This window comes from Phyllobates terribilis, unplaced genomic scaffold, assembly GCF_046119375.1.
Source record: "Phyllobates terribilis strain yellow unplaced genomic scaffold, ASM4611937v1 Scaffold_11__3_contigs__length_659146591, whole genome shotgun sequence".
NCBI classification, from domain to species: Eukaryota; Metazoa; Chordata; class Amphibia; order Anura; family Dendrobatidae; genus Phyllobates; species Phyllobates terribilis.
In genome coordinates this window covers 245,326,646-245,470,824 of record NW_027362771.1, presented here as the reverse complement: position 1 = coordinate 245,470,824, position 144,179 = coordinate 245,326,646, and positions in this window count along the sequence as shown.

The following is a 144,179-nucleotide window of genomic DNA, read 5'->3' as shown; positions in this document are numbered from 1 at the left end:
TTATATTCAGTTTGCAACCTGATGGAGGTCAGTATAGATGGATTAATAGAACAAGACCCACACACAGCTAGAAGCCCAATATTTTTTCATAGGTAGATGCAGAAAAAAATATATTCAGTTTGCAACCTGATGGAGGTCAGTATAGATGGACTAATAGAACAAGTCCCACACACTGCTAGAAGCCCAAATATTTTTTCAGAGGTACTGTAGATGCAGATAAAAATTAGTTTTAATTTGCAACCTGATGGAGGTCAGTATAGATGGACTAATAGAGAAAGTCCGACACACTACTAGAAGGCCAAATATTTTTTCAGAGCTAGATGCAGAAAAAAATTATATTCAGTTTGCAACCTGATGGAGGTCAGTATAGATGGACTAATAGAGAAAGTCCGACACACTACTAGAAGGCCAAATATTTTTTCAGAGGTAGATGCAGAAAAAAATATATTCAGTTTGCAACCTGATGGAGGTCAGTATAGATGGATTAATAGAACAAGACCCACACACAGCTAGAAGCCCAATATTTTTTCAGAGGTAGATGCAGAAAAAACTATATTCAGTTTGCAACCTGATGGAGGTCAGTATAGATGGACTAATAGAACAAGTCCCACACACTGCTAGAAGCCCAAATATTTTTTCAGAGGTACTGTAGATGCAGATAAAAATTAGTTTTAATTTGCAACCTGATGGAGGTCAGTATAGATGGACTAATAGAGAAAGTCCGACACACTACTAGAAGGCCAAATATTTTTTCAGAGCTAGATGCAGAAAAAAATTATTTTTAATTTGCAACCTGATGGAGGTCAGTATAGATGGACTAATAGAGAAAGTCCGACACACTACTAGAAGGCCAAATATTTTTTCAGAGGTAGATGCAGAAAAAAATATATTCAGTTTGCAACCTGATGGAGGTCAGTATAGATGGACTAATACAACAAGTCCCACACACAGCTAGAAGCCCAAATATTTTTTCAGAGGTACTGTAGATGCAGATAAAAGTTAGTTTTAATTTGCAACCTGATGGAGGTCAGTATAGATGGACTAATAGAGAAAGTCCGACACACTACTAGAAGGCCAAATATTTTTTCAGAGCTAGATGCAGAAAAAAATTATATTCAGTTTGCAACCTGATGGAGGTCAGTATAGATGGATTAATAGAACAAGACCCACACACAGCTAGAAGCCCAATATTTTTTCAGAGGTAGATGCAGAAAAAAATATATTCAGTTTGCAACCTGATGGAGGTCAGTATAGATGGACTAATAGAACAAGTCCCACACACTGCTAGAAGCCCAAATATTTTTTCAGAGGTACTGTTGATGCAGATAAAAATTAGTTTTAATTTGCAACCTGATGGAGGTCAGTATAGATGGACTAATAGAGAAAGTCCGACACACTACTAGAAGGCCAAATATTTTTTCAGAGCTAGATGCAGAAAAAAATTATATTCAGTTTGCAACCTGATGGAGGTCAGTATAGATGGACTAATAGAGAAAGTCCGACACACTACTAGAAGGCCAAATATTTTTTCAGAGGTAGATGCAGAAAAAAATATATTCAGTTTGCAACCTGATGGAGGTCAGTATAGATGGATTAATAGAACAAGACCCACACACAGCTAGAAGCCCAATATTTTTTCAGAGGTAGATGCAGAAAAAACTATATTCAGTTTGCAACTTGATGGAGGTCAGTATAGATGGACTAATAGAACAAGTCCCACACACTGCTAGAAGCCCAAATATTTTTTCAGAGGTACTGTAGATGCAGATAAAAATTAGTTTTAATTTGCAACCTGATGGAGGTCAGTATAGATGGACTAATAGAATGATGCTATGCCCAAAAGATTTTACTTCACTAGGTGCAGTAAAAAAATTGGTATTCTATACACAGGTGGTATATCTTGCAACACAGATAGGCTACTCCACTGACTAACACACTCTGCAATAGGCCAAAAAGGATTAGCTTTGCTAGATTCAGCCAAATGCTGTGAAAAAAACTTGCACAGCACTGGCACAGACCTGCCTGGCAAAAACTGATAGGAACTCATGTAACCTAGTCCTGAAAAGGACTGCAATTACAATTAGTCTTTACTCCCACAACCGATCTATTTAAGAGCACAGACCTCCCTGATAAAAGTCGTAGGAAATGCTGTAACCTAGTCCTTAAAAGGACTGCAATCACAACTATTCCCTACTCCCAAGCTATCTGTATATTTGTGCGAAAATTGGCTTGAAATTAACAAGGTATAGCGCACACAGCAACAGCGGTGCCGTCTAACACGCAGCTGCAGCAGTGAGAAAATGGTGGCGACGGGGAAAATGGCTTGGTCTTATAGGGCAAGGACATGTGACATACACTGCCAATGACACATGCCCTTGCTTGTGTGAAAAAAAGCACTTCGCTCCGTGTGTGCGCTGCTGATAGGCTGACAGATTGCACCTCCCCACTGTAAATGCGGGAAAGAGAAAAAAAAATGGAGATCTTCATTGTTCCTGCAGAGATCCATCCCCTGCCCCTCCCCCCACCCCGCTGTACACTCAAACTGCGTATTAACATTAATTTTCATCATTACTGAGAAAAAATCCAGTTATGATTTTGGTGCACGAACAGTTATCGAACATAACCTCGAACAGCCGAATTTTTCTCAAATTGTTCGTGTTCGCCGAACGGCTCGAACACCGCCCAAAACAGCTCGAATTTGAGATTGGCGAACAGTTCGAGTAGAACAACGCTCATCTCTAGTTAGGAGAAAATAATTGACAATTTTTATTTCTGTAAGAGCTTGTGCACACAACCGTATTTTCGGTCCAAGTGCTATCTGTTAAAAAAATGGACAATATTTAGCCCAGTGCAGCGATTTCTTTTCACTCACCGAATCTGTGCATAAAACAAAAATGCAGCATTGAAATTGGATGAGGCTCACTCACGCATTCAAATCTATGGCTGCGCAAAAAAAATCAGATACCATATGGAGCAGTATAGAATCTGATTTTTACGGACACTTGTAATAGGAAACTTGTCTTGTAAATGATTAATAGATGCCACTGTAAAAAAGGTATACAGACTGCACATGGATGAAATGTGAGAAAATAATATTCCAGCTTTTGTGGATGAAACACTGACAATTTTTTTCATATGGTCGTTTGAACTACTCTAAAGCCACTTTCACACGTTCAGTATTTGGTCAGTATTTTACCTCAGTATTTGTAAGCCAAAACCAGGAGTGGGTGATAAACACAGAAGTGGTGACGTGTTTCTATTATACTTTTCCTCTGATTGTTCCACTCCTGGCTTGGGGTTACAAATACTGACTTAAAATACTTACCAAATACTGAACGTGTGATGGTCATCTAAAACAATGCATGGAAGGACTAAGGTATTGGATTTCAATCAACACTGTTTGATTCTTTGTTGTGAATAATTCAGGAGAGACTGAAAATAGGATGCAATTTAGGCCATGGTCCCAATATCAGTATTTGCTCAGTATTCTGTCAGTATTTTTTCTCAGGAGTAGGAGCCAAAACCAGTTGAGGAACAATCAGAGAAAAAGTTTAATAGAAACAAGTGCACCAATTTATCACCCACTTCTGGTTTTGTCTCCCACTCCTGAGAAAAAATACTGACCAAATACTGATAGTGGGGCCGTGGCCTTAGGCACCTGTCAGGAATTTTTTACAAAATATGGAATAGACACAATTTTGAAGCCAAATGGTAAATAGACTCAATATCTGCTTTATTCTTAAATTAGGAAAAAAGGCTTGTGGGTTTATAGTAAAATTATATTAGTTATTTAGACTAGTATGGCTTCTCCTCTTCTTTAATTAAATAAAAAGTATTTGTATTTTTGATTTTCAAGAGTTAACTGTGCTGTACTCAGTATGAGATGCTACTGGAAAAATACATAGTTATTATTCTTTGCAACAATTTCTTCTGAAATGTGGGATTTATAAATACATAAAAGTTTTTTTTAAGAGTTCCTATTTTCTATCATGCACCAAAAAAGTAGAGCCCACTTCCCTAATTAAATGTTTCATTGTCTGCTTATAATTGTGATTAAAAGGAGAGGTCTAATCAACCAAGGGAGTGGGGAAGTGTAGCTGGCAATCCTAAAAGAAGGTGACCCAGGCCACAATGCAACACCCACAATGTTCCAGGTACTAAGACCCCAATTCATTAAATTTTTTTCATCAGATTTCTGAAGTAAAACTTTTAAAAATAGCAAAACTTTTGTACAACTCTAAGTTGTGCAATAACTGTACAAATTTTATGCCACTGCCATCAAGATCCGTCAAAGTGGAGCATGGGTATGACAATGTGGCAAAAGCTGCCCGCCAAAAGTTTTACCACTTTAGTGATATAACTGATGGCAGAAATGTACTCCAGTATGAGTAACATTACTGACATGATGCGCAGAGGCACATGCCACAATTAAGATGCACCCAAATCATCAAATAGCTCGTGCCTCGTAATGAATTAGGTGCATCTTACTACTATGCCCCTGCAGTGCCAGTCTAAATGAGTTTAATTTGCACTATATTTTGAAGACATTTCTCTGATAATCTCAGCCATCTCTGCCGATGTAGATGGCATGAGCCACTAATCTTTGTAATAGGCTGCAGCAGTTATGTGAGTTGTAATTGTGTCATCCATATAGCCAAAAGAATCATTCTGGGCCCAGGGAGGATGAATGCTCTCTGGCTTTGTTATTATATGTGACATCAAAGAGACCTCTATATATCAATAATAAAGTGCAAAGGCCTATTTACATCATATGTTGTTTTTTTTTGTCTATTAATTTACAATTCTATTCATAATTAAGCCCATGTGGATGATGTTGCTGGACAGTAAAGCAGAATGTGCATAACATTTAATATCCTAGACTTAATTTACAAAACATACAAAAGGTAAAATTCTAGTTATAAGTGCTATATATGGAATAATAAACAGATAAACATATCAAAATTTGACTGTACACCATATATATATATGTAAAAAAATAATTAAAAAGCTTTATGATGATGATATATAAATATATATGAAATGCCAGACAAGAATCTGAATTAATAAATATCCATTTCTTTCAGATGTCAAATGATCAAATAAAAGAGAATTTCTTTTAAACAGGCTGAAATTCTGTATACCACCTTCAAAAGACATTTCTGGATTTGAGAGCGCTGAAATATAAAAGGATTGGGAGGTCAACATCTGTTTTTATTTTTATTTAATGTTGTATTTATTGATTAAAGTGACTATGTTCAATGTACGATACAAAGTGTATACACTGTTTATACTTTCCAGAAAGTAATTTCAAGAGTACCTTTTGTTCTTTAAGACATATTCACAATACTTTTGTTTCTATATTTTAATTTTACAATGGTATGGCATATTGTGAATAAAAAACATAAAAATTTCAAGCACAGATCAAATTATTAATCATGTCCCAAACCGTTAATTGACGAAGTATGATACTGCTTCCAGGTCTATCTAGGTAATAAAAGAAATTAAATCCATTTCTCTACTCATACTGAATATTTGAATCATTCAAGATCCATTTTAATTAATTTGGCTTTTACTTTCTGATTTGGCAAATGAAAGCTAGAACTAAGTGTTGATGTCCTGTGATACGCATTACATTATTTTATTGTTATTTTTTTGGGTAGGAACACTTTAATTGAAAATATTATGATCTCCTTGACATATCCAAACTTTTAAAACAAATCATGCAGTGTTTGTTTATTTGCGCAAAAATGAGAGAAGTATAATAATAAATTAAAGTATGACGTCTAACAAAGGGTGCACAATTATCAAGGGCTGCTTGACATCATAAGATCATAAAATGATCAGCCAAAAACAGGAAAGTAGTGGCATTACAAAAAGTTAAAATAAAAGCAAAGTAAAACATTTACAATATGGCATTTCAAGACTGAGGGTCCTTTTATACCGGCCAATTGTCAGGTGTGATGATTTTTAAGGTTTCTTTAAAATCATTATCAACAGAAAATCATTCCATGTAAACAATTGCACTGCATATAAAATTATATTCTCTGCACACAAAATGATCGTATTGAATATTGTTCTGTGATTATACGATTATGGTCTTCCTAGCTAAACAGGCCATTAAATGAGTGCTGATCAGCTTGCATATAGCTGATTGGTGGATATTTAAGTGCAGTGATCGGAATACGTAAATCAGGCAAAAGAATACGGTCCGTAAAGTTATAAACATTTTAGGATTTTCTACAATATGTTGAACTTGTCACATGTTAAAACGAATGTGTCATCAAAAAAGGATCTATTGTTTAATTTATATTTTAATTTCATTTTTTTTAAAAAAAAGTTGACATTCTTTTTTTTCATATTGTGATCTTAATTAAAAAGCAAAATTAATAATCTTGCAATTTTCACACTAGCCGCTGTGGTTATTTTATATTCATGGCTTCTGTCCATTTAGACTGAATTTTTACTAGATTGGTTATCATTAGTGTTGAGCGAGCATGCTCGACACTGCTTGGTACTCGCCCGAGCATCTCACTACTCGGGATGTTCGGCGAGCACCGAGCATTTGTAAGGTGCCCCAGCGAGGTTATCGTGGGCGAGCTGTAGCCCCCTCTTGCTATGGCACCCTACAGACAATTCGTGTCCTCCCTCTGATGTGTGGCTGTGTATGTGGTGCTCTCCACTTACTTCAAACCATCCGATCGCGGCTGTCTCCAGGCATTTCTCTTCTGGGACCAGGGCAGCAATAAATTCAGAGGAGTCGAGGTTCTTAACCATAACTTGGACTTTACTTGGGGAAGAGGAATATGTGCAGTATTTACAGGCAGATATAATGGATAAGGCCCGACAGGTTATTATCTCTCTCACAGGCGCTGGCAACATCTTCAGCCCTGATTCCCTCTTTAAGTGAAGCATCTCTGTGACACTAATCTATAGCCCAAGAGACTCTTCAATGCCAACAGTGATCTGGATCCGATATCTCTCCCCCATGTCTTAGCCTGGAGTCCTATTTATCTTCCTCTGCTTCCTGCAGACTAGAAGCGTCCCGGGTCCTCACTACCTCTGATGAGTTTCTCCGGCCGGCTAACAGGACTCTTGCTCTTGCATAGGGAGACTTTCACACTGGTGATTCCACTGTCTGAGGGTATGGAGCTCCCATCTACCCTAGCAGCCAATATATATTCAGGCTGCCCGTATGGTTCACTGTCCTATCTCTTACTGAAGAGTCACTTCCTGATTCTGGAAACTAAACAAAGATTTTCCTAATGTGCCCACCCTCAGTGAGCTGTCATCACACAGCATTAACTCATCACTGTCTGTAACACTTCTAGCAGACTCAACCTGACATCTGCACCCAGGACAGTGGCATCTTGTGGCTGTTTAAAGGTACTGCAGCCCACAAGGAATTATGCCAGGAACAAGCTCTATATCACTCAAGGCTTGATCAGGGCACTAAGTTCCCCCTCTACTCTACTGACTGGACCACTAAAGCTAACCCCTTAGCTTGGTCTACCAACAGTTCAGAGAGGTCTAGCTATGGGAACACTTTCTTTAACTACTTCAGTGCCAAAGGAAGGCTATGTCCTTCCCCACTATTACACATTTTCGGGTTACTCGGGCACTTACTCGGCAGGTCTCCGCCCTGCATGTTTGGCGCTCTTTACAGAGTCATGCAGGGATTGCCAGCCAGTCACTGTAATGCTGCAGCCATGTTGGTTGTGAGCATTACAGTGATTGGCTGGCCGCACAGCATCACCTCGAGTATTTAAAACCGGGCGCCGCCATCTTGGACACAGTCGCTCTGGATCAGACAGTGTAGGGAGAGTGCTGCTGAGCTAGGGAGAGTTTTATACTGTGAAATAGTTAGTGTAGGGTCTCTGAAGCCTGCAAAATAAAACAAACAGTCCTTCTGAGGACTAATATCCATCCCAGATATCAGGCAGGCAGGCAGGCCGGCTATATAGGAGTCGTAGTGTTTATACCAGCAAACACTGCATTACAGTCCTGTGTGCTGCTGCTCAAATTGCTAGACTTAGCCCCAGGTCTCAGGGGCCAGGAAAAATCCTTTTTTTTTCATCTAAATCCTCTTTTTTTTTTCCTCAGTCAGACTGTACAAATACTTGTCTTGTTAACCTTTTGGTATCCCCCCCCCAAAAAAAAAAATTGAATGTGCCTGTGAGTGTTCAGACACAAATATATCTGTTTAAAAGAGACTGGTTTTGGCCAGATAACTAGAACTGTGGTTTTGCTGTTCCACGGTTCAAATCTCTGTATTATGCACTTTTTTGCCTTTTTTCCATAAAAAAAAAACAGTTTGAGTGTCTCGGTGACTGTTCAGACACAAATATATCTATTTAAAAAGTCTGGTATACACCAGGAAATTAGAACTGTGGCTTTCCTCTTCCACGGTTCAAATCTGGGTGTTATCCACCTTTTTGAATTTTTTTCCATAAAAAAAACCAGTTTGAGTGTCTCGCTGACTGTCCAGACACAAATATATCTGTTTAAAAGATTCTGGTGTAGGCCAGAGAAGTAGAACTGTGGTCTTCCTCTTCCATGGTTCAAATCTCCTTTTTATTACCCTTTTGCCATTGAAAGTGTGAGTGTAAGCTATTTTACTTCATTTACAATGGGCAAGGCACGTGGCAAGGGACGTGGAACTGGACATTCTGATGATGGTGCGTGCAGAGGACGGGGTCGTGGCCAAGGTGAAAATGTGCCACAACCAACAGCCACATCTTCTCGCTCCCAGTTCTTGACCGAATTACTATGGAAGCGCACAACAACACCACTATTGCGAACTGATCAGTGTGAACAGGTTATTAATTGGATAGCAGATAATACTTCCAGTCACCTGGCAACCACCACCTCCGGTCTGTCTTCCACATGGTCAAGTCTTAGTAGCCGTGAGTCTCGACCGCATACTCCTCCTCACCCTGATGCTCCATCCTCCTACCATGCCGAGTGTCGTCAGACAGCAACTGATCCCACACTTGGACACTCTGAAGAGCTGTTCACTGGTCCATTTCCATATTTGGGCCCCTTGCCTGCTCCACTTGAAGTGGTGCAAAAGGAGATCCCATGTAGCAATGGCCAAATATTTGAACAGCCACGGCCACAGGAAGGTGACGCTGGCAATTTGTCACAAGAGGTGGACGATGACGAGACACAATTGCCAGGAAGTGAGGAGGAGGACCGTGGTGCGGAAGTGGAAGAGGAGGAAGTGGTGGATGATCTATTAACTGACCCAACGTGGCAGGAGGACACGCAGAGCGAGGCCAGCAGCACACAGGGGTCGGGAGGCAGAGTACCCCAACGGGCAGGAAGAAGCAGTGTGGTGGCCGAACACAGAAGGCGGGCAACCGTTCCCCATAACACCAACACGAGGGACGTTGCCAGTACAACCGGTAGGTCTTCCAGAGTCTGGAGTTTTTTTAAAGACTCTGCTGATAACCCCAAAATGGCTATTTGTACTACCTGCCAGGCCAGCATCAGCAGGGGTGACAAAACTACCAAACTGACCACCACCAGCATGATCAGGCACATGTCAGCAAAGCACCAAACTTTGTGGGATGAAGCCCAGGGTCCACGACCAGTGTCAGCGGGTGTCACCACTGTTTCTTCCCATGTTGTGCTTGTAAGAGAACCCCCTGTAGTGCGTGCAAGGCAATCCCCTGTCCATACTGCATGAAAAGATGCCCCCTCCTCTCAGTCTTCACTTGTTATGGCAGTTTCTCAAGAAAGAGCATCAACGTCCACGTCCCACCGCAGCGTTCAATTGTCCATATCCTAGACCTTTGAATGAAAGCACAAATTCGCAGCCAACGCCCCACAGGCCACAGTCCTAAATTCGCACATTTCCCGACTGCTTGCATTGGAAATGCTGCCTTTTAGGCTGGTGGAGACGGAATCCTTCTGCAACCTTATGGCGGTGGCCGTCCCTCGGTACTTGGTCCCCAGCCGACACTATTTTGCCCGGTGTGCCATCCCCGCACTACACAAGCACGTGTCCCAAAACATCTGCTGTGCCCTCAACAACACAGTTACTGGGAGAGCCCACCTGACAACGGACATGTGAACAAGTGCTTGTGGCCAGGGACGGTACATCTCCCTGATGGCACACTGGGTAAACATAGTGGAGGCCGGGACCCAGTCGGACCTTGGGACGGAACACTTCCTCTCCACACCGAGGATTGCGGGCCCTATGTCAGTCAGAGTTGCCTCCACAGAGTACAGCTCCTGCGCATCATCCTCCTCCTCCTCCTCATGTTCAGCCTCCATCTCAGATATCACCACATCAGTTACAAGCTGGAAGCACTGCAGTACTGCCTCAGCCAAACGGCAACAGACTGTGCTGAAACTCATAAGCTTAGGTGATAAACCTCACACTGCTTGTGAGTTGTGGACAGCTGTGAAAGAGCAGGCAGATCTGTGGCTGAGACCGCTGAACCTACATCTAGGCATGGTCGTGTGTGACAATGGCAGTAACCTGGTGGCAGCTCTGAGGCGAGGTGAGATAACACACGTACCATGCCTGGCTCATGTGCTTAACCTCATGGTTCAGCGGTTTCTTAAATCATACACCGAGTTTCCAGATCTGCTCGTCAAAGTATGCCGCCTGTCAGCTCATTTTCAGAAGTCGCCTACAGCTTCCACCGCCCTTGCTGTGTTGCAGCAGCGTTTGCAGCTTCCGGCACACCGACTGGTCTGTGATGTCCCCACATGTTGGAACTCTACCCTCCACATGTTGCAAAGGATTTGTGAGCAGAAGAGAGAAGTTGTGGAGTACCAGCTGCAACAAGGCCGTCGATATTCAGGTCAGACTCCACACATAAGACCTCAGGAGTGGACCTGGATGTCTGACATATGTACCATCCTGACAAACTTTGAGGAGTCCACCAAGATGGTGAGTGGCGATGACACCATCATTAGCATCAGCATTCCACTTGTCTGTCTTTTGCAACGCTCTCTGCAGAGAATTAAAGAGGAGGAATTGCAGCCAGAGTATGATGAGATGGATCAAGAAGCCATAGCAGGCGATTACACACAGCCCAGCCTCATCTCATCCCAATGTGCCTTGGGGGACAATGAGGGAGAGGAGGAGGAGGAAGAACAGGAGCTGGTATCATGCGCTGTAGACGGTAGTTCCTGTACAACTGTCATACCGTCGGTTCAGCCTGGGTGGCCTGAGGACAGGGGGGAGAAGGAGGAGGAGGAGAGCATGGTCAGTCGTCATCTTGGTGAGGACACGGAAGTCTTGCCCGTTACCAGTCTGGCACACATGGCTAACTTTATGTTACGCTGCCTTAATCGTGACCCTCGCGTTGTCAAAATGTTGGGTGACAGTCATTACTGGTTGGTGCCACTTTTAGACCCCCGCTACAAGGAGAACTTTCACTCTCTTATTCCTGAGGTGGAGAGGTCTACAAAAATGGGACAGTACCAGAAAGCCCTTGCTGCAGAACTGTTAAAAAAAATTCCCATCTGAACACGCTAGCGCCAGAGGTCACAGTTCGGTGCCCAACCAAGGTGTACAGGTGAGAGAGACGCAACTCCAATCCAGCAGAGGCAGGGGATCACTGTCAACGTTCTGGGACAGTTTTCTGAGATCCGCCCAGGTTACAGGCCCTGAGGTGCGGGGTACTCTCACAAGGAGTGAAAATTTCAAAAGATGGTGAGGGAGTACCTTGCCAACCGTACCAGCGTCCTCCGTGATTCCTCTGTGCCTTATAATTATTGGGTATCCAAGCTGGACACTTGGAATGAACTCGCTCTTTACCACTTGGAGGTCCTGGCCTGCCCTGCCACTAGCGTGTTATCGGAGCGTGTTTTTAGTGCCGCTGGGGGAATTATAACTGATAAGCACACTCGCCTGTCAACTGACAATGCTGACAAGCTAACCCTTATCAAAATGAACAAGGGCTATATTGGGCCAGACTTCTCATCACCACCAAATGACAGCAGAGTAACATAAAGTCAAATCCACTGTGTTATTTTGGGAGTTGTATTCCCATGCACCGCTTCACACCCACACATGGGTATAAGATTCCTCATTTCGGCTGTTTTTTGCTCTTCTCCTTATCCTCATCATCCACCACCACTATACCACCAGGGTGACCATGGTCCATGTAGCCAGCCTTGCAAGTTCCTCCGTTCTAATTTTTGGCAGTTTTTGCTTGGAAGGCATAGGCAAAGACTATGGGAGACCCACTCCCCAAAAATGGGAATAATGTTTTTAATATGCTGCACTGCATGGCTCTTGTAAGGGGCATTGCAAGTTCCTCTGTCCTAATATTTGGCAGCTTTGGCTTGGAAGGCATAGGCAAAGACTATGGGAGACCCACTCCCCAATAATGGGAATAATGTTTTTAATATGCTGTACTGCATGGCTCTTGTAAGGGGCATTAAAATCGTCTTGTTAAGCTACTGTGACCTCCACGTCTCTTCCAAGCGTCATTGATATTGTCTTTTTATTCCACTGGGACCTTCACGTCTCATCCAAGGGGCATTGATATTGTCTTTTTATTCCACTGGGACCTCCACCACTCTTTCAAGTGGCATTAAAACCATCTTGTTAAGCTACTGTGACCTCCACGTCTCTTCCACGGGGCATTGATATTGTCATTTTATTCCACTGTAACCTCCACCACTCTTCCAAGGGGCAAAAAAACCATATTTTTAAGCTACTGTAACCTCCACATCTCTTCCAAGGGACATTAAAACCGTCTTGTTAAACCACTTTGAACTCCTCAGCTCTTCCAAGGGGCATTGAAATGTTGTTTTTAATTACCTCTAACCTCCACGACTCTTCCAACGGGCATTGCATTTCCTCCTAATTTTAGTCAGCTTTTGCTTTTCAATGCATAGGCGAACACTAAGGGTGACCCACTCCCCAATAATGGGTAGATGGTTTTTAGTCCGCTGTAATCCACGTCAGTTTCAAGGGGCATTGCAGTTCCTCAGGATTTTTGGAAAGCCTTCCATTCACTGCTTAGGCCAACAGTATACAGGAGACCCAGTTGCTATAAATGGAAAAAACGGTTTAGTTAAGGCCTTCTGACCTCCATGTCACTTCCAAGGGGCATTGGAGTGCCTCAAAATTTTTGGTAGGCATTGCACTCACTGTATGCCCTATAACTGTGTAGCCGAACCACTCCTTTTGGTACAGAAACATATCCTACAAGACATGTGTGGTTGACTGGCCTGATATTGATGTGAATGGTCCCTGTTCCTCCTGCTCTTTCTCCTTTGCCACCACCTCATCCATCATTCATCACCTGAAGCTTTGTTTTAACAGGACTCATAGAACTGGGATACTAGCAGGAAAACATCCAGCAATCCTCGGAGGAGGTAGGATATGCGCCAAAATGCTGACCACCTCAGGCCTAGCCGCTACTACATACATACGCTTGCATTCCAAGGAACAGAAAGCTAAGGAGATGGATGGCCTCATGATCATGAATAATTTACTCATTGTGTAGGAGGCCGACCACTGCTGCTGTCTACCTTCTGAACTTTGTGTTGAAGCCTGATTGACCCAATCCTCTATGTCTGGAGGACGTGTTGCATCCCAATGTCCAACTGTGTCCCGGCTTCCACAATATTAACCCAGTGTGAAGGCGTCAGTGAGATGGACCATCCCTGGCCACATTCACTTGTCCACGTGCTTGTGGTTAGGCTGTCCTTCCCACTAAATGCACTGGGGAGGGCACAGGTAATGTTTTGGTATGCGCGCTTGTGTATAAGGCGCACCGGGACAAATAGGGGCAGCTGGGGACCGTTAATGGACACCCGACCACCCCTCGTGGCTGGGGACCAAGCGTGGACACCCGGCCGCCGGGCGGCTGGGGACTAATTATGGATACCAGGCCGGCGACGCAGCCATGACGTGGTGGCCAGATTCCGCCTCCACATGCCTAAAAGGCCCAATTTCAAGTGCAAGAAAGGAAGCAGTATGGTATTGCAGCCTGGGGGTGGGTGGGTGGCAGGCTGCATACTTGCGCTTGCCTTGCAAGGAATGGGGAAGGTACAATTGAACACTGCCCTGGGACAAGGACTTGAATGGGGATAGTTGCAAGTCTGCAACGACAGGTGCAGGGCGGGAGCCATCTTCGCATGTGCCATGAACAGGGGTTTGGCATGCACACACTACAGCGGAATAGGCTCTCCTTCCCACTAAATGCACTGGGGAGGGCACAGGTAATATTTTGGCATGCTTGCTTGTGTATAAGGCGCACCGGGACAAATAGGGGCAGCTGGGGACCGTTAATGGACACCCGACCACCCCTCGTGGCTGGGGACCAAGCGTGGACACCCGGCCGCCGGGCGGCTGGGGACTAATTATGGATACCAGGCCGGCGACGCAGCCATGACGTGGTGGCCAGATTCTGCCTCCACATGCCTAAAAGGCCCAATTTCAAGTGCAAGAAAGGAAGCAGTATGGTATTGCAGCCTGGGGGTGGGTGGGTGGCAGGCTGCATACTTGCGCTTGCCTTGCAAGGAATGGGGAAGGTACAATTGAACACTGCCCTGGGACAAGGACTTGAATGGGGATAGTTGCAAGTCTGCAACGACAGGTGCAGGGCGGGAGCCATCTTCGCATGTGCCATGAACAGGGGTTTGGCATGCACACACTACAGCGGAATAGGCTCTCCTTCCCACTAAATGCACTGGGGAGGGCACAGGTAATATTTTGGCATGCTTGCTTGTGTATAAGGCGCACCGGGACAAATAGGGGCGGCTGGGGACCGAGTATGGACACCCGGCCGCCTCCTGGTGGCTGGGGACCGAGTGTGGACACCCGGCCGCCAGGCGGCTGGGGACTAAGTATGGATACCAGGCCGCCGACGCAGCCATGACATGGTGGCCGGCATCTGCCTCCACAAGCCTAAAAGGCCTCATTTCAAGTGCAAGCAAGCTAGCAGTATGGTATTGCAGCCTGGGGGTTGGTGGGTGGCAGGCTGCACACTTACGCTTGCATTCCAAGAAAACAAAGCAGATGCTAACTTCTATCATCATCATCATGCTCCTCACCTTGGCACTCTCAACTCCCCTGATGGAGAAGCCAGGGCCCACCGGAGGAGTCTGGTTGTCTGGTGGACTCATCAAATGCTGCCCTAAAGCAGGCCAGGCTAAGAAATTGTGGGAAAGGTTACCGGGACAAATAGTGGCGGCTGGGGACTGAGTATGGAGACCTCACTGCCGAAGCAGCCATGAGGTAGTGGCCAGCTTCGGCCTCCTCCAAACTAAAAGGCCCCATTTCAAGTGCAAGCTAGCAGTGTAGTATTGCAGCCTGGGGGTGGGTGGGTGGTTGGCTGCATATTTGCGCTTGCATTGCAAGGAATGGGGGAGGTACAATTGAACACTGCCCTGGGACAAGGACTTGCACAGGGATAGTTGCAAGTCTGCATCTTCTGATGTGGCAAGGATCACTTCTGATGGGCACACTTTTAGGTAGTGACCTGGGAGTCAGAGATGCTTCCAGGGGTCTTCCCCATGCTGTTCCCATGTCTTTTCAGCACTGTATGCATGTGTCACACAGCACATGGCCAGATAAGGTTGTAAAATGTTAAAATGACATTTCCTGGTGAATGCATTTGTCACGGTTGAAAGCAATACAAAAGTGCAAAAATGCATAAAAAATGCTACTTGTGAACATAGCCCAAGGTGTGGAGGAGTACTTTTGTTTTGGGTTATTTATTTTTCCTTATACACATTTACCCAGGAAAAAACATTTTGGTTTAGTTTTTGAATGTTTTATTGTGAGCCCGTAAAAGTGGCTTAATAACTCTGACCACGTTGTTGACAGCAGTGACCTGGGGGCCAGAAATGCTTCCTGCGGCGATCCCCATGCTGTCCCCATGTCATTTGAGCACTGTCACTATCGTTTTGGGCACTTTTTAGGTTTGCTACAGACTGCCGGGTGTGCTGCCGCAAAAATGCTCGGGTCTCCTATAGACTAACATTGGGCTCGTTGCTTGGGTCGAGCACCCGAGTATCACGGTGAGCTCGACCCGAGCTTCGAGCACCCGAGCATTTTAATGCTCGCTCAACACTAGTTATCATCAAAGGCAGGATTATAATGGCAGCTAACACCTACATACACACCTGATAATACAGGATCACAATGACCTTAGCATGTTCATTAGATGCATAAAATACAAAAAAAAGGGTCTGTTTATTGCTGCTACTATCCATCTGTATTTCCTGAAACATCAGAAAGTTAGAGTAAAAAGTTATAATAAAAATAAGTCCCAATAGCCAGTATGATATTGCAAGACCTATTTTTCATTTTAATAAAGGCTGTGATATGGAAAACCACATTTAAAAAAAATTCATCACATTTAACACAAAACGTTGTTTTCAACAATAGATCATTTTCTGATTACATTTTACCTTTAAAAATTAGATAGGCTTCAGTTAATCCTGAGATACCATCCAGAAAACTTGATAATGAGGACTCTCTGAGTCAAAAAATATTTTCTATTTACATCCAATTAATCAGTGGAATACCGCTAACAATGGCAATCCGTACATCCGCTAAGGGACCTTTGAGTTATGTGGGCCTGGAAGAAGGCCTCCCTCCGTCCGGCATCACAAGTTTAACTGTATCTGCATCCATCATTCAGATACAGTTGAAAGCAATGATGGAACAGGGAATCATGAGCACCCTCCTCCATAAATCTCCCTGTGCATCTGAACTCTGACATCTCAGCGCAGAGGGTGCAATGATGTTACTACATCGCAATCTCTGTGCAGAACTCCAGATCACAGAGCAGCGGGCAATGGTGAGAGGAGAATTTTTTTTCTTTTTTTAACCAATGAGTACATTGTACTCACTTAGGTGATCATGCTATGTGGAGGCCAATATACTGTTTGGAGGGATATGGGAGACCACTATACTATATTGTTTTGCTTGCTCCTCTGCCCAGGAGCTGTGGTATGATCAGACCATGTCCCTGCAGACACAGCCATTACATAGTACACAGCAGGGGCACATTTATAAGATTATCTCAGCACAGGAACAGTTTATTTAAACACATCCATTGTGGATGTTATTGTTATTCCAAGATCTATTGATTAAAATAAAGTTTATTAGTGGGAAAGCCCTTTTAACAAGTTTGTAATGGGTGAAAACAGGACATTGACTTAGTGAGTTGAATAAATTATGAGTTTGGTTGAGATGCACACAGGGCAGGGTGGAAGATTTAAGTGGGATGGGTATGAGAGGTAATAATTAATTTCCCATATTTTGTTTCTTTTTCATTTTTGTAATTTCTTATGTAAATTGGAGAAATCAATAAAAATATTTGGAGAAAATGTACCAAACAAAATCACTCAAAATTCAGACAATTAACTGTGATGGTCTAACTTGCAAAGTGTGCATGTCGTTAACAGTTTTACTACTTATATTTTCCATCCATATACTCCACACTAAAATTGCGTTCTGCTGCAGGAGGTGGCTTTTGGGACTTGTACCTACCTAGTATACATTTAACTGTCCATGTCTGTTTTTTTGCAGACCTAATTTGCTAGTCCAAGTTGATAACCAAATACGTCTGCTGCTGCATTTTGATTTTTGTACATGCACCTAATTAGCCTTTCTTAAGTACTTCTTGTCAAGAGTTGAACAACTAGAGTTGAAAATATTCTCAAAAGTTAACTATAGGGTTGTACAAAATGTATGATAGAAGAAAAAGTGGCAATGAACGGGATAATAGAGAAAAAAACATATCACAGTTAAAAATGTGAGAGCCCCTAGCAGAATAAGAAGCAACACCACCACCATTAATTATGAACAGCTGTCAGGACAGTAATACTAACAAATGGAGGCCTCTGTTGGCCTTCTGTACCCTCACTCAATTTTCAGTCACAGCAGGATTATGTTATCTCTAACATTTACATAGTCAGCTTAAGCCAGTGTTCTGCAAAAAACTGTCTGCCTGATCACAAAAGAGATGTATGTTTTGTTAAAAACATGAAAAATCTTTCAGTGCACTGTGTATACATTGGAAGTAGCAATCCTGGAAGTCAATATCAAACCTTTAACGAGCCTTACCATATGACTTATGATAAAAGCCAAACCAGAATCTCAATTTAAGATACTGGTAGGTGGCGCTGGTAAACTCACAACCTGAACCTGCTGCTGATACTAACAGTGAACCAAAAAGGCTGTCAAAGTAAAAAAACAGAGATGGGGTATCTGCGCTGGTCTAGGTGGATGAGGAGATACTAAAGAAGTGGCTGTAGACAGATATTAAAATCAAAGTATTTATTCGTAATTACACATCAGCTAGAAAGGTGGTTTAAAAAGTGCGGGTATCAGACATATACGGAGTTCAATAAAATGAGTGGAGGTAACTAGCCTCCTAAAAACAGGTTAAAAAGTGACGCTGAGTGCCGTGGTGGTAGGAGGGTGACTTGAAGCTTGCTTCAGGCGGTATAATAGGTGATGGTCTGTGGACGATGGAGGAGGCCTAGGGGAGAGGAAAGGAGGGGTAGTTAGATAGGCCTAACACTTGAGGGTTTTAATCTCAGTATTGATGTGGGAAAGAGGTAATTACCTATTTGGGTTGTAGGGTATTTGCTTCAGGGTGATGGAATGGCTTCAGAAAGTAGGTCTGAAGTCCAGATCTGTGGGGAAAGGGGATATTTAGAGAAATAGGAAGAAAGGCAGCTGCACGTAGATGGACCAATGGATGGTGATATACCTGAGTTCTTAGAGGTGCTGGAGGTTGCTAGTAAAGTGCAGGTGCAGTGTCGTCACATGACTGCAGGCTGCTGAGTTAAATTGGTAAAATTAGGATAAAGTTAATATAGTTTAGTATCTAGTGTCCTATTTGATAAGGGGATAAGGGTAATAGGTACTAATATTATTATAAATATTACCTTATATTATGAAAAAAAGAGAACCACCGAATGATAGGTCCAATGATACAAAGGATTAAATAAATCACTTTATTAATGTAAGGGTAACAAGTGGCACTACATGCAAAGAGAAAGCCGCATTGTAGAGTCCAAAACACAGAAATAAATACAGAGTAAAATTACATGATGAGCTGCATAATAAACATAATGATAATGCAACAGGTACAAGTATTAGAAATATATATATATATAGAACGAGTCCCCCAAGCATCCCCTAAGAATCTAGGAGAAAGAGCAGAAGTATGCTCAAGGATACAGAGCAAGAAAATGGACAACCAATATATATAGAAGTACTATGTGTACTGTAATACTGACCATATCTATATCAAATATCCAATATATACGTACAAGCAATACCAAAGGGACAACATACAATCAGTTAGAAAAATATATGTGTGGGAGAAAGATGTGTAGCGTACCTGTGTAAACAGCAGCCAGTGTGAGTGGCACTCAGCGGCAAACCCCTCACACTGGCTGCTGTTTACACAGGTACGCTACACATCTTTCTCCCACACATATATTTTTCTAACTGATTGTATGTTGTCCCTTTGGTATTGCTTGTACGTATATATTGGATATTTGATATAGATATGGTCAGCATTACAGTACACATAGTACTTCTATATATATTGGTTGTCCATTTTCTTGCTCTGTATCCTTGAGCATACTTCTGCTCTTTCTCCTAGATTCTTAGGGGATGCTTGGGGGACTCGTTCTATATATATATATATTTCTAATACTTGTACCTGTTGCATTATCATTATGTTTATTATGCAGCTCATCATGTAATTTTACTCTGTATTTATTTCTGTGTTTTGGACTCTACAATGCGGCTTTCTCTTTGCATGTAGTGCCACTTGTTACCCTTACATTAATAAAGTGATTTATTTAATCCTTTGTATCATTGGACCTATCATTCGGTGGTTCTCTTTTTTTCATGTGTGTTACCGAATGGTCTGCCATTCCTTATTGGTCCATACACTAAGCACTTGACATAAGTTTGACCGGGCCAGCCTACAGGTGATAGTATGGTCTGTGTCCTGTGCTGTAAGATTCAGTGTTTTCTGTTTTACCTTATATTATGGTAGAGATATTGGTCCTGTATACCACTGGGTGTCAGTCCTTAGTATGCATAAAGCACTGAGGCTGGTAAACAGGGAGAGAGGATAATTCCCCTTCAGGTGCTCAGGAATCACTGTCTGTGATGCTGAGTGTGGATGAGGGGCAGCAGAGCCTTGTTATGTCGGTACAAAGGTCACGTACCTGATAAGATGGTGGTGGCTGCTATCAAGCAGGGAGGATGAGCCCCCTTCAGGTGCTTCAGGAGTCACTGTCCGTGACGCTGAGCGTGGATGAGGGGCAGCAGAGCCTTATTAGTCGGTATAGAGGTTGCGTACCTGTAAGGATGGTGGTGGCTGCTGGCGTTGCAGGCACGTAAATATGCTGGAACTGCACTCGTTGGTGGTGCTGGGTGAATCCGCAGGTACTGACCTGATAATGAGAGTCGGATGGGCTGGCTGCGTCGCGCCGCACGCGGAGTCCCGGCCGGAGGCTCCGGTGGTAGCGAGCATTCCTGGTTCCTGTTACCTAATCGCGCAATCAAGCAGGACGTCCGGTCACGTGGTGTTAAAAACATGAAAAATCTTTCAGAGCAATGTGTATACATTGGAAGTAGCAATCCTGGAAGTCAATATCAAACCTTTAACGAGCCTTACCATATAACTTAGGATAAAAGCCAAACCAGAATCTCAATTTGCAGACACTGTGTTTTGGGGTGTTGACCCTCGTCAGTATAAAGTATGAGATCTTATTTGGCTAGGTGAGAGGCTTAAGACTGGGGTCTAAGAGTTAATGTTTCTCCTTGTGGAGAGTGACAAGCCAGGCCTGGCATGCCAGAGTGAGGAGGCTTATATACGCCATGTATTCTTCTTTGGGAAATTAAATAATAATAGGTAGTAGATGGCACTAGAGTTCTAGTCCTCTTCCTCTCTGAAGAGGCAATTTGCATATTTAATAACCCAGAGGAGAATGCGTGGTGTATATGAGTCTTCTCACTCTCGCATGCTACGCCTGACTTGTCACTCTCCACAAGGAGAAACGTTATCCCTTAGATACCAGACAGATTCATGAAATGCAACTTTTTTAAAAAGTTGCTAAATTTGGGGCAACTCTGTTCCAGTCCATCGCAAATTGACTTTATGTACAACAGCTATTTCGGCACATTTTTTGCATCATTTTCAAAATGTGTGTCTTTTCCCACCAAAAATTCACAAAACAAATTAAAGATGGAAAAAAAGACAATTTTGGACTTTGTGCAAAATTTATAAACTGTTTGCGTCCTTTTGCTGAATTTGGCCCAAAAACATCAGCAGCAGAAACCAAAAGTAAAAAAAGAATAGAAAAAAATACAAATCAGGCTCATAGAACAAAGTACGCTTAGGATTTTCCTTATTGTGCAGGTGATAATTTTCTCTTATGTGTACTTTTTCGTTCTTGTGCCACATACCATTCTATTAAGAGATAACAATCTAGATTCAATGCCTCAAACCTATAGGTACGGATACACATACTAGGGTCAATTTTCAAAATGCACATAATCTAGCAATATATGTTTGAAAGTGGAAATTGGATTGCCCAGAGAAGAAAATGTAAAAATGTGGAGAAAACATACAAACTTCATTCAGATATTGGCCATTTGTATTTCAATCTGGTAACTAATATTGCTAACCAATTAGTTATCTTAGGGGAATCTGTCACTAGGTTTTTTTTGCTACCTAATCTGAGAGCAGTATAATGTAGAGACAAAAACCTTGATTCCAGTGATGTGTTACTTACTCGGCTCCTTGCTGTAGTTTTGATAAAATCCATGTTTTATCAGCAGATTATCACTGGAGTTAACTTTCTGCCATGTAGTCTCCCTATTCAGGAGCTCTATATAACCCAGACCCTAACACTTATTAGCAGTTTTTTGTCTATATACAGGGTATACAGAAAGCTGCTAATCGGCATTTGTAGTAGTAATTATACAGAGCTCAGCATTCAAAGAACAGGTAGATCTGTTGCAGATAAAACTTTATAAAAACTGTAGCTAGCAGCCCAGAAAGTGATACATCACAGGAATTAGGATCTCTGCCCTTACATCATGCTGCTCCTATAATGGGGTAGCAAAAATCTAGTGACAGATTTCCTTTAACCGGTTCCCGACCGCCCACTGTAGATAAACATCGGCGCTTGCTGGGCTCTGTGCAGCGCCGACGTTTAAAAACGGTGGGTGGTCTCGCAGCGCTCAGGACTCCCAGGGTCCTGCAAGCACTGCGATTCCGGTGTAGTGCGTTAGCTCTGACAGGGGACATCATCGGGACCTGATTGGATCAGGTCCCAGTGATGTTAACCCTTTGCTATGTTCTATATGCCGCGATTTATAGTGATCGCGGCATATAGAAGATAGAAGGAGGAGAGGGGGTCGTCTTACTTACCTCTCCGACGACCCCTGATAGCTTCCAGGACCTGGGGTTGCTATGGCAGCTGGAGGTCACATGACCGCCTCCAGATCTGCCATATATGGTGTCCTGTCTGGCTCAGCTTGCAGCTGAAGCCAGGCAGGAGACTGACTGTGAAGCAGTCAGCGAAGATCTCATGTAATGTAATACATGTCTATTACATTACATGAGATCAGTGATCAGAAAAATAAAAATGAATGTCCCATACAGGGACTAAGTAAAAATGTAAAAAAAAGTAAAAAAAAAGTTTTTAAACTGTTAAAAAAAATCACAAAATAAATAAAAATAAATAAATAAAATATTAAACCAATAAATCCGTATATTTTTACAAAACCAAAAAAAGTACACATATTTGGTATCGCCACGTCCGAAACAACCCAAGCTATAAAACTGTCACACTAATTAACTCCTTCTGTGCACACCATAATAAAAATAAATAAAAAACGGAACAAAAAAATATGCTTTTTCATCATATCGCCAAACAAAAAGTGGAAAAAAATGCGATCAAAAATCAAAATAGAAATAAAAATGGTACTGCTGAAAACATCATCTTGTTCCACAAAAAAAAAGCCACCATACAGCTCCATCAGCCGAAAAATAAAAAAGTTATAGCGCTCAGAATAAAGCAATGCAAAAAAATTTTTTTTTCTATAAAATTGTTTTATTGTGTAAAAGCGCCAAAACATAAAAAAAAAAACCAGTAAGTGTAGTATCGCTGTAAACATACTGACCCGAAGAATAATGCTGCCTTATCACTTTTACCACACGCAGAACGGCATAAAAAAAAACCCTCAAAAAACAATTCCTGAATTGTTTGTTTTTGTTAATTTTACCTCCCAAAAAACGGAATAGAAAGCGATCAAAAAATGTCATGCACTCAAAAATGGTACCAATAAAAATGTCAACTCGACCCGCAAAAAACAAGCCATCACATGACTCTGTCGGCCGAAATATGGAAAAATTATAGCTCTCAAAATATGGTGATGCAAAAACTAGATTTTGCTAAAAAAAGCGTCTTTTAGTGTGTGACAGCTGTCAGTCATAAAAACCCGATATAAATCTGGTATCACTGTAATCGCACCGACCCGAAGAATAAAGTAATCTAATCAGTTATATCACACTAGGAACGGCGTAAAAAATAAATAAAACCAATTCTTCACCTGCTACTGATTTGTTTATTCTGTCTCCCAAAGATCGCAGTAAGGCTCTGCTCACATTTTTCCTGCGCTCTGCGCTAAGCGCTTACACAAGAGTTTCCATGTAAATCTCTGAAATATGTGAATCAGACGGAACCCATGACAGAAGATTCCCTGTAATGAGGCAGTTATAGTCCACTGTGGATGCCGTCTGGCCTGTGATCCCACGGTGTCATTTGTTTTAGGCGTGCATAAAAGTGCGGTTGGCCACAGTTTTGTGCACTTCTGAAAAAAAGGACACCGCTAAACAGAGGCCAGATGGAGTCCAGAGTAACTCTGCTGCCTCATTACAGTAAATGGATCTGGCAGGGGTTTCATCTGAATTACATCACTAGGAAATTTAGATGGATACCCCGATGTAAGTGCTCAGCCTAGAGCGCCGGATAAATTTTACGTAAAATGTTCCCAATAAAAGCTTCAACTCAGTCCTCAAAAAAAGCTAGTCCCCACTCAGGTCCGTCATCTGTTAAAAATATAAGGGATTTCCAAGTTACTGGTAGCAGAAAGGCTCTGGAAAAGCGAAATGGCCCTTGCCCCCCAAAAGAAATTCAGAAAATTTTGTGCTCCCAAATCCAAATGCCTATTCTACAATAATTTGTTCTCCAATTGTCAAATAGCACTCCGTCCCTCCCAGATCTCGCCGTATGGCTGAGCGGTACGATACAGCCACATATGGGGTATTGCCACTTTTAGAAGAAATTGTGTGACACATTTCGGCACCATTTTTACCCATTGCCCTGTGTGAAAATGTAAAATCTGAGGGTAAAACATTTTTTTGTGGTAAAAATATAATTATGCTTTTTTCACTGCCCAATGGTATAAATTTAAAAATTAAAAAATACTCACTACTTCCCTAGATGAATTCCTTGAGAGGTGTAGTTTACAAAATGGGGTCACTTGTGGGGGTTTCTGCTGTTTCGGCATGTCAGCGACTCTTCAAATGTGACATGGTGTCTGCTGCCTATCCCAGCCAACATAGCGCTCCTTTCTCTTCCGAACCCTGCCGTACACCAAAGCAGTTGTTTTCCCCCACATATGGGGTATCGGCGTACTCAGGAGAAATTGTACAACAAATTTCATGGTGCAATTTATCCTGTTACCCTTATGATAATACAAAATTAGGGAATGAAAAACATTTTTTGTGGGAAAAATGTGAAAATTTTATTTTTACGGCTCAATATTATAAACTTCTGTGAAGCAGCTGGGGTGCAAGGTGCTCACCACACATCTAGATAAGTTCCCTAAGGGGTCTAGTTTCCAAAATAGTGGCACTTGTGGTGGGTTTCCACTGTTTAGGCACATTATGGGCTCCCCAAATGCGACATGGCGTCTGCTAATTATTCAAACAAATTTTACATTCAAAAAGTCAAATGGCGCTCCTTCCCTTTCAAACCCTACAATGCGCCCAAACAGTAATTTGCCTCCACATATGGGGTATCGGCGTGTTCAGGAGAAATTGCACAACAAATTTCATGGTGCAATTTATCCTATTACCCTTATGATAATGCAAAATTAATGGATAAAAAACGGTTTTGTGGGAAAAATGTGAAAATTTTATTTTTACAGCTCAATATTATATTCTTCTGTGAAGCACCTTGGGGTTCAAGGTGCTCACCACACATCTAGATAAGTTCCCTAAGGGGTCTAGTTTCCAAAATGGTGTCACTTGTGGGGGGTTTCCACTGTTTAGGCACATCAGGGGCTCCCCAAATGCAACATGGTGTCCGCTAATTATTCAAACAAATTTTACATTCAAAAAGTCAAATGGCGCTCCTTCCCTTTCAAACCCTACCGTGCGCCCAAACAGTGGTTTGCCTCCACATATGGGGTATCAGCGTGTTCAGGAGAAATTGCACAACAAATTTCATGGTGCAATTTTTCCTATTACCCTTATCATAATGCAAAATTAAGGGATGAAAAACATTTTTGTGGGAAAAATGTGAAAATTTTATTTTTACAGCTCAATATTATAAACTTCTATGAAGCACCTTGGGGTTCAAGGTGCTCACCACACATCTAGATAAGTTCCCTGAGGGGTCTAGTTTCCAAAATGGTGTCACTTGTGGGGGGTTTCCTCTGTTTAGGCACATCAGGGGCTCCCCAAATGCAACATGGTGTCCGCTAATTATTCAAACAAATTTTACATTCAAAAAGTCCAATGGCGCTCCTTCCCTTCCGAACCCTGCAGTGCGCCCAAACAGTGGTTTTCCCTCACATATGGTGTATCAGCACGCTCAAGAGAAATTGCACAAAAAAATTTGGGGTCCATTTTTTCCTATTACCCCTGTGAAAATAAAAAAAATTGTGTCTAAAGTAACATTTTTGTGAAAAAAGTTAAATGTTAATTTTTTTCTTCCACATTCCAAAAATTCCTGTGAAGCACCTGAAGGGTTAATAAAGTTCTTGAATGTGGTTTTTAGCACCTTGAGGGGTGCAGTTTTTAGAATGGTGTCACTTTTGGGTATTTTCAGTCATAAAGACCCCTCAAAGTGACTTCAAATATGATGTGGTCCCTAAAAAAATGTTTTTGTAAATTTTGTTGGAAAAATTAGAAATCGCTGGTCAACTTTTAACCCTTATAGCTCCCTAACAAAAAAAAATTTTGGTTCCAAAATTGTGCTTATGTAAAGTAGACATGTGGGAAATGTTATTTACTAACTATTTTGTGTGACATATCTCTCTGATTTAAGGGCATGAAAATTCAAAGTTTGAAAATTGCAAAATTTTCAACATTTTCGCCAAATTTCCAATTTTTTCACAAATAAACGCAAGTTATATCGAAGAAATTTTACCACTATCATGAAGTACAATATGTCTTGAAAAACATTCTCAGAATCAGGGGAATACGTTGAAGCGTTCCAGAGTGATTACTTCATAAAGTGACAGTGGTCAGAATTGAAAAAATTGGCCCGGTCACGAAGGCAAAAACAGGCTCTGGTGCGAAGTGGTTAAAGTAAATCTGTCATCAGATTTTTGGGCTTTAAATGTAGCAATCCTAGTAAACAATAATATCTTTAAAGGGAATCTGTTAGTAAAATCAACACCATCAAACTGAAGATATGAGCATGCATGTCTTTGAAATATAAATCTATTGATACCTTTATATCTTTTACATATTATTGTATTCCCAAGTAATCAGCATTTCAATTCAAATTTAAATGAGGTGATAAATGCCTTGGGTGTGACAGAGCATTAACAAGCTATTGCCCTCTGAGGTTGCTTGCCTGCCCAAAACCAGCTTTTTTTGTTTCATTCATAGCTGATTGTCTGATTTCCATGAAACAAAAAGTTTATTGGTACCAACCAACAATCAGTGGTTTCCAATCAATCATTTCTTTGACATGTGAGCTATGCGATATAGCGGATATTTTTGGGTGCTCTGTTTTAAGTAGTGGAAAATCATGCATAGAAGAAAAGAACAGTGGATGTGAGAATTGATATAAAAGATGGTAAAATTATGACAGAAATGTGTAGAAAATCGACCTCCACAAACACCGCATTACATTATAGAAGTGCACATCCACACCATACTTATCGATCAATGCCCTATAGCCAAATGTTAAGATTACAGAAAACTAATAATGATGAAGACACATTTAACAAACAAGATAATGAATTAAGGAATAGATTTTTACAAAGATGCTACCCTCCTTTTATCCTGAAAGAAACGCTCGAAAAAGCCCAAAAAAATACCCCAAATAGAATTACTGACTGGACACAACAAAAATAAAAATGAAAAAAAATAAATAATAACTTTAAAGAACAACTTTTTATTTTTAATTTCAAACACAGTCCTATGGATAATCTGATCTATATGGTTATTTCCAAAAACTGGTATCTATTGGAAAGCGAGTGCAGTGAGTCGAAAACCAATATTTTCTTATAGAAGGAGTCACAATTTGGGTGATATCCTTGTTCAAAATAGACTACTCTCTGAATCTAAAAACTGGCTAGACAAATGCAACCCGAGAGGTAATCACAAATGCGGCAGCTGTTCTAGTTGCCATTTACATACCACGGCAAATCCATTACGCATAGATCCTCTAATACAGTAATTGATTTCATCTCGTAAAGCAAAATATGTTGTATATATCATATACTGTCCATGCATTTTTATTATTTAGGTAAGGCTATCAAGCTATGCTTTTGTGAGCATTACCCCTCAATTATTTCAGGTAAAAGTAAGATTAATTAAGCATATACAAGCATATACAAAAAGTGCATAAATCCGATCCAGAATTATTACGTTTTGCAGGTCTTGAAATTGTTAAATGTCCACCACAAGGTGGAGACCATAATAAAATATTGTTAAGATGTGAAGCTAAATGGATCACGAATGCTAATGCTCAAGGACCCCTAGGCTTAAATGACAGAATTGATTTATCCATATTTTTATGAATTATAATGTTTGCTACTTGTTTTTAATATTGTGTATGTTACATGTAATGATGTATGTCCTTAGAACGCCCATTAAAAGAAGTAGTTTGACGTAATTCTGCACCTGGACATTGGACCTGTAAAAACGTTGCATTATTGCGAAATGGCCATCGTCCTCTTTTCTCCTCTCCCCTCACTCCTTGTCTCCCTGCACACCATGTCCACGTCTCAAAGTATTGAATAAAGGGCTTACAATTTTAAATGGATCAGTGAGTGCTGCTGTTCTTTTCTTCTATGCATGACTTTCTTCTGATTTCCATGCCTGGTACCTGACATCACACAGACAGTGAGCTATCAATAAAGCTAAATAGGCTAGTGCTAGGCAGGGAAACAACCTCCAAAGGCAAAAGCTAGTTAAGGGCTCTGCAACTAGCACTTAACATAACTTTGCATGTGAATTAAAATGCTAAATTCAGCAACAGATAAAAGTTTTAGATGTATCGATGGATTTACATTTATGGTGTTTGGGGTTGATCTTACAAAAAGATTCTCTTTAAGAATTGAATTTCAGTAATCTCCTCAGTTTTTATGATCTCATATTAGCACTTTCTTGTGCTGTTTTGAATCAGTATGTAATTAGACTCTTATGTACATTTATTAGAGATGAGCAGATCAATCTACGGATAATTGATTTTGAGTCGACTTTCCAGAAATGCGCAGTTTCATGCAAATTTGAATACTTTGAGATTCATTTTCTCTCTTATAGCGTGTAAGCTCTTACGGTCAGTGCCGTTCTCTCTCTGTTTCCTCTCTCCCCATGTGCTTTTTCTGAGCAATTAAACGCTTTCCTGTATTGAGATTCATACACATTTTATCGCTGTGTATCAAAATTTTTGGGACAATTTGGTGAATTAAGTGAATTCAAATTCCAAAAATTCACTCTCTAAGATAATCTCAATGATTTATAATACTATCCACTCTGCCATCATTTCAACCACCTCTACCTTAAATAGTGGCAACTGGAACTTTATATTCATAAAAATTGATGTGATAAACTCAATATATTCACAGATGAAAGTGTGAGACTAATATTTTTTTCATTTTTTTTTAATAAGAAGTTTTCAAAAATGAAATTTTGTGTGCTGTTCTATAGAAGCTATTTGCTTATTCAAAAATATAATTCATAGGGAAAATTTACTCAGTGATTGCTTATGGAGCCTTTTGTAGGACAAAGATAAAACTTCAATAGAGTAGTTAAGAGAACCAACAGTATTCTAAAGTTGCTGTACCATGATATAAGACCTATAAAAGGCAGTAACCATTACTAAGTAATTAATAAAGCAAGATATGGTCTGTATATTTTTATAGCACTGTATCTACACTGTTGTTATCATTTTCAACAGGGGTATTGCTTAACAAGTCCTGGGATAATAATGTCATCGTACAGTTGTCCTTTATTATGACTATGTACAAGTCCTTTATATATCCTATATATAATCTGTAAATTTGACATAATAACTACAAAGGAAAGGACAAACAAATTGTGACATGATGTATATTACTTATATTTACTACTTACTACAGTTTCATTAAAAAAATGATTGATAGACACACTCACTATTTGTTTTAATGTACTAAGAAAGTCAGGTAATTATATATTTACATATTTACACTCAACAGATATGTTGCAGACATTTTTTTTAGATAATTTGTTCCATTCATCCTAATGTGGTTGTTTCTGTGGCAAGAATATGGTTTTCTGTAAGCTCATTCACATGGATGGGACAATTGCAGAAATGTTTAAGTAGTTTACACATGTTACAGAGATGTTAATATACCGTATATCTGTATAAATATTCTATATACAGTACAGACCAAAAGTTTGGACACACCTTCTCATTTAGAGATTTTTCTGTATTTTCATGATTATGAAAATTGTACATTCACACTGAAGGCATCAAAACTATGAATTAACACATGTGGAATTATATACTTTACAAAAAAGTGTGAAACAACTGAAAATATGTCTTATATTCTAGGTTCTTCAAAGTAGCCACCTTTTGCTTTGATGACTGCTTTGCACACTCTTGGCATTCTCTTGATGAGCTTCAAGAGGTAGTCACCGGAAATGGTCTTCCCACAATCTTGAAGGAGTTCCCAGAGATACTTAGCACTTGTTGGCCCTTTTGCCTTCACTCTGCGGTCCAGCTCACCCCAAACCATCTCGATTGGGTTCAGGTATGGTGACTGTGGAGGCCAGGTCATCTGGTGTAGCAGCCCATCACTCTCTTTGTTGGTCAAATAGCCCTTACACAGCCTGGAGGTGTGTTTGGGGTCATTGTCCTGTTAAAAAATAAATGATGGTCCAACTAAATGCAAAACCGGATAGAATAGCATGCCGCTGCAAGATGCTGTGGTAGCAATGCTGGTTCAGTATGCCTTCAATTTTGAATAAATCCCCAACAGGGTCACCAGCAAAGCACCCCCACACCATCACACCTTCTCCTCCATGCTTCACGGTGGGAACCAGGCATGTAGAGTCCATCCGTTCAACTTTTCTGCGTTGCACAAAGGCACGGTGGCTGGAACCAAAGATCTCAAATTTGGACTCATCAGACCAAAGCACAGATTTCCACTGGTCTAATGTCCAATCCCTGTGTTCTTTAGCCCAAACAAGTCTCTTCTGCTTGTTGCCTATCCTTAGCAGTGGTTTCCTAGCAGCTATTTTACCATGAAGGCCAGCTGTATATATATACATATACAGTACAGACCAAAAGTTTGGACACACCTTCTCATTTAAAGATTTTTCTGTATTTTCATGACTATGAAAATTGTACATTCACACTGAAGGCATCAAAACTATGAATTAACACATGTGGAATTAAATACTTAACAAAAAAGTGTGAAACAACTGGGAATATGTCTTATATTCTAGGTTCTTCAAAGTATCCACCTTTGCTTTGATGACTGCTTTGCACACTCTTGGCATTCTCTTGATGAGCTTCAATTGGTAGTCACCGGAAATGGTATTCACTTCACAGGTGTGCTCTGTCAGGTTTAATAAGTGGGATTTCTTGCCTTATAAATGGAGTTGGGACCATCAGTTGTGTTGTGCAGAAGTCTGGTGGATTCACAGCTGATGGTCCTACTGAATAGACTATTAGAATTTGTATTATGGCAAGAAAAAAGCAGCTAAGTAAAGAAAAACGAGTGGCCATCGTTAATTTAAGAAATGAATGTCAGTCAGTGCGAAAAATTGGGAAAACTTTGAAAGTGTCCCCAAGTGCAGTTGCAAAAACTATCAAGCGCTACAAAGAAACTGGCTCACATGAGGACCGCCCCAGTAAAGGAATATCAAGAGTCACCTCTGCTTCTTAGGATAAGTTTATCTGAGTTAACAGCCTCAGAAATCGCAGGTCAACAGCTGCTCAGATTAGAGACCAGGTCAATGCCACACAGAGTTCTAGCAGCAGACACATCTCTACAACAACTGTTAAGAGGAGACTTTGTGCAGCAGGCCTTCATGATAAAATAGCTGCTAGGAAACCACAGGCAACAAGCAGAAGAGACATGTTTGGGCTAAAGAACACAAGGAATGGACGTTAGACCAGTGGAAATCTGTGCTTTGGTCTGATGAGTCCAAATTTTAGATCTTTGGTTCCAACCACTGTGTCTTTGTGCGACACAGAAAAGGTGAATGGATGGACTCTACATGCCTGGTTCCCACCATGAAGCATTGAGGAGGAGGTGTGATGGTGTGGGGGTGCTTTGCTGGTGACACTGTTGGGGATTTATTCAAAATTGAAGGCATACTGAACCAGCATGGCTACCACAGCATCTTGCAGCGGCATGCTATTCCATCCGGTTTGTGTTTAGTTGGACCATCATTTATTTTTCAACAGGACAATGACCCCAAACACACCTCCAGGCTGTGTAAGGGCTATTTGACAAAGAAGGAGAGTGATGGGGTGCTACACCAGATGACCTGGCCTCCACAGTCAGAAGACCTGAACCCAATCGAGATGGTTTGGGGTGAGCTGGACCGCAGAGTGAAGGCAAAAGGGCCAACAAGTGCTAAGCATCTCTGAGAACTCCTTCAAGATTGTTGGAAGACCAATTCCGGTGACTACCACTTGAAGCTCATCAAGAGAATGCCAAGAGTGTGCAAAGCAGTCATCAAAGCAAAAGGTGGCTACTTTGAAGAACCTAGAGTATAAGGCATATTTTCAGTTGTTTCACACTTTTTTGTCAAGTATATAATTCCACATGTGTTAATTCATAGTTTTGATGCCTTCAGTGTGAATGTACAATTTTCATAGTCATGAAAATACAGCAAAATCTTTAAATGAGAAGGTGCGTCCAAACTTTTGGTCTGTACTGTATATATAAAAAAATATATATATATACACCATATGTCATTGAAGATGACTAGTGATAAGCGAATGTACTCGCCACTACTCGGTACTCACCCGAGCATCACGGTGCTCGACCAGCTCGGCGAGTATTTCTGAGTTGCTTGGGCGGGAACTAGGGTCCCTGCCCTGCATGTTTGGCGCTCTTTAGAGCGCCAATGAACATGCAGGGACTGCTTGCCACGCACTGTAAAGCCGTAGCCATGTCGGTTGTGGGCATTACAGTGATTGGCGCCGCTATGCTCGTCACAGTCTACCCCGGAAACAGGCAGAGTAGGGAGTGCTGCTGCCGAGTCAGGGATAGATTTGCTTGTTTATAGTTAGTATAGGTATTCCGCAGCACATATATATATATATATATATATATATATATATATATATATATCCATCTAAACTAACAGTCCTTCTGAGGACTAATCCAGCTGCATATTTTCAGTGGTGAAGGTGATGGCAGGAGTTAGGCAGGCAGGGTATGTGACAGAATGCAGTGCATGATACAGCACAAGAGGGTCCAATGCATGTTCTGACTGATCCTGCTGTGACAAATATTTGTAGACACAGCCCCAGGTATCAGGGGCCAGGGCAATTCTTTTTTTATCTTAATCCTGGTTATTTGCTTAAAAAGCAAGGCATGCAGCGTATGTGACAGACTGCAGTGCATGATACAGCACAAGAGGGCCCATTGCATGTTCAACTTCTGACTGATCCTGATGTTACAAATATTTGTAGACATAGCCCCAGGTATCAGGCTAATTATTTTTATCTTAATCCTGGTTATTTGCTTCAAAGGCAATCCAGAGTACACCATTTTTCTTCTCAATTTACTTGTTAGCACTGCAGAATACAGCCAGATCTTTTCCGTATTACAGCGATAAAAATCCAGAAATTTTAACTGAGTGTGGAAAATATTGGCCTCCATTTCCATTCTGTTGCAGTGTGTCGGTCAAGCTATTCACACTAGGTCTCTGTGAAAATTAGTATTAGTAAACTACAGGCCTGCTATTTAAAACTGTGGCTCTCTGTCAGACGTATCACATATAACTGCATTCCAAAATCAGCCATTTCTGGCTTCCATTTTCATTTTGTTGCAGTGTGTCGGTCAAGCTATTCACACTAGGTCTCTGTGAAGAATAGTATTAGTAAACAACAGGCCTGCTATTTAAAACCATGGTTCTCTGTCAGACGTATCACATACACACGTGGTCAAAATTGTTGGTACCCCTCGTTTAATGAAAGAAAACCCACAATGGTCACAGAAATAACTTGAATCTGACAAAAGTAATAATAAGTTAAAAATCTTTGAAAATGAACAAATGAAATTCAGACATTACTTTTCAACCCTGCTTCCACAGAATTTATAAAAAAATTTAACTCATGAAATAGGCCTGGACAGAAATGATAATACTCTTAACTTAATATTTTGTTGAACAACCTTTTGAGGCAATCACTGCAATCAAATGATTCTTGTAACTGTCAAAGAGACTTCTGCACCTCTCAACAGGTATTTTGGTCCACTCCTCATGAGCAAACTGCTCCAGTTGTCTCGTGTTTGAAGGTTGCCTTTTCCAGATGGCATGTTTCAGCTCTTTTCAAAGATGCTCAATAGGATTTAGGTCAGAGCTCATAGAAGGCCACTTCAGAATAGTCCAATGTTTTCCTCTTAGCCATTCTTGGGTGTTTTTAGCTGTGTGTTTTGGGTCATTATCCTGTTGCAAGACCCATGGCCTGCGACTGAGACCAAGCTTTCTGACACTGGGCAGCACATTTCTCTCTAGAATCCCTTGATAGTCTTGAGATTTTATTGTACCCTGCACAAATTCAAGACACCCTGTGCCAGATGCAGCAAAGCAGCCCCAGAAGATAACAGAGCCTCCTCCATGTTTCACAGTAGGGACAGTGTTCTTTTCTTGATATTCTTCATTTTTCCGTCTGTGAACATAGAGCTTATGTGTAGAGATGAGCGTTGTTCTACTCGAACTGTTCGCCAATCTCAAATTCGAGCTGTTTTGGGCGGTGTTCGAGCCGGTCGGCGAACACGAACAATTTGAGAAAAATTCGGCTGTTCGAGGTTATGTTCGATAACTGTTCGTGCACCAAAATCATAACTGGATTTTTTCTCAGTAATGATGAAAATTAATGTTAATACGCAGTTTGAGTGTACAGCGGGGCGGGGGGAGGGGCAGGGGATGGATCTCTGCAGGAACAATGAAGATCTCCATTTTTTTTTCTCTTTCCCGCATTTGCAGTGGGGAGGTGCAATCTGTCAGCCTATCAGCAGCGCACACACGGAGCGAAGTGCTTTTTTTCACACAAGCAAGGGCATGTGTGATTGGCAGTGTATGTCACATGTCCTTGCCCTATAAGACCAAGCCATTTTCCCCGTCGCCACCATTTTCTCACTGCTGCAGCTGCGTGTTAGACGGCACCGCTGTTGCTGTGTGTGCTATACCTTGTTAATTTCAAGCCAATTTTCGCACAAATATACAGATAGCTTGGGAGTAGGGAATAGTTGTGATTGCAGTCCTTTTAAGGACTAGGTTACAGCATTTCCTACGACTTTTATCAGGGAGGTCTGTGCTCTTAAATAGATAGGTTGTGGGAGTAAAGACTAATTGTAATTGGAGTCCTTTTCAGGACTAGGTTACATGAGTTCCTATCAGTTTTTGCCAGGCAGGTCTGTGCCAGTGCTGTGCAAGTTTTTTTCACAGCATTTGGCTGAATCTAGCAAAGCTAATCATTTTTGGCCTATTGCAGAGTGTGTTAGTCAGTGGAGTAGCCTATCTGTGTTGCAAGATATAACACCTGTGTATAGAATACCAATTTTTTTACTGCACCTAGTGAAGTAAAATCTTTTGGGCATAGCATCATTCTATTAGTCCATCTATACTGACCTCCATCAGGTTGCAAACTGAATATAATTTTTTTCTGCATCTAGCTCTGAAAAAATATTTGGGCTTCTAGCGGTGTGTGGGACTTGGTCTATTAGTCCATCTATACTGACCTCCATCAGGTTGCAAATTAAAAATAATTTTTTTCTGCATCTAGCTCTGAAAAAATATTTGGGCTTCTAGCGGTGTGTGGGACTTGGTCTATTAGTCCATCTATACTGACCTCCATCAGGTTGCAAATTAAAAATATTTTTTTTCTGCATCTAGCTCTGAAAAAATATTTGGGCTTCTAGCGGTGTGTGGGACTTGGTCTATTAGTCCATCTATACTGACCTCCATCAGGTTGCAAATTAAAAATAATTTTTTTCTGCATCTAGCTCTGAAAAAATATTTGGGCTTCTAGCAGTGTGTGGGACTTGGTCTATTAGTCCATCTATACTGACCTACATCAGGTTGCAAATTAAAAATAATTTTTTTCTGCATCTAGCTCTGAAAAAATATTTGGGCTTCTAGCAGTGTGTGGGACTTGGTCTATTAGTCCATCTATACTGACCTCCATCAGGTTGCAAATTAAAAATAATTTTTTTCTGCATCTAGCTCTGAAAAAATATTTGGGCTTCTAGCAGTGTGTGGGACTTGGTCTATTAGTCCATCTATACTGACCTCCATCAGGTTGCAAATTGAATAAAAAAAATTTCTGCATCTAGCTCTGAAAAAATATTTGGGCTTCTAGCAGTGTGTGGGACTTGGTCTATTAGTCCATCTATACTGACCTACATCAGGTTGAAAATTAAAAATAATTTTTTTCTGCATCTAGCTCTGAAAAAATATTTGGGCTTCTAGCGGTGTGTGGGACTTGGTCTATTAGTCCATCTATACTGACCTCCATCAGGTTGCAAATTAAAAATAATTTTTTTCTGCATCTAGCTCTGAAAAAATATTTGGGTTTCTAGCAGTGTGTGGGACTTGGTCTATTAGTCCATCTATACTGACCTCCATCAGGTTGCAAATTAAAAATAATTTTTTTCTGCATCTAGCTCTGAAAAAATATTTGGGCTTCTAGCGGTGTGTGGGACTTGGTCTATTAGTCCATCTATACTGACCTCCATCAGGTTGCAAATTAAAAATAATTTTTTTCTGCATCTAGCTCTGAAAAAATATTTGGGCTTCTAGCAGTGTGTGGGACTTGGTCTATTAGTCCATCTATACTGACCTACATCAGGTTGCAAATTAAAAATAATTTTTTTCTGCATCTAGCTCTGAAAAAATATTTGGGCTTCTAGCGGTGTGTGGGACTTGGTCTATTAGTCCATCTATACTGACCTCCATCAGGTTGCAAATTAAAAATAATTTTTTTCTGCATCTAGCTCTGAAAAAATATTTGGGCTTCTAGCAGTGTGTGGGACTTGGTCTATTAGTCCATCTATACTGACCTACATCAGGTTGCAAATTAAAAATAATTTTTTTCTGCATCTAGCTCTGAAAAAATATTTGGGCTTCTAGCAGTGTGTGGGACTTGGTCTATTAGTCCATCTATACTGACCTCCATCAGGTTGCAAATTAAAAATAATTTTTTTCTGCATCTAGCTCTGAAAAAATATTTGGGCTTCTAGCAGTGTGTGGGATTTGGTCTATTAGTCCATCTATACTGACCTCCATCAGGTTGCAAATTGAATAAAAAAATTTTCTGCATCTAGCTCTGAAAAAATATTTGGGCTTCTAGCGGTGTGTGGGACTTGGTCTATTAGTCCATCTATACTGACCTCCATCAGGTTGCAAATTAAAAATAATTTTTTTCTGCATCTAGCTCTGAAAAAATATTTGGGCTTCTAGCAGTGTGTGGGACTTGGTCTATTAGTCCATCTATACTGACCTCCATCAGGTTGCAAATTAAAAATAATTTTTTTCTGCATCTAGCTCTGAAAAAATATTTGGGCTTCTAGCGGTGTGTGGGACTTGGTCTATTAGTCCATCTATACTGACCTCCATCAGGTTGCAAATTAAAAATAATTTTTTTCTGCATCTAGCTCTGAAAAAATATTTGGGCTTCTAGCAGTGTGTGGGACTTGGTCTATTAGTCCATCTTTACTGACCTCCATCAGGTTGCAAATTAAAAATAATTTTTTTCTGCATCTAGCTCTGAAAAAATATTTGGGCTTCTAGCAGTGTGTGGGACTTGGTCTATTAGTCCATCTATACTGACCTCCATCAGGTTGCAAATTGAATAAAAAAATTTTCTGCATCTAGCTCTGAAAAAATATTTGGGCTTCTAGCGGTGTGTGGGACTTGGTCTATTAGTCCATCTATACTGACCTCCATCAGGTTGCAAATTGAATAAAAAAATTTTCTGCATCTAGCTCTGAAAAAATATTTGGGCTTCTAGCGGTGTGTGGGACTTGGTCTATTAGTCCATCTATACTGACCTCCATCAGGTTGCAAATTAAAAATAATTTTTTTCTGCATCTAGCTCTGAAAAAATATTTGGGCTTCTAGCAGTGTGTGGGACTTGGTCTATTAGTCCATCTATACTGACCTACATCAGGTTGCAAATTAAAAATAATTTTTTTCTGCATCTAGCTCTGAAAAAATATTTGGGCTTCTAGCGGTGTGTGGGACTTGGTCTATTAGTCCATCTATACTGACCTCCATCAGGTTGCAAATTAAAAATAATTTTTTTCTGCATCTAGCTCTGAAAAAATATTTGGGCTTCTAGCAGTGTGTGGGACTTGGTCTATTAGTCCATCTATACTGACCTACATCAGGTTGCAAATTAAAAATAATTTTTTTCTGCATCTAGCTCTGAAAAAATATTTGGGCTTCTAGCAGTGTGTGGGACTTGGTCTATTAGTCCATCTATACTGACCTCCATCAGGTTGCAAATTAAAAATAATTTTTTTCTGCATCTAGCTCTGAAAAAATATTTGGGCTTCTAGCAGTGTATGGGACTTGGTCTATTAGTCCATCTATACTGACCTCCATCAGGTTGCAAATTGAATAAAAAAAATTTCTGCATCTAGCTCTGAAAAAATATTTGGGCTTCTAGCAGTGTGTGGGACTTGGTCTATTAGTCCATCTATACTGACCTACATCAGGTTGAAAATTAAAAATAATTTTTTTCTGCATCTAGCTCTGAAAAAATATTTGGGCTTCTAGCGGTGTGTGGGACTTGGTCTATTAGTCCATCTATACTGACCTCCATCAGGTTGCAAATTAAAAATAATTTTTTTCTGCATCTAGCTCTGAAAAAATATTTGGGTTTCTAGCAGTGTGTGGGACTTGGTCTATTAGTCCATCTATACTGACCTCCATCAGGTTGCAAATTAAAAATAATTTTTTTCTGCATCTAGCTCTGAAAAAATATTTGGGCTTCTAGCGGTGTGTGGGACTTGGTCTATTAGTCCATCTATACTGACCTCCATCAGGTTGCAAATTAAAAATAATTTTTTTCTGCATCTAGCTCTGAAAAAATATTTGGGCTTCTAGCAGTGTGTGGGACTTGGTCTATTAGTCCATCTATACTGACCTACATCAGGTTGCAAATTAAAAATAATTTTTTTCTGCATCTAGCTCTGAAAAAATATTTGGGCTTCTAGCGGTGTGTGGGACTTGGTCTATTAGTCCATCTATACTGACCTCCATCAGGTTGCAAATTAAAAATAATTTTTTTCTGCATCTAGCTCTGAAAAAATACTTGGGCTTCTAGCAGTGTGTGGGACTTGGTCTATTAGTCCATCTATACTGACCTACATCAGGTTGCAAATTAAAAATAATTTTTTTCTGCATCTAGCTCTGAAAAAATATTTGGGCTTCTAGCAGTGTGTGGGACTTGGTCTATTAGTCCATCTATACTGACCTCCATCAGGTTGCAAATTAAAAATAATTTTTTTCTGCATCTAGCTCTGAAAAAATATTTGGGCTTCTAGCAGTGTGTGGGACTTGGTCTATTAGTCCATCTATACTGACCTCCATCAGGTTGCAAATTGAATAAAAAAATTTTCTGCATCTAGCTCTGAAAAAATATTTGGGCTTCTAGCGGTGTGTGGGACTTGGTCTATTAGTCCATCTATACTGACCTCCATCAGGTTGCAAATTAAAAATAATTTTTTTCTGCATCTAGCTCTGAAAAAATATTTGGGCTTCTAGCAGTGTGTGGGACTTGGTCTATTAGTCCATCTATACTGACCTCCATCAGGTTGCAAATTAAAAATAATTTTTTTCTGCATCTAGCTCTGAAAAAATATTTGGGCTTCTAGCGGTGTGTGGGACTTGGTCTATTAGTCCATCTATACTGACCTCCATCAGGTTGCAAATTAAAAATAATTTTTTTCTGCATCTAGCTCTGAAAAAATATTTGGGCTTCTAGCAGTGTGTGGGACTTGGTCTATTAGTCCATCTATACTGACCTCCATCAGGTTGCAAATTAAAAATAATTTTTTTCTGCATCTAGCTCTGAAAAAATATTTGGGCTTCTAGCAGTGTGTGGGACTTGGTCTATTAGTCCATCTATACTGACCTCCATCAGGTTGCAAATTGAATAAAAAAATTTTCTGCATCTAGCTCTGAAAAAATATTTGGGCTTCTAGCGGTGTGTGGGACTTGGTCTATTAGTCCATCTATACTGACCTCCATCAGGTTGCAAATTGAATAAAAAAATTTTCTGCATCTAGCTCTGAAAAAATATTTGGGCTTCTAGCGGTGTGTGGGACTTGGTCTATTAGTCCATCTATACTGACCTCCATCAGGTTGCAAATTAAAAATAATTTTTTTCTGCATCTAACCCAGCCAATAGTTTTGGCCTAATAACACAGTTTGGCCACTCAGCTCTGCTCGGTTACCATCCATTGTTTTTTTGTGCAAACAACTCCAGAGTTGTGAATTAGTTAACCACCAAAATGAGTGGAAAAAGGCCTGCTGCTGGTGGAAAGGGGAATAGGCGTGTTGGGAAGGGGAAAAAAGGTTGTGTCCGTGGGGTAGGTGCAGAAGAAAGACCATCTTCCAGCCAAACTAAAATGTCTACTTCTTTTAGCGGACAATGTGATAAGATCCCTTTCTTACGGCCACGCCAATCGCTACAAATTCCAGATGAGGCACAAAAACAGCAGGTGCTTCAACGGATATCAAGTGCTCCTTTAAGTGGGCTCTCCTCCACATCAACTTCAACATCACAAATACTCCAGTCCTCAAAGGTGTCACCCAAATCGCACTTGCTTCCTCACAGCTCCCAAATCTCCAGCTGCCCGTCTGAGTGTGAGGTAGAACAGATGGTTGAGTCTGCAGAGCTGTTTACTCATACTATAGCCTGGGAATCAGAGGTCGACTCCAGCGCTTCTGTGAATCCAGACGAGGAAATGATCTGCACTGATGCCCAGAATCTTTATGAGTCGGATCCAGGACCAGACGCAGAAGGTTCTGACCATAATGTAGACCCTCATTCCCAAACTGTAACTCCTGTTGGTGGAGACAATGAGGAAGACGATGATAAGACTCAAATACCTGATTGGAGCGACAACTTTAGTTTTTTGTCAGGGCAGGAACAGGTTGGCTCTGAGGACGACGGGTGTGATAACGCACAGGGTGATGATGATGAGGTCGGAGATCCCACTTACTGTCAACCCACAGTCAGCCAAGAGATGAGGTCAGCAGAGGAGGTGGAGGAAGATGCTAGTGACGACGAGGTCAGGTTGCGCCTTCCTGGACAGAGACGTAGTACTGGAAGCACGTCAACAACTGCATCCTCAAACACAACTCTGCCTCTCACCACAAGTCGTGGTGGCTCTTCAGGTCGCATGGGTGCTAAGCCTTGCATTGCCTGGGCATTTTTTCAGATCGATAAAGATGACCCAACTCGTGTTATCTGTAACATTTGTCAGCAAAAGCTAAGTAGAGGCCAAAAAATACATAGTTTGAGTACTTCATGCATGAACCGGCACATGGACATGAAGCATAAGTTGCAGTGGGAAGCTCAGTGTGCTACAATGCGGCCTAGCCGGCCGGGCCAATCACCGTCTGCCATATCTTGTGCATCCGCGGCCTCTTCATCCTCTGTGACTGGGGGGACAGCAGTCACACCTGTTTTGGGGCGCAGACCTGCCACCTCTTTACCCGCAACAGCCAGCGTGATTGGCAGGTCATCATTTTCTTTGGAGGTGGTAACACCAGCTGGTGTTGAGCGCTGTCCGACATCGATAGCACCACCTTTGGATCAAGGCAACCTAACATGTCCGCCTACATCTTCCTCACAGACCGGCAGTTTGCCGGGGACACCCTTATCAACCCCGTCTAAGCACAATAGCCAGCCATCGGTCCCTCAGATGTGGACAAGTAAAAGACCATTTCCTCCTAGCCATGAGAAAGCTAAGAGGTTGAATTTCACCATCTGCAAGCTCTTGGCTACAGAAATGCTGCCTTTCCGCCTGGTGGACACAGAGGATTTTCGAGACCTTATGTCCGTCGCAGTGCCCCAGTACCAGATGCCCAGTCGGCACTACTTCTCAAAGAAAGGTGTGCCTGCGCTCCACCAGCATGTCGCACACAACATCACCGCTTCTTTGAGAAACTCTGTGTGTGACAGGGTGCATTTCACCACAGACACTTGGACGAGTAGGCATGGACAGGGGCGTTACATGTCGCTGACTGGGCACTGGGTAACTATGGTGACAGCAGGACAAGGGGCTGCTGTCCAAGTCTTGCCGTCCCCACGAGTTGTGCGTCAATCCTCTTTATGTCAAAGTTCCTCCACTGCTTCTGCCTCCTCAACCTCCTCTCGGTCTTCCACCTGCACCCAAAGCCTGTCTGGTCATGCCACAAGCTTTCTAACTGCGCAGAAGGGATCCTGCACACCTCCTTACTATGCTGGCAGTAGGGCTCAACGTCATCAGGCGGTTTTTACATTGAAATGTCTGGGAAATGTGAGTCACACAGCTGAGGAGTTGTGGTCAGCTCTGGAGAACCAATTTCATGAATGGTTGTCTCCACTGGACCTGAAACCAGGGAAGGCCGTGTGCGACAATGCTGCAAACCTGGGTGCGGCCCTTCGCCGGGGCAATGTCACACACGTGCCTTGTATGGCTCACGTGTTGAACCTGGTTGTCCAGCAATTTTTAGCCCACTATCCCAGACTAGATGGCCTTCTGCAGAGGGCACGGTCGCTGTGTGCTCACTTCCGCCGTTCGCATCCCGCAGCTCAGCGACTTACATCTCTACAGAAGTCGTTGGGCCTGCCACTTCACCGGCTAAAATGCGATGTGCCTACCCGGTGGAATTCAACTCTGCACATGTTGCAGCGACTGTGGCAGCACCGACAAGCCCTGGTGCAATACGTTCTGACGTATAGCCTGGGCCAACGAGATTCAGAGGTGGGGCAAATCACGCTGGAGGAGTGGTCTCAGATCAGGGACCTATGCACCCTTCTGCACAGTTTTGAAATGGCGACGAAGATGTTTAGTGCTGACGATGCCATTATCAGCATGACTATTCCGGTGATTTACATGCTGGAGCACATGTTAAACAGAATTCGGAGTCAGGTGGTGGCACAAGAGGAGGTGGAGGAAGTAGAGGAGGAGGAGTTGTATGCGGAAGGGCTAACATCTGCAAGGTCCAGACGGTCGGCAGCACCAAGGCGGCAGGCATGTGAGGGTGGGGGAGATGGTTTTACCAGGGCGCATGGTAGCAGCCAAACTAGTGAGGAAGGTGCAGGAGCCCAGGAAGAAGTGGAGGACGAACTGATGGAAGACTCATCAGATGAGGGAGACCTTGATCACATTTCTGTTGTGCGAGGTTGGGGGGAGAGGACAGAGGAAGGAAGCATGATTGTTACCTCGCCACCAACACAACAGGGACTTGGTGCTCCTGGATGCGCAACACACATGAGTGCCTTCTTGCTGCACTACCTGCAACATGACCCTCGAATTGTGAGAATTAGAAATAATCCTGACTACTGGGTTGCCACACTGTTAGATCCCCGGTACAAAAGTAAATTTGCAGAAATTATTCCTGCCATAGAAAGGGATGCACGCATGCAGGAGTATCAGCAGAGACTGTTGCAGAATCTTACATGTGCTTTTCCACAAAATACCAGTGGTGCACGTAGTGAATCTCACAGTTCCAACTTGCCAACCGTGGGACCGTCAAGTGTTCAGCACTCAAACCGTAACAGAACCACAGTATCTGCTGGTAACATCAATTTTGCGGAATCATTTCACCACTTTTTTAGCCCATCCTTTGCAAGGCCACAGGAGACAAGAAGTCTGACACATAGTCAACGCCTAGAGACGATGGTACAGGAGTATCTCCAAGTAAACATTGAAGCCACGACTGTGTCACTGGACCCTTGCTCTTTTTGGGCTTCCAATCTGGATAAATGGCCGGAGCTAGCCACTTACGCCTTGGAGATCTTGTCATGCCCCGCAGCCAGCGTTCTGTCTGAACGTGTGTTCAGCGCTGCTGGTGGTGTGCTGACAGATAAGCGCACGCGGCTCTCCACTGATAATGTAGACAGACTCACGTTCATAAAGATGAACAAATCATGGATCCGAAACGACTTTTCTACCCCTGTGTCATCCTGGGGAGAGTAAAAGCTTGATGATTGGTTAAAATCACCCTACCAACCGTTTTAAGCTTTCAAATTACTAATCATGTTTATCTGTATCTTGACTGGAAAATAATTTGGGCTTTGTAGCAGTGTGCAGCACTGATCCTATTAGGCCATCTATACTAAAGCTTCACCAGATTTAAAATTAAAAATAATTTTTAGCTGCATCTAGCCCGGAAAATAATTTTGGGGCTCCGAGATGCGCAAGGCACATAAGTGCCTTCTTGCTGCACTACCTGCAGCATGACCCTTTATTCTAGGTGATGTTACATTTTCACATAGGACCCCTTGTTCGAAAGGAGCTTCTGAACTCTCTCGTCCATTGAATTTGTCAGGTTTTGGATGGTTTCTGCTTCAATTGTTTTGCATGAGGACAGAATACCCTCCCAGAGCTGTTGCTTAGATGTGAACTGCCTCCCGCCATCATAGACACTCCTTTTAATGATGCTCCAAAGGTTCTGAATGGGGTAGAGGTCAGGGGAGCATGGGGGTCACACCATAAGTTTGTCCGCTTTTATGCCCATATCAGCCAGAGATGCAGATGTTTTATGTGCAGCATGAGATGGTGCATTATCATGCAGAAAAATGATCTTGCTGTGAAATACACGGTTCTTCTTCTTGAACCATGGCAGGAAGTGCTGTTTGAGAAAATCCACATACATTATGGAGTTCATCTTTAGCGCCTTCAGGGATCCTAAAGGGGCCGACAATCTCTCTCCCCATGATTCCAGCCCAAAACATTACTCCACCTCCTCCTTGTTGGCGCTGTAGCCGTGTTTGCGTGGGGTGTCCATCAACCAGCCATCCTCCACTCCATCCATCTGGACCATCGAGCGCTGCACGGCACTCATCCGTGAACAAAACAGTTTTGAAATCAGTCTTCATGTAATGTTTGGCCCACTGGAGCCGTTTCTGCTTGTGTGAAGTGGATAGAGGAGGTCGACAGGATGGCGCATGCACAGCTGCAAACCTCTGAAGGACCCTGCATCTTGTTGTTCGGGGGACGTTGGAGGCACAAGCAGCTTCAAAAACTTGTCTGCTGCTATGACAAGGCTTTTTTGCCGCTGCTCTTTCAACCTGACGTAATTGCCTGTAGGAAAGAGTCCTCAATTTGCCCTTATCAGCACGCACACGTGTGTACTGTGAATCAGCTACATACTTCTTGATTGCCAGGACACTTCATCCTGATCATCGCACAATGTTGATTGTAGTCATGCCTTGACCTAAACACTCCACAATTTGTTGCTTCTCAGCAGCCGACACATCCTTTTTCTTTCCCATTTTGGCAGAAAATGTAGGCTGCTTAATAATGTGAGAGAGCCTTCTTAAGTAGTCTTGCCTTTCATTGGACACACCTGCCAAACTAATTAGCACAGGTGTCTGCAATTGCTTACAGTGATATAAAGAGCCCTGACACACATCACCATCAATGAGTTTAACTGACAAACAAACAAATTCTTCCCTTATCACTCCTAAACACTTTTTGTATAATAATTTGGAACGCAGTGTACATGTGCTTTTCCACAAAACACCAGTGGTTCACGTAGTGAATCTTACAGTTCTAACTTGCCAACCGTGGTCTGTATGGAGTTGTTCAATAAAGGGCCCAAAATTAAGATAACATAGATGGGAGAGGTCTCTATGAATAGGAATTCCTAAGTATTTGATACCCTGTGAGGGCCAGGCAAAGGGAAAGTTGGACTGGATGGAATCCTATATGGATTTGGGGAGGGAGACATCGAGGGCCTCAGACTTCGCTGCATTGATTTTAAAATTTTACCATGTAACAAAGTGATCTATTTCAGCCATAACAGCATGGATGGATATATGTGATTGAGTGATATATACTAGGACATCATCAGCAAATAGAGAGCACTTGTACTCGGTGCCTCCCACCTCAATCCACCTAATATTGGGGTTATGGCGAATTGATGAGAGCAGGTGCTCCGTCACTAGGATGTATAAGAGAGGGGACAGAGGACATCACTGCCTTGTCCCATTGGTGATTGTGAAAGGTGATGAAAATGTTCTGACGCACCCCCTGGGCCTTGGGACACCCGGAGCCGGACCCTTTTTGGTGGATGCTGATGGTTGTAGTCTTCGTGGCGGCGACCCAGTTCCGTGGCTCAGGGCGGTCAAACCAGTGGCGGAACTATTTATGTGGTTTTCATGTTTAAATGTCCGACTACGCCACCCGTGGATTGCGGTCAGAGTGAACCGCCGCTACAGGGCAGACCACTGAGGCTGGTGTTGTGGGTGCAGCAGAGCGTAGCATAACTCCCCACGGGAGGAGTATAGCCTCAGGGCAGTGTATGCGGAGGATGGGGGTGATGGTGCAGGGCAGCAGCAGTAACGACACGGAGTCAGTGATGCAGTTCAGGGCCTTTACTCACAGTTCTTATTATCCAGACCACGTCTGCAGGTAACGGCTGCCCACGTCGTACTGTGCTCACCAGGTGAGGGGCTCAGACAACTCCCAGATAACTTTGGAGCACTTCACAGGACCCCCTTTGTGTGTCCTTTGTCTGGCCTTTCTTACCAACACTTCTGTCCGGCTGCCTCGGGCCTCCTCTTGGTAAACTTGGTGCCAGTTTCCCTGACCCTATGTGGTGCCTTCCTAGCGGGTGTAGCGAGGGGCTGCGCCACATAAAATGTCAGAGCCTCCGGTTTCTAGCTGAGGGTCGTTTCCTGCCTCCACTAGTTCGGGGACCGGTCTCCCCCTTTGGCCTGACCCCTCCACGCAGGTGGATTCGGGCGTGCGGTGGCGACTCGCCCGTCCGCACCCCTGGGATCCCTTCATTCCTCATTCCTGGAGCCTTCTCCGCTCCTCTTCCTTCCTTCTCCCTCTTCCAGGCCTGGGCCTCTGTTGCTAGGCCCGCCTCCGGAGCAGAGCTCATGCAGAGCCCCTGCTCCCTGCCACTTCTGCTCAGACTTCTCTGCACTGAACTAAGATGGTGCCCACCTTTTATAGTCCCTTCTCAATGCACCCAGGAACTGCTTCCTCCCTGCTCCTGCACTACAGGGTTCCCCTTCCTCAGTGTTCCCTCCCCCCACTCCAGCCAGGGACAGGCACTGTCGTGCCCATCTCAGGGGCATATTGGTCGCCCTGCCCCACGGCAATGTGGTGTAATGCATGCAGGTGTCGGGTCCTGATCCACACTCCATCCTTACCTGAGAGTGAGATATCACACCTCTGGGTGAGGTGCAATACGTCTTTAGCAACCGAGCCCTCAGGGTTCTACAGTTCCATTTATCTTCAGCCTAGGTGACGTATTGCGATACAGGGCCGTGATTTTGGCTATAAAAGGGTCCCCTAGACCCCTACCCCAAGCTTTTTAAGAGAATCATATATGGCGTGCCAGGAGACTCTATGGAATGCTTTCTCAGCATCCAACGAGAGTATCTAATTATAAATTTTTAACTGCATCTAGCCCAGGAAATACTTTGTGCCTAGTAGCAGTGTCTGCTAGTAAGCGGATTATCCCGGCTGTTAAGCAAGCTGCACCACCTGTAGTTTAGACACTTAATTTTTTCAAAGGAAATGCTTCGGGACCATGGGATACTTAGTGAAGAGCATCAGGAGGCACCTCAAGGCATAGGGGCTGGGACTGGCAGTAGGATGCCTTGCGGTGGACAGCCGAGCTCGATCCTTATAAAAGCTTTTTAACTGCAGCAGCTTTAGTGGACGCTACTGGAGCTGGAATTACCGCAGCTGCTGGCATGAGACTTGCCCTCCAATAGATCCTTGTAAATGGATTTAAAGTGTATTCATTCAAATTAGAGAGACAATTTAAATTAAAAAGCTTAGAGCTGCCTCCACCACAGGGGGGCTCGCTCGACCCACCGGCGGACAGGCACCAGTATTGGGAGAGGGGGGCTGGCCGTCAGGGTTCACCGCGGCTCTGGCACAAACCCGGCGACACGGAGGTGGCACGGGCAGGAGCGGACTGGCCGTGTCGGCTTCTCACTTTTTGGATTTTAGAAGGGCATGACATGCCTATATCTGTGTCTCCCCCTCCTTTTACTCCTCCACCTCTTTTATTTTCGCATGACTATATGTACTTGTCACTTTTCCATGTGTTAGTTATGTCTTCTGAGCAATTTGTCAGCTTTTGGACACCTTTGAAGGTGTTTTCTATGTGTTTCTATGTGTTTTTGTTTGCCTGCCATTGGTTTTAACGGTGTTCGAAGGTGTTCGACGAACAGTTCGACGAACATTTCGGCGAACACACGGGTGTTCGACGAACCGAACCGAACTCGAACACTACGGGGGTGGCTCAACACTACTTATGTGCCTTGTCAAAAACTTCCATTTTTGTCTCATTTGTCAATAGGACATTCTTCCAGAAGCTTTGTTGCTTGTCAACATGTAGTTTGGCAAATTCCAGTCTGGCTTTTTTATGATTTTTTTTTCAATAATGGTGTTCTCCTTGGTCGTCTCCCATGAAGTCCACTTTAGATCAAACAATGGTGGATTGTGCGATCTAACACTGATGTTCCTTGAGCTTGAAGTCTACCTTTAACCTCTTTAGAAGTTATCCTGGGCTCTTTTGTTACCATTTGTATTATCAGTCTCTTTGATTTGCCATCAATTTTCCTCCTGCTGCCACGTCCAGGGAGATTGGCTTCAGTCCCATGGATCATAAATTTCTGAATTATATGTGCAACTGTAGTCACAGGAACATCAAGCTGCTTGGAGATGGTCTTATAACCTTTAACTTTAAAATGCTTATCTATAATTTTCTTTCTAATCTCCTGAGACAACTCTTTCCTTTGCTTCCTCTGGTCCATGTTGAGTGTGGTACACACCATGTCACCAAACAGCACAGTGAGTATCTGTAGCCCTACACTCCCTGACAGAAGTTATGTCGCTTATCCATGTTATGTAAATAAAAGCTTATAACCTGACGTTAAATTCATCCATTGGTTTTATAAATTACTCTTTTGAAAGCTGAAACCCTCCCAAATTTGGTTTAGGTTAAGAAAATAAATTGGCATCAATGCTGAAATATTGATCATTTAATGAACACAGAATGGTCAGATTTTCACAAGACAAAAGTTTTGTCGCCTGGTCATATAATGCACCCAATCCTAGTTTACATCCTCACCAGTGTTCATTAAATGATCAGTCAATTAGTGGGTGTGTATAAAAAGAAACCCAGCACCCCAGACCTTCACTTGAACTGCAACTTGAGCTCTGACAACATGCCAAAAATCCACCCTGCGACCAAAGCCTTCATTATCAAGAGACTGAAGACCAGATACACTGCAGAGGTGGCTGGCACCTTTAATGTGTCTCAAAGTCAAGTACAAAGAATTAAAAAAATATTTGAAGAGACTGGAGATGTGTTTCACAAGCCCAGGTCTGGCAGACCCCACAAGACAACTACTCAGGAGGAACGTTTGTTGGTTAGAAAATCCAAAGCAAGCCCCTCTTCCACTGCAGCAGAGCTCCAACAGGCCTGGTCACCTCAAGTCCCTGTGTCAACTAGGACAGTTTGTAGTATTCTGTCCCAAAATGGCCTCCATGGTCGAATCAGTGCCCAGAAGCCAGCACTAAAAAAAAGGCATTTGCAAAGTCCCACAGCCTGCTAAACAAATGGACGCTGTAAAAGTGGCAGAAGGTGGATTTCTCTGATGAATCCTCAGTAGAATTACAACGCAGCCGTCGCAAATACTGCAGGAGACCTACTGGAGCCCGTATGGATCCAAAATACACCCAGAAAACAGTTAAATTTGGTGGTGGAAAGATCATGGTCTGGGGTTACATTCAGTATGGGGGTGTGCGAAACATTTGCAAGGTGGAAGGCAATATCAATAGCCTAAAATATCAAGAAGTATTAGCTACCTCTTACATTCCAAATCACAAAAGGGGTCAAATTCTGCAGCAGGATGGTGCTCCATCTCATACATTCATCTCTACAACAAAGTTCTTCCAGGCAAAAAAGATCAAGGTGCTCAAGGACGGGCCAACCCAGTCACCAGACATGAACATCATTGAGCATGTTTGGGGTAGGATGAAAGAGGAAGCGTGGAAGACAAAACCAAAGAATCTAGATGAACTCTGGGAGGCATGTAAGACTGCATTCTTTGCTATTCCTGATGACTTCATTAATAAATTGTATGAATCATTGTTGAACCGCATGGATGCAGTCCTTCAAGCTCATGGTAGTAACACAAAATATTAAATATGACTCTAATAGCACCACAACTTCATTCACCAATGTTATGCAATATATATTTGTATTTTAAGATAATTATTTGTTTGAATATCACATTACTTTCTGTGGGCGACAAAACTTTTGTCTTGCCAAAATCTGACCATTCTGTGTTCATTAAATGATCAATATTTCAGCATTAATGCCAATTTATTTTCTTAACCTAAACCAAATTTGGGAGGGTTTCAGATTTCAAAAGATTAATTTATAAAACCAATGGATGAATTTAACGTCAGGTTATAAGCTTTTATTTACATAACATGGATAAGCGACATAACTTCTGTCAGGGAGTGTATATGCAGGCCCACTGACTGATTACAAGATTGTACACCTGTGATGCTAATTAGTGGACACAACTTGATTTAACATGTCCCTTTTGTCACATTATTTTCAGGGGTACCAACATTTCTGTCCAGGCCTATTTCATGAGTTTATTTATTTTTTTAAATTCTGTGAAAGCAGGGTTGAAAAGCAATGTCTGACTTTAATTTGTTCATTTTCAAAGATTTTTAATTTATTATTACTAGTAATGAGCGAGCACTAAAATGCTCGGGTACTCATTGCTCGGGTCGAGCAAATTGGAATACTCGGGTGCTCGACCCGAGCAATGAGCCCAATGTAAGTCTATGGGAAACTCGAGCATTTTTCATGCGGCTCCCCCCAGCGGTCTGCAGAGGGCCTAAAAATTGCCCAAATCGATGGGAACAGTGCTCAAATGACATGGGGACATCATGGGAAAGACGCCAAGAAGCATTTCGGACTCCCAGGTCACTTTTGTCAACAACGTTGTCAGAGGTATTACGCCACTTTTACGGACTCACAATAAAACATACCAAAACGAAACCAAAATGGATTTTTCTGGGAAATATGTTAAGGAACATCCTTTCCATGACATGTATAATGTATATAAAGCAAAATAAATAACCAAAACCAAAAATACTCCTCCACACCTTGGGCTATGTTCACACGTAGCGTTTTTGCACAGAATGCATTGCTTTCAACCAAGACAAATGCATTCACCAGGAAATTTCATTTTAACATTTTACAACCTTATCTGGCCATGTTGTGTGTGACACATCACCAGACACATGCATACAGTGCTGAAAAGTCATAGGAACAGCATAGGGAAGACCTCTGGAAGCATCTCTGACTCCCAGGTCACTGCCTAAAAGTGTGAACATCATAAGTGATCCTTGGCGCATGCGAAGATGCCTCCCGCTATGAACCTGTCGTTGCAGACTTGCAACAATCACCATCCACGTCCTTGTCCCACTGCAGCGTTCAGTTGTCCATACCCCATTCCTTCGAATGCAAGCGCAAGTATGCAGGAGCCAGCCAGCCACCCACCCACAGGCTGCAATACTATACTGCCAAATTTTTGACAGCTGCTTGCACTTGAAATGTGGCCTTTTAGGCACGTGGAGGTGGAAGCTTTTCATAACCTCATGCCGGCGGCAGCCGGGTGTCCATACTTGGTCCCCAGCCACCACTATATTTCCGGGTATCGCCTTCGCCTTCCACAAGCATGGGTCCCACAACATTACCCGTGCCCTCCCCAGTGCACTTACTGGGAAGGACCGCCTAACCACAAACACGTGGACAAGTGAATGTGGCCAGGGACGGTACAGAGCCAGTCCAGAACTTTTATTGCTGACAGTTGTATTTAGCTCGGTGAAAGGACTAACATAGAGGGAAACCCTATCTACCCTGTATTACGCTCGCGCCCGGACTGACTGGCGTGAGCGTGATTAGTGATCCCACTGTACCATGAACCGAGGAGTGCCTGGAGGGGCGTAACTAAGTATCAACCCGATCCGACAAAGGTCGCACGGCGGCTTAGTCGACTCCGTGAACCAAGGAGGAACCGAGCAGAGGGACCAGGTGCTACTCCAGGTCAGACCCCGGTCACAGTTGTTGACCCACACCGGGGAATGCAAGAATAGGCAGGTTAGACTGGCACACAGGCAGGTGGGTATTGGCAGGCACGGCTGGTATGCAGACAGGTGGATACTGGTAAGCATGGACGGCATGCAAACAGGTGGGTACTGGCAAGTACGGCTGGTATGCAGACAGGAGGGTACTGGCAAGTACGGCTGGTATGCAGACAGGTGGGCACTGGCAAGCACGGCTGGTATGCAGACAGGTGGGCACTGGCTAGCACAGCTGGTATGCAGACAGGTGGGCACTAGCAAGCACGGCTGGTATGCAGACAGGGAGATACTAGCAGGTTGGAGCACAAACTGGATAAGGACAAGTACAGACTGGGAGACAGGTACAGAGCCGCAGATGCGGTAGAAAAGCAGAGTAAAGCGAAACCGCCGGAGCAGAGGACAAGGCAGAGCAGAGAGGAACTGCTGATGCAGTGAGCAAGCAGAGTGGAGTTAAAAACGCAGGTGCAGTGGGCAAGGCAGAGCAGAGCGGAACCGCCGGAGCGGTGGGCAAGGCAGAGCAGAGAGGAACCGCCGGAGTGGTGGACAAGGCAGAGCAGAGAGAAGCCGCCAGAGCGGTGGGTAAGGCAGCGCAGAGGGAAGCCACCGGAGTGGTGGCAAGTCAGAGCAGAAAGAAACCACTGGCGCGGTGAGCAAGGCAGAGCAGAGAAAAGCCGTCGGAGCGGTGGGCAAGTCAAAGCAGAGAGAAACCGCTGGCGCGGTGAGCAAGCAGAGCCGAACTGGGCTGAAGGTGCAGGCAGAGAGGATAGGGCTCTGTTCACATGGAACAGACTGGAAAATGCAGGAAGATGGCTAGAACACAGGAGGTAGATACGGAGGAAGGAAAAAGGGACAAGCAGAACCAGATACACACAGGGTACTTACAATGAAGTAGCGAGTGGACACAAAACTCACAAACTGAAGTACAGAGACAACGAGTTGGAGTTAGGTGCAGGTTAAAACACTGCAGAAAAAGGGAAGGTACGGACATAGAGACAAACAGGTAACAGGCTAGGATACAGTTCAGACAGGAACTGCTACTGCAACAAGATACAAGAATGAGCCTGGGTATACAGCCCCCAGAGTGGCGGAAACAGACTAGACGTCACAGGTAACACGTCTGGGTATGCAGCCCCCAGAGTGGCGGAAACAGACTAGAAGTCAGAGATAACAGGTCTGGGTTTGCAGTCCCCAGAGTGGCGGAAACAGACTAGAAGTCAGAGATAACAGGCCTGGGTATGCAGCCCCCAGGGTGGCAGAAGCAGACAAGATACAGGAAAGGACCTGGCAATTCAGTTGCAAAGACTAACTAAGTGAAGGTGTTGCTCAGGCCCCTCCTTCTGGGTGGAGGGGGTTTAAATATCCAGTGACTCATAGCAATAGGCTGGGGATGCATTAGGAGTGCGCCCACAGCAGCTGTAAGAATCAGGAAGTAACCGGGCCGCCACCCTATGCAATCAGAATAGAGACATGCACACAGCATGAACTGGAGCAAGATTTGCAGGCTGGACTGACAGGTAAGATTGCGGTCTTGCATAGTGGGAGGTGGTGCACTATGCAAGCACGCCGCCAGGGATGTTACACCCTGCATGTCATTTCTCACAGGAAGTCCTGTAATGCAGCTTGTTGCAGAAGCAATAGCAGCCCATCCAACAACAACTCGCCCTTGTCGATGGTGCTTTGACACACACACATTTTTCTTTGCGCATTTAATTTCTTGAATACAGAGTAGGAAAATGGCCTGATCTCTAATGTGGTTTGAGAAATAACATGCATAAGCATGGCTGATTCACATTAAAAAAGCAACCATAGAGTGTCTGAGAACCTTCCCCCACACTTTTCTTAGCCAGGGCTGCTTTTCGGCAGGGTTAGACGGGCCCACCAGAGAACCGGAGACTCCTTCAGCGGGCCCTGGCTTCTCCATCAGGAAAGTTCATAGTGTCGAGGTGAGGCCATGATGATGATAGAGGCCACCATCTGCTTAGTTTTCTGTGACTTGGAATGCAAGTGCAAGTATACGGCCAGCCACCCACCCACAGGCCACAACAGTAAACTGACAGATTTCTGGGCAGCTTTTTGCACTTGAAATATGGCCTATTAAGCTCGTGGAGGTGGAAGCTTTTCACAATCTCATGCCGGTGGCGGCCGGGTGTCCTTACTCGGTCCCCAGCCGCCACTATATTTCCCGGTATCGCCTCTGCCTTCCACAAGCACGGGTCCCACAACATTACCCATGCTCTCCCCAGTGCACTTACTGGGAAGGACCGCCTAACCACAAACACGTGGACAGGTGAATGTGGCCAAGGACAGTATGGAGCCAGTGCACAACTTTTTTTGCTGACAGTTGTATTTAGCTCGGTGAAAGGACTGGCATAGAGGGAAACCCTATCTACCCTTCATGTCATCTCTCACAGGAAGTCCTGTAAAGCTGCTTTCACTTGAAATGTGGCCTTTTAGGCTTGTGGAGGTGGAAGCTTTTCACAACCACATGCCTCATGCCTCGTGTCCATACTCGCTCCCCAGCCGTTACTATTTCTCCCGGTGTTGTCTCCGTCTTCTACAAGCGCGGGTCCCTGAACATTACTGCTGGTACTTTTCTGTGGGAATTTGCTTGCCTCCTACCAGCCTGGAATATTTCCAGCAAACTATGGTATGATGCCATGGTATTAGCACTGCCCCCAGTACCAGTAGTGATGCCATCCCCAATTTCCTTCTCAGGAATTTTATTTGGTAGAATGAGCTGCTGCCCAAATACATTTTCTCACAAAGGAGCTAAAGATAGAGTGGCAGTAGGTGCAAGTTTCTCCAGCCTGTTAAATATTAGAGGGTGAACGACAGCACATTGGATCAGTGGTTAGCACTGAAGACTTGCAGCGCTGGGATCCTGAGTTCAAATCCCAGCAAGGACAACATGTGCAAGGACTTTGTATGTTCTCCCTGTGTTTGCGTGGGTTTGCTCCTCAGTAAAAAAGCTGCCATAGAGTGTCCGGGACCCTTTCCACACACATTTCTTAGCCAGGACTGCTTCTTGGCAGGGTTGGACGGTCTCACCAGAGAATCCTCTGGTCTGCCTTGGCTTCTACCTCAGGAGAGTTCATGATAGGAGTAACTTTGCAGCTGCTATGGGGCTCTTGAGCGGGGGAGAAAGGTTAGCCCTCAGAATCAAATCCTCTGGTGGGCACAATGTTTTTCAATCTGAAACAGCTTCTCAGTGGGAGTTGTATTTCACCACAGCCATATTCTTTAGCTGGCATAGAGGGAAACCGTATCTACCCCGGCTTTCATTTCTCCGTCACCAGGTTCCGCCCATTGTCTCACACTACCATGCCTGGCTGTATGTTCAGTGGTGAGAGCCACAGATCAGGCTGCTGTGTTACAGCTTTCAACAACTCTGCAGTGCTGGACAGTTTTTCAATTAAGCATTAAGCATGTTATCTTCATCACAGCCTGTTGCCGCTTGGCCAAGGCAGTGCTGCAGCGCTGTCAGCTTGTGACTGATGTGGTCATTTCGGAGATGGAGGAGAAGGTGCATGAGCTGAACAATGTGATTACATTGTTGTTAAATTGGTGGCGCTGTTTTTTATACTAAAGAAACATCTATTGTTTTGGGTTTTTTTTCGTTTTTTTTAAGACAAAAGCATTCACCGGGAAATGTCATTTTAACATTTTACAACCTTATCTGGCAATGTGGTGTGTGACACATCATCAGACACATCCTGTTTTATTTGTGATGGAGGGACTCTGAAAGTGATAAAGCCTATTTTTATAGGGACATCAGATGGCCCTTACTATTGTTAAAAGGCCAGCAGTCGGCCCTAGCTATTGTTAGAGAGCCATCAGCCGGCTATGCTTTGTTGTTTCCATTATTAACAAGTGGGTCTCCTATACTGTTATTGCGTATCCAGTGACTGCAAGGGCTGCCAAAAATTTGGACGCAACCCAATACCCCTTTGAAGAGACATAGAGGAGAGTCTCAGTAAAAAAATGTTCCCATTATAAAGGAGCGGGTCTCCTATAGTGGTAATGCCCATGCTGCGACTGCAAAGTCTGCCAAAATTTTGGAAAAACCCCACTAAGATTTTAAAGACACATAGAGCAGGGCTACAGTAACAAGGTGCGACATGTTCCCATTAGAAAGGAGAGGGTCGGCTATACAGCTATAGGGTATGCAGTGAGTCCAACGGCTGACAATTTTAGGAAAAACCCCAGTATGAATTTAAAGACACACGGAGCACGGCCACAGTAACAAGGTACGACATGTTTCCATTAGAAAGGATAGGGTCTGCTATACAGTTATAGGGTATGCAGTGAGTCTAACGGCTGACCAATTTTAGTAAAAACCCCACTAAGAATGTAAAGACACATGGAGCAGGGCCACAGTAACAAGGTATGACATGTTCCCATTAGAAAGGAGAGGGTCTGCTATACAGTTATAGGGTATACAGTGAGTCCAACGGGTGACAATTTTAGGAAAAACCCCACTAAGAATTTAAAAACACATGGAGCATGGCCACAGTAACAAGTATGACATGTTCCCATTAGAAAGGAGAGAGTCTGCTATACAGTTATAGGGAATGCAGTGAGTCCAACGGCTGACAATTTTAGGAAAAACCCCACTAAGAATTTAAAGACACACGGAGCACGGCCGCAATAACAAGGTACGACATGTTCCTATTAGAGAGGAGAGGGTCTGCTATACAGTTATAGGGTATGCAGTGAGTCCAACAGCTGACCAATTTTAGTAAAAACACCACTAAGAATTTAAAGACACATGGAGCAGGGCCACAGTAACAAGTATGACATGTTCCCATTAGAAAGGAGAGAGTCTGCTATACAGTTATAGGGTATGCAGTGAGTCCAACGGCTGACAATTTAGGAAAAACCCCACTAAGAATTTAAAGACACACAGAGCAGGGCCATAGTAACAAGGTGCGACATGTTCCCATTAGAATGGAGAGAGACTTCTATGCAGTTATAGGGTATGCAGTGAGTCCAACGGCTGACAATTTTAGGAAAAACCCCACTAAGAATTTAAAGACACACAGAGCAGGGCCACAGTAACGACAAATTCCCATTAGAAATGAGAGAGTCTCCCATAGTGTTGGCCTATGCAGTGAATGCAAGGGCTCCCAAAAATTTGGAGGCACTTCAATGCCCCTTGGAAGAGACGTGGAGGAGGGCCTCATAAAAAAATGTTCCCATTAAAAAGGAGCGGGCCTCCTATACTTGTAATGCCCATGCACTAAGTGTATGGGCTGACAAACATTTACCCCTGGTGGGTATACATGAACATACTGTGTAAGAAATTTTTTTTGCAGGCATCATAAACACCCTTTAAAAAAATTAGGTGGGTGTTGCATCACGGACCACGGTCACCCTGGTGATATGGTGGTGGAGGATGAGGAGAAGGAGGAGGACAAGAGCAAATAGCCAAAATCAGGAAGCATATACCCATGTGTGGGTGTGAAAAGGTGCATGAGAATACACCTCCCAAGAAAAGACACTGGATTGGAGTTTATGTCACGCTGCTATCATTCGGTGGTGTTGAGAAGTCTGGCCCAATCCAGCCCTTGTTCATTTTTATAAGAGTCAGTCTGTCAGCATTTTCAGTTGACAGGCGGATGCGCTTATTAATTATAATTGCACCAGCGGCACTAAAAACCTGCTCTGATAAAACGCTGGCAGCAGGGTAGACCAGGACCTCCAAGGCATAGAGAGTCAGTTCATTCCACGTATCCAGCTTGGATACCCAATAATTATAAGGCATAGCAGAACCACGGAGGACGTTGGTGCGATCGGAAAGGTACTCCCTCAGCATCTTCCCAAACCTTGCACTCCTTGTGAGAGAGTACCCCTCACCTCAGGGCCTGTCCGATGGGAGGGTCTGAGAAAATTCTCCCAGAACTTTGACAGTGGTCCCCTGCCTCTGTGTATTGAAGTTGTGTCTCTCTCGGCTGTGGTCCTTGGTTGTTCAACGAAGTGTGCCCTCTGCTGCCAGCGTTTTCAGATGGGAATTTTTTTAATAGTTCCGCAACAAGGGCCTTCTGGTACAGCCCAATTTTTGTAGACCTGTCCGCCTCAGGAATAAGAGATATAAAGTTCTCCTTGTAGCGTGGGTCTAGAAGTGTCACCAACCAGTAATGACTGTCACCCAAAATTTTGAGAAAGCTAGGGTCATGGGAAGGCAGCATAACATAAACTCGGCCATGCGTGCCAGACTACTAACAGGCTAGACTTCCGTGTCTTCACCAAGAGGATGACTGACCATGCTCTTCTCCTCCTCTCTGTCCTCTGGCCATCCACGCTGAACAGACGGTATGGCAGCTGTGCAGGTAGTACCGTCTATAGTGCATGAAACTAGTTCCTGTCCTTCCTCCTCCTCCTCCTCTTCCTCATTGTCACCCAATCCACGTTGGGATGAGATGAGGCTTGACTGTGTGTAATCACCCTGTATGGTTCCTTGCTCCATTTTATCATGCTCCGCCTACAATGCATCCTCTTTGATTGTGAGTAGAGAGCATTTCAGAAGACAGAGAAGCGGGATGGTGATGCTAATTATGGCGTCTTCACCGCTCACCATCCTGGTGAAGTCCTCAAAGTTTTGAAGGATGGTACATATGTCTGACATCCATGTCCACTCCTGAGGTCTTATGTGTGGAGTCTGACCTGAATACCGACGGCCTTGTTGATGCTGGTACTCAACAACTGCTCTCTACTGCTCATAAATCATTCCCAGCATCTGCAGTGTAGAGTTCCAACGCGTTGCGACATCACACACCAGTCTGTGAGCCGGAAGCTGCAAACGCTGCTGAAATACTGCAAGGGAGGCGGAAGCTGTAGCTGACTTTCTAAAATGGGCACACAGGAGGTGTACTTTAACAAGCAGATCCGGCAGCTCCGGGTAGGATTTGAGAAACCGCTGAACCATGAGGTTAAGCACATGGGCCAGGCAGGGTACGTTTGTGAGCTCGCCTCGCCTCAGAGCCGCCACCAGGTTCCGGCCATTGTCACACACGACCATGCCTGGCTGTAGGTTCAGCGGTGTGAGCCACAGATCTGCCTGCTATTTCAGAGCTGTCCACAACTCTTCAGCATTGTGCTGTTTTTTACCTAATCATATTAGCTTCAGCACAGCCTGTTGCTGCTTGGCCAAGGCAGTGCTGCAGTGCTTCCAGCTTGTGACTGATATAGTCATTTCAGAGATGGAGGCTGAAGAGGAGGAGGAGGCTGAGGAGGATGAGGTGCAGGAGCTGTAGACTGTGGGGGCAACCCTGATTGACTTGAGGTCCGCAATCCTTGGCGTTGGGAGGACGTGTTCCGTCCCAAGGTCCGACTGGGTCCCGGCTTCCACTATGTTAACCCAGTGTGCCGTCAGCACGACGTACCATCCCTGCCCACAAGCACTTGTCCACGTGTCCGTGGTTATATGGACTTTACCGGTAACTGCGTTGTTGAGAGCACGTCTAATGTTTTGGGACACGTGCTTGTGTAATGCGGGGACGGCACACCGAGAGAAATAGTGGCGGCTGGGGACCAAGTACCGAGGGACGGCCGTCGCCATCAGGTTGCGGAATACTTCCGTCTCCACGAACCTAAAAGGCAACATTTCGAGCGCAAGTAGTCATGAAATGTGAGAATTTAGTAGTGTGGCCTGTGGGACGTTGGCTGCATATTTGTGCTTGCGTTCCAAGGACTGGGGTATGGAAAACTGAACGCCGTACTGGGACAAGGACATGGACGTGCTTCCTGATGATGCTACTTGAGAGTGTGCAATGACAGGTGCAGGGCAGGAGGCATCTTCGCATGCACCATGGACAGGGGATTGGCTTGCATGCACAACAGAGGAAGAAGCAATGGTGCCACCCGCAGACACTGTTCCAGGACCTTTGGGTTCGGCCCACAAAGTCGGGTGCTTTGCTGCCATGTGCCTGATCATGCTCGTGGTGGTCAGGCTGGTCGTTTTGCCACCCCTGCTGATGCTGGCCTGGCCGGTGTTGCAAATGTCCTTTTTGAGGTTACTGGCAGCGTCTTTAAAAAACAACCAGACTCGGGAAGACCTTACAGTTGTACTGGCAACTTCCTTCGTGTTGGTGTTACGGGGAACGGTTGCCTGCCTACTGTCTGCAGCCACCACACTGCTTCTTCCTGCCTGTTTGGTTCCTCTGCCTCCCTCCCCCTGTGTGCTGCTGTCCTCGCTCTGCATGTCCTCCTGCCAGGTTGGGTGAGTTACTATATCATCCATCACCTCGACTTCCACTTCCGCACCCTGGTCCTCCTCCTGACTTTCTGGCAATTGTGTCTCATCATTGTCCACCTCTTGTGACACTTTCCCACTGTCGCCTTTGTGTGACTGTGGCTGCTCAAATATTTGGGCATCGCTACACGCGATCTCCTCTTGCCCCAATTCAAGTGGACCGGGCGAGAGGCCCGAATCTATAAATGGAAAAGTGAACAGCTCTTCAGAGTGTCCAAGTGTGGGATCAGTTGTCTCTGGGTACTCGGAATGGTGGGAGGAAGGAGGATCTGGGTGAGGAATATGCGGTCCAGACTCACGGCTACTGAGACTTGTCCGTGTGGAAGACAGGGTGGTGGTGGTGGTGGCTAAGTGACTGGAAGCATTATCCGCTAACCAACAACCTTTTGACACTGCTCTTGGTTCAATAGTGGTGTGCTGCGGTCCCCTAGAAATTGGGACAGGAAGGTCAGGCGAGAAGACGTGGGTGTTTGTTGTGGCACAATTTCAGCTTGCCCACGTCCTTGTCCTCGGCCTCTGCATGCACCATTACCATCACGTCCAGTTCGCCGTCCCTTGCCACGTGCCTTGCCCATTTTAAATGGAGGACAGTATCTTCAAAGGTCAGTACAAATGACTGAGTTTGGAGCGAATTTATATATGATCCGTGTGACGGAGAAAACAGAGTTTTAAATGCCTGGCCTGTAGGTAACTGTTTTGAAGAGCAAACCAGTGTCAAAAACTTTGCTGACACACTGAAAATTTTTTTTAATGGAGGCCAGATATGGCAGTATTTTCTGAAAACGTATATGTAATCCGTGTTACTGAGAAAACACAGTTTTAAATGCCTGGCCTGTAGGTAACTGTTTTGAACAGCAAACCAGTGTGAAAAACTTTGCTGACACACTGAAATTTTTTTTTAATGGAGGCCAGATATGGCAGTATTTTCTGAAAGCGTATATGTGAAAATATTGTCCTCCAATTAAAATGAGCAAGGTGCATGGCAAGGGACAAGAAAGTGGACGTGATGGTGCATGCAGAGGCCGAGGCAGTGGCCGTGAGCAAGCTGAAATTGTGCCACAACAAACACCCACATCTTGTCGCTTTACCTTCCTATCCCAATTACTAGGGAACCGCATTACACCACTATTGAACCCAGAGCAGTGTCAAAAGGTTGTTTTTTGGATAGCAGATAATGCTTCCAGTCACTTTGCCACCACCACCACCACCACCCTGTCTTCCACATGGTCAAGTCTCAGTAGCTGTGAGTCTGAACCGCATATTCCTCACCCTGAACCTCCTTCCTCCCACCAAGCCGAGTGCCCAGAAACAAATGATCCCACACTTGGACACTCTGAAGAGCTGTTCACTTTTCCATTTATAGATTTGGTCCTCTCGCCCGGTCCACTTGAATTGGGGCAAGAGGAGATCACATGTAGCGATGCCCAAATATTTGAGTAGTCACGGTCTCACGAAGGTGACGGTGGGAAAGTGTCACAAGAGGTGGACAATGATGAGACACAATTACCAGAAAGTCAGGAGGGGGACAAGGGTGCGGGAAGACCAGGGTGCGGAAGTGGAAGACAAGGTGGTGGATGACATAGTAACTGACCAAACCTGGCAGGAGATCATGCAGAGCAAAGAGAGCAGCACACAGGGGGAGGGAGGTAGAGCACCCCAACAGGCAGGAAGAAGCAGTGTGGTGGCCCCAGACAGTAGGCAGGCAACCGTTCCCCATAACACCAACACGAAGGAAGTTGCCAGTACAACTGTTAGGTCTTCCCAAGTCTGATTGTTTTTTAAAGACTCTGCCGATAACCCCAAAAAGGCCATTTGCACCATCTGCCAGGCCAGCATCAGCATGGGTGGCAAAACGACCAGCCTGACCACCAACAGCATGATCAGGCACATGGCAGCAAAACACCCGACTTTGTAGGACGAAGCTCAGGGTCCAGGAACAGTGTCTGCGGGTGGCACCACTGCTTCTTTCACTGTTGTGCATGCCAATCCCCTGTCAATGGTGCATGCGAAGATTCCTCCTGCCCTGCACCTGTCATTTCACACTCTCAAATAGCAACATCAGGAAGCACGTCCATGTCCTCTTCCCAGCATAGCGTTCAGTTGTCCTTACCCCAATCCTTGAAATGCAAGTGCAAATACGCAGCCAACGTCCCACAGGCCAAACTACTAAATTCACACATTTCGCTACTGTTTGCGCTCGAAATGTTGCCTTTTAGGCTCGTGGAGATGGGAGCATTCTGCAACCTGATGGCGGCGGCCGTTCCTTGGTATTTGGTCCCCAGCCGCCACTATTTCTCCTGGTGTGACGTCCCCGCATTACACGAGCACATTTCCCACAACATTAGACGTGCCCTTAACAACGCAGTTACTGGGAAAGTCAACCTAGCCACGGACACGTTGACAAGTGATTGTGGGCAGGGATGGTACATCTCGCTGATGGCACACTGGGTTAATATAGTGGAAGCCAGGACTCAGTCGGTCCTTGGAATGGAACACGTCTTCCAGACGCAGGATTGCAGGCCCTAGGTCAACCAGTGTAGCCCCCACAGTCTACAGCTCCTGCACCTCATCCTCCTCTTCTTCAGCCTCCATCGCCGAAATGAGCACATCAATCAGAAGCTGGAAGCACTGCAATACTGCCTCATCCAAGCGGCAACAGGCTGTACTAAAGCTAATATGCTTAGGTCACAATGCTGTAGAGTTGTGGACAGCTCTGAAAGAGCAGGCAGATCTGTGGCTGACACTGCTGAACCTACAGCCAGGCATGGTCGTGTGTGTCAATGGTTGGAACCTGGTGGCGGCTCTGAGGCGAAGTGAGCTCACACACACCATGCCTGGCCCATGTGCTTACCCTCGTGGTTCAGCGATTTCTTAAATCCTACCCGAAGCTGCTGGATCTGTCTTGTTAATGTACGCAGCCTGTGTGCCCATTTTAGAAAGTCATTGACAGCTTCCACCACCCTTGCCGTGTTTCAGCAGCGTTTGCAGCTTTCGGCTCACAGACTGGTGTGTGATGTCCCCACGCGTTGGAAATCTACACTACAGATGTTTGGAAGGATTTGTGAGCAAAAGAGGGCAGTTGTTGAGTACCAGCATTAACAATGCCGTCAGTATTCATTTCAGACTCCACACATAAGACCTCAGGAGTGGACATGCATATCAGACATATGTACCATTCTCCAAAACTTTGAGGGCTCCACCAAGATGGTGAGCGGCGATGACGTCATAATTAGCATCACCGTCCCTCTTCTGTGTCTTATGAAATGCTCTCTGCTCACAATCAAAGAGGATGCATTGCAGGCGAAGCATGATGAGATGGAGCAAGGAACCATACAGGGTGATTACACACAGCCCAGCCTCATCTCATCCCAATGTGGATTGGGTGACAATGAGGAAGAGGAGGAGGAGGAAGAACAGGAGCTAGTTTCATGCGCTATAGACGGTACTACCTGCACAACTATCATACCATCTATTCAGCATGGATGGCCTGAGGACAGAATGGAGGAGGAGAGCATGGTCACTTGTCCTCTTGGTGAGGACACGGAAGTCTTGCCTGTTAGCAGTCTGGCACGCATGACTGAGTTTATGTTACTTTGCCTTTCCACGACCCTTGCGTTGTCAAAATTTTGGGTGACAGTCATTACTGGTTGGTGACACTTCTAGACACACGCTACAAGGAGAACTTTATATCTCTTATTCCTGAGACGGGAAGGTCTACAAAAATGGAGCAGTACCAGAAGGCCCTTGTTGCGGAACTATTAAAAAAATTCCCATCTGAAAACACTGCCGGCAGAGGCCATAGTTCGTTGGACAATCAAGGACCACAGGCGAGAGAGACACAACTCCAATCCAGCAGAGGCAGGGGAACACTGTCAAAGTTCTGGGATAATTTTCTCAGCCCCTCCCATCGCACAGGCTCTTAGGCACGGGGTACTCTCACAAGGAGTGCAAAGTTTTGGAAGATGCTGAGGGAGTACCTTGCTGATGGTACCAACATCCTTTGTGATTCCTCTGTGCCTTATAATTATTGGGTATCCAAGTCGGATACGTGGAATGAACTGGCTTTCTACGCCTTGGAGGTCCTAGCCTGCCCTGCCGCTAGAGTTTTATCAGAGCAGGTTTTTAGTGCCGCTCGTGGAATTATAACTGATAAGCGCATCCGCCTGTCAACTGAAAATGCTAACAGGCTGACGCTTATAAAAATGAACAAGGGCTGGTTTGGGCCAGACTTCTCAACACCACCGAATGATAGCAGCATAAAATAGACTCAAATCTAGTGTCTTTTTTTGGGAGGTGTATTCCCATGCACCTTTTCACACCCACACATGGGTATACGCTTCCTGATTTTGGCTATTTGCTCTTGTCCTCTTCCTTCTCCTCATCCTCATCCTCCACCACCATATCACCAGGGTGACCGTGGTCCGTGATGCAACACCCACCTAATTTTTGTAAAGGGTCTTTATGATGCCCTTAAAAAAAAAATTATGCAGTATGTTCATGTATACCCACCAGGGGTAAATGTTTGTCAGCCCATACAATTAGTGCAAGGGCATTACAAGTATAGGAGACCTGCTCCTTTCTAATGGGAACATTTTTTTTATGAGGCCCTCCTCCACGTCTCTTCCAAGGGACATTGGAGTGTCTCCCAATTTTTGGCAGCCCTTGCATTCCCTTCATAGGACAACCTTATGGGAGACCCACTTCCTAATAATGGGAACATTTTTTCATGAGGCCCTACGTCTCTTCCAAGGAGCCTCCCAATTTTTGACAGCTTTTGCAAATACTATGGGAGACCCACTTCTTAATAGTGAGAACATTGTTTTTAGGAGGCTCTCTGACCTCGCTGTCTCTAGCAAGGGGCATTGGAGTTCCTACAAATTTTTGGCAGCCGTTGCTTCACTGCATAGGCAAACAGTATGGGAGACCCTCTTCTTTCTAATGGGAACTTATCATTACTGTGGCCCTGCTCTATGTGTCTTTAAATTGTTAGTGAGGTTTTTCCTAAATTTTGTCAGCTGTTGGAGTCACTGCATACCCTATAACTGTATGGTAGACCCGCTCCTTTGTAATGGAAACATGTGATTACTGTGGCCCTGCTCTATGTCTTTAAATTGTAGTTGGGTTTTTCCCAAATTTTGTCAGCCGTTGGACTCACTGCATACCCTATACCTGTATAGCACACCCGCTCCTTTGTAATGGAAACATGTCATTACTGTGGCTCTGCACTATGTGTCTTTAAATAGTTGATGGGGTTTTTCCCAAATTTTGACAGCCCTTGCAGTCACAGCATGGGCATTACCACTATAGGAGACCCTCTCCTTTCTACTGGGAATTTGTCATTACTGTGGCCCTGCTCTATGTGTCTTTAAATTTTTAGTGGGGTTTTTCCCAAATTTTGTCAGCCGTTGGACTCACTGCATAACCTATAGCTGTATAGAACACCCGCTCCTTTGTAATGGAAACATGTCATTACTGTGGCTCTGCTCTATGTGTCTTTAAATTGTTAATGTTTTTTTTTCTCCAAATTTTGGCAGCCCTGGCAGTCACAGCATGGGCATTACCAATATAGGAGACCCTCTCCTTTCTAATGGGAATATGTCGTTTCTGTGGCCCTGCTCTATGTGTCTTTAAATTGTTAGTGGGGTTTTTCCCAAATTTTGTCAGCCGTTGGACTCACTGCATACCCTATAACTGTATAGCACACCTGCTCTTTTTTAATGGAAACATGTCATTACTGTGGCCCTGCTCTATGTGTCTTTCAATTGTTCGTGGGGTTTTTCCCAAATTTTGGCAGCCCTTGCAGTAACAGCATGGGCATTACCACTATAGGAGACCCTCTCCTTTCTAATAAGAATTTGTCGTTACTGTGGCCCTGCTCTATGTGTCTTTAAATTGCTAGTGGGGTTTTTCCCAAATTTTGTCAGCCGTTGGACTCACTGCATAACCTATAGCTGTATAGCACAACCTCTCCTTTGTAATGGAAACATGTCATTACTGTGGCTCTGCTCTATATGTCTTTAAATTGTTAATGTTTAGTTTTTCCAAATTTTGGCAGCCCTTGCAGTCACAGCATGGGCATTACCACTGTAGGAGAACCTCTCTTTTCTAATGGGAATTTGTCGTTACTGTGGCCCTGCTCTATGTGTCTTTAAATTCTTAATAGGGTGTTTCCTAAATTTTGTCAGCCATTGGACTCACTGCATAGCCTATAACTGTATAACACACCCACTCCTTTTTAATGGAAACACGTCATTATTGTGGTCCTGCTCTATGTGTCTTTAAATTGTTAGTGGGGTTTTTCCCAAATTTTGTCAGCCATTGGACTCACTGCATACCCTATAACTGTATAGCACACCCTCTCCTTTCTAATGGGAATTTGTCATTACTGTGGCCCTGTTCTATGTGTCTTTAAATTGTTAGTGGGGTTTTTCCTAAATTTTGTCAGTGGTTGAACTCACTGCATACCCTATAACTGTATAGCACACCCTCTCCTTTGTAATGAAAACATGTCATTACTGTGGCCATGCTCTATGTGTCTTTAAATTGTTAGTGGGTTTCTTCCAAAATTTTGTCAGCCGTTGGATTAAATGCATACCCTATAACTGTATAGCACACCCGCTCCTTTGCAATAGAAATATGTCATTACTTTGGCCCTGCTCTATGTGTCTTTAAATTGTTAATGTTTTTTTTTCAAATTTTGGCAGCCGTTGGACTCAATGCATACCCTATAACTGTATAACATACCCACTCCTTTGTAATGGAAACATGTCATTACTGTGGCCCTGCTCTATGTGTCTTTAAATTGTTAATGTTTTTTTTTCCAAATTTTGGCAGCCCTTGCAGTCACAGCATGGGCATTACCAGTATAGGAGACCCTCTCCTTTCTAATGGGAATATGTCGTTACTGTGGCCCTGCTCTATGTGTCTTTAAATTGTTAGTGGGGTTTTTCCCAAATTTTGTCAGCCGTTGGACTCACTGCATACCTTATAACTGTATAGCACACCCTCTCCTTTCTAATGGGAATTTGTCATTTCTGTGGCCCTGCTCTATGTGTCTTTAAATTGTTAGTGGGGTTTTTCCTAAATTTTGTCAGTGGTTGGACTCAATGCATACCATATAATTGTATAGCACAACAGCTCCTTTGTAATGGAAACATGTCATTACTGTGGCCATGCTCTATGTGTCTTTACATTGCTAGTGGGGTTTTTCGCAAATTTTGTCAGCCGTTGGACTCAATGCATAACCTATAACTGTATAGCACACCCGCTTCTTTGTAATGGAAACATGTCATTACTGTGGCCCTGCTCTATGTGTCCTTAAATTGTTAGTATTTTTTTTTCCAAATTTTGGCAGCCGTTGGACTCACTGCATACCCTATAACTTTATAACACACCCGCTCCTTTGTAATGGAAACATGTCATTACTGTGGCCCTGCTCTATGTGTCTTTAAATTGTTAGTGGAGTTTTTCCCAAATTTTGTCAGCCGTTAGACTCACTGCATAACCTATAACTGTATAACACACCCGCTCCTTTGTAATGGAAACACGTCATTACTGTGGCTCTGCTCTATGTATCTTTAAATTGTTAATGGTTTTTTTTCCAAATTTTGGCAGCCCTTGCAGTCACAGCATTACCACTATAAGAGTCCCGCTCCTTTAAAATGTGAACATTTTTTTTTACTGAGACCCTCCTCTATGTCTTTTCAAAGGGTATTGGGTTGTGTCCGAATTTTTGGCAGCACTTGCAATAACAGTATAGGAGACCCGCTCGTTAATAATGGGAACAACAAAGCATAGCCAACTGATAGCTCTCTAACCACAGCTGTTACGGATTCGGGTGGTGGAACCTCTGTGCTGGGATGCAAGGAGGGACCAGAGGGGCATAGCTCAGTACCTACTCGGACCGACCCTGGTCGCTTGGCAGCTTAGTTGACTCCGTGAGCCAAGCAGGGACCGGGCAAGTGGACCAGATGCCACTCTGGGACCGACCTTGTGTGAGAGCAGGTGACTCCCACAAGTCAGATGGCTGTAGCTGACAGGTACTGCAGATGAGCACGTCAGGTAGCCTGATGGGTGATCCAGGTAGGCAAGCAGGCGGGCACGGCAGGTAGCCAGACGGGCGATCCAGGTAGGCAAGCAGGAGGACACAGCAGGTAACCTGACAGGTGATCTTGGTAGACAGGCAGGTGGGCACGGCTGGCAGACAGGCTGGCGGGCACGGCTGACAGACAGGCTGGCGGGCATGGCAGATAGACAGGCTGGCAGACACGGCTGACAGACAGACTGGCGGGCACGGCTGATAGACAGGCTGACAGGCATGACTGATAGACAGGCTGGTGGGCACGGCTAAGAGAAAGGCTGGTGGGCATTGGAACCTGAGGGCTGAGGAGAGTTTTAGCACACAAACAACAACCTTGCACAGGCCCCTCCATTTTGAAGGAGGTGCTTTATATAGGAGTAGTCCTCCGGCCTTTGGCCTGGGACTCTTTAGGATGGCCGCGCGGCCCCTTTAAGAGGGAGGGAGCACGCGCACCCTAAGCACAGTGCCCGGGAAGTGCCCCATCCCAGCACCAGTAGAGCAGGAGGACGCCGGATCGGGATGGCGGTGAGGGGAATAGCAGGAGGCAGAGATGCTGATGCCACAATAGCGAGGGCCGACTGCTGGCCTTTTAAGAATAGTAAGGCCGCCTGATGGCCCTATAAAAATAGGCTTTGTGACTTTCAGAGTCCCTCCAACATAAATGAATAAATGAAACAGGATGTGTGTGATGATGTGTCACACACCACATTGCCAGATAAGGTTGTAAAATGTTAAAATGACATTTCCAGGTGAATGCATTTGTCTTAAAAAATAACATAAAAAAAACAAAGAGTAGGATCTTTATTTAGTATAAAAAAACAGAGTCGCCAACATAACCTCAATGTAATCACATTGTTCAGCTCCTGCACCTCCTTTTCCATCTCCGAAATGACCACATCAGTGACAAGTTAAAAGCACAACAACACTGCCTTGGCAAAGCGGAAACAGGCTGTGCTGAAGATAACATGCTTAATGCTTAGGTTACAAACTGCCCAGAGCTGCAGAGTTGTTGAAAGCTGTAACACAGCAGCCTGATCTATGGCTCTCACTGCTGAATATACAGCCAGGCATGGTCATGTGTGACAATGGGCAGAACCTGGTGACGGAGAATTGACAACCGGAGTAGATACGGTTTTCCTCTATGCCATTCCTTTCACCGAGCTAAAGTATATGGCTGTGGTGAAATACAACTCACACTGAGAAGCTGTTTCAGATTGAAAAACATTGGGCCCACCAGAGGATTTGATTCTGAGGTCTCACCTTTCTCCCCCGCTCAAGAGCCCCATAGCAGCTGCAAAGGTAGCGCTATCATGAACTCTCCTGAGGTAGAAGCCAGGGCACACTGGAGGATTCTCTGGTGGGACCGTCCAACCCTGCCGAGAAGCAGTCCTGGCTAAGAAAAGTGTGTGGGAAGGTTCCCGGACACTCTATGGCTGCATTTTTACTGAGGTGGAAACCCACGCAAACACGAGGAAAACATATAAAATTCTTGCAAATGTTGTCCTTGCTGGGATTTGAACCCACTATCCCAGCGCTGCAAAGCTTCAGCGCTAACCACTGATCCAATGTCCTGCCGTTCACCCTCTGATATATAACTGCCTGGAGAAACTTGCACCTACTGCAACTATATCATCAGCTCCTTTGTGAGAAACTAATGTATTTGGGCAGCCACTCAGTCTACCAAATAAAATTCCTGAGAAGGAAATTGGATATGACTTCGCTACTGGTACTGGGGGCAGTGCTAATACCATGGTGTCGTACCATAGTTTACCGGAAATATTTCAGGATTGAAGGAGGCAAGCAGATTCCCACAAAAAAGTACCAGCAGTAATGTTCAGGAACCCGTGCTTGTAGAAGGCGGAGACAATTCCGGGAGAAATAGTGGCGGCTGGGGACCGAATATTGACACATGGCCGTCCAAGCCATGAGGTTGCGGACAGCTTCCACCTCCACGAGCCTAAAAGACCACGTTTCAAGTGAAAGCAGCTGCCCAGAAATCTGGCAGTTTAGTTTTGCGGCCCGTGGGTGGGTGGCTGTCTGCATACTTGCGCTTGCATTCCAAGTAAAAGAAAACTAAGCAGATGTTGGCCTCTATCATCATCATGGCCTCACCTTGGCACTATGAACTCTCCTGAAGGAGAAGGCAGGGCCCACTGGAGGAGTATCCGATTCTCTGGTGGGTTCAACCCTGCCGATAAGCAGCCCTGGCTAAGAAAAGTGTGTGGGAAGGTTCCCGGACACTCTATGGCTGCTTTTTTAATGTGGATTGGATGTGCTTATGCATGTTATTTCTCAAATCGCATTGCAGATCAGGCCATTGCCCAACTCTATAGTCATGGAATTAAAGGCACCACCGACAAGTGCAAGCTGATGTTGGACAGGCTGATGAATAGCTATATGGATAGATAAATAGATTTATAGATAGATAGATAATAGTTAGATACATAGATAATTGATATATGGATAGATAACTAGATTAATAAATATATTGGTGGCAGTAGTACCATCAGCCGGCGCCTATGACCCAAGGTAAAGCTTTTTACAGCGGATCACTGTCACAGCTGTGAGCTGTGGCATCATGCTGACACCTGTCAGCATGATGCCACAGCGCTTTGACTGCGGTAATGCTATTACCGACGATCAGAGCCTGTGTTTCCTGCGCTGTCACACAAGTGACAGTGCGGGAAACACCCGAACCCAAACAGTAACAATGACTTCCCGAGGAAGTTGTGTTCGGGGTCCGTGCCCAAACAGTAGGTGTTCGGTACAGACCCCAAACTTTACTGTTCGGGTTCGCCCATCACTAATTAAAATTAGTTGTCAACAAACTCAATAAACAAAAAAACAAATTGAATACAGTTTTGGGGAGATAACTAGTTATTGTTTTTGGTTAATGAAAGAAATGCCTTTAGTAACATGTCTATCATGTGTAAGTAGTAGAATGGTGTTGTGAAGGTCATTGCTGAATTCGGAACTGATGTCTACTAATCATGGAACTCAATAGTCATGAGCCCAAGGTACCTCCACATAAGAGTGAAATATTCTTTGCATGGACAGTATCAGTATTTCCTCACGGCACAGGTATTCACTTAATTCTGACTTTTTCTATGTGACATAACTTTATTTTGATTATCATAATTTACAGGATAAAATTTGAAAGTACATCTCTCCTTACCACAGAATCTTCCTAATGTGTTTCTAAGCTGGACTTTCTCTACTGCAAAATTTCAGTTGCTCCCTCTGTGTATCATGCCTGTCTAAACAGTTTTCAAAACCAATTTGCCCAATGTATTCTACCATAGATTGAAAAGCAGAACTTAATTTAATCATGTCACTTCTCCAGAAAGATGAAAATGTGCACTTTTTGGTCATTCACTTCTTTGTTTATCTTTTTGTGTAAGTTGTTAGAAATTTTTGATTATACAGTACTAGCTATTGAGCCCATTCTACGCCCAGGCGGCGAGCATTTTTATTGGTATATGGTCTCCCATGCTGGTATTTGTGCTACCCCCATCCTGGTATTTGTGCTGCCCCCATCCAGATATTTGTGCTGCCCCCATCCTGGTATTTGTGCTGCCCCCATCCTGTTCCCCCATCCTGTTATGTGCTGCCCTCATCCCTATCCTGGTATGCATGGCATGCCTCTTCCATATCCTGGTATGCATGGCACCACTCACCCCCAATCTTGGTATGCATGGCACCCCTCACCCCCAATCCTGGTATGCATGGCACCCCTCATCCCAAATCCTGATATGCATGGCACCTCTCACCACTAATCCTGGTATGCATGGCACTCCTCATCCCTATCCTGGTATGCATGGCACGCCTCATCCTTATCCTGGTATGCATGGCACCCCTCACCTCCATTCCTGGTATGCATGGCACCCCTCACCCCCAATCCTGGCATGCATGGCACCCCTCATCCCAATGCTGGCATGCATGGCGCCCCTCATCCCAATCCTGGCCTGCATGGCGCCCCTCATCCTGGTATGCATGGCTCCTCATCCGAATCCTGGTATGCATGGGGCGACTTTATACCATGCTTTTTTGTATGTGAGGGATTTGCATATATGCCGTGATTGGCTCATATTCACTCTGACCTGTGGTACTGTCCAATGGGACCACAGGTACCTCTAATTACACACATGATAGGCGTCTTGATTAATTGCATTTGAACATATATAAGGTCACCGACGTATAGTCTGTTGACATTGCCTTTTCTTATACCCTGATGAAGGGATACCAGACCCTTTGTCACTGAAAATATATATGCCATTCCCCTGATGAATCACCTGATGTTGAGGAAACGCGTTGGGAGACATACTTAGGGTCATTGTAGGGCTGACTAGTGACTAAGGGTCAGCTGTGGACTGCCCTTGTAAGGGCAAGAGTCTTGGGGTCCTAGGGCCAGCTTGTTTATCTAAGGGCATAATAGGGTCACTCTTTGATGACTATCCAGTTAGGTTTGGTGTTTCTGGATGGGAAGACCTGTGCTGCAGGACTGGTGAGACTGTTCCTTTTTCTTCATTTTGTATTTCTTTTTTTACACACACAATACTGTCTCCTAACAGGAGCTTTTTTGTAGTTTAGGTAAAAGTGAATTGATAAACGGATGTTGCCATTGAACTGCAAAATTAGGAATATTATCTTACTTTGCTGGGCGAGGACTATTTCAATATATGTCTGTTTGTGTGTATATATGTGTTTTAGTCTTTTTAAAGAACATATTAAAAGTTATATTTTAATTCTGCTATTTTTGCTGCATTACTAAATTTATTGGCAGTTTTTTGAGCCTTGGGGCTTCTTTTTTTATATCAAAGCGTATTTGCTGCTTTTCACCCCTCATCCCCCAATCCTGGTATGCATGGCACCCCCATCCCCCAATCCTGGCATCTATGGTACCCAATCCCTCATCCTGGTATGAATGGCTTTCTCATCCCCAATCCTGGTATGTATGACCCCCTCATCCCTATCCTGGTATGCATTACAATCCTCATCCCCCAATCCTGGTATGTATGGTACCCCTCATCCCCCAATCTTGGCATACATGGTACCCCTCATCCCACAATCCTGGTATGCATGGTACCCCTCATCCCCCAATCCTGGTATGCATGGTCCCCTCACCCTCAATCCTGGTATGCATGGTCCCCTCATCCCCCAATCCTGGTATGTATGGTACCTCTCATCCCCAATCCTGGTATGCATGGTACCCCTTACCCCTCAATCCTGGTATGTATGGTACCCCTCATCCCCCAATCCTGGTATGCATGGTCCCCTCACCCCAATCCTGGTATGCATGGTCCCCTCATCCCCCAATCCTGGTATGCATGGTACCCCTCACCCCCAATCCTGGTATGCATGGTCCCTTCACCCCTCAATCCTGGTATGAATGGCACCCCTCATCCCTAATCTGATATACATGGCACTCCCCATCCCAATCCTGGTATGTATGGCACCCCTTATCCCCCAATCCTGGTATGCATGGCTTTCTCATCCCCAATCCTAGTATGTATGACCCCCTCATCCCTATCCTGGTATGCATTCCACTCATCCCCCAATCCTGGTATGCATGGTATCCCTCATCCCCAAAACCTGGTATGCATGGTACTCCTCATCCCCCAATCCTGGCATGCATGGTACCCCTCATCCCACAATCCTGGTATGCATGGTACCCTCATCTCCCAATTCTGGTATGCATGGTACCCTCATCTCCCAATTCTGGTATGCATGTTAACCTTCATCCCCCAATCCTGGTATGTGTGATCCCCTCACCCCCAATCCTGGTATGCATGGTCCCCTCATCCCCCAATCCTGGTATGCATGGCACCCCTCACTCCGCCAATCTTGGTATGCATGGCACCCCTCACCCCCAATCCTGGTATGTATGGTACCCCTCATCCTCCAATCCTGGCGCGCATGGTACCCCTCATCCCTCAATCCTGGTATGCATGGTACCCCTCATCCCCAATCCTGGTATGCATGGTCCCCTCACCCCCAATCCTGGTATGCATGGTCCTCTCATCCCCCAATCCTGGTATGCATGGTACCCCTCAGCCCTCAATCCTGGTATTCATAGTCCACTCATCCCCCCAATCCTGGGATGCATGGTACCTCTCACCCCCAAATCCTGGTATGCATGGTTCCCTCATCACCCAATCCTGGAATGCATTGTACCCCTTATCCCCCAATCCTGGTATGTGTGGCCCCCTCATCCCCCAATCCTGGTATGCATGGTCCCCTCACCCCCAATCCTGGTATGCATGGTCCCCTCATCCCCCAATCCTGGTATGCATGGTACCCCTCACCCCCAATCCTGGTATGCATGGTCCCCTCACCCCTCAATCCTGGTATGAATGGCACCCCTCATCCCTAATCTGATACACATGCCACTCCCCATCCCAATCCTGGAATGTATGGCACCCCTCATCCCCAAATCCTGGTATGCATGGCTTTCTCATCCCCAATCCTAGTATGTATGACCCCCTCATCCCTATCCTGGTATGCATTCCACTCATCCCCCAATCCTGGTATGCATGGTATCCCTCATCCCCAAATCCTGGTACGCATGGTACTCCTCATCCCCCAATCCTGGCATGCATGGTACCCCTCATCCCACAATCCTGGTATGCATGGTACCCTCATCTCCCAATTCTGGTATGCATGGTACCCTCATCTCCCAATTCTGGTATGCATGTTACCCTTCATCCCCCAATCCTTGTATGTGTGATCCCCTCACCCCCAATCCTGGTATGCATGGTACCCTCATCTCCCAATTCTGGTATGCATGGCACCCCTCACTCCGCCAATCTTGGTATGCATGGCACCCCTCACCCCTCAATCCTGGTATGTATGGTACCCCTCATCCTCCAATCCTGGCATGCATGGTACCCCTCATCCCTCAATCCTGGTATGCATGGTACCCCTCATCCCCAATTCTTGTATGCATGGTCCTCTCACCCCCAATCCTGGTATGCATGGTCCTCTCATCCCCCAATCCTGGTATGTATGGTACCCCTCAGCCCTCAATCCTGGTATTCATGGTCCACTCATCCCCCCAATCCTGGTATGCATGGTACCTCTCACCCCCAAATCCTGGTATGCATGGTCCCCACATCCCCCAATCCTGGAATGCATTGTACCCCTTATCCCCCAATCCTGGTATGTGTGGCCCCCTCATCCCCCAATCCTGGTATGCATGGTCCCCTAATCTCCCAATCCTGGTATGCATGGTCCCCTCACCCCCCAATCCTGGTATGCATGGTCCGCTCACCGCCAATTCTGGTATGTGTGGCCCCCTCATCCCCCAATCCTGGTATATGTGGCCCCTCATCCCCCAATCCTGGTATGTGTGGCCCACTCATCCCCCAATCCTGGTATGTATGGTACCCCTCATCCTCATCCCTTTCACGCTGCACACATCCAAAAAAAAAATAAACAGTTATACTCACCTTTCTTCCCTGTGCTCCAGCGCTGTGGTGTCCTGTTCTGATGGAGGCAGGGGAGGAGTGTGGCGCCAGAGTACACGCTTGCCCATATCGCGGTGTCTGGCGCCATTTTGCTGAAGACACACTGCAAATGTGTCTTCAGTAAAAAGTCCCCGGATAGCGCTATGCGCATGCTCCAATTCCGACGCCTTCACTCCTGCCCCGGTCTTCGGCGAAGAGAGACGCTGTGGCAACACTCCTTCTGGTCAGGTAAGTATGTAAGTATGGCGCCGGAGATCGTGGTATGCGTTCATTGTCTATGCATACCGTGATCTCCGGCACCATGCACACTCCTCTTACCTGTAACTGCTCCATGAGTGCTTCTGTCTGGAGCCAGACTGCACAGGCGTGTCGCGCTTGCGCAGTCTATAAAGGCTTTAGACAGAGACACGCATCCCCGGTTATATTATAGATGTGCTTGCTGTTTTTTGCTACATTTACTACATTTTTTTAAACAGTTTTAATGAGTATGTTATTACATCTCGTCATTCCATGGTGTCCAACAACTAACCCAAGCAAATAAGGGATTTTTTCTTCATTCAGTCAAGTAAAAATAAGAAAAAAGTTCAATGCTTGACAGCTATCGTGAATAGCTAAATACAGGATAATGTGGATTTCCTATTAAAAGCACACACATGTATAAAGGACACTTGACAAAGCCAGAAGGCAAAACCAATCAGGTCAACAATTAAATTTTTTATTTGATTTGCCTTTACTGCTTATGTGTTGTCTGACAACAGTTATTGAAGTTTATGTTTTCATTCGTTTTGCAGTGTGCTGACGTATTGTGTATGTATATGTTTGTATATTAGCTACATTAGCATATTTGTAAACCTATACATTAATTTAATACTAAAGTATGACAGCCCTTTTTTATTTTTTGCTACTTTATAGTATACATTGGGGGGTATGGCATCCTACAGGACTCGTTAATTACGATCTAAGCATGGTTTCCTTTCACTTTCCCAGTACAGATGAGAACTGGCTTAGCACATAGAGAGGTGAGACATAAGTGGTAGAGACCATCCATATAAAAGGTACACCTTTACGTGGATTTATGGATTTTGCACGTTTTGATCAATAAATGTTAACTAAGTACATTACATTTTAATGGGTATAGCATTGGAGTTCATGTATTCATTAATCTCAGTTTGCAGACACCTGATGTAAGCCTAAATGGACATGTCATTACATCTCTTCATTTCACAATATCCAACAACTAACTCAAGTCAAGAACGGATTCTTTCTTCTTTCAGTCACATAAAAATTAGTTCACCCATCATCTGCTTCTAACAACTGCGCATAGAGCTGAGCGTCGCTCACCTGTTAACAGCCCATTTCCGGGGGTGTGCTGTTCTAACTGGAAATTGACAAGCTAGCGAAAAGAAAACACGGTGTGCTAATAAGGTGCCATTGCAGCCAAGGGTTTGCTGACTGGCGTTCATAAGTGACTTTCATTTTTGCTGTATACAGCAGTACTGTAATATTATTGTATATAGCGCATTTGAATCCAGGTTCAAGTCTCCTAAAGGGAGTAGCAAATAAAATAAAACAAAAAATGCAATAAGAGGCGATCAAAACATTGTATCTACTCCAAATAGTGTCTATTAAAACATCAGCTCAGGGCAAAAAAATAAGTTCCCATCGACTGAAAATTGAAAATGTTATGGTGCTTGGAAAATGGCATATTTTTTACAGCGGCAGCTATTAATTACACATGATTAGTGTTGAGCGAGCATGCTCGACACTGCTCGGTACTCGTCCGAGCATCACGCTACTCGGGATGTTCGGCGACCACTGAGCATTTCCGGGTTACTCGGGCGGGAGACCGGGTCTCCGCCCTGCATGTTTGGCGCTCTTTACAGAGCCAATGAACATGCAGGGATTGCCAGCCAGTCACTGTAATGCCGCAGCCATGTTGTTTGTGGGCATTACAGTGATTGGCTGGCCGCACAGCGTCACCTCAAGTATTTAAAACCGGGTGCCGCCATTTTGGACACAGTCGCTCTGGATCAGACAGTGTAGGGACAGCGCTGCTGATTTAGGGAGAGATATATCCTGCGAAATAGTTAGTGTAGGGTCTGTAAAGGCTGCCAGATCAAATAAACAGTCCTTCTCAGGACTAATATCCATCCCAGATATCAGGCAGGCAGGCAGGCTGTATAGAAGACGCAGTGGTTATACCAGCAAACGCTGCATCACAGTCCTGTGTGCTCCTGTTGCTGAAATTGCTGGACTTAGCTCCAGGTCTTGGGGGCCAGGAAAGATCCTTTTTTTTTCATCTAAATCCTCTTTTTTTTTTTCCCACCTTCACACTGTACAAATACCCATCTTATTAACCTTTGGTGTCCACCCCCCCCAAAAAAAAGTGTGTCTCGGATTTTTCAGACACAAATATATCTGTTGAAAATAGTCTGGTGTAGGCCAGAGAGACAGAAGTGTGCTTTTGCTGTTCCACGGTAAAAAATCTCTATTATCCTGCTCTTGGCATTTTTTGCTGTAAAAAAAAAATAATAGTGTCTCCCTGATTTTTCAGACACAAATATATCTGTTGAAAATAGTCTGGTGTAGGCCAAGTGTGGCTGAGACCCCTGAACCTACATCCAGGCATGGTGGTGTGTGACAATGGCCGTAACCTGGTGGCGGCTCTGAGGCGAGACGAGATCATACACGTACCATGCCTGGCTCATGTGCTTAACCTCGTGGTTCAGCGGTTTCTTAAATCGTACCCCGAGTTGCCAGATATGCTCGTCAAAGTACGCTGCCTGTCAGCTCAATTTCACAAGTCGGCTACAGCTTTCGCCGCCCTTGCTGTGTTGCAGCAGCGTTTGCAGCTTCCGTCACACCGACTGGTGTGTGATGTCCCCACACATTGGAACTCTACCCTCCACATGTTGCAAAGGATTTGTGAGCAGCAGAGAGCAGTTGTGGAGTACCAACAAGGCTGTCGATATTCAGGTCAGACTCCACAAATAAGACCTCAGGAGTGGACCTGGATGTCTGACATCTGTAAAATCTTGACAAACTTTGAGTAGTCCACCCATATGGTGAGTGGCGATGACGCCATCATTAGCATCAGCATTCCACTTGTCTGTCTTTTGCAACACTCTCTGCAGAGAATTAAAGAGGAGACATTGCAGCCAGAGTATGATGAGATGGATCAAGAAGCCGTAGCGGTCGATTACACACAGCCCAGCCTCATCTCATCCCAATGTGCATTGGGGGACAATGAGGGAGAGGAGGAGGAGGAGGAAGAACAGGAGCTTGTATCATGCGCTGTAGACGGTAGCACCTGTACAACTGTCATACCGTCGGTTCAGCGTGGGTGGCCTGAGGACAGGGGGGAGGAGGAGGAGAGCATGGTCAGTCGTCATCTTGGTGAGGACATGGAAGTCTTGCCCGTTACCAATGTGGCACGCCTGGCTGACTTTATGTTACGCTGCCTTAACAGTGACCCTCGCATTGTCAAAATGTTGGGTGACAGTCATTACTGGTTGGTGACACTTTTAGACCCCCGCTACAAGAAGAACTTTCACTCTCTTATTCCTGAGGTGGAGAGGTCTACAAAAATGGGGCAGTACCAGAAGGCCCTTGCTGCAGAACTGTTAAAAAATTTCCCATCTGAACACTCTAGCGGTAGAGGTCACAGTTCGCTGACCAACCAAGGCGTACAAGCGAGAGAGAGGCAACTTCAATCCAGCAGAGGCAGGGGAACACTGTCAATGTTCTGGGACAGTTTTCTGAGACCGACCCAGCTTACAGGCCCTGAGGCACGGGGTACTCTCACAAGGAATGGAAAGTTTCAAAAGATGGTGAGGGAGTACCTTGCCGACCGTACCAGCATCCTCTGTGATTCCTCTGTGCCTTTTAATTATTGGGTATCCAAGCTGGACACTTGGAATGAACTCGCTCTGTACGCCTTGGAGGTCCTGGCCTGCCCTGCCGCTAGCGTGTTTTCGGAGCGTGTTTTTAGTGCTGCTGGGGGAATTATAACTGATAAGCGCACTCGCCTGTCAACTGACAATGCTGACAAGCTGACCCTTATCAAAATGAGCAAGAGTTGAATTGGGCCAGACTTCTCATCACAACCAAATGACAGCAGAGTAACATAAAGTCAAATTCTCTGTGTTTTTTCGGGAGGTGTATTCACATGCACCGCTTCACACCCACACATGGGTATACGATTCCTCATTTTGGCTGTTTTATGTTCTTCTCCTTATCCTCAGCCTCCACCACCACTATACCACCAGTGTGACCGTGGTCCATGTTGCCCTTATTGAAAGTTCCTCCGTCCTTATTTTTGTCAGCTTTTGCTTGGAAGGCATAAGCAAATACTATGTGAGACCCACTCCCCAATAATGGGAATAATATTTTTAAGATGCTGTACTGCATGGCTCTTGTAAGGGGCATTGCAAGTTCCTCCGTCCTAATTTTTGGCAGCTTTTGCTTGGAAGGCATAAGCAAATACTGTGGGAGACACACTCCCCAATAATGGGAATAATGTTTGTAATATGCTGTACTGCTTGGCTCTTGTAAGGGGCATTGCAAGTTCCTCCGTCATAATTTTTGGCAGCTTTTGATTGGAAGGCATAAGCAAAGACTTTGGGAGACCCACTCCCAATAATGGGAATAATGTTTGTAATATGCTGTACTGCATGGCTCTTGTAAGGGGCATTGCAAGTTCCTCCGTCCTAATTTTTCGCAGCTTTTGCTTGGAAGGCATAAGCAAAGACTATGGTAGACCCACCCTCCAATAATGGTAATAATGTTTGTAATATGCTGTACTGCATGGCTCTTGTAAGGGGCATTACAAGTTCCTCCGTCCTAATTTTTGGCAGCTTTTGCTTGGAAGGCATAAGCAAATACTATGGGAGACACACTCCCCAATAATGGGAATAATGTTTGTAATATGCTGTACTGCATGGCTCTTGTAAGGGGCATTGCAAGTTCCTCCGTCCTAATTTTTGGCAGATTTTGCTTGGAAGGCATAAGCAAAGACTATGGGAGACCCACTCCCCAATAATGGGAATAATGTTTGTAATATGCTGTACTGCATGGCTCTTGTAAGGGGCATTGGAAGTTCCTCTGTCCTAATTTTTGGCAGATTTTGCTTGGAAGGCATAAGCAAATACTATGGGAGACACACTCCCCAATAATGGGAATAATGTTTTTAAAATGTTCCTCCCTGGTGCACGCCGTCATAGCCATCGTGCGACCTTGGTCGGATCGGGTTGATACTTTGTTACGCCCCTCCAGGCACTCTCCGGTTCATGGCACAGTGGAATAACTAAATTAAGCACACGCCAGTCAGCCCGGGCGTGTGCATAACACAAAGACTGTGGAGACCCACTCCCCAATAATGGGAATAATATTTTTAAGATGCTGTACTGTATGGCTCTTGTAAGGGGCATTAAAAGCGTCTTGTTAAGCTACTGCGACCTCCAACACTTTTCCGAGGGGCATTATAAGCGTCTTGTTAAGCTACTGGGACCTCCACGTCTCTTCTGAGGGGCATTAAAAGCATCTTGTTAAGCTACTGGGACCTCCACGTCTTTTCCGAGGGGCATTAAAAGCGTATTGTTAAGCTATTGGGACCTCCACGTCTCTTCTGAGGGGCATTAAAAGCGTCTTGTTAAGCTACTGTGACCTCTACGTCTCTTCCAAGGGGCATTCAAACCATCTTTTTAAGCTACTGGGACCTCCACGTCTTTTCCGAGGGGCATTAAAACCATCTTGTTAAGCTACTGTGACCTCCACGTCTCTTCAAAGGGGCATTAAAAACGTCTTCTTAAGCCACTCTGAACTCCACAGCTCTTCCAAGGGGCATTGAAATGTTGTTTTAATTACCTCTAACCTCCACGACTCTTCGAACGGGCATTGCATTTCCTCCTAATTTTAATCAGCTTTCGCTTTTCAATGAAAATCTGAAAACTAAGGGAGACACACTCCCCAATAATAGGTAGAAGGTTTTTAGTACGCTGTAATCCACGTCTGTTTCAAGGGGCATTGCAGTTCCTCATAATTTTGGAAAGCCTTCCATTCACTGCTTAGGCCAACAGTGTACAGAAGACCCACTTGCTATAAATGGAAAAAATGGTTTGGTTAAGGCCCTCTGACCTCCATGTCATTTCCAAGGGGCATTGGAGTGCCTAAAAATTTTTGGTAGGCATTGCACTCACTGTATGCCCTATAACTGTGTAGCCGAACCGCTCATTTTGTTACAGAAACATATCCTACAAGACATATGTGGTTGACTGGCCTGATATTGATGTGAATGGTCCCTGTTCCTCCTGCTCTTTCTCCTTTACCACTACCTCATCCATCATTATCACCTGAAGCTTTGTTTTAACGGGAGTCATAGAACTGGGATAATAGCAGTAAAACATCCAGCAATCCTCGGAGGAGGTAGGATATGCGCCAAAATGCTGACCACCTCATGCCTAGCCGTTACTACATACATGCGCTTGCATTCCAAGAAAACAAAGCAGATGCTAACTTCTATCATCATCATCATCATGGTCCTCACCTTGGCACTCTCAACTCCCCTGATGGAGAAGCCAGGGCCCACCGGAGGAGTCTGGTTCTCTGGTGGGCTCGTCCAATGCTGCCCTAAAGCAGGCCGAGCTAACAAAATTGTGTGGGGGGATGTTCCAAGGAGAAATAGGGGCGGGTTGGGACCGTTTATGGACACCCGGCTGCCCCCAGGCGGCTGGGGACCGTGTGTGGACACCAGGCCGCCGGGCGGCTGGGGACTGAGTATGGATTCCAGGCCGCCAATGCAGCCATGACGTGGTGGCCAGATTCCGCCTCCACATGCCTAAAAGGCACAATTTCAAGTGCAAGCAAGCAAGCAGTATGGTATTGCAGCCTGGGGGTGGGTGGGTGGCAGGCTGCACACTTACGCTTGCATTCCAAGAAAACAAAGCAGATGCTAACTTGTATCATCATCATCATGCACATCATCCTCACCTTGGCACTCTCAACTCCCCTGATGGAGAAGTCAGGGCCCACCGGAGGAGTCTGGTTCTCTGGTGGGCTCGTCCAATGCTGCCCTAAAGCAGGCCGGGCTAAGAAAAGTGTGTGGAGGGAAGTTGACAGGAGAAATAGGGGAGGCTGGGGACTGTTTATGGACACCCGGCTGCCCCCAGGCGGCTGGGAACCTTGTGTGGAAACCCGGCCGCGGGGCGGCTGGGGACCGAGTGTGGACACCCGGCCGCCGGGTGGCTGGGGACTGAGTATGGATACCAGGCCGCCAACGCAGCCATGACGTGGTGGCCAGATTCCGCCTCCACATGCCTAAAAGGCCCCATTTCAAGTGCAAGCAAGCAGTATGGTGTTGCAGCCTGGGAGTGGGTGGGTGGTTGGCTGCATATTTGTGCTTGCATTGCAAGGAATGGGGAAGGTACAATTGAACACTGCCCTGGGACAAGAACTTGCACGGGGATAGTTGCAAGTCTCCATCTTCTGATGCGGCAAGGATGACTTCTGATGGGCACACTTTTAGGCAATGACCTGGGTGTCAGAGATGCTTCCAGGGGTCTTCCCCATGCTGTTCCCATGTCTTTTCAGCACTGTATGCATGTGTCACACAGCACATGGCCAGATAAGGTTGTAAAATGTTAAAATGACATTTCCCGGTGAATGCATTTGTCACAGTTGAAAGCAATACAAAAGTGCAAAAACGCATAAAAAATGCTACTTGTGAACATAGCCCAAGGTGTGGAGGAGTTTTTTTTTTTTTGGTTATTTATTTCACCTTATACACAAGTCTTTACCCTGGAAAGGAACTTCCTTAACATATTTCACAGGAAAGCAGTTTCAGTTTCGTTTTTGAACATTTTATTGTGAGCCCTTAAAATGGCTTAATACCTCTGACCATGTTGTTGACAGCAGTGACCTTGGGGTCAGAAATGCTTCCTGGGGCGATCCCCATGCTGTCCCCTTGTCATTTGAGCACTGTCACTATCGTTTTGGGCACTTGTTAGGCTTTTAAGAGACTGCCGGGGGTGCCGCCGCAAAAATGCTCGGGTCTCCCATAGACTAACATTGGGCTCGTTGCTCGGGTCGAGCACCCGAGTATCATGGCGAGCTCGGCCCAAGCTTCGAGCACCCGAGCATTTTAGTGCTCGCTCAACACTACACATGATCATTTAAAGTTTTCAATATTAAAGAATTGCAAGGTGTCCAAAAATGAAAATGGATGCAACACAGTGGATCCATATTGCACCTGATTTTTTTTGCACTTCTATAGACTTGATTGAATGAGTCTCATCCGATACACGAAAGAAACTAGTACATGCTGTGATTTTGGTTCACACTCTGATTTGGTCAGTGAAAAGAAAAAAGTTAATTTGCACTGCTTCATTAAAATATCATTGGTCTGAGTGCTGTCCAAATTTTTTATGAACAGCACTCAGACCTAAAATACGGTTGTGTGCACATACCCTTCAATGATATTTACCGCTTTAGACAAAAACATTTTCTTTCTTTACCTTTTTTTCCTTTGCTTTAAACTTACCAGGCCTAGAGCCATGGAATAAGTTTTCAAATGGATGATAGCCAAGTAGATAGTAAGTGGCTAATTAGTCACTAATTAGCATCCCTTGAAAGAAAACTTCAGTGAAAACTTGGCTGAATTCATATTTTCATCCACAACTATTTATTCAGTCATAAGAGGCTGTTTTCAAATTAGGAGCTTTCTTTTCATGCTGAGTCATAGACCTTGCTTATACTCTCAGGTCTATGTCAGTAATGTATTCCACGGTACAATGTGTAAGAATACAGATATACTGGCCCCTAAACATGTGACTTGAGTTAAAAGATTCAAATTTATGTAGTTTGAATAATTAGGAATTGTATTATATAATATAATTACTATGAAAATATGGTGGTCAAAAATGATATATTCTATTAAGAAACAAAAAGATTGGTAGGTGGTTTTACCACATGACATCACTGCTAGTTTTACCTTTATAACAACCCCCTTTTTTTATTTTTATTATCGTGTTCCAGGAGTCATACCTTTTTTATTTTTTTGGCTGCATAGTTGTATTTTTCAATGGTATCATTCTGGGTTGCAAGTAACATAAAGAATAACTGTAAAGTGATATAATTCTAGTACACACTACCTGAAGAAATTCACCGTATTTGCTGCACTTTAAACCAATCATAAAATATAACTTTTAATAATATGCAGTAGAACATGCATCTTTAGTGATGAGCGAGCACTAAAATGCTCGGGTACTCGTTACTCGGGTCGAGCAAATTGTAATACTCGAGTGCTCGGTCCAAATAACGAGCCCAATATAAGTCTATGGAAACTCGAGCATTTTTCCGGCAGCCTCCCCGGCGGTCTGCAGAAGGCCTAAAAATTGCCCAAATTGATGGAAACAGTGCTCAAATGACATGGGAACAGCATGGGGAAGACCCCTGGAAGTATCTCTGACTCCCAGGTCACTGCTGTCAACAATGTTGTCAGAGGTATTGCGCCACTTTTACCGACTCACAATAAAATATACAAAAACTAAACCAAAATGGATTTTCCTGGGAAAAATGTTAAGGAACATCCTTTCTAGGGTAATGACTTGTATATAAGGCAAAATAAATAGCCAAAAACAAAAATGCTCCTCCACACTTTGGGCTATGTTCACCCGTGCGTTTTTGATGTGTTTTTGCACTTTTGCATTGCTTTCAATGGTGAAAAATGCATTCACCAGGAAATGTCATTTTAACATTTTACTACCTTATCTGGCCATGTGGTGTGTGAGACATCATCAGACACATCCTGTTTAATTTATGAAGGAGGAACCCTGAAAGTCACAAACACTATTTTTATAGGGCCATCAGGCAGCCCTTACTATTCTTAAAGGGCCAGCAGTCGGCTACGCTTTGTTGTTCCCATTATTAAAGAGTGTGTCTCCTATACTGTTATTGGGTATGCAGTGACTGCAAGGGCTGCCAAAAATTTGGACGCACCCCAATACCCCTTTGAAGAGACATAGAGGGGGGTCTTAGTAAAAATTTTTTCCCATTATAAAGGTGTGGGTCTCCTATAGTGGTAATGCCCATGCAGTGACAGCAAGGGCTGCCAAAATTTGCCTAAAAACTCCAATACCAATTTAAAGACGTATAGAGCTGGGCCACAGTAACGACATGTTCCCATTAGAAAGGAGTGGGTCTACTATACAGTTATAGGGTATGCAGTGAGTCCAACAGCTGCCAAAATTTAGGAAATATCCCAATAACAATTTAAAGATACCTATAGCTGGGCCACAGTAACGACATGTTCCCATGAGAAAGGAGTGGGTCTTCCATACTGTTTGCCTATGCAGTGAATGCAACAGCTGCCAAAAATTTGGAGGAACTTCAATGTCTCTTGCAATAGACCTGGAGGTCTGAGGGCCTTCTGAAAACAATGTTCCCATTATTAGGAAGTGGGTCTCCCATACTGTTTGCCTATGCAGTGAATGCAACAGCTGCCAAAAATTTGGAGGAACTCCAAAGTCCCTTGCAAGCGACGTAGAGGTCGGAGGGCCTCCTGAAAATTTGCCTATGAAGTGAATGCGACAGCTGCCAAAAATTTGGAGGAACTCCAATGTTCTTTGCATGAGTCATAGAGGTCGGAGGGCCTCCTGAAAATCAATTTTCCCATTTTACGAAATGGGTCTCCCATACTGTTTGCCTATGCAGTGAATGCATCGCCTGCCAAAAATTTGGAGGAACTCCAGTGTCCCTTGCAAGCGATGTAGTGGTTGGAGGGCCTCCTGAAAACAATGTTCCCATTATTAGGAAGTGGGCCTCCCATACTGTTTGCCTATGCAGTGAATGAAATGGCTGCCAAACATTTAGAGAAACTCCAATGCCCCTTGCAAGAGACGTAGATATGATGAAATGGTAGATATTGCGGTGATATGGTGGTGGGGGGAGAGGATGAGGAGAAGGAGGAGGACAAGAGCAAATAGACAAAATTAAGAAGCTTATACCACCCATGTCTGGGTGTGAAGACAGGTGCATGCGAATAGAGTTAGACCTCCCAAAAAAAGACACTGTATTTGAGTTTATGCTACGCTGCTATCATTCGGTGGTGTTGAGAAGTCTGGCCCAATCCAGCCCTTGTTTATTTTTATAAGAGTCAGCTGGTCAGCATTTTCATTTGACAGATGGATGCGCCTATCAGTTATAATTCCACCGGCGGCACTAAAAACCCTCTAGCGACAGGGCAGGCCAGAACCTCCAAGGAGTAGAGAGCCAGTTCATGCCATGTGTCCAGCTTGGATACCCAATAATTATAAGGCACAGAGGAATCACGAAGGACATTGTTACGGTCGGCAAGGTACTCCCTCAGCATATTCCAAAACTTTTCCTTCCTTGGGACAGTAGCCCGTGCCTCAGAGCCTGTGCAATGGGAGGGTCTGAGAAAACTCTCCCAGAACTTTGACAGTGTTGCGCTGCCTCTGCTGGATTGCATTTGTGTCTCTCTTGCCTGTATCCCTTTGTTGTCCAATGAACTGTGACCTCTACTGCCAGCGTTTTCAGATGGGAATTTTTTAAATATTTCGCACCAAAGGCATTAAGCCCCATTTTATTAGGCCTGTCTGGCAAGGGAATAAGAGACAGAAAGTTCTCCTTGTAGCGTGGGTCTAGAAGTGTCACCAACCAGTAATGACTGTCACCCAAAAATTGAATAACGCAAGGCAGAGTATCATAAACTCAGCCATGAGTGCCAAACTCCAAAGAGGCAAGACTTCCGTGTCCTCACCAAAAGGATGACTGACCATACTCTCCTCCTCATTCTCCTCCTCCTCCTCTTCTTCCTCATCCATGTCCTCAGGCCATCCATGCTGAACAGACGGTATTACAGTTGTGCAGGTAGTACCATCTATAGAGCAGGAAACTAGCTCCTGTTCTTCCTTCTCCTCCCCATTGTCACCCAATCCATGTTGGGATGAGATGAGGCTGGGCTGTGTGGAATCACCCTGTATGGTTCCTTGCTCCATCTCATCGTGCTCCCTCTGCAATGCATCCTCTTTAATTGTGAGCAGAGAGCTTTTCAGTAGACAGAGAAGCGGGATTGTGATGATAATGATGATAATTATGGCATCATCGCCGCTCACCATCTTGGTGGAGTCCTCAAAGTTTTGGAGGATGGTACAGATGTCTGATATCTGTAACATCCCTGGCGGCGTGCTTGCATAGTGCACCACCTCCCACTATGCAAGACCGCAATCTTACCTGTCAGTCCAGCCTGCAAACCTTGCTCCAGTTCATGTTATGTGCATGTCTCTTGTCTGATTGCTTAGGGCGGCGGCCCGGTTACTTCCTGATTCTTACAGCTGCTGTGGGTGCACTCCTAATGCGTCCCCAGCCTTTTGCTGTGAGTCACTGGATATTTAAACCCCCTCCCCCAGAAGGAGGGGCCTGAGCAACACCTTCACTCAGTTTGTCTTTGCAACTGAATTGCCAGGTCCTGTATCTTGTCTGTTTCTGCCACCCTGGGGGCTGCATACCCAGGCCTGTTATCTATGACTTCTAGTCTGTTTCCGCCACTCTGGGGGCTGCATACCCATACCTGTTATCTCTGACTTCTAGTCTGTTTCCGCCACTCAGGGGGCTGCATACCCAGACCTGTTATCTCTGACTTCTAGTCTGTTTCCGCCACTCTGGGGGCTGCATACCCAGACCTGTTATCTCTGACTTCTAGTCTGTTTCCGCCACTCTGGGGGCTGTATACCCAGGCCTGTTACCTGTGACTTCTAGTCTGTTTCCCCCACCCTGTATACCAAGGCTCGTTCTTGTATCTCGTTGCAGTATCAGTTCCTGTCTAAACTGTCTCCTAGCCTGTTACCTGTTTGTCTCTATGTCCATACCTTCCCTTTTCTTGCAGTGTCTAAACCTGCACCTAACTCCAACTCGTTGTCTCTGTACTTCTGTTTGTGAGTTTTGTGTCTACTCGCTACTTCATAGTAAGTACCTTGTGTGTATCTGGTTCTGCTTCTCCCTTTTCCCTTCCTCTGTATCTATCTCCTATGTTCTAGCCATCTTCCTGTATTTTCCAGTCTGTTCCATGTGAACAGAGTCCTGTCCTCTCTTCCTGCACCTTCAGCCCTGTTCGGCTATGACTTGCTCACCGCACCAGCGGTTTCCCTGTGCTCTGACTTGCCCACCGCTCCAGCGGCTTCTCTCTGCTCTGCCTTGCCCACCGCTCCGGTGGTTCCGCTCTGCTCTGCCTTGTCCACTGCACCTGCGGTTTTGCTCTGCTCTGCCTTGTCCACCGCACCTGAGGTTTCGCTTTGCTCTGCCTTGTCCACCGTACCTGCAGTTTCGCTCTGCTCTGCCTTGTCCACTGCACATGAGGTTTCGCTCTGCTCTGCCTTGTCCACCGCTCTGGCGGTTCCTCTATGCTCTGCATTGACCACTACTCCGGCAGTTCCTCTCTGCTCTGCCTTGTCCACCGCACCTGTGGTTTTCGCTCTGCTCTGCATGCTCACTGCAGCGACGGTTCCTCTCTGCTTTACTCTGCTAATCTACAGCATTTGCGGCTCTGTTCCTGTCTCCCAGTCTGTACTGAACCCTATCCAGCCTTCCCTCCAACCTGCTAGTACCTCCCTGTCTGCACTCCAGCCGTGCTTGCCAGTATCTCCCTGTCTGCACTCCAGCCGTGCTTGCCAGTACCCACCTGTCTTCATACCTGCCGTGCTTGCCAGTGCCCACCTGTCTGCATACCAGCCGTGCTTGCCAGTGCCCACCTGTCTGCATATCTGCCGTGCTTGCCAGTACCCACCTGTCTGCATACCAGCCGTGCTTACCAGTATCCACCTGTCTGCATACCAGCCGTGCCTGCCAATGCCCACCTGCCTGTATGCCAGTCTAACCTGCCTGTTCCTGCATTCCCCAGTGTGGGTCAACAGCTGTGACCGGGGTCTGACCTGGAGTAGCACCTGGTCCCTCTGCTCGGTTCCTCCTTGGTTCACGGAGTCAACTGAGCCGCAGTGCGACCTTGGTCGGATCGGGTTGATACTTAGTTACGCCCCTCCAGGTACTCCTCGGTTTATGGTACAGTGGGATCACTAGTCACGCTCACGCCAGTCAGTCCGGGCGCGAGCGTAACAACATCCATGTCCACTCCTGAGGTCTTGTGTGGAGTCTGAAATGAATACTGATGGTCATGTTGATGCTGGTAGTCAACAACTGCACTCTTCTGCTCACAAATCCTTCCCAACATCTGCAGTGTAGAGTTCCAAAGGGACATCGCACACCAGTCAGTGTGCCGGAAGCTGCAAGGGCTGCTGAAGCACGGGAAAGGCGGCTGAAGCTGTAGGTGACTTTATAAAATGGGCACACTGGCGGTGTACTTTGACAAGCAGATGCGACAGATCTGGGTAGGTTTTGAGAAACCACTAAACCACGAGGTTAAGCACATGGTCAAGGCATGGTACGTGTGTGAGCTCGCTCGCTTCAGAGCCACCACCAGGTTCCGGCCATTGTCACACACAACCATGCCTGGCTGTAGGTTCAGCGGTGTCAGCCACAGATCTGCCTGCACTTTCAGAGCTGTCCACAACTCTTTTTGCGGTTTGTCACCTAAGCATATTAGCTTCTGCACAGCCTGTTGCCACTTGGCTGAGGCAGTGCTGCATTGCTTCCAGCTTCTGATTGATGTGCTCATTTCGGCGATGGAGGCTGAAGAAGAGGAGGCTGAGGTGCAGGAGCTGTAGACTGTGGGGGCAACCCTGCTTGACCTAGGTCCTGCAATCCTTGGCGTCGGGAGGACGTGTTCTGTGCCAAGGTCCGACTGAGTCCTGGCTTCCACTATATTAACCCAGTGTGCCATCAGCGAGATGTACCATCCCTGCCCACAAGCACTTGTCCACTTGTCCGTGGTTAGGTGGACTTTCCAAGTAATTGCATTGTTGAGGGCATGGCTAATGTTGTGGGACATGTGCTCGTGTAATGCTGGGATGGCACACCGGGAGAAATAGTGGCGGCTGGGGACCGAATACCGAGGGAGGGCCGCCATCATCAGGGTGCAGAAAGCTTCCATCTCCGCATTCCAAGGACTGTGGTAGGGACAACTGAATTCTGCACTGGGACAAGGACGTGAACGTGCTTGCTGAAGGTGCTAGTTGAGAGTGTGCAATGACACGTGCAGGGCGGGAGGCATCTTCGCATGTGCCATGGACAGGAGATTGGCACGCATGCACAATAGCGGAAGAAGCAGTGGTGTCACCCACAGACACTGTTTCTGGACCCTGGGGTTCGGCCCACTTAGTAGGGTGCTTTCCTGTCATGTGCCTGATCATGCTGGTGGTGGTCAGTCTGCTAGTTTTGCTACTCCTGCTGATGCTGGCCTGGCAGGTGGTACAAATGGCCTTTTTGGGGTTATCTTCAGAATATTTAAAAAACAACCAGACTTGGGAAGACCTAACAATTGTACTGGCAACTTTCATCGTGTTGGTGTTATGGGGAACGCTTTCCCGCATTGTGTCTGTGGCCACTACACTGCTTCTTCCTGCATGTTGTGGTGCTACACCTCCCTCCCCCTATGTGCTACTGTCCTCACTCTGCTTGTCCCCCTGCCAGGTTGGGTCAGTTACTATATCATCCACCACCTCCTCTTCCATTTCTTCTCCCTGTTCCTCCTCCTGACTTTCTGGCCATTGTGTCTCATCATCATCATCCACCTCTTGCGACAGTAATTGCACCTTCCCACCATTTCCTTCGTGTGACCGTGGCTGCTCAAATATTTGGGCATCGCTACACGCGACCTCCTCTTGACTCGCTTGAAGCTGGCCAGGCGAGAGGCCCGAATCTACAAATGGAAAAGTGAACAGTTCTTCTGAGTGTCCAAGTGTGGGATCAGTTGTCTCCGGGCACTCGGAATGGTGGGAGAAAGAGGATTAGGGTGAGGAATATGTGGTCCAGACTCATGGCTACTGAGACTTAACCGTGTGGAAGACAGGGTGTTAGTGGTGGTGGCAAAGTGACTGGAAGCATTATCTGCTATCCAACCTATAACCTTTTGACATTGCTCTGGGTTCAATAGTGGTGTTATGCGATCCCCTAGTAATTGGGACAGGAAGGTCGAACGACAAGATGTGGGTGTTTGTTGTGGCACAATTTCAGCTTGCCCACGGCCTCGGCCTCTGCATGCACCATCACCATCACGTCCACTTTCCCGTCCCTTGCCTTACACCTTGCCCATTTTAAATGGAGGACAATATCTTCCACGTTCACCGTTTGGTCTCAATAGTAAGATTGAACTATTCGCTTTCTAAAAATAATCTGAATCCCAAAAAAAAAAAAAATTAACCCAAATCCCAGAGTTCAAACAGAGTTCAAGCAGGCACCTATATAAACACCGCTTTCTGATGAAGGCAGTCATAACCGCTGAAACATGTAAGAAAAATACTCATTTCCTGACGGAGAGATCACATTGCCTGAGTGACGTCACTTACCTGGAAAGGCTGCAGCCTGTTGGAGTCACTGCGCGATATACGGTGACCGGTCGGCACCACATCCATATCGCTCAGCTCCTTCTCCATCACGTGGATGGTGGACACATACACCCCACGAGTGCACCAAAGATTGGGACACACGGACACATGATCCTGTACCCATTACAACGGAACGGACTTTTTTTTGGCATTTTGCCAGGATCTCTAGTGCAAAGCTCTGCAGGGCATTTGCCAGGATCTCCATCGAGCAAAGTGCAACACTCTGCCGGACATTTGCCTGGATCTCTATTGAGCAAAGTACAATGCTCTGCAAGATATTTGCAAGAACCTCTATTGAGCACAGCGCAACACTCTTCAGAACATTTACCAGGATCTATCTATTGAGCACATTGCAATACTCTGCAGGACATTTGCTGGGATAACTATTGAACATAGTGCAAGAGAATAGTGCAACGCTCTGCAGGACATTTGCCAGGATTTCTATTGAGCATAGTGCAACTCTTTGCAGGACATTTGCTAGTATCTCTATTGAGCAACGTGCAACACTCTGCAGGACAGTTCATTTGGAGCGAACAAAAGGATTATCATAAAAAGGTAGGAAACACTGTTTTCTGGAATCTTTACCTATATATCAGATTGGTTTATATTCATATGAAGAACTGATATTATTTCTACAACTTGGATTTACTTCTTAGCACATCTCTAACCTTTTACATTAAAATAAACAATTGTTGTTGTCTGTTCATTTATTTTATAATAATAATGTGATCATTATTAGTGTTTAGCGAACACGCTCGACACTGCTCGGTACTCGCCCGAGCATCACACTACTCGGGATGTTCGACGAGCACCGAGCATTTCCGGGCTACTCGGGCGGGAGCTCGGGTCTCCGCCCTGCATGTTTGGCGCTCTTAACAGAGCCAATGAAGATACAGGGATTGCCAGCCAGTCACTGTAATGCCGCAGCCATGTTGTTTGTGGGCATTGCATTGATTGGCTGGCCGCACAGCATCACCTCGAGTATTTAAAACCGGGTGCCGCCATCTTGGACACAGACGGCTATACTGCAAAATAGTTAGTGTAGGGTCTGTAAAGGCTGCCAGATCAAACAAACAGTCCTTCTCAGGACTAATATCCATCCCAGATATCAGGCAGGCAGGCAGGCAGGCTGTATAGGAGACGCAGTGGTTATACCAGCAAATGCTGCATTACAGTCCTGTGTGCTCCTGTTGCTGAAACTGCTGGACTTAGCTCCAGGTCTCGGGGGCCAGGAAAAATCCTTTTTTTTCTTCATCTAAATCCTTTTTTTTTTTTTTCCTCCTTCACACTGTACAAATACCCATCTTATTAACCTTTTGGTGTCCCCCCCCCCAAAAAAAAGTGTGTCTGTGACAGTTCAGACACAAATATATTTTTTTAAAAGAGTCTGGTGTAGGCCAGAGAAATAGAAGTGTGGTTTTGCAGTTCCACGGTTCAAACCTCTGTATTATCCACTTTTGGGCCATTTTTACCTAAAAAAAAACAGTTTGAGTGTGTCTCTCACTGTTCAGCGGCAAATATATATATTTAAAAAAGTCTGGTATACACCAGTAAATTATAACTGTGGTTTTGCCGTTCCACGGTAAAAAATCTCTATTATCCAGCTTTTGGTATTTTTTCCGTAAAGAAAAACAATAATAGTGTCTCCTGATTGTTCAGACACCAATACATCTGTTTAAAAGAGTCTGATATACACCAGTAAATTATAACTGTGGTTTTGCCGTTCCACGGAGAAAAATCTCTATTATCCTGCTTTTGGCATTTTTTGCCGTAAAGAAAAACAGTAATAGTGTCTCCTGATTGATCAGACACAAATATATCTGTTTAAAAGAGTCTGGTATACACCAGTAAATTATAACTGTGGTTTTGCCGTTCCACGGTAAAAAATCTCTATTATCCTGCTTTTGCCATTTTTTGCCGTAAATTTGTTTTTTTAATAGTGTCTCCCTGATTGTTCAGACACAAATATATTTGTTGAAAATAGTCTGGTGTAGGCCAGAGAAATAGAAGTGTGGTTTTGCAGTTCCACGGTTCAAACCTCTGTATTATCCACTTTTGGGCCATTTTTACCTAAAAAAAAAACAGTTTGAGTGTGTCGCTCACTGTTCAGCCGCAAATATATCTATTTAAAATTGTCTGCTATACCCCAGTAAACAATAACTGTAGTTTTGCCATTCCATGGTAAAAAATCTCTATTATTCAGCTTTTGGTATTTTTTCCATAAAGAAGAACAGTAATAGTTTCTCCCTGATTGTTCAGATTGTTTAAAAGAGTCGGGTGTAGAGAAATAGAACTGTGGGTTCCCTCTTCCACGGATCTAATCTACTTTTTATTACCCTTATTCCATTGATAGTGCGAGTGTAAGCTATTTTACTTCCTTTACAATGGGCAAGGCGCGTGGCAAGGGACGTGGAACTGGACATTCTGGTGATGGTGCGTGCAGAGGACGGGGCCGTGGCCGAGGTGAAAATGTGCCACAACCAACAGCCACATCTTCTCGCTCCCACTTCTTGACCATATTACTAGGGAAGCACAGAACAACACCAGTATTACGAACTGATCAGTGTGAACAGGTTATTAATTGGATAACAGATAATATTTCCAGTTACCTGGGCACCACCACCTCCGGTCTGTCTTCCACACGGTCAAATCTTAGTAGCTGTGAGTCTCGACCGAGTACTCCTCCTCACACTGATGCTCCTTCCTCCCACCATGCCGAGTGTCATCAGACAGCAACTGATCCCACACTTGGACACTCTGAAGAGCTGTTCACTGGTCCATTTCCAGATTTGTGCCCCTCGCCTGTTCCGCTTGAAGTGATGGAAGAGGAGATCCAATGTAGCGATGCCCAAATATTTGAACAGCCACAGCCACAGGTAGTCGATGCTGGCAATTTGTCACAAGAGTTGGACGATGACGAGACACAATTGCCAGGAAGTGAGGAGGAGGATCGTGGTGCGCAAGTGGAAGAGGAGGAGGTGGTGGATGATCTAGTAACTGACCCAACGTGGCAGGAGGACATGCAGAGCGAGGCCAGCAGCACACAGGGGGAGGGAGGGGGAGTACCCCAACAGGCAGGATGAAGCAGTGTGGTGGCCGCACACAGAAGGCAGGCAACAGTTCCCCGTAACACCAACACGAGGGACGTTGCCAGTACAACTTGTAGGTCTTCCAGAGTCTGGAATTTTTTTAAAGACTCTACTGATAACCCCAAAAAGGCCATTTGTACCACCTGCCATGCCAGCATCAGCAGGGGTGACAAAACTACCAGCCTGACCACCACCAGCATAATCAGGCACATAGCAGCAAAGAACCCGACTTCGTGGGGTGAACCCCAGGTTCCACGACCAGGGTCAGCGGGTGTCACCACTGCTTCTTCCGCTGTTGTGCGTGCAATAGAACCTCCTGTTGTGTGTGCAAGGCAATCCCCTGTCCATACTGCATGCAAAGATGCCCCCTCCTGTCAGTCTTAACCTCGTGGTTCAGTGGTTTCTTAAATCATACCCCGAGTTGCCAGATCTGCTGGTCAAAGTACGCCGCCTGTCAGCTCATTTCCGGAAGTCGGCTACAGCTTCCGCCGCCCTTGCTGTGTTGCAGCAGCATTTGCAGCTTCCGTCACACCGACTGGTGTGTGATGTCCCCACACATTGGAACTCTACCCTCTACATGTTGCAAAGGATTTGTGAGCAGAAGAGAGTAGTTGTGGAGTACCAGCTGCAACAAGGCCGTCGATATCCAGGTCAGACTCCACACATAAGACCTCAGGAGTGGACCTGGATGTCTGACATATGTACCATCTTGACAAACTTTGAGGAGTCCACCAAGATGATGAGTGGCGATGATGCCATCATTAGCGTCAGCATTCCACTTGTCTGTCTTTTGCAACGCTCTCTGCAGAGAATTAAAGAGGAGGAATTGCAGCCAGAGTATGATGAGATGGATCAAGAAGCCGTAGCGGTCGATTACACACAGCACAGCCTCATCTCATCCCAACGTGCATTGGGGGACAATGAGGGAGAGGAGGAAGAGGAGGAGGAGAAAGAACAGGAGCTTGTATCATGGCAGTACCTGTACACCTGTCATACCGTCGGTTCAGCGTGGGTGGCCTGAGGACAGGGGGGAGGAGGAGGAGATGAGCATGGTCAGTCATCATCTTGGTGAGGACACGGAAGTCTTGCCCATTACCAGTGTGGCACGCCTGGCTGACTTTATGTTATGCTGCGTTAACTGTGACCCTTGTGTTGTCAAAATGTTGGGTGACAGTCATTACTGGTTGGTGACACTTTTAGACCCCCGCTACAAGGAGAACTTTCACTCTCTTATTCCTGAGATGGAGAGGTCTACAAAAATGGGGCAGTACCAGAAAGCCCTTGCTGCAGAACTGTTAAAAAAAATCCCATCTGAACACGCTAGCGGCAGAGGTCACAGTTCGTTTCCCAACCAAGGCGTACATGTGAGAGAGACGCAACTCCAATCCAGCAGAGGCAGGGGAACACTGTCAACGTTCTGGGATAGTTTTCTCAGACCCTCCCTTCAGATAGACCCTGAGGCGCGGTGTAATGCACACGCCCGAACTGACTGGCGTGTGCATGTTTATGTAGTGATTCCACTGTGCCATGAACCAGAGAGTGCCTGGAGGGGCATAACTAAGTATCTGCCCGATCCGACCAAGGTCACACGACGGCATACGACGCCAGTGCACCAGGGAGGAACCGAGCAGAGGAACCAGGGTCTACTCCAGGTCAGACTCCGGACACGGCTGTTGACCCACACCGGAGAATACAGGAACAGGCAGACTAGAGCGCAGGCTGGGTAGGGTCCAGTACAGACTGGGAGACAAATTCGAAACCGCAGATGCGGTGGACAGGTCCGAGCAAAGTGAAACCGCAGACGCGGCGGACAGAGCTGAGCAAAGCGAAAACCGCAGACGCGGCGGACAGAGCTGAGCAAAGCGAAAACCGCAGACGCGGCGGACAGAGCTGAGCAAAGCGAAAACCGCAGACGCGGTGGACAGAGCTGAGCAAAGCGAAAACCGCAGACGCGGCGGACAGAGCTGAGCAAAGCGAAAACCGCAGACGCGGCGGACAGAGCTGTGCAAAGCGAAAACCGCAGACGCGGCGAACAGAGCTGAGCAAAGCGAAAACCGCAGACGCGGCGGACAGAGCTGAGCAAAGCGAAAACCGCAGACGGGGCGGACAGAGCTGAGCAAAGCGAAAACCGCAGACGCGGTGGACAGAGCTGAGCAAAGCGAAAACCGCAGACGCAGAGGGAACAGGACTCTGTTCACACGGAACAGACTAGAAGGGAAAGGCAGAACCAGATACCCACAGGGTACTTGCAGAGAAGTAGCGAGTGGACCACAAACTCACAAACGGAAGTACAGTGAAAACGAGCAGGAGTTAGGTACGAGTTCAGACTCTGCAGAAAAAGGAAAGGAACGGACATAGAGAAAAAACAGGTAAAAGATAGGAGAGAGTTCAGACTGGAACTGAGTGTACGGAGGAGACCGACACTGCAGCGGGATACAGGAGCGGGTCTGGGAATACGGCCCCCAGAGAGGCGGGACGAACAGGCAAGGAGCGTGTTCAGACTGGCCTGGAAATACAGCCTCCAGGAAGGCGGAACAAACAGGCAAGGAATGAGTACAGACTGCAGGTTAAGATACACAGATAGGACACAGTACAGACATGGGAACAGATACTGCAAGACAGGTAACATAGACAGGACCTGGCATGTCAGAGACAAAAGCCAACTGACAGGGCAAGATGCTCAGGCATGGGTTAATTGGAGCAGCTGTTTTAAATACCAGGTGACAGACAGCAATATGCTGAGAACGCACAAGGGGTGTGCCTGCAGCAGGTACAAAAAGCAGGAAGTGATCGGGCGCCGCCCTTAAGCAGCTGACACAGAGGCAAACAGACAGCATGGAGGGAAGCCAGAGAGACATTCTGGACTGGAGATCAAGTGCGCGCTCTTGCACAGTGGGAGATGGACCACTTTGCAAGGACGCCGCCAGGTATGTTACACGCGGGTACTCTCACAAGGAGTGGAAAGTCTCAAAAAATGGTGAGGGAGTACCTTGCCGACCATACCAGCGTCCTCCGTGATTCCTCCGTGCCTTTTAATTATTGGGCATCCAAGCTGGACACTTGGAATGAACTCGCTCTGTATGCCTTGGAGGTCCTGGCCTGCCCTGCCGCTAGCGTGTTATCGGAGCGTGTTTTTAGTGCCGCTGGGGGAATTATAAATGATAAGCGCACTCATCTGTCAACTGACAATGCTGACAAGCTGACTCTTATCAAAATGAACAAGGGCTGGATTGGGCCAGACTTCTTATCACCACCGAATGACAGCAGAGTAACATAAAGTCAAATCCACTGTGTTATTTCGGGAGGTGTATTCACATGTACCGCTTCACACCCACACATGGGTATACGCTTCCTCATTTCGGCTGTTTTATGTTCTTCTCCTTATCCTCAGCCTCCACCGCCACTATACCACCAGGGTGACCATGGTCCATGTTGCCATTATTGAAAGTTCCTCCGTCCTTATTTTTGTCAGCTTTTGCTTGGAAGGCATAAGCAAAGTGTAACATACCTGGTGGCAGGTTTGCATGGTGCACCATCTCTCACTATGCAAGATCGCAAACTTGATCTTCAGTCCAGTCTGCTAGCCTGGCTTCTATTCATGCTGTCTGTTTGTCTCTGTTCTGACTGCTTAGGGCGGCGGCCCGGTTACTTTTTGTTTCTTGTAGCTGCTGTGGGCACACTCCTAATGCGTCCTCAGCCTATTGCTGTCAGTCACTGGATATTTAAACCAGCTCCACATGGAAGCTGGTGCCTGAGCAACTCTATCATTCAGTGTGCTCCTTGACTCTGAATGTGCCAGGTCCTGTCTGAACTATCTCCTAGCCTGTTGTCTGTCCGTCTTCCTGGAGGCTGTATTTCCAGGCCTGTCTGAATACGCTCCTAGCCTGTTCGTCCCGCCTTCTAGGGGCCGCATACCTAGACACGCTCCTCTATCTCGCTGCAGTGTCAGTTCTTGTCTGAACACTCTCCTAGCCTGTTACCTGTTTTTCTCTATGTCCGTACCTTCCCTTTTTCTGCAGAGTCTGAACCTGCACCTAACTCCTACTTGTTGTCGCTGTACTTCCGTTTGTGAGTTTAGAGTCCACTTGCTACTTCATTGCAAGTATCTTGTGTGTATCTGGTTCTGCCTTTCCCTTCCAGTCTGTTCTGTGTGAACAGAGCCCTGTCCCCTCTGCTCTGCCTTCCTCACTGCTCCGGTGGTTTCTGCCCGCTCTGCCTTGCTCACCGCTCCGTCGGTTCCTGCCTGCTCTGCCTTGCTCACCGCTCCGGTGGTTCCTGCCTGCTTTGCCTTGCTCACCGCTCCGGCGGTTCCTGCCTGCTCTGCGGTTCTGTTCCTGAGTCCCAGTCTGTACTGGACCTATCCAGCCTGTGCTCCAACCTGCTAGTACCTCCCCGTCTGCACGCCAGCTGTACTTGTCAGTACCCTCCTGTCTGCATACCAGCCTTGCCTGCCAGTATCCTCCTGTCTGCACTCCAGCCGTGCCTGCCAGTGCCCACCTGTCTGCATGCCAGCCGTGCCTGCCAATACCCACCTGTCTGTGTGCCAGCCTAACCTGCCTGTTCCTGTATTCCCTGGTGTGGGTCAACAGCCGTGTCCGGGGTCTGGCCTGGAGTAGCACCTGGTCCCTCTGCTCGGTTCCTCCCTGGTGCACGCCATCATAGCCATCGTGCGACCTTGGTCGGATCGGGTTGATACTTAGTTACGCCCCTCCAGGCACTCTCCGGTTCATGGCACAGTGGAATAACTAAATCAAGCACACGCCAGTCAGCCCGGGCGTGTGCATAACACGAAGACTGTGGAGACCCACTCCCCAATAATAGGAATAATATTTTTAAGATGCTGTACTGTATGGCTCTTGTAAGGGGCATTAAAACCGTCTTGTTAAGCTACTGCGACCTGCACCACTTTTCCAAGGGGCATTAAAACTGTCTTGTTAAGCTACTGCAACCTTCACGTCTTTTCCGAGGGGCATTAAAAGCGTCTTGTTAAGCTAATGGGACCTCCACGTCTCTTCCAAGGGGCATTAAAACCGTCTTGTTAAGCTACTGCGACCTCCACGTCTCTTCCGAGGGGCATTAAAACAGTCTTGTTAAGCTACTGGGACCTCCATGTAAATCCGAGTGGCATTAAAAGCGTCTTGTTAAACCACTCTGAACTCCACAGCTCTAATAAGGGGCATTGAAATGTTGTTTTTAAATAACTCTAACTTCCACGACTCTTCGAACGGGCATTGCATTTCCTCCTAATTTTTGGCAGCTTTTGCTTGGAAGGCATAAGGAAAGACTATGGCAGACCCACTCCCCAATAATGGGAATAATGTTTGTAATATGCTGTACTGCATGGCTCTTGTAAGGGGCATTGCAAGTTTCTCCATCCTAATTTTTGGCAGCTTTTGCTTGGAAGGCATAAGTAAAGACTATGGGAGACCCACTCCCCAATAATGGGAATAATGTTTGTAATATGCTGTATTTTTAAGATACTGTACTGTACGGCTCTTGTAAGGGGCCTTAAAACCGTCTTGTTAAGCTACTGCAACCTCCACCACTTTTCCAAGGGGCATTCAAACCGTCTTGTTAAGCTACTGTGACCTACACCACTTTTCCAAGGGGCATTAAAACCGTCTTGTTAAGCTACTGCGACCTCCATGTCTCTTCCGAGGGGCATTAAAACCGTCTTGTTAAGCTACTGTGACCTCCACCACTTTTCCAAGGGGCATTAAAACCATCTTGTTAAGCTACTGCGACCTCCACGACTCTTCCAACGGGCATTGCATTTCCTCCTAATTTTAGTCAGCTTATGCTTTTCAATGCAAAGGCGAACACTAAGGGAGACCCACTCCCCAATAATGGGTAAAAGGTTTATAGTACGCTGTAATCCACGTCTGTTTCAAGGGGCATTGCAGTTCCTCATAATTTTTGGAAAGCCTTCCAATCACTGCTTAGGCCAACAGTGCACAGGAGACCCAGTTGCTATAAATGGAAAAATGGTTTAGTTAAGGCCCTCTGACCTCCATGTCACTTCCAAGGGGCATTGGAGTGCCTCTAAATTTTTGGTAGGCATTGCACTCACTGTATGCCCTATAACTGTGTAGCTGAACCGCTCCTTTTGTTACAGAAACATATCCTACAAGACATGTGTAGTTGACTGGCCTGATATTGATGTGAATGGTCCCTGTTCCTCCTGCTCTTTCTCCTTTGCCACCACCTCATCCATCATTTATCACCTGAAGCTTTGTTTTAACGGGAGTCATAGAACTGGGATAGTAGCAGGAAAACATCCAGCAATCCTCTGAGGAGGTAGGATATGTGCCAAAATGCTGACCACCTCAGGCCTAGCCGCTACTACATACATGCGCTTGCATTCCAAGAAAACAAAGCAGATGCTAACTTCTATCATCATCATCATGCTCCTCACCTTGGCACTCTCAACTCCCCTGATGGAGAAGCCAGGGCCCACTGGAGGAGTCTGGTTCTCTGGTGGGCTTGTCCAATGCTACCCTAAAGCAGGCCAGGCTAAGAAAAGTGTGTGGGAAGGTAACAGGAGAAATAGGGTTGGCTGGGGACCGTTTATGGACACCCGGCCGCCCCCAGGCGGCTGGGTACTGTGCGTGGACACCTGGCTGTGGGGCGGCTGGGGACTGAGTATGGATACCAGGCCGCCGAAGCAGCCATGAGGTAGTGGCCAGCTTCGGCCTACTCCAAACTAAAAGGCCCCATTTCAAGTGCATGCTAGAAGTATGGCATTGCAGCCTGGGGGTGGGTGGGTGGCAGGCTGCACACTTACGCTTGCATTAAAAGAAAACAAAGCAGAAGCTAACTTCTATCATCATCATCATGCTTCTCACCTTGGCACTCTCAACTCCCCTGATGGAGAAGCCAGGGCCCAAAGGAGGAGTCTGGTTCTCTGGTGGGCTCGTCCAAGGCTGCCCTAAAGCAGGCCAGGCTAAGAAAAGTGTGGGGGAAGGTGACAGGAGAAATCGGGGCAACTGGGGACCATTTATGGACACCCGACCGCCGGGCGGCTGGGGACTGAGTATGGATACCAGGCCGCCGAAGCAGCCATGAGGTAGTGGCCAGCTTCGGCCTCCTCCAAACTAAAAGGCCCCATTTCAAGTGCAAGCTAGCAATATGGCATTGCATCCTGGGGGTGTGTGGGTGGCAGGCTGCACACTTACGCTTGCATTAAAAGAAAACAAAGCAGATGCTTACTTCTATCATCATCATGCTCCTCACCTTGGCACTCTCAACTTCCCTGATAGAGAAGCCAGGGCCCACTGGAGGAGTCTGTTTCTCTGGTGGGCTTGTCTAATGCTGCCCTAAAGCAGGCCAGGCTAAGAAAAGTGTGGGGGAAGGTGACAGGAGAAATAGGGGCAGCTGGGGACTTTTTATGGACACCCGGCCGCCGTGTGGTTGAGGACTGAATATGGATACCAGGCCGACGAAGCAGCCATGAGGTAGTGGCCAGCTTCGGCCTCCTCCAAACTAAAAGGCCCCATTTCAAGTGCAAGCTAGCAGTATGGCATTTCAGCCTGGGGGTGGGTGGGAGGCTGCACACTTACGCTTGCATTAAAAGAAAACAAAGCAGATGCTAACTTCTATCATCATCATCATGCTCTTCACCTTGCCGCTCTCAACTCCCCAGATGGAGAAGCCAGGGCCCACCGGAGTAGTCTGGTTCTCTTTTGGGCTCGTCCAATGCTGCCCTAAAGCAGGCCAGACTAAGAAAAGTGTGGGGGAAGGTGACAGGAGAAATAGGGGCGGCTGGGGACCGAGTATGAACACCCGGCTGCCCCCTGGCGCCTGGTGACCGAGCGTGGACACCCAGTCGCCGGGCAGCTGGTGACTGAGTATGGATACCTCACTGCCGAAGCAGCCATGAGGTAGTGGCCAGCTTCGGCCTGCTCCAAACTAAAAGGCCCCATTTCAAGTGAAAGCTAGCAGTATGGTACTGCAGCCTGCGAGTGGGTGGGTGGTTGGCTGCATATTTGCGCTTGCTTTGCAAGGAATGGGGGAGGTACAATTGAACACTGCCCTGGGACAAGGACTTGCACGGGGATAGTTGCAAGTCTGCATCTTCTGATGCGGCAAGGATCACTTCTGATGGGCACACTTTTAGGCAGTGACCTGGGAGTCAGAGATGCTTCCAGGGGTCTTCCCCATGCTGTTCCCATGTCTTTTCAGCACTGTATGCATGTGTCACACAGCACATGGCCAGATAAGGTTGTAAAATGTTAAAATGACATTTCCTGGTGAATGCATTTGTCACGGTTGAAAGCAATGCAAAAGTGCAAAAACACATGAAAAATGCTACTTGTGAACATAGCTCAAGGTGTGGAGGAGTATTTTTGTTTTTGGTTATTTATTTTACCTTATACACAAGTCTTTACATGGAAAGGAAGTTCCTTAACATATTTCACAGGAAAGCAGTTTCAGTTTTGTTTTTGAACGTATTATTGTGAGCCCGTTAAAGTGGCTTAATACCTCTGACCACGTTGTTGACAGCAGTGACCTGGGGGTCAGAAATGCTTCCTGGGGCGATGCCCATGCTGTCTCCGTGTCTTTTGAGCACTGTCCCTATCGTTTTGGGCACTTTTTAGGCTTTCTTCAGACTGCCGGGGGTGCCGCCGCAAAAATGCTCGGGTCTCCCATAGACTAACATTGGGCTCGTTGCTCGGGTCGAGCACCCGAGTATCACGGTGAGCTCGGCCCGAGCTTCGAGTACCCGAGAATTTTAGTGCTCGCTCAACACTAATCATTATTTGAAAAGGGGTTAAACTGCAGTCACCTACAGGTATAATTGACATGTTAGCATTATTCTGTGGGTAGATATGATCACAACATTTATATAGATTGTTATTATGTTTTGATAATTTTGCAAAATAAATAAATTAAAACAATATTTTTGGTACAGTAACCATAATTCTGATATCCAAAGCTTTCATATTTTTCTACAGATGGAGCTAAATGAGGGCTTGCTTTTGTTGAACAAATTGTAGATTTTAGTGGTACAATGTTTGGCTAGAATTATTCTTGTACATTCATGTAAATCATGCAGTATAATTGACATTTTATCTTTATTCCATAGGTTGGTACGTTTTATAACTTTTTTTCTTTCATTTTAAATTACTACTTGTGACAAGAAAATCACTTTTAAAAAAATGTAGTTATTTTGGTCATTATATTGTGAAATCCTTATGTTTTTTCAGAGCTGTGTGAGGGCTTACTTTTTGCATAATGAGCTGTAGTTTTGACTGATATTACCTTGGGATGTATACAACAATATAATTGTGGCATAGTTTTTCATGCATTCACCTGCTGTCCCCGAGTGTGATAAACAATCATATAGTTTTATAAAACATCCTTGAGTGGGATAAAAAATTATATAGTTTTATAAAACAAGTTGTTAGGAGTGTGATGATACCAAATATGTGCTATTTTTCTAGTGTTTTTTTCCTCAAAATAAACCAATTTTTGATTATTAAAACTGGGATTTGGTGAGATTTTATTGTTACTTTTTTTTAGACAAGGGTACATTAATAGGCCATGTGCACATGTTGAGTATTTGGTGAATTTTTTAGCTCAGTATTTGTAAGGCAAAACAATCAGGTTAAAAGTATATTAGAAACACGTCACCACTTCTGCATTTTTTACCCACATCTGATTTTGGCTTACATGTACTGATGTAAAAAACTCATCAAATACTCAACATGTGCACGTGGCCTAACAATTCTTTAATTGCATTGATAATAAACTGCACTAATTATGCATTGGAGTGCATTACATAGCATGTCAGCGTTTGATTGACAAGTATCCTATTAGACCACCACCTCCAGTGGGATCTGACAAGCTAAGATATATGGCAGATATAAAGGCCATTGATAGTTCTCTAGTTCCTGTAGCAACCTGCCGGCACTTTGCGATTTCTCAACAGGTATATGATGGTCTTTCTGTCAAACTGCTCACATGTAATGGTTACTATTGACAGTGACATGTGAGAGGCTAAGATGCTGTAATTGGTGCTAGATCCAGTCCCAATTTATTTGACTTTTGTCTCTTTTATGATATGTCAGTTAAATATTTGTCAGTTACTAACTTTACTCATTAACTTGCTATTGGTGTTGAGCAAATATTTTGATATTCAATTTCACTAGTTGCACCAAATTTTCTGAAAAATTGTATTTACAATTGGCCTTAAAAGACGTGTGAAGTACTCTGAGGTTTCCCAGGGCTGAATTAGAACTTTTGAAGCTCTTTAACACAAACACAGTCATAGTATATATCAAGGTTTCAAAGGGATGACACCGGGGAAATCACACAATATCCCACCGTTGCCATCACTCAATCAGGATTGAGCAGGAATTCGCACGCACACAATCCCGATTATCACTATGTAGGTATCGGTAAGTGTGCAGTGAGCATATGGCGTACACACCTTGTAAGGCGGCGGTGTTCACACCGTGCAGTAACTGAGGTAGTGACCCAAGCAAGTCCAACATAAACAGCTTTTATTCAGCAACTCACCGGTAAACAGAAAGTCCTCCAGTTCGCAGCCGGGTTAACATGAGTCCATAAACAACGGTTGCCGGGGGCAACGGCCGCGTCGGGCCGCTCAGAGCCTGACAGGTGCAGAGCCTTCCCAGGCGGTGGTTCAGCCACACTCAATCCTGCTGAGCTTTCCTGCTTTGCTCCTAGCAGGTTCCAACACTGAACACCACTAATCCTTAGTGCAGGGATTTTAAAGGACCTGTGGCAAGAGCCACTGGAAAACCCGGGTTGGAGGGAGGAGGCCACCCCACTGCCTCCTGTGACCTCCTCCAAGAAATGAAGGCCCTGCCAGGTTTTACTTAATCTGGCTTAGCCAGATAGTCTGACCAGGTCATTGCTCACCTTCATTCCTGCATTGCAGCCGCAGCTGTGTCTGTGACTGCAATGCACTCCAATGGATTTAATAGGTCTCTACACATTCTGGGGTTATATAACGTCCCTCGTATACGATCCCGATCACTGCCTCACAACCTCCAGATTCCAATGCATGGAATATGTGTATACGCCCCAGTATGGTCACTGCCAGCTTCACGATAACCCACTTAATATTATACGCTGCCAACACCGACCAAATTTGATCTATAATACAGGCCTGGTTGGACACCTGCTTTCTGGTAGTGTATGGCTTCGGGGGAGGGAATCATTACAGAACAAAATAAACAGAACTATTATATTTTATATTTAATCCAAAAGGGAGGCAGTGTTTATGAAAATTATACAAAGATTTTACAAATGGAGACATTTACAGTACAGAATATACAGTTACATGAAATAAAAGGGGTTAACAAAAGAAACTTACTATAAAGATTGCAGAAACAATTCAGTATAGCTGGAGGGAAGCGCTCCTATGCCCGTTCAGCAAACGTGAGCCATGTTACACATAAATATGTACTTCCAACATGAGTGCTGACCCATCTTTGGCTGGGTCTTTTATTTCAAAGGGGGGACCTGACCACACACTCCCCTGTGATAACATCACGTGGGCTGGGCTCCATCCTTCATATTTCTATTAAAAATATCTGGCTTCTGCGATAACTTCTCGCTGGTTGATCGCAGAAGCCCGAAAGTGGTACCATATTTTCCATTATGAATTTGCCTTTCTTTAAAGACCACACATGACATAGCTTTGGTCTGTTATTTTCCATTACCGATCTCCGGAGGAGCTCACAGCTACAGGAAGATAAGTGTATTGTTCCTTAGCTGACCCTGCCGATAAAAATGCGTGTCCCATTCTTATCGGAGTTATAGAACATTACATATTCCATATTTTGTGTCGGTGCCTGACAGACTGCAGATTTTTGTTGAATTCTTTTGAAACCAGGGACTAAATTTTTCTCACCAAGGTGTAAATTTATCACAAGCCTGTGCCACTGGAAAACACACTTGCATGTTAGTTGTGTTAGTCGCTTGCATTTGCCTACAAGCCACTTCTTCTGTGTGTGCTAATTTGCATACAGACAGCTCTTTAGTTTTAGCTTTTCTCCTCTGACAAATGGTATAGGGGAGGAGGGAAGAGGGGTTTGGGAGAGAGAAGAGAGATTTTCAATCTTTCTATGACAGAGGAGAAGAGAGATTTTTAATATTTCTATGACACTATATGACTGTGTTTACCCAAATTTTGGGGAAAAAGGATGTGTTTTATTGTCTGAAAAATAAAATAATCCAATATTCTGGGTGTAGTAATAAGCTTGAATTATGGAACGCAAAGCAGCAATGGCTTTTTAACTAGCTGCACAAAATATTATCCATTTTTTTAGGGAGAATGAGGAACAAGTTTGCTGTTTGGAAAATGAAGAAGCAATGCATTTTTAAAAAATCAATTTTTTGAGCAGTTTCAGGTTCATTTACACTGTTCAAGATAGGTATCACAGCAGAATTACAGTATAGCTATAGAACACAATGGACACGCAGGAGATGTGTGACTGTCTATCAGCAGTAGCAGTAGAAGTGGCAGCGACAGCAACAACACAGTATAGAATTTTATTGGACTAGCAAAGGGATATCTGGCTGTCTGGTGACTGCTTTGGCCGCTTTGGTAGCAGCAGTACAATACAAATACAGAACACAATGGACAGGTAGAAGATGGATGACTGTCTATCAGCAGTGCCAGTGGCAGCAACTGTACAGTAGAGAATATAATTAGTCAGGCAAGGATACATCTGGCTGTGAAGGGCAAGCACTGGCAGCCCAGGCAGTAGAGTTTAAATATAGCATGATAGCAGTTTTAATTGTGGCACAGGAGGAAAAGATTTGGCTATTTGGGTAATGAAGAGAAGTTTCCTGGTTAGACATGCAGTCTGCAAGATTTATACAAAAGCATGATATATTTTAGCACAGTCATTCTCTTCCCAGAAAGAACTGGTAGTGATGAGCGAGCACTAAAATGCTCGGGTGCTTGTTGTTCAGGTCGAGCAAAACATAATGCTCTGGTGCTTGACCCGAGTAAATAGCCCAATGTAAGTCAATGGGAAACTCGTGCATTTTTTCCGGCGGGCCCCCCAGGAGGTCTGCATGGGGCCTAAAAATTGATCAAATCAATGGGAACAGTGCTCAAATGACATGGGATCAGCATGGGGAAGACCCCTGGAAGCATCTCTGACTCCCAGGTCACTGCTGTCAACAATGTTGTCAGAGCATTACGCCACTTTTACGGCCTCACAATAAAACATACAAAAACTTTAAGAAACATTCTTTCAAGGATAAGGACTCGCATACAAGGCAAAATAAATAACCCTCCAAAAAAATGCTCCTCCACACCTTGGGTTATGTTCACACGTAGCGTTTTTAATGCGTTTTTACACTTTTGCATTGCTTTCAATGGTGAAAAATACATTCACCAGTAAATTTTATTTTAACATTTTACTACCTTATCTGGCCATGTGGTGTGTGAGACATCCATACAATGCTCAAATGACATGGGAACAGCATTGGGAAGACCACTGGAGGCATATCTAACTCCCAGATCACTGCCCAAAACCGTAGTCATCAGACGTGATCCTATATTACTGCGGTAATAAAACAAACATTTTTGGCAACGTGACAAATATTAAACTCGATTTAAAATGGGCAAGGCACGTGGCAAGGGACAGGGAAGTGGATGTAATGGTGATAGTGGTCAAGGTCGTTGTCAAGATGAAACTGTGCCTGCTGAGGGAGCACAACAAGCACCCACATCATGTCGACCTAGCTTCCTGTGCCACTTTCTAGAGGGCCGTGGAATACCACTCTTGAAGCCAGACTAGTGTGAAAAGGTTATTGGTTGGATAGCAGATAAAAAAATAATGCTTCCAGTAAGTTTGCAACCACCACCGCCTTGTCTTCCACACGGTCTAGTCTCAGTAGCTGTGAGTCTGGACCACGTTATTATTATTATTTATTATTAGAGTGCCTTACATGTGAAAAAGGAGTATAGATAGCAAAAACAATTACAATAATCTTGAACAAAAATGTGATGTGACTGGTAAAGGAGGAGAGAGGACCCTGCCCGCTCACAGTCTACAAGGGATGGGTGAGGAATAGGATACAGTAGGTGAGGGTAGAGCTGGTCATGCAGTGGTATGGTGGAGCGAGGGTTACTGCAGATTGTATGCTTGTTGGAAGAGGTGGGTGTTCAGGTTCCTTTTGAAGGTTTCAACAGTAAACGAGAGTCTGATATGTTGGGGTAGAGAGCTCCAGAGTAGGGGGTATGCATGGGAGAAATCTTGTATGCGATTGTGAGAAGAGGAGATAAATGTCATGCTGGGTATGGAGAGAAGCTACAAGTGGGGAAAGGTGGAGTTGAGACCCCTAAACAGATCAAAAGACAAACCCTGACTCCCCTATGGACCTTATATAGGTTCTTCCCCTATCGCCTAGCAGGAAACCTGGCCCTAGCTGACCTTAAAGCTAGGCCCTAGGTAGGGAGGAGGAGGGGTGAGCACTAGTCAGTCCCACTGCAAGTACACACAAGTGAAACAAGCAAGGGAATACACTTAGCTTAAAAAAGACACCAGGGAAAATAAGGCAACAACCCACGAAGGAACTCCAAGAAAATTCTAGCCGACTACTAGAGTTCCAAATCTGAATAGATAAGAACAGTCTATCACCAGGCACTCTCTGGAGAAACTGAGTGTATATAAGGATACAGCAATGGTGTGGTAATTAGCAGCAGAAGATGAGGATCACCGCTGGGTCCTAATGGTATAGTCCCCAAGCAATATGAGGATCACCGCTAGGTCCTAGAGAGAGAGGGATCATGAAAGGATCAGGAAGATGTTTGCAAGGCCAAACGCAGCTACTTTTTGCAGCCGGACCCCGTGTGACTGTCTGTCAAACCTGACACACCCATGACAATAGGAGGGGAGTAGAGAAGGAGATCTTGTGAGGATTGGAGGTTGCTTGTAGGTATGTACCGGGAGAGAAGGTCACAGATGTATGGAGGAGACAGGTTGGATGGCTTTGTATGCCAAGGTTAGAGTTTTAAACTGGAGTTTCTGGCAGTGGGGAGCCAGTGAAGGGATTGACAGAGAGGAGAGGCCGGGGAATAGCAGGGGGACAGGTTGATTAGTCGGGCTGCAAAGATTAGAATAGATTGGAGGGGTGCGAGAGTGTTATAAGGGAGGCCACAGAGCAGGAGGTTGCAGTAGTCGAGGCAGGAGATGATGAGGGCATGCACTAGTGCTTTTGCAGATTACGGTTTGAGGAATGTGTGGATCAGGGATTTTTTTTAGTTGGCGTGTTCCTCATCCTGATACTCCTTCCTCCCACCATGCCGAGTGCCTGGAGACAGCTCATCCCACACTTGGACTCTCCGAAGAGCTGTTGTGTTCATCTTTCCATTTATAGATTCTGGCCTCTGGCTTGGTCTGCTTCAAGTGGAGCAACAGAAGATCGCATGTAGCGATGTCTAAATATTTGAGCAGCCATGGTCACCAGAAGGTGATGGTGGGATAATGAAATTACTGTCACAAGAGGTGGATGATGATGAGACACAATGGACAGAAAGTCAGGAGGAGGACCAGGGTGTGGAAGTGTAAGACAAGGTGGTGGATGATGAAGTCGATGGGCCGAACGCCAGGGTCGAGAAAATGTGTCTGTGGGTGACACCACTGCCTCTTCCCCTGTTGTACGTGCACGCCAAGCCTCCATCCATAATGCAGGCAAAGATGCCTCCCACCCTGCACCTGTCATTGCAGACTTGCAACCATCACTGTCAGCAACCACGTCCACGTCCTTGTCCTAGCACAGCGTTCAGTTGTTCCTAACCCAGTGCTTGGAACACAAGCGCAAATACGTAGCCATCCACATGCCAAAATACTAAACTGCCACATTTTTCGACTGCTTGCACTAGAAATTTTGCCTTTTAGGCTTGTGGAGGTGGACACTTTCCTCAACCTCATGACAGTGGCTGTCCCTCGGTCCTCGGTCCCCAGCCACCACTATTTCTCCCACCTTACACAAGCACGTGTCCCAGAACATATCTCTTGCCCTCACCAACGCAGTAATTGGCAAGGACTGCCTAACCACAAACACTTGGACAAGTGCTTGTGGCCAGGGACAGTACATCTCACTGACGGCACACTGGGTTAATATTGTGGAAGCCGGGGCACAGTCAGACCCTGGGACCCTGGGATGGAACACGTCCTCCCGCTGCAGAGGATTGCGGGTCCTGGGTCAAGCAGGGTTGCGCCCACATTCTACAGCTCTTGCACCTCCTCTTTCTCCAGCCTCCATCTCCATCACTTGATTCATTTTTTTCAGAAGATATTCCACATTATGTACTTAAACTTCATGGGTGTCAATAACAATGAGCAGAACTGTATGCTTAGGTGACAATCTCCACACCACTGCACAGTTGTTTAAAGCTGTAACAGAGAAGGCAGATCTGTGGCTCTCACAGCTGAACCTACAGTGAGACATGGTCATGTTTGACAATGGCCGGAACCTGGTGGCGGCTCTGAAGCTAGGCAAACTTGCACACATACCATGCCTGGCCCATGTGCTCAACCTAGTGGTTCAGAGGTTTCTCAAAACCTACTCAGACCTGCCTGAGCTCCTTGTGAAATTACACCGCGTGTGTGCCCATTTCCAAAGGCACATACAGTTTCCACTGCGGTGCGATGTCACCACACTTTAGGAATGATTTGTGAGCAGCAGAGGGCAGTTGTTGAGTACCAGCTTCAACACACCCATCGGAATTTAAGACAGCCTCCTCACATAAGAGCTGATGAGTGTGCATGGATGTCTGACAATCTGTGCTGTCCTCCAAAACTTTGAGGACTCCACTAAGATGGTGAGTGGTGATGACGCCATAATAAGGGTCACCATCCCACTTCACTGTCTACTGAAATGCTCGCTGCTCACAATTAAAGAGGAGGTATTGCAGACGGAGCATGAGGAGATGGGCAATAATGCTACACAGCCAAGCTCCATCTCATCTCAACGCTGATTGGGTGATAATGAGGAGGAGGAAGAGGAGGAGGAATTGGAGGAGATCATGGACAGTCGTCCTCTTGGTGAGGACAGGGAAGTCTTGGCTGTTGGCAGTCTGGCACACATGGCTGCCTTTCTGTTCCGCTGCCTTTTCCTTGACCATCGCGTTGTATGCATTTTGGGCATTACAGAAAACTGGCGCGGCATGAAAGAAGTCTTGGAGGTGTGAGGTTCAGATTAAGGAGGATGTTAGCCTTAGATTAGTTGCAGAATGGATGGCATGGGAGGTGGTGATAGACAGAAATGAGGGGTGAGGTATAGGGCGGTGAAGAACTATGGAGAGCTTGGTGCGTGAGAGAGATGAGTTTGTATTGCATTCTGTAGTGAATTGGTAACCTAACCAGTGCAATGACTGGCACAGGGTAGAGGCGTTGATGAAGAGGCTTGATATAAATACAACCCTGGCTGCTGCAGAATGGATTGGAAAGAAGAGAGATTGTTTACAGGGAAACCGATTAGAGGAGAGTTGCAGTATTGTAAAAAGTGACAGTAAGAGTTTTTGCAGTATAAAAGGTGATAAAAGGTTGGATTTTGAAGATGTTTTTAAGGTGCAGGTGACATGAGTGAGTGAGTGATTTTCCATAGGGAATAAAAGAAAGTTGTGTGTCAAATATGATTCCAAGACAGCAGGCGTGCTGAGTGAGAGTTATGGTGTCACCACCTAATAGAAACTTGCAAAGTCAAGTTTTGTAGGTTAGTAAAAGTCAGATATAGGTAAGTTAGTAGAGGGAGGAAGCAGAAGGAGTTCATTTTTGGAGATATTCAGTTCAGGCTCTTGTTGAAGAATTATAAAAAAAAATTTTCATCTGAAAACGCTGGATGCAGTGGTCACAGATGGGAATTGGACAACCAAGGAGTACAGGCGAGGGAGATACAAACCAGTTGTGACAAAGGCAGGGAAACACTGTCAAAGGTCTGGGATAGTTTTCTCAGACCCTCCCAGCACCCAGGCCCTGATACACGAGGTACTCTAACAAGGAGGAAAAAGCTTTGGAAGATGCTGAAGGGCTACCTTGGCAACCGTACCAGCGTCCTCCACGATTCCTCACAGAGCCTCACAACTGTTGAGTATCCAAGCTGGACATGTGGCATGAACTGTCTCTGTATGTGACGCGCCCCCTGGGCCATGTTTGGGGAATACCCGGAGCCGGATCTGTTGGGGGTGGTAGTCCTCATGGCGGTGACCCGGTCCGTGCCCAGGGTGTCAAACTAAGTGGCGATGTTTTTAGTGGCAGATGTGATATTGTTCGACTACGCCACCCGTTGAATGCGGTTACGAAACCGCCGCTGCAGGGCAGACCGCTGAGGCCGGTGGTACAGTTGTGCAGCGTGGGTAGTATAACCCCCAACGGGAGGGGTATGGCCTCAGGGCAGCGGACGTGGATGATGGGGATGGTAGAATTGCACGCAGGCACCAGGAACCACTCAGAGACGGTGCGGTGTAGTTCAGGGTCTTTACTGGTGACAAAGATAGACCCTCCCGGGAGTACTGGCTAGCTGTCGGGGTCTGGTCAGTCCGTGAGCAGACAGGATCTCCCCTGGCCAGGCGGAGTTGTAGGCCTCCCCAACTAACTGTACTCTTCTTGGCTACCTTGCTAGAAGCGGGTAAAAGTAGCCCACGTCCCTGAGTGTACCGTGTGGTGCTCACCCGTATGGCCGGTGACTCGGGGCCTTCTGGTAGCCTCCGCTCCACGACGGCGGTGCTGGTCCCTTGCGTGTGACCGTGCCTTCGGGTTTCTTGGCCAGAGGACCTGAAATCCCCTGCCGGTCGGTTTCTGCTGCTGGGTATGGAACAGTCCCCACAGCCTCGGACTCCGTGTCCGGTGAGATCTCTTCAGCCAAGGCGAGCTATCTAGCTTCCAGCCTCTGGCACTCACTCCTGCTCCTACAGGGCTCCTGTTGTCACTTTCCCTGCAACTGCTCCACACCAGACCAGACTGTGTCTCTGTCTCTGTCTGTGTTCTTTTTCTACTCACTAACCCTACCTCAGCCCCAGTTTATATAGGGGAAGTTCTTCCCCTCCCAGGACTGGGCAGGAGGTGTGGCATGCTTAGGATTCCTGACCAGGAGACCTCCCACCTGCTCACAGACGTAATATTGCTATTACTGTGGTAACCAGACCCCTGGGGTTCCACATATTCCTTGGAGGTCATGGCCGCTAGCGTTTTGTCAGAGATGGTTTTTAGTGCCGCCGGGGGCATTATAACTGATAACTGATAGGCGCATCTGCCTGTCAATTGAAAATGCTGACAGGCTGACTCTTATCAAAATGAACAAGGGCTGGATTGGGCCAGACTTTTCAACACCACGTTATGATAGCATCGAACATGACAATGATGTTTGTTACTATACTTATTACATATTATGCTAAAGCCAGCTAGATGTTTATTCACAAGAGCCCATTGCTATACCAACTATGTAAATTAATTAAAGGCTGAAACAATGAGACCTGAGCCCTGTGGAATAATACTCTCCCTACTCCTTAACCTGTGGATGTATACTTCAAAGGACAATTGAACTATTTAAGGACTTTACAAGGAGAATCAAAGATCAGACTCTCTGCAGACCATCAGCTTGATAGCATGGCTTTATCCAAAGAGACACAGACACTGCAGCAGAGGAGCCATGGAGCAGAAGGGAGCAGCCAGTGCAGACTGCGAGCGTCAGATATTGCTCAACTTTGTGAACAGGAAAAATAAAGCTGGACTCATTGAGTGTATCACCGAGTGTATGATCGAGAGTATGCATGAGAATGGACAAAGGAAATATGGTAGCCCCCCTCCAGGTTGGGTTGGAGAAGCTCTTCCACATGGTTCTGAAATTTTTATTGGCAATATTCCTCAAGAGATATATGAAGATGCATTGATATCCCTCTTTCAGTCTGTGGGAAAGCTGTATGAGTTTCACCTAATGATGACCTTCAGTGGCCTAAACCATTAAACCATGACTTTGCTTATGCACGTTATTTCTCTAAACGCATTGCAGATCAGGCCATTGTCCAACTGTGTAGTCATGAAGTTCAAGGCATAAAGATCTTTGTGTGTCGAAGCACTGAGAAGTGTGAGCTGATGTTGAATGGGCTGCCATTGCTTATGGAATAAGCTGCACTAGAGGACTTCCTGAGAGAAATGACAGCCGGAGTAAATACGGTTTCCCTCAATGCCAGTCCTTTCACCGACCAAAAGAATATTGCTGTGGTGAAATACAACTCTCACTGAGAAGCAGCCCTGGCTAAGAAAAGTCTGTATGAAGGTTCCTGGACACTCTATGGCTGATTTTTTACTGTGGACTGGCTCCAGCAATCAATAAGACTTAAGATTCAATCTGGCACCTTGGCAAAGCCCAATTCTGTTCTCCTGATATATAGCAAACAGGTCATGCTGGACAAACTTGCACCTACTGCCACTCAGTGTCTACAGCTCCTTTGTGAGAAACTAGTGTTTGGGCAGTGTAAGGTGGCTAATGGACAAAGTTGATGGAAGGTATGTATCACAGAGATCGCTGTCGTCTGTGACATAATCCTGGAATGTTGCTCTAGTGCACGTAAGCACTAAGAGGATTGTTTGGTCCATCTGGGCCCAGGTTTTACGGGTAGAAGGAGAGATGGGTGGGTCCGGCTATCCACATACCTCAACTCTGGGTGTAGCTATTAAGGTAAAATGGAGTCCATTGTTTAACACATGATCTCTGTGTGAGGAGGAAAAGGTCCTCCTGTGTGGTATCTGCAAAATGAGCCGATGTACTGGATGCTTTCCAGCCCGAGTTACTAGGACTGGTTCTGAAGAAACTGCCTAAAGAACTGTTTACTTTGTTTGATTGAACTAAAGGTTGTTTTTTTTCTTTGCTTATGGCTGGTTTATGACACTGCAATAAACCATAGTGGACTTTTAAATGGAAACACTTCCGGCTTTGCCTACCGACACTTCTAAGAGAGAAGAAACCCCACAGCTGCCAAATAAAATTCCTGAGATATGGAAATTGTGGATGGCTTTGCTTCTGTTATTGGATGCTAATACCAAACCATGGGGTGCCATTCACTGGATATTCCTGGCTGATTGGAGACAAGCGCAGTCCCACAGAAAAGTACCAGCAAGCTAAAGAGATCATGGCCTCTATCATCATGAAGGAGTTTGCTCGTTGTCTAGGGGACCAACCACTGCTGCTGTCTACCTTGTGAACATTGATGACACTCTCAATTGAGTAGAAACCCCACAGCAGCCAGTATGCCAAATAATATTCCTGGGATATGGAAATTGTGGATGGCTTCACTTTTATTACTGGGTGCTAATACCAAACCATGGCATGATTTTCACTGGATATTCCTGGCTGGTTGGAGACAAGCTCATTCCCACAGAAAGCTACCAGCAAGCTAAGGACATGGCGGCCACTATCATCATGAAGGAGCTTGCTCATTGTCTAGGGGACCAACCACTGCTGCTGCCTACCTTGTGAACATTGTGTTGAAGCTTGCAAGGATTAAGAGGTTACATTGGCGAGTCTAATTTTTATACTAAAGATTCTGCAGTGTTTTTATATACAGTACAGACCAAAAGTCACACCTTCTCATTTAAAGATTTTTATGTATTTTCATGGCTACAAAAATTGTACATTCACACTGAAGGCATCAAAACTATGAATTAACAGATGTGGAATTATATACTTAACAAAAAAGTGTGAAACAACTGAAAATATGTCTTATATTCTAGGTTCTTCAAAGTAGCCACCTTTTGCTTTGATGACTGCTTTGCACACTCTTGGCATTCTCTTGATGAGCTTCAAGAGGTAGTCACCGGAAATGGTCTTCCAACAATCTTGAAGGAGTTCCCAGAGATGCTTAGCACTTATTGGCCCTTTTGCCTTCACTCTGTGGTCCAGCTCACCGCAAACCATCTCGATTGGGTTCAGGTCTGGTGACTGTGGAGGCCAGGCCATCTGGCGTAGCACCCCATCACTCTCCTTTTTGGTCAAATGGCCCTTACACAGCCTGGAGGTGTGTTTGGGGTCATTGTCCTGTTGAAAAATAAATGATGGTCCAACTAAACGCAAACCGGATGCAATAGCATGCCGCTGCAAGATGCTGTGGTAGCCATGCGGGTTCAGTATGCCTTCAATTTTGAATAAATCCCCAACAGTGACACCAGCAAAGCACCCCCACACCATCACACCTCCTCCTCCATACTTCACGGTGGGAACCAGACATGTAGAGTCCATCCGTTCACCTTTTCTGCGTCGCACAAAGACACGGTGGTTGGAACCAAATATCTCAAATTTGGACTCATCAGACCAAAGCACAGATTTCCACTGGTCTAATGTCCATTCCTTGTGTTCTTTAGCCCAAACAAGTCTCTTCTGCTTGTTGCCTGTCCTTAGCAGTGGTTTCCTAGCAGCTATTTTACCATGAAGGCCTGCTGCACAAAGTCTCCTCTTAACAGTTGTTGAAGAGATGTGTCTGCTGCTAGAACTCTGTGTGGCATTGACCTGGTCTCTAATCTGAGCTGCTGTTAACTAGTGTTGAGTGTAGTGCCGGCGTCCCTGCCCTCTGCTAGGCAGGGACGCTGCTCCTCTCACCGCTCTGCTCCGTGCCCGGCCTCCTCCCCCCGCTCTGCTGTCAGCGCGCGCTCCGTCCCGGCGTCCTCCTCCTGCTCTGCTCTCAGCGCGCGCTCCTTCCCGGCCCCTGTGCTTAGGGCGCGCGCGCGCGCGCTCCCCTCCTCTTAAAGGGGCCGCGCGCGCCGCCCTAAAGAGTCCCCGGCCAATGGCCGGAGGACTTCATCATATATAAGGCACCTCCTCCAAAATGGAGATGCCCGAGCAATGTTGTTTGCACCTGTGTCTCACCTGTGCTTCAGCCCTCAGGTCCCGTTGCCAGTTACCTGCCAGTTTCCTGCTAGTTACCTGCCAGTTACCTGCCTGTTTCCTGCCTGAATACTTGTTACCTGTCTGCCAGTCTGAGGTCCGACGGTCTGCCTTACTACTCCTGTCAGTCTGTCTAAAGGACCAGCCTGCCCGCTCACCTGGGAGCGCATATCCGTTACCTGCCTGCTTGCCTGAGGTCCGACGGTCTGCCTTACTACTCCGGTCAGTCTGTCTATGGACCAGCTTGCCCGCTCACCTGGGAGCGCTTCTCCGTTATCTGCCTGCTTGCCAGCCCGGAGGCTCCGTTGTCACGTGCTGTGACCACCAGCTATCTCAGAGACTCTTGCCCGCTCACCTGGGAGCGCATCTCCGTTACCTGCCTGCTTGCCAGCCCGGAGGTCCCGTTGTCACGTGCGGTGACCACCAGCTATTCCAGAGACTCTTGCCTGCTCACCTGGGAGCGCTTCTCCGTTACCTACCTGCCTGCCAGCCCGGAGGTTCCGCCGTCACGTGCCGTGACCACCTGCTATTCCAGAGACTCTCGCTTGCTCACCTGGGAGCACACATCTACCATCTGCCTGCTAGCCTACCCGGAGGCTCTGCCATCACAGGTCGTACCTACCCCTTACCCAGAGACTGCCCTGATCACTTGCCGTAACTCCCTGTCCGTTCACCCAGAGACTGCCACCCGCTCCCTTACAAGGGCCGCCCCCTTGTATAGTAGCTCAGAGGTTCCGCCTCCCGGACCCGTTACAGTCCGCCTCCCGGACCCGTTACAGTTTGCTCGGGCCATGGAACCCGGTGGCACCCAAGCTCCCTCGCTCTCGGACCTCTGTCTTGAACTGTCCCGTCAGAGGTCCCAACAGGAGGCCATCCTGGGTCACCTGCGGAATGTTAATACTCGCCTGAACACTCTGTCTGATCCACCAACAACCTCCGCCAGTGCCATATCTTGCAATCCGGCGGCTCCGCTGCTCACTAATACTATGGTATCCTACCCCGGACCCCGGCTTTCTGCACCTCCTCGCTTCGGAGGCGACCCCGTCCAGGCTCGGGGCTTCTTGAATCAGTGCACCCTGCATTTTGAACTTTTGTCCTACCAGTTTAACTCCGACCGGGCCAAAATTGCCTTCATCATGTCCCATCTCACCGGGGAGGCCCTGGCCTGGCTGAATCCTCTATGGGAGAGAGGAGACCCCCTGGTGTCCAACTTGCCTGCTTTTCTCACGGCTTTCCGGAAAGTCTTCGACGAACCCGGACGGAAGACCTCATCTGCATCATCGTTGCTACGCCTCCGTCAGGGGAGTCTCACCGTGGGCCAATATGCCATACGGTTCCGTACCCTTGCCTCGGAGCTGGCCTGGGATAACGACGCTCTGGTTTCCGTCTTCTGGGAGGGTCTGTCCTGCCGTATTAAAGATGAACTTGCCGGTCGGGACATTCCTACCACTCTCGATGACTTAATAACTCTTGCCACCCGAATTGACCTACGGTTTCAGGAGCGTGCCAAAGAGGTCACCCGTGAGAGAAGGATTCCACGTTTAGCTCCTACTTTCCAGAAACCCGTCATTCCCTCCATCTCTCCCCAGGTACACTCTCCTGAGCCTATGCAGGTCGACCAGACCAAGATGGTCAAAACCCGTCAGGACTCTCGCCGTGCCGAGGGGAGCTGCTTATACTGTGGCAGTAAGGAGCACCGGATCCATGCCTGCCCGGAGAGGTCGGGAAACGCCTGTGTCTAGGTTCGCTCAGAGAGGTCCACCTAGACAAGAATAAATCCTCTCCATCCCTGCTGTTGTCAGTTTCGATCATCTACGGGGAGAACCGTTTTTTCGAACTAGCCCAACTTGACTCTGGAGCAGCCGGGAACCTTATTTCACAGTTCCTGGTTGAGAAATACCGCATCCCCACCAAACCTCTGGCTGTACCCTTGTCTGTCGCTGCCGTGGATGGGGGCCTCTTACCTCGCCCCATTCAACTCATCACCGAATCCATTACCCTGCAGGTGGGAATGCTGCATTCTGAAAGTATCTCCTTTCATGTTCTGCCTGGACTCTCTCACGCCCTCTTGCTAGGTCTGCCCTGGCTCCAGAGACATGCACCCGTGCTAGACTGGCAAACCGGAGAGGTCCTTCGCTGGGGACAAGACTGTCATAAAACCTGCCTGGTTCCCGTCCATCCCGTCCGTCCCTCTCCTACCCCAGCTAATCTACCTGGACTTCCGATTCCTTATTGGTCTTATGCAGATGTCTTTAATAAAAAGGAGGCAGAGACATTACCACCACATAGACCATACGACTGTCCCATCGATCTGCTACCCGGTACTACTCCTCCCCGTGGGCGTATCTATCCTTTATCCGCTGCTGAGACCCGGTCAATGTCCGAATATATTGAGGAGAATCTGGCCAGAGGATTCATCCGGAAATCTACCTCCCCGGCGGGAGCAGGCTTCTTTTTCGTCAAAAAGAAGGACGGCTCTCTCCGTCCCTGTATAGACTATAGAGGCCTAAACCTGATCACGGTGAAGAATAAGTACCCCCTTCCGCTCATTCCAGAATTATTTGATCGTCTGAGGGGGGCTAGGATCTTCACCAAACTGGACCTTCGTGGGGCGTACAACCTGGTTCGTATTCGTCAGGGGGATGAATGGAAGACGGCATTCAACACCCGGGACGGCCACTATGAATACCTGGTAATGCCCTTTGGTCTCTGTAACGCTCCTGCCGTCTTTCAAGAGTTGGTCAATGACATCTTCCGGGACCTTCTCTACTCCTGCGTAGTGGTGTACCTGGACGACATCTTGGTCTTCTCTCCGGATCTCCAGACTCACCGGAGGGACGTTCGTCAGGTCCTGCTCAGGCTAAGGCAGAACCATCTCTACGCTAAATATGAGAAGTGCCTCTTTGAGCAGACCTCGCTTCCGTTTCTGGGCTACATTATCTCTCAGACCGGCCTTCAAATGGATCCTGAGAAACTGTCTGCCATCGAGAAATGGCCTCGACCGGAGGGGTTGAAGGCCATTCAGCGTTTCCTGGGCTTCGCCAACTACTACCGCCTCTTCATACCACACTTCTCTTCCCGGACGGCCCCAATTTCTGCGCTCACCCGTAAAGGTACTAATCCCAAAGAGTGGCCACCCGAAGCAGAGGAGGCCTTTCTTTCCCTTAAACAGGCCTTCTCTTCCGCCCCGGTGCTGCATCGCCCAGATGGCAACAAGCAGTTCTTCCTGGAAGTTGACGCCTCCTCCTCTGGAGCCGGAGCGGTACTTACTCAAAAATCATCTTCCGGGAGGATGGTAACTTGTGGCTTCTTCTCTAAACTCTTCTCCTCCTCTGAGCGCAACTATTCCATAGGAGACCGAGAGTTATTGGCCATCAAACTGGCATTGGAGGAGTGGCGTTACCTGCTCGAGGGGGCTCTTCACCCGGTAATAATTTACACTGACCACAAGAACTTGGCTTACCTCCAGCATGCCCAGAGACTTAACCCGCGCCAAGCCCGGTGGTCCTTGTTTTTTGCTCGTTTTGATTTTGTCCTTCATTTTCGCCCGGCTGACAAAAACGTCAAGGCAGATGCCTTGTCTCGATCCTTTCTGGTGTCTGATCTCGAGGAGGATCCGAAACATATCATCGATCCCGCCAGAGTAATGCAGGTGGCTCCCGTGAGTCTAAATCGTCTTCCTCCTGGTAAGACGTTCGTACCAGTACCTGATCGGGAGAAGATTCTACACTGGGGTCATTCGTCTAAACTACCTGGCCACGCCGGTCAGAAAAAGACCATCCAGCTTATTACCCGGCACTACTGGTGGCCTAACCTGCACAAGGATGTAATAGACTTTGTTTCTGCCTGTGTGTCCTGCGCCCGCAACAAAGTTCCGAGACACCTGCCGGCCGGCCGCCTCCTACCTCTGCCAGTACCTGCTGCCCCCTGGCAGCATATAGCGATGGACTTCATTACTGATCTGCCCGTCTCTGCCGGTTGTACGGTCATTTGGGTGGTCGCTGACCGCTTCTCCAAGATGGCTCACTTCATTCCACTGCCAGGTCTTCCGTCTGCACCCGAGCTGGCTAAAGACTTTATCCGCCACATCTTCCGTCTTCATGGCCTGCCCCGTCACATCGTGTCGGATCGTGGGGTACAGTTCACTTCCCGTTTCTGGAGAGCCACTTGTAAATTGCTGGACGTCACCCTGGACTTCTCCTCCGCTTACCACCCACAGTCTAATGGTCAAGTGGAGCGGATCAATCAGAACCTGACCAGTTACCTTCGGCACTTCGTTAATGCCCACCATTCTGACTGGGTGGATCTCCTGCCATGGGCCGAATTCTCGTACAACAATCACGAGAGCGAGTCTTCCTCCAAATCCCCGTTTTTTGTAGTCTACGGTCAGCATCCTCGGATCCCGTTTCCCGTCTCCACCTCGGCGGACAATCCGGCTGCGGAATCTCTTGTTAACAAATTTTCCTCCATATGGGAGAGTACCCGGTCCGCACTCCTTCTGTCATCCGAGCGTATGAAAAGACACGCTGACAAAAAACGTCTGGACCCTCCTCAATTCCGCCCTGGGGATAAAGTCTGGCTCTCGTCCAAATATGTCCGGCTCAAGATCCCTTCCTATAAGTTAGGGCCTCGGTTCATCGGCCCACTGGAGGTCATCAGTCAGATCAACCCGGTGGCCTATAAATTGAAACTCCCGGCCAACTTACGGATCCCTAACTCCTTCCATGTGTCTCTCCTCAAACCTGTGGTACTTAACTCTTTTTCCAAGTCTACAGGTACGCCTCCTGCTCCGGTTTCTGCTGAGGACGAGTTTGAGGTAGAGAACATTCTTGCCACCAAAAGGGTAAGAGGAAAGACCTTTTTCCTGGTAGATTGGAAGGGGTTTGGTCCTGAGGAGAGAACGTGGGAGCCCCGGGAGAACATCCATGCCCCTCTCATCCTAGCTAAATTTCTGTCTGGCCTAAAAAAGGGGGGGCCTAAAGGGGGGGGTACTGTAGTGCCGGCGTCCCTGCCCTCTGCTAGGCAGGGACGCTGCTCCTCTCACCGCTCTGCTCCGTGCCCGGCCTCCTCCCCCCGCTCTGCTGTCAGCGCGCGCTCCGTCCCGGCGTCCTCCTCCTGCTCTGCTCTCAGCGCGCGCTCCTTCCCGGCCCCTGTGCTTAGGGCGCGCGCGCTCCCCTCCTCTTAAAGGGGCCGCGCGCGCCGCCCTAAAGAGTCCCCGGCCAATGGCCGGAGGACTTCATCATATATAAGGCACCTCCTCCAAAATGGAGGTGCCCGAGCAATGTTGTTTGCACCTGTGTCTCACCTGTGCTTCAGCCCTCAGGTCCCGTTGCCAGTTACCTGCCAGTTTCCTGCTAGTTACCTGCCAGTTACCTGCCTGTTTCCTGCCTGAATACTTGTTACCTGTCTGCCAGTCTGAGGTCCGACGGTCTGCCTTACTACTCCTGTCAGTCTGTCTAAAGGACCAGCCTGCCCGCTCACCTGGGAGCGCATATCCGTTACCTGCCTGCTTGCCTGAGGTCCGACGGTCTGCCTTACTACTCCGGTCAGTCTGTCTATGGACCAGCTTGCCCGCTCACCTGGGAGCGCTTCTCCGTTATCTGCCTGCTTGCCAGCCCGGAGGCTCCGTTGTCACGTGCTGTGACCACCAGCTATCTCAGAGACTCTTGCCCGCTCACCTGGGAGCGCATCTCCGTTACCTGCCTGCTTGCCAGCCCGGAGGTCCCGTTGTCACGTGCGGTGACCACCAGCTATTCCAGAGACTCTTGCCCGCTCACCTGGGAGCGCTTCTCCGTTACCTACCTGCCTGCCAGCCCGGAGGTTCCGCCGTCACGTGCCGTGACCACCTGCTATTCCAGAGACTCTCGCTTGCTCACCTGGGAGCACACATCTACCATCTGCCTGCTAGCCTACCCGGAGGCTCTGCCATCACAGGTCGTACCTACCCCTTACCCAGAGACTGCCCTGATCACTTGCCGTAACTCCCTGTCCGTTCACCCAGAGACTGCCACCCGCTCCCTTACAAGGGCCGCCCCCTTGTATAGTAGCTCAGAGGTTCCGCCTCCCGGACCCGTTACAGTCCGCCTCCCGGACCCGTTACATTGAGCCACCCCCGTAGTGTTCGAGTTTCTTTTGGTTCGTTGAACACCCGTATGTTCGCCGAACTGTTCGTCGAACACCTTCGAACACCGTTAAAACCAATGGCAGGCAAACAAAAACACATAGAAACACATAGAAAACACATAGAAAACACTTCAAGGGTGTCCAAAAGCTGACAAACTGCTCAGAAGACACAACTAACACATGGAAAAGTGACAAGTACATATAGTCATGCGAAAAGAAAAGAGGTGGAGGAGTAAAAGGAGGGGGAGACACAGATATAGGCATGTCATGTCCTTCTAAAATCAAGAAAGGCTGGAGTAAAAATCTAAAATCAGCCTACCAACACCCAGACGTCGTGACAAGAAAATTAAAAAAAGAAATATCTTTAGGTAGAATGGCGGTTCCATTCAGAACACTTTCCTTACAAGACGTAGTGGTATCCCCGTTGTGAGTTGTGCCAAAAACGGAACCCAATACATTCGGACAAATCCACCATTTGTCATATCCAAGGTGCAGGTCAGTAAACGACAAATCGACGTGGAACCAAGTACAGTAGTATATAATCTACATCCTTTGACAAGGCAATCAGGCGGATCAAGAAGTTGGGAAGGGTCACCCTAATGGCCAAAACAGACATTGATGCGGCGTTCCGGTTACTTACTACCTGTGCCTCCGAATAGTGTCCATCTATTGGGCTGCATCTGGGAAGGAGCATACTATATAGATTGCTGTTTGCCCATGGGGTGGTCCAGATCCTGCTCACTATTTGAGGCGTTTAGTTGCTTCATCGAATGGCTTGTAATGGACGTTTCTAAGGGGGCACATATTATCCATTACCTCGACAACTTCTTATGCCTGGGCCCTAAAGATTTGCCACAGTGTGAATACACGCGGTAGTCAACCTATGAGAAGGAGAGAGCTGGAGGAAGAGCAGACACCACAGAGCCGAGGGGTTAGAAGGAGAATGGAAGAAGGAAAGAGGGCAAGGGAGGTAAAGGAGTACAATGGAAGGCTGACCTGAGCTCCCCCACGTTCCTGCTGGGCGGGGAACAGCCCTGGGAAGAAAAGCCGCTTGCGCATCCCTTTGAGGTTACGGGCGCGAGCGGGCAGAGGGACTACGCTGGAGTGCCAAGCCGACACGGCCAGTCCGTTCCTGCCCGTGCGACCTCCGTGTCGCCGGGTTTGTGCCAGAGCCGCGGTGGACCCTGACCGCCAGCCCCCCTCTCCCAATACTGGTGCCTGTCCGCTGGTTGGTCGAGCCCCCCCGCGATGGGGGGAAGGAACATCTGCAGAAGAAAGACCATCTTCCAGCCAAACTAAGATGTCTACTTCTTTTCGTGGACAATGTGATACGATCCCTTTCTTACGGACACGCCCATCGCTACAAATTCCAGATGAGGCACAAAAACAGCAGGTGCTTCAACGGATATCAAGTGCTTCTTCAAGTGGGCTCTCCTCCACCTCAACTTCAACATCACAAATACTCCAGTCCTCAGAGGTGTCACCCCAATCGCACTTGCTTCCTCACAGCTCCCAAGTCTCCAGCTGCCCGTCTGAGTATGGGGTAACACAGATGGTTGAGTCTGCACAGCTGTTTACTCATACTATAGCCTGTGAAACAGAGGTCTGCTCCAGAGCTTCTGTTAATCCAGACGAGAAAATGATCTGCACTGATGTCCAGAATCTTTATGAGTCGGATCCAGGACCAGATGAAGAAGGTTCTGAGCATAATGTAGACCCTCGTTCCCAAACTGTAACTCCTGTTGGTAGAGACAATGATGAAGACGATGATGAGACTCAAATACCTGATTGGAGCGACAACTTGACTTTTCGGTCAGGGCAGAAAGAGGTTGGCTCTGAGGACGACGGGTGTGAGAACACACAGGGTGATGATGACGAGGTTGGAGATCCCACTTACTGTCAACCCACAGTCAGCCAGTCGATGAGGTCAGCAGAGGAGGTGGAGGAGGATGTGACTAGGCCAGGGGATGGGGATGACTCGGTACCCGGGCCTTTGCCTGGCCTTGGGGATGTCGTGGTGGTCGGCTCCCAGGCCCGTACCCTGGGGTCACTCTTTAAAAGGGTGGATAATTGTTAATTTTATAAGAGTTCGTGACGCCACCTGTGGTATCTGGTGAGAAGCACCAGCGCTGCAGCAGTCAGTCCACTGAGGCCGGTGATAAGGCAGCTCGATGGTATAGCTCCCCACAGGTGGAGCTAGGCCTCAGAAAATCGTATGCAGTGGGAATGCAGGACAGGCGAGACCCAGCTGGGTCAGAGCAAGAACGGGAACGGACATGGTAGTCACTTCAGTACGTTTTACTGGTGGAAATTCAGGCACATCCCGGAGCACTGTAGGGTGAAGGGTGCATATCAGGATCCTCCCCAATGAGTGGGTGTAGGGCCTCCTGTTTCTTGCCTCTGCGTAGTAAGTTTCTGACCTGCCTGGAGCAAGACCTAACTTTGTCTCTGTCCTGCGCTGGCTGACCTTGTGGTAGAGCCTTCTCTATGAGTTCACGCTCCCAGTATGCGGAGCCTAAGCATCTCCTGGCTCTGTTACGTATCAGCACCTTAGCGATCCTGGGACTTGTAGTTCTCCAGGGATTCCGGTTATGCCTTACTGGGTCATAGGGATCCCGGTAAGCTCGGATCCGGTGTCCGGTAAATGCTTCGGGGTGAGCTGGTTAAGCTCCTCTGCCCCTTATGTACTAACTCGCCACTCGCCTTTGGCCTACTCGGGCCCTCACTAGGCTATACACACTAACGGCAGCTTGCCGCGCTTCACCGATCTTATGGCACCGGCACACCTTAAGCTCTAACTGGGCTCCCTGAATCTAGCTAGCCGGAGCCTCGTGCTCCACTGCTGAACTATTAACTGAGGTCTCTAGACTAGACTGAGCTTCAATGCAGACTGACCTCTCTTAGGCTTCTCTACTGCAGGAACTCTTCAGAGGAACTTAACTGCCTAGCTCCACCTTCCCTATTTATATCCCTAATGGGCTCCCTCTGCTGGTCTGAGGTGGAAGGTGGAGATGTGTGAATGTTTAAAGGGGCCTCTTGTGGAGGATTCCATCAATGCACTCTTCTAGGATCTGTGATACCAAGCGCAGCTGGGCGTCACAGATGCTATTGACGACGAGGTTAGGTTGCATCTTCCTGGACAGAGACGGAGTCCTGGAAGCACGTCAACAACTGCATCCTCAACCAAAACTCTTCCTCTGACCACAAGTCGTAGTGGCTCTTCAGGTGACATGGGCTCTAAGCCTTGCATAGCCTGGGCATTTTTTCAGATCGATAAGGATGATCCAACTTGTGTTATCTGTAATATTTGTCACCAAAAGCTCACTGTGCTACAATGCGGTCTAGCGGGCTGGGCCAACCACCGTCTGCCCCATCTTGTGCATCCGCGGCCTCTTCATCCTCTGTGACTGGGGGGACAGCAGTCACACATGTTTTTGGACGCAGACCTGCCACCTCTTTAACCGCAACAGCCAGTGTGATTGGCATGTCATCATTTCATTTGGAAGTGGAAACACCAGCAGGTGTTGAGCGCTCTCCGACATCGAGAGCACCACCTTTGGATCAAGGCAACCTAACTTTTCCGCCTGCATCTTCCTCACAGACCGGCAGTTTGCCGGGGACACCCTACTCAACCCCGTCTAAGCACAACAGCCAGCCCTCAGTCCCTCAGATGTGGACAAGTAAAAGACCATTTCCTCCTAGCCATGACAAAGCTAAGAGGTTGAATTTCACCATCTGCAAGCTGTTGGCTAAAGAAATGCTGCCTTTCCGCCTGGTGGACACAGAGGATTTTCGATACCTTATGTACCCCAGTACCAGATGCCCAGTCGGCACTACTTCTCAAAGAAAGGTGTGCCTGCGCTACACCAGCATGTTGCACACAACATCACCGCTTCTTTGAGAAACTCTGTGTGTGACAGGGTGCATTTTACCACAGATACTTGGATGAGTAGGCATGGACAGGGGCGTTACATGTCGCTGACTGGGCACTGGGTAACTATGGTGACAGCAGGACAAGTGGCTGCTGTCCAAGTCTTGCCATCCCCACGAGTTGTACGTCAATCCTCTTTATCTAGAAGTTCTTCCACTGCTTCTGCCTCCTCAACCTCCTCTCGGTCCTCCACCTGCACCCAAAGCCTGTCTGGTAATGCCACCCGCTTTCGAACTGCGCAGAAGGAATCTTGCACACCTCCTTACTATGCTGGCAGCAGGGCTCAACAGCATCAGGCGGTGTTCACTTTGAAATGTCTGGGAAATGTGAGTCACACAGCTGAGGAGTTGTGGTCAGCTCTGGAGACCCAGTTTCATGAATGGTTGTCTCCACTGGACCTGCAACCAGGGAAGGCCGTGTGCGACAATGCTGCAAACCTGGGTGCGGCCCTTCGCCGGGGCAATGTCTCACGCGTGCCTTGTATGGCTCACGTGTTGAACCTGGATGCTCAGCAATTTTTAGCCCACTATCCCGGACTAGATGGCCTTCTGCAGAGGGCACGGTCGCTGTGTGCTCACTTCCGCCGTTCGCATCCCGCAGCTCAACGTCTTACATCTCTACAGAAGTCGTTGGGCCTGCTAGTTCACCGGCTGAAATGCGATGTGCAGACACAGTGGAATTCAACTCTGCACATTTTGCAGTGACTGTGGCAGCACTGACAAGCCCTGGTGCAATACGTTCTGACGTATAGCCTGGGCGAACGAGATCCAGAGGTGGGGAAAATCAAGCTGCAAGAGTGGTCTCAGATCAGGGACCTATGAAGTTGACGCGCCCCCTGGGCCGTGGGGTACCCGGAGCCAGGCCGGTAGACGCTAGGGGTTGTAGTCACTGTGGCGGTGACCCGGTCCGTGACCCTGGGTGGTCAATCCAAGGGTAATTTGTATATATTGGTTTTATAATGTCCGACGACGCCACCTATGGATTGCGGCCAAAGGGGCCGCCGCTGCGGAACAGTCCTCTGAAGCTGGTGGTTTTGCAGCAATAGTATTATTACTCCCCACAGGAAGAGTGTAGCTTCAGGGCAGTGTGGGTGGAAGATGGTGGTTGTAGTGCAGGGAGTCAGTAATGAACACAGAGTCCGTGTGGTGCAGTCCCAAGATCTTTACTCACAGTTGTTGCAGTCCAGATTACAGTTACCAGAGCAATCTCCCCCGTATGAGCCTTGCTGTTTCTCCGCTACACGAGGGACCGGTTCCCCTTATCTGGCCTGACCCCTCTACCTCCTGGTAGCAGCGGGCGTACGGGTGGCCTTCTGCACGGCCCGTACCCCTAGGGTCACTTCGGTTCCTGGAGCCTTCCTGCACCCATTCCTCTCTTCTCTCCTTCAGTCCTGGGCCTCCCAGGCTAGGCCCGCCTCCGGAGCAGAGCTCATGCAGAGCCTCTGCTCCTGTCACTTCTCCTCCTCTGACTGACTTGCTCTTTCTAAGATGGCTTCCTATTTATACTCTCCCTGTCATGTGCTCCCCTAAGCTGCTTTCTCCACCCACACCCACTACATAGGACCCTCCCGCCAGCTAGGGACCTGGGAATGTGCTCTCCCTTAGGAGCAATCTTGCCTTACCCCCACTGCGGATATGTGTTGGATGCAGGAGTCAGGGTCCCGAGCCATACTCCTTCCTTACCTGAGGGTGAGATACCACACCTCTGTGTGAGATGCAATACCTTTGTGGCGACTGAACCCTCGGGGGCGCCACACTCCCTTCTGCACAGTTTTGAAATGGCGACGAAGATGTTTAGTGCTGACGATGCCATTATCAGCATGACTATTCCGGTGATTTACATGCTGGAGCACACGTTAAACAGAATTCAGAGTCAGGTGGTGGGACAAGAGGAGGTGGAGGAAGTAGAGGAGGAGTCGTATGCGGAAGGGATAACATCTCCAAGGTCCAGACGGTCGGCAGCACCAAGGCGGCAGGCATGAGAGGGTGGGGGAGAGGGATTAACCAGGGCGCATGGTAGCAGCCAAACTGTTGAGGAAGGTGCAGGAGCCGAGGAAGAAGTGGAGCACAAACTGGCGATGGGCATGTAAGACTCATCAGATGAGGGAGACCTTGATCACATTTCTTTTGTGTGAGTTTGGGGGGACAGGGCAGAGGAAGGAAGCATGATTCTTACCTCGCTACCATCACAACAAGGACTTGGTCCTCCTGGATGCGCAAGACACATGAGTGCCTTCTTGCTGCACTACCTGCAACATGACCCTTGGATTGTCAGAATTCGAAGTAATCCCGACTTCTGGGTTGCCACACTCTTAGATCCCCGTTAAAAAAGTAAATTTGCCGAAATAATTCCTGCCATAGAAAGGAATTCAAGCATGCAGGAGTATCAGCAGAGGCTGCTGCAGAATGTTACATGTGCTTTTCCACAAAACACCAGTGGTGCAAGTAGTGAATCTTACAGGACTAACTTGCAAACTGTCGGACTGTCGAGTCTTCATCACTCAAACCGTAACAGTAACACAGTATCTGCTGGTAACAGCAGTTTTGTGGAATCGTTTCCCCACTTTTTTAGACCATCCTTTGCAAGGCCACAGGAGATAAGAAGTCTGACACATAGTCAACGCCTAGAGAGGATGGTACAGGAGTATCTCCAAGTGAACATCGAAGACATGTCTGTGTCACTGGACCCTTGCTCATTTTGGGATTCCAATCTGGAAAAATTTCCAGAGCTCGGCACTCACGCCTTGGAGATCTTGTCATGCCCTGCAGCCAGCGTTCTCTCTGAAAGTGTGTTCAGCGCTGCTGGTAATGTGCTGACAGATAAGCGCAAGCGGCTGTCCACTGAGAATGTAGACAGACTCACGTTCATAAAGAAGAACAAATCATGGATCAGCAAGGACTTTTCTACCCCTGTGTCATCCTGGGGAGACTAAAAGCTTGAGGATTTGGTAAAATCACCTCACCAACCGTTTTAAGCAACTCTGGGGCAATTGATGCCACTTAAGTGGTGTCTGTGCAACAATTTTTGGAAAAAATGGAGACTCTTTTTGGAGTCCCCTTGCTGTGTTTTACGTGACGTTGGCATCGTCAATTCCAGGTGGGTTGGGTCGCCCCCCCCTTTTTAACTGTAAGAAACTACATACACTATGGCTTGGGGTAACACAGATGGTTGAGTCTGAAGAGCTGTTTACTCAGAGGTCTGCTCCAAAGCTTCAGTGTCTGCTAGTCAGCATAGAATTTTTAACTGCATCTAGCCTAGGCAATACTTTGGGCGTAGTAGCCCAGCTGTGAAGCAAGCTGCACCGCCTGTGTATCTAATAAGAATTTTTAAATGCATCTAGCCTAGGCAGACTGTGGGGACCCCCAACCAAACTCAGATGCTCAGCCCCCCTACCGCCCCCCTTTCCTTGACAATACAATAATGTAACTCTTACAACTGGATGGGTGAGGATCGGTCACAGCTTTATTAACTCTTTATACTCATTCCATTAGAAAGGCATTTTATTTCTAAAATAATTCAGCTTGTTGCAGCATGCCCTGGGTCTCCACATCGGCAACTTGGCCAACAAGTGTAACTCTCCAACATGTCCTTTCTATTTCCAGGCCACGGAGGATTCTGCGTACTCGTATGCAGGACTCTGACCCCCATCCATCACTCTTAACGCTTATTCCACTTCATCCAGGAGTCCTGACAGGAATATGTCCAGTCGAATATCCATTAGGTGAACACCATCGGGCCGTATGAGGCCTGCTTTATCTCCTTCCAGTTGTCACACTTGGGGTGCCTCCTGATGCTCTTCACTGAGTATCCCGTGGTCCCGAAGCATTTCCTTTGAAAAAATTAAGTGTCCAAACTACAGGTGGTGTAGCTTGCTTAACAGCCGGGATAATCCGCTGACTAGCAGACACTGCTACTAGGCACAAAGTATTTCCTGGGCTAGATGCAGTTAAAAATTTGTAATTAGATACTCTCGTTGGATGCTGAGAAAGCATTCCATAGAGTCTCCTGGCACGCCATATATGATTCTCTTAAAAAGCTTGGGGTAGGGGTCTAGGGGACCCTTTTATAGCCAAAATCACGGCCCTGTATCGCAATACGTCACCTAGGCTGAAGATAAATGGAACTGTAGCACCCTGAGGGCTCGGTTGCTACAGAGGTATTGCACCTCACCCAGAGGTGTGATATCTCACTCTCAGGTAAGGATGTAGTGTGGATCAGGACCCGACACCTGCATGCATTACACCACATTGCCGTGGGGCAGGGCGACCAATATGCCCCTGAGATGGGCACGACAGTCCCTGTCCCTGGCTGGAGTGGGGGGAGGGAACACTGAGGAAGGGGAACCCTGTAGTGCAGGAGCAGGGAGGAAGCAGTTCCTGGGTGCATTGAGAAGGGAGTATAAAAGGTGGGCACCATCTTAGTTCCGTGCAGAGAAGTCTGAGCAGAAGTGGCAGGGAGCAGGGGCTCTGCATGAGCTCTGCTCCGGAGGCGGGCCTAGTAACAGAGGCCCAGGCCTGGAAGAGGGAGAAGGAAGGAAGAGGAGCAGAGAAGGCTCCAGGAACGAGGAACGAAGGGATCCCAGGGGTGCGGACGGGCGAGTCGCCACCGCACGCCCGAATCCATCTGCGTGGAGGGGTCAGGCCAAAGGGGGAGACCGGTCCCCGAAACTAGTGGAGGCAGGAAACGACCCTCAGCTAGAAACAGGAGGCTGTGACATTTTATGTGGCGCAGCCCCTCGCTACACCCGCTAGGAAGGCACCACATAGGGTCAGGGAAACTGGCGCCAAGTTTACCAAGAGGAGGCCCGAGGCAGCCGGACAGAAGGGTTGGTAAGAAAGGCCAGACAAAGGACACACAAAGGGGGTCCTGTGAAGCGCTCCAAAGTTATCTGGGAGTTGTCTGAGCCCCTCACCTGGTGAGCACAGTACGACGTGGGCAGCCGTTACCTGCAGACGTGGTCTGGATAATAAGAACTGTGAGTAAAGGCCCTGGACTGCATCACTGACTCCGTGTCGTTACTGCTGCTGCCCTGCACCATCACCCCCATCCTCCGCATACACTGCCCTGAGGCTATACTCCTCCCGTCGGGAGTTATGCTATGCTCTGCTGCACCCACAACACCAGCCTCAGCGGTCTGCCCTGGAGCGGCGGTTCACTCTGACCGCAATCCACGGTTGGCGTAGTCGGACATTTAAACATCAAAACCACATAAATAGTTCCGCCACTGGTTTGACCGCCCTGAGCCACGGAACCGGGTCGCCGCCACGGAGACTACAACCACCAGCATCCACCAAAAAGGGTCCGGCTCCGGGTGTCCCAAGGCCCAGGGGGCGCGTCAGAACATTTTCATCACCTTTCACAATCACCAATGGGACAAGGCAGGGATGTTCTCTGTCCCCTCTCTTATACATCCTAGTGACGGAGCACCTGCTCTCATCAATTCACCATAACCCCAATATTAGGTGGATTGAGGTGGGAGGCACCGAGTACAAGTGCTCTCTATTTGCTAATGATGTCCTAGTATATATCACTCAATCACATATATCCATCCATGCTGTTATGGCTGAAATAGATCACTTTGTTACATGGTCAAATTTTAAAATCAATGCAGCGAAGTCTGAGGCCCTCGATGTCTCCCTCCCCAAATCCATATAGGATTCCATCCAGTCCAACTTTCCCTTTGCCTGGCCCTCACAGGGTATCAAATACTTAGGAATTCCTATTCATAGAGACCTCTTCCATCTATGTTATCTTAATTTTGGGCCCTTTATTGAACAACTCCATACAGACCACGGTTGGCAAGTTAGAACTGTAAGATTCACTACGTGAACCACTGGTGTTTTGTGGAAAAGCACATGTACACTGTGTTCCAAATTATTATGCAAAAAGTGTTTAGGAGTGATAAGGGAAGAATTTGTTTGTTTGTCAGTTAAACTCATTGATGGTGATGTGTGTCAGGGCTCTTTATATCACTGTAAGCAATTGCAGACACCTGTGCTAATTAGTTTGGCAGGTGTGTCCAATGAAAGGCAAGACTACTTAAGAAGGCTGTCTCACATTATTAAGCAGCCTACATTTTCTGCCAAAATGGGAAAGAAAAAGGATGTGTCGGCTGCTGAGAAGCAACAAATTGTGGAGTGTTTAGGTCAAGGCATGACTACAATCAACATTGTGCGATGATCAGGATGAAGTGTCTTGGCAATCAAGAAGTATGTAGCTGATTCACAGTACACACGTGTGCGTGCTGATAAGGGCAAATTGAGGACTCTTTCCTACAGGCAATTACGTCAGGTTGAAAGAGCAGCGGCAAAAAAGCCTTGTCATAGCAGCAGACAAGTTTTTGAAGCTGCTGGTGCCTCCAACGTCCCCCGAACAACAAGATGCAGGGTCCTTCAGAGGTTTGCAGCTGTGCATACGCCATCCTGTCGACCTCCTCTATCCACTTCACACAAGCAGAAACGGCTCCAGTGGGCCAAACATTACATGAAGACTGATTTCAAAACTGTTTTGTTCACGGATGAGTGCCGTGCAGCGCTCGATGGTCCAGATGGATGGAGTGGAGGATGGCTGGTTGATGGACACCCCACGCAAACACGGCTACAGCGCCAACAATGAGGAGGTGGAGTAATGTTTTGGGCTGGAATCATGGGGAGAGAGATTGTCGGCCCCTTTAGGATCCCTGAAGGCGCTAAAGATGAACTCCATAATGTATGTGGATTTTCTCAAACAGCACTTCCTGCCATGGTTCAAGAAGAAGAACCGTGTATTTTACAGCAAGATCATTTTTTTGCATGATAATGCACCATCTCATGCTGCACATCAAACATCTGCATCTCTGGCTGATATGGGCATAAAAGGGGACAAACTTATGGTGTGACCCCCATGCTCCCCTGACCTCTACCCCATTCAGAACCTTTGGAGCATCATTAAAAGGAGTGTCTATGATGGCGGGAGGCAGTTCACATCTAAGCAACAGCTCTGGGAGGGTATTCTGTCCTCATGCAAAACAATTGAAGCAGAAACCATCCAAAACCTGACAAATTCAATGGACGAGAGAGTTCAGAAGCTCCTTTCGAACAAGGGGTCCTATGTGAAAATGTAACATCACCTAGAATAAAGTTTTGAGTTGAAAACTGTTTGATTTCAGTTTCTAACAACCTGCTAATGCTTATAATTTCAAAAATGACCATTTTTTTGGTCTTTATTAAAATGAAAAGGTTGATCGAAAAGTTTGGGGGATCTAAGAGTGTGGCAACCCAGTAGTCATGATTACTTTGAATTCTGACAATATGAGGGTCATGCTGCAGGTAGTGCAGCAAGAAGGCACTTATGTGTCTAGCGCATCTCGGAGCCCCAAAATTATTTTCCGGGCTAGATGCAGCTAAAAATTATTATTAATTTTAAATCTGGTGAAGCTTTAGTATAGATGGCCTAATAGGATCAGTGCTGCACACTGCTACAAAGCCCAAATTATTTTCCAGTCAAGATACAGATAAACATGATTAGTAATTTTAAATCTGGTGGAGCTTATTATAGATGGCCTAATAGAATCAGTGCTGCACACTGCTACAAAGCCCAAATTATTTTCCAGCCAAGATACAGATAAACATGATTAGTAATTTGAAAGCTTAAAATGGTTGGTAGGGTGATTTTAACCAATCATCAAGCTTTTACTCTCCCCAGGATGACACAGGGGTAGAAAAGTCGTTTCGGATCCATGATTTGTTCATCTTTATGAACGTGAGTCTGTCTACATTATCAGTGGAGAGCCGCGTGCGCTTATCTGTCAGCACACCACCAGCAGCGCTGAACACACGTTCAGACAGAACGCTGGCTGCGGGGCATGACAAGATCTCCAAGGCGTAAGTGGCTAGCTCCGGCCATTTATCCAGATTGGAAGCCCAAAAAGAGCAAGGGTCCAGTGACACAGTCATGGCTTCAATGTTTACTTGGAGATACTCCTGTACCATCGTCTCTAGGCGTTGACTATGTGTCAGACTTCTTGTCTCCTGTGGCCTTGCAAAGGATGGGCTAAAAAAGTGGTGAAATGATTCCGCAAAATTGATGTTACCAGCAGATACTGTGGTTCTGTTACGGTTTGAGTGCTGAACACTTGACGGTCCCACGGTTGGCAAGTTGGAACTGTGAGATTCACTACGTGCACCACTGGTATTTTGTGGAAAAGCACATGTAAGATTCTGCAACAGTCTCTGCTGATACTCCTGCATGCGTGCATCCCTTTCTATGGCAGGAATAATTTCTGCAAATTTACTTTTGTACCGGGGATCTAAGAGTGTGGCAACCCAGTAGTCAGGATTATTTCTAATTCTCACAATTCGAGGGTCATGTTGCAGGTAGTGCAGCAAGAAGGCACTCATGTGTGTTGCGCATCCAGGAGCACCAAGTCCCTGTTGTGTTGGTGGCGAGGTAACAATCATGCTTCCTCTGTCCTCTCCCCCCAACCTCGCACAACAGAAATGTGATCAAGGTCTCCCTCATCTGATGAGTCTTCCATCAGTTCGTCCTCCACTTCTTCCTGGGCTCCTGCACCTTCCTCACTAGTTTGGCTGCTACCATGCGCCCTGGTAAAACCATCTCCCCCACCCTCACATGCTTGCCGCCTTGGTGCTGCCGACCCTCTGGACCTTGCAGATGTTAGCCCTTCCGCATACAACTCCTCCTCCTCTACTTCCTCCACCTCCTCTTGTGCCACCACCTGACTCCGAATTCTGTTTAACATGTGCTCCAGCATGTAAATCACCGGAATAGTCATGCTGATAATGGCATCGTCAGCACTAAACATCTTCGTTGCCATTTCAAAACTGTGCAGAAGGGTGCATAGGTCCCTGATCTGAGACCACTCCTCCAGCGTGATTTGCCCCACCTCTGGATCTCGTTGGCCCAGGCTATACGTCAGAACGTATTGCACCAGGGCTTGTCGGTGCTGCCACAGTCGCTGCAACATGTGCAGAGTTGAATTCCACTGGGTAGGCACATCGCATTTTAGCCGGTGAAGTGGCAGGCCCAACGACTTCTGTAGAGATGTAAGTCGCTGAGCTGCGGGATGCGAACGGCGGAAGTGAGCACACAGCGACCGTGCCCTCTGCAGAAGGCCATCTAGTCTGGGATAGTGGGCTAAAAATTGCTGGACAACCAGGTTCAACACGTGAGCCATACAAGGCACGTGTGTGACATTGCCCCGGCGAAGGGCCGCACCCAGGTTTGCAGCATTGTCGCACACGGCCTTCCCTGGTTTCAGGTCCAGTGGAGACAACCATTCATGAAATTGGTTCTCCAGAGCTGACCACAACTCCTCAGCTGTGTGACTCACATTTCCCAGACATTTCAATGTAAAAACCGCCTGATGACGTTGAGCCCTACTGCCAGCATAGTAAGGAGGTGTGCAGGATCCCTTCTGCGCAGTTAGAAAGCTTGTGGCATGACCAGACAGGCTTTGGGTGCAGGTGGAAGACCGAGAGGAGGTTGAGGAGGCAGAAGCAGTGGAGGAACTTTGACATAAAGAGGATTGACGCACAACTCGTGGGGACGGCAAGACTTGGACAGCAGCCCCTTGTCCTGCTGTCACCATAGTTACCCAGTGCCCAGTCAGCGACATGTAACGCCCCTGTCCATGCCTACTCGTCCAAGTGTCTGTGGTGAAATGCACCCTGTCACACACAGAGTTTCTCAAAGAAGCGGTGATGTTGTGTGCGACATGCTGGTGGAGCGCAGGCACACCTTTCTTTGAGAAGTAGTGCTGACTGTGCATCTGGTACTGGGGCACTGCGACGGACATAAGGTCTCGAAAATCCTCTGTGTCCACCAGGCGGAAAGGCAGCATTTCTGTAGCCAAGAGCTTGCAGATGGTGAAATTCAACCTCTTAGCTTTCTCATGGCTAGGAGGAAATGGTCTTTTACTTGTCCACATCTGAGGGACCGAGGGCTTGCTATTGTGCTTAGACGGGGTTGATAAGGGTGTCCCCGGCAAACTGCCGGTCTGTGCGGAAGATGCAGGCGGATATGTTTGGTTGCCTTGATCCAAAGGTGGTGCTATCGATGTCGGACAGCGCTCAACACCAGCTGGTGTTACCACCTCCAAAGAAAATGATGACCTGCCAATCACGCTGGCTGTTGCGGGTAAAGAGGTGGCAGGTCTGCGCCCCAAAACAGGTGTGACTGCTGTCCCCCCAGTCACAGAGGATGAAGAGGCCGCGGATGCACAAGATATGGCAGATGGTGGTTGGCCCGGCCGGCTAGGCCGCATTGTAGCACACTGAGCTTCCCACTGCAACTTATGCTTCATGTCCATGTGCCGGTTCATGCATGAAGTACTCAAACTATGTATTTTTTGGCCTCTACTTAGCTTTTGCTGACAAATGTTACAGATAACACGAGTTGGGTCATCTTTATCGATCTGAAAAAATGCCCAGGCTATGCAAGGCTTAGCACCCATGCGACCTGAAGAGCCACCACGACTTGTGGTGAGAGGCAGAGTTGTGTTTGAGGATGCAGTTGTTGACGTGCTTCCAGTACTACGTCTCTGTCCAGGAAGGCGCAACCTGACCTCATCGTCACTAGCATCTTCCTCCACCTCCTCTTCTGACCTCATCTCTTGGCTGACTGTGGGTTGACAGTAAGTGGGATCTCCAACCTCATCATCATCACCCTGTGCGTTATCACACCCGTCGTCCTCAGAGCCAACCTGTTCCTGCCCTGACAAAAACTAAAGTTGTCGCTCCAATCAGGTATTTGAGTCTTATCATCATCTTCCTCATTGTCTCCACCAACAGGAGTTACAGTTTGGGAATGAGGGTCTACATTATGGTCAGAACCTTCTGCGTCTGGTCCTGGATCCGACTCATAAAGATTCTGGGCATCAGTGCAGATCATTTCCTCGTCTGGATTCACAGTAGCGCTGGAGTCGACCTCTGATTCCCAGGCTATAGTATGAGTAAACAGCTCTGCAGACTCAACCATCTGTTGTACCTCATACTCAGATGGGCAGCTGGAGATTTGGGAGCTGTGAGGAAGCAAGTGCGATTGGGGTGACACCTTTGAGGACTGGAGTATTTGTGATGTTGAAGTTGATGTGGAGGAGAGCCCACTTAAAGGAGCACTTGATATCCGTTGAAGCACCTGCTGTTTTTGTGCCTCATCTGGAATTTGTAGCGATTGGCGTGGCCGTAAGAAAGGGATCTTATCACATTGTCCGCTAAAAGAAGTAGACATTTTAGTTTGGCTGGAAGATGGTCTTTCTTCTGCAGATGTTACTGTTGCTTTAACACCTACCCCATGGACACAACCTTTTTTCCCCTTCCCAACACGCCTATTCCCCTTTACACCAGCAGCAGGCCTTTTTCCACTCATTTTGGTGGTTAACTAATTCACAACTCTGGAGTTGTTTGCACAAAAAAACAATGGATGGGAACCGAGCAGAGCTGAGTGGCCAAACTGTGGTATTAGGCCAAAACTATTGGCTGGGTTAGATGCAGAAAAAAATTATATTCAATTTGCAACCTGATGGAGGTCAGTATAGATGGACTAATAGAACAAGTCCCACACACAGCTAGAAGCCCAAATATTTTTTCAGAGGTAGATGCTGAAAATTTTTTTATTCAGTTTGCAACCTGATGGAGGTCTGTATAGATGGATTAATAGAACAAGTCCCACACACAGCTACAAGCCCAATATTTTTTCAGAGGTAGATGCAGAAAAAAAATATATTCACTTTGCAACCTGATGGAGGTCAGTATAGATGGACTAATAGAGAAAGTCCCACACACTGCTAGAAGGCCAAATATTTTTTCAGAGCTAGATGCAGACAAAAAATTATTTTGAATTTGCAACCTGATGAAGGTCAGTATAGGTGGACTAATAGAACAAGTCCCACACACTGCTAGAAGGCCAAATATTTTTTCAGAGCTAGATGCAGAAAAAAATTATATTCAATTTGCAACCTGATGGAGGTCTGTATAGATGGATTAATAGAACAAGTCCCACACACAGCTAGAAGCCCAAATATTTTTTCTGAGGTAGATGCAGATAAAAATTATTTTTAATTTGCAACCTGATGGAGGTCAGTATAAATGGACTAATAGAGAAAGTCCCACACACTGCTAGAAGGCCAAATATTTTTTCAGAGCTAGATGCAGATAAAAATTATTTTTAATTTGCAACCTGATGGAGGTCAGTATAGATGGACTAATAGAGAAAGTCCCACACACTGCTAGAAGGCCAAATATTTTTTCAGAGCTAGATGCAGATAAAAATTATATTCAATTTGCAACCTGATGGAGGTCAGTATAGATGGACTAATAGAACAAGTCCCACACACAGCTAGAAGCCCAAAGATTTTTTCAGAGGTAATGTAGATGCAGATAAAAATTATTTTTAATTTGCAACCTGATGGAGGTCAGTATAGATGGACTAATACAACAAGTCCCACACACAGCTAGAAGCCCAATATTTTTTCAGATGTAGATGCAGAAAAAAATATATTCAGTTTGCAACCTGATGGAGGTCAGTATAGATGGAGTAATAGAACAAGTCGCACACACAGCTAGAAGCCCAAATATTTTTTCAGAGGTAGATGCAGATAAAAATTATTTTTAATTTGCAACCTGATGGAGGTCAGTATAGATGGACTAATAGAGAAAGTCCCACACACTGCTAGAAGGCCAAATATTTTTTCAGAGCTAGATGCAGATAAAAATTATATTCAATTTGCAACCTGATGGAGGTCAGTATAGATGGACTAATAGAGAAAGTCCCACACACTGCTAGAAGGCCAAATATTTTTTCAGAGCTAGATGCAGATAAAAATTACATTCAATTTGCAACCTGATGGAGGTCAGTATAGATGGACTAATAGAACAAGTCCCACACACAGCTAGAAGCCCAAATATTTTTTCAGAGGTACTGTAGATGCAGATAAAAATTATTTTTAATTTGCAACCTGATGGAGGTCAGTATAGATGGACTAATAGAGAAAGTCCCACACACTGCTAGAAGGCCAAATATTTTTTCAGAGCTAGATGCAGAAAAAAATTATATTCAGTTTGCAACCTGATGGAGGTCAGTATAGATGGACTAATAGAGAAAGTCCCACACACTGCTAGAAGGCCACATATTTTTTCAGAGGTAGATGCAGAAAAAAATATATTCAGTTTGCAACCTGATGGAGGTCTGTATAGATGGATTAATAGAACAAGTGCCACACACAGCTAGAAGCCCAATATTTTTTCAGAGGTAGATGCAGAAAAAAATATATTCAGTTTGCAACCTGATGGAGGTCAGTATAGATGGACTAATACAACAAGTCCCACACACAGCTAGAAGCCCAATATTTTTTCAGAGGTAGATGCAGAAAAAAATATATTCAGTTTGCAACCTGATGGAGGTCTGTATAGATGGATTAATAGAGCAAGTCCCACACACAGCTAGAAGCCCAATATTTTTTCAGAGGTAGATGCAGAAAAAAATATATTCTGTTTGCAACCTGATGGAGGTCAGTATAGATGGACTAATACAACAAGTCCCACACACAGCTAGAAGCCCAATATTTTTTCAGAGCTAGATGCAGAAAAAAATTATATTCAATTTGCAACCTGATGGAGGTCAGTATAGATGGACTAATAGAATGATGCTATGCCCAAAAGATTTTACTTCACTAGGTGCAGTAAAAAAATTGGTATTCTATACACATGTGGTATATCTTGCAACACAGATAGGCTACTCCACTGACTAACACACTCTGCAATAGGCCAAAAAGGATTAGCTTTGCTAGATTCAGCCAAATGCTGTGAAAAAAACTTGCACAGCACTGGCACAGACCTGCCTGGCAAAAACTGATAGGAACTGATGGAACCTAGTCCTGAAAAGGACTCCAATTACAATTAGTCTTTACTCCCACAATCTATCTATTTAAGAGCACAGACCTGCCTGAGAAAAGTCGTAGGAAATGCTGTAACCTAGTCCTTAAAAGGACTGCAATCACAACTATTCCCTACTCCCAAGCTATCTGTAGATTTGTGCGAAAATTGGCTTGAAATTAACAAGGTATAGCGCACACAGCAACAGCGGTGCCGTCTAACACGCAGCTGCAGCAGTGAGAAAATGGTGGCGACGGGGAAAATGGCTTGGTCTTATAGGGCAAGGACATGTGACATACACTGCCAATGACACATGCCCTTGCTTGTGTGAAAAAAAGCACTTCGCTCCGTGTGTGCGCTGCTGATAGGCTGACAGATTGCACCTCCCCACTGTAAATGCGGGAAAGAGAAAAAAAAAATGGAGATCTTCATTGTTCCTGCAGAGATCCATCTCCTGCCCCTCCCCCCACCCCGCTGTACACTCAAACTGCGTATTAACATTAATTTTCATCATTACTGAGAAAAAATCCAGTTATGATTTTGGTGCACGAACAGTTATCGAACATAACCTTGAACAGCCGAATTTTTCTCAAATTATTCGTGTTCGCCGAACGGCTCGAACACCGCCCAAAACAGCTCGAATTTGAGATTGGCGAACAGTTCGAGTAGAACAACGCTCATCTCTAGTTGGACGTGAAATGCTACTCCGGTCAGACACCGCTGCGCTGATGCCCCTGATATGCCCCTCATCATTAGCTGGTGGAGAAATTCTATGGTGACTTGTAATCTGGCTTGTTCACATTGATCAACCGGTCTGCCTGCTACTAGTCGTGTCCACTCTTCCCATGCCTTACCGTATGCTTGCCACGTCGACGGGGCAACTGACGCTCTGATTAATGGCATCAACTATTCGCTACTAGATCCCATAGGGAGGGTGGGCAACTGTTGCCCGATGGGTGGGCGTTGGGGAGGAGCTCCGTGAAAATCTACCAATTGAATTGTGATAAAGCGTTAGCAGCAGCTTTAGAACCCTCAGCATCGTGGCTTGCGCGGACCCATACATAGTGTTTTAGGCACAGGAATGCTAGCCAGCGTAGTAGGCCTAGCACTGGGAGAGACGATGATGCCATCTTATTAATGCAGTGCGCTAGGCTAGTGTTTTTTGCTATGAAGCGTATATTTTTGTTAGCCAGGCGCGCGCCCCATATTTCTATTGCTAGCACTATTGGGAAGAAAAATTATTTTCTGGGCTAGATGCAGCTAAAAATTATTATTAATTTCAAAGCTGGTGGAGCTTGGTATAGACGGCCTAATACAATGAGTAACACACACTACTACTATGCCCAAAATTATTTTCCAGGCAAGATGCAGCTAAAAATTACTATTAATTTCAAACCTGGTGGAGCTTGGCATAGATGGCCTAATACAATGAGTACCACACACTGCTACTATGCCCAAAATTATTTTCCAGGCAAGATGCAGCTAAAAATTATTAGCACTTTCAAAACTGGTGGAGCTTGGTATAGATGGCCTAATACAATGAGTACCACACACTGCTACTATGCCCAAAATTATTTTCCAGGCAAGATGCAGCTAAAAATTATTAGTAATTTGAAAGCTGGTGGAGCTTAGTATAGATGGCCTAATAAAATGAGTACCACACACTGCTAATATGCCCAACATTATTTTCCAGGCAAGATGCAGCTAAAAATTATTATTAATTTCAAATCTGGTGGAGTTTAGTATAGATGGCCTAATAGAATGAGTACCACACACTGCTAATATGCCCAAAATTATTTTACAGGCAAGATGCAGCTAAAAATTATTATTAATTTCAAAACTGGTGGAGATTGGTATAGATGGCCTAATACAATGAGTACCACACACTGCTAATATGCCCAAAATTATTTTACAGGCAAGATGCAGCTAAAAAATATTATTAATTTCAAACC